Genomic DNA, 144,179 nt, shown 5'->3' with positions numbered 1-144,179 from the left:
TTTCCTATTTTCTCCTCAGGGCACCTTGTGGCACCCTTTCTCCACCTCCCCACTGCTGAGCTGATTTAGTACTATTTGCGACTGGGTACTATTCTGAAAGATGAATGAATTTCATTCTGTTTTAAAATATTTATGTTTCTTTATGATCTAATATATCATCGTGGTTATGGGGAGTTTTTTTCCCCTAACTACAGAAAATACACCATCAGTTACCTGTCAATTTTGTTTAATAACTCAGCTTTGCGATTCTGGGGCGCTGTTTATCCGAGGCTCCTGAGGACTCTTTTAGTCTCTCAGTCCCCGCCAGAGTGTCATTCTGGGATTTATAAAGGTCTTCATTGCACAGAGGATATTGCAACATTAAGGACTTGGGTGGCATGTCCTTTATCACTCATCACACTGGGGGACCCACGACTAGAAATCCAGGCCTCTTCCTTTTGTTGTTTGCTCCCAGCATGGAATAGCGGTCTCTGTAGAAAACCAGCCATTCACCTCTGGAAACAATTCATCCGATTTCTTTCAAGAGAAATACTATTTTATCTGATCTAAAGGGTTCAATGATACTTCTTAAGATAAATGATGAAAATATCAGCATCATAATACAAAGAAACCCGATTCTTTTGGTTTCATCGCATTGAAAAGCATTACAGCCCACTTACTGCTTCTGTCTCCTTCCCTAATGCCATTGGTCCTTGGCTCAAGGAGATGGGAAGGGGTCTGCATCTTTTCCCACACGAGGCAGACCCTGCTCAGCCTCCTGGTCAGCTTCCTGGCTGCCTCAGAACCTTTGGGAATACGAGGACCTGGGGAGGGGCCTCAGAGCCGGTACTTTTCCCACACTCCCCAGGCGCTCTACAGTGTGGGAACCTCCAGTGTAGAACTGCAGCTACCTAGTCCCTTCGAGCTTTGAAAGAAACCCGGGCCCCCATTCTCTCTCATTCCATTTGTAGATCTAGATTTGAACATGTGTTCTTCCTGAGACACTTAAATGTGTGGTTAGTTCTACACTGAGTGGCCAGATTATTATGATCTCTGAATGCATAATAATCTGGCCACTCAGTGTATATTCTATATAATAAAAGGCTAATATGCAAATTGTTTCCTCGATCAGGAGTTTGACCAGCAGGCAGGCCGGCCAACCACCCATGTCCCCTCCCCCTGGCCAGGCTGGCCAGACCCCACCCATGCATGAATTCATGCACCGGGCCTCTAACACACACACACACACACACACACACACACACACACACACACACACTCACACACTGAGTGGCCAGATTATTATGCGTTCAGAGATCATAATAATCTGGCCACTCAGTGTATAAATGGGCAGTCCCTGGCTCACCTGTGCATGTAAGGGAAACAGCATTAGATAAGGAGGGCCTCATTTGTCCAAACGGGGAGGAAGCCAGAGGACATGTAAAGCCACCGGGTAAATATGATGCCTCTTCCTACAGCATTGGGTCTTTTTTAATTAGTTTTTTTAAATTACAACAGATTTTTTATCGAGGGGGAATAGGTCACATGGATTTTATGCTTAACATGAAACTTCAAACAAGTTTCTGACTTGAGCCGGTACTGGGCCCCAGACCTCTGGAGGTGAGAAAGCACACGTCCCTTCTCTCAGCAGTGCCCCTGCCTGCATTCAAGGTTATCCTTGAGCATTGCTTCCTGAATACGTGGGTCCGTGAGGTTAAACGGAACACCCATGTGAAACCACTACCGGGAACTGGCCCCAAGAGGACCCTGCACAAGGATGTTGAACGAGTTGCTGCCAGGAGCCACTCAAGCACTTGCCGTCTGAGATGAGCACTTTCCATTCCTGCCACTCTTAGGACATAGTCACAAAAGAGAATTCCTTATCCTATTCCCTTTTTAAGCAGAGTATTTTACTTAGAACAGGAGGTTGGCAGAGCAGGAAAAGGAAATAGCCGTGTGAAGACACCAGCGCTCTCACTGACCAGTCTCATTGTACGAGCAATTTGTAAAACATTCTGGAACTTATGGAACCCCAGAGGGCCTTCCTTGCCCCAGGAGGGCTTAGTTCTCCCTAGGACACCCATTCTTTCAAGCTCCTCCTGATGAAGGAGAAACAAATCCAAGGCCCCAAGCCCAGCAGTAAAGATTTCTGAGCAGGCGTCCTGATAGACCCACAAGATCCCTTCCATCCTGAGGTGCCTTGAACCCGCTGCCTTGGACTGTCTCCTCAGTCCTGGCCAAGTACCCTCCCCGGCCACTCTGCGTACCATCTCATTAATCTTCCAGAAGATGGACCGGGAATGGCGCCTCTGCTCTCCACAGGGCCTTGGGAGTGGGGGAGGGGCCCTTTATCGGCTCAACTAGCCTGATGTCAGACTCCCTTCTCTACCTTTTGGCTTCCTGTCTTTTCCTGCGACTCCCCGTCATTCAGCCACACTTCGCAGGCTACCCAGGCTCCTCTGCCTGCCTTTGCTCATGCTCTTCTCTTTTCCCTTGATCTAGAATTTCCTCCCTGTAAACCCTGCCTGGCAGGGCACTGCCCCATGAAGTCTTCCTGGATTCTTCACCCACCCCTCAGCGAGGTGTGATTTCCCCTTCCTCAGGCACTAACACCTCCTCATGGTACTTGGCATGTTCTTCTTGGCTGTGTCCTTGAAGAAAGAGTATTGGACTGAGAGTCAGAAACCCAGGTTCCTATCCCGGCACAGTCACTCACGGTCTCTGTGACATGGGCAAGCCCCCTGACTCCTCTGTGCTTTCAGTTTCCTTATCTGAGAAAGGGGATAATCATAGCTCACTAGATGCAGCGAGGGTAAATGACAGTACATGGAAATGAACTTGTCAGCAAAAATGCAATGATTATTTCTCTGCTTTTCATTACCTTTCCTACTTGTCTCTCAGCCATTTGAGGAAAGAGACCATGGCTTGCTCATCATTATATACTATTACCATTATTGCATTACTGTTAATACATTATTGTTATTATATTTCTAATGGTTAATGTCTATGGAGCATGTATAATTGTGTTGGGCGCCATTCTAGGTGCTTTATATGGATTCCTTAATTTTTACAATAACCCTAAGAGGTAGGTACTATTATTATCCCACTTTATGGAGGAGAAAACCAAGCATTGCACAGAGCCTGCAATGAGTGAAGAATTGAATGAGACAAACACTGTTGGCATTGCCCACCTGATGATTGTTTTTCTCCCTCTTGGTTTTGTGCCCTGCTTTTCTTTCTTTAGAGGTAAATGCACAATCGGAGGAAGTCTTGATTGGACTCTGAAAGACGTGAGATCTCCTAGGGCAGTGGTCGGCAAACCGCGGCTCGTGAGCCACATGTGGCTCTTTGGCCCCTTGAGTGTTCTAACGCCACTTCTTCAAAATAGACTTGCCCAGGCTGAAAACCGACTTCTGCGCATGGGCCACAAAGTTTCAATCGCACTGTACATGCACACCTGCACGTGGTATTTTGTGGAAGAGCCACACTCAAGGGGCCAAAGAGCCGCATGTGGCTCACGAGCCGCGGTTTGCCGACCACTGTCCTTAGGGCTTCCTATTGTCATGAAGAAGCTCAGTAAGTTCCAAGTGGACAGTGATCGGGTCTGTCTCATTCTCCATCATATTCCTAGGGCCCAGAACAACACCCAGTGATCCATCAACGTTTAGCGAATAGATAAACCAAGTCATTTATAAACAGCAGACCCATGACCACTAAAGCCACACAGATCGCTCAGGAGATGGTGAGCAGTGTTCTTCTTCCTCCCTCAGGCAGTACTACGAGATGCTGTACAACACGGCTGACGAGCTCCTGAACCTGGTGGTGGACCAGGGCGTGAAGTACACGGAGCTGGAGTACATCCATGCCCTGACCTTGCTGCACCGCAGCCAGACGGGCGTGGGAGACCAGACCACCCAGAACACAAGGCTGCAGCGGCTCAAGGAGATCATCTGCGAGCAGGCCGCCATCAAGCAGGCCACCAAGGATAAGAAGATAACCACGGTGTAGCAGGGGGTGGGGGCGGGACTACCGTGTGGGGTCAGAGGTGGGGGTGGTCACTTCTGGTTATTTAGTCAAACTTACACTTATTTTTTTCTTTGGCATGTTATTTGGTATATTCTGAGCTGACGTAGTGGAGAGATGCTTTAGTGGAGAGAAGGTGTAAGGATTTTTTCCTCTTTAGTTTTGGCTTTTCATATACACTCCAGAGGGAGTTTGCAGTACAGAATGTTTTGATTTAACGTCTACTTTGATGAGGTCGATTCCAAAAGGACTTGGGTGGGACCGGGAGGAAGGTTGTGTCAATGGGACTCTGAGAAAATAAATGCACGAGTTACTGATGCTCAGCAGTCTTTGGGAGGCAGGCTGCTACCTAAGCCTCAGTCTCTTCCTAAATCTGCTTCACGGGTTCTCTTACAGGAACAGCAGGAATCTTACCCTCTTGACCTTGTCAGTTTTCAGTTCAGTATAAGTGCATGTGCATTGCTTTCTGTCTCAATTGCCAAAATCAAATGAATGGCTTCTCCGCTGGATGGAGTTCTCAGCAAACTTGTCTGAGCAGAACAGGAGCGCCTCCAAGCTGGGGAAGAGCCCTCTGTGTGTTTTTTTGTTTGTTTGCTTGTTTTATTTCACAGAGGAAGGGAGAGGGAGAGAGATAGAAACATCAATGATGAGAGAGAATCATTGATTGGCTGCTTCCTGCATGCCCCCTACTGGGCATCGAGCCCACAACCTTGGAATCTAACTGTGACTTCCTGGTTCATAGGTCGATGCCCAACCACTGAGCCACGCCGGCCAGGCATGCCCTAGGTGTTTTATATGCAGTGGCTCGTCCACAGCTTATGAGTTGGTCTTTACCTTTTAATTTTTATTTCTGCTGTATCAAAACCAAGAGCCATCAAATTAATGACAAAAATGGCATAATGAAAGGTGATTCGGTCATCTTCTTGATTTTCTCCCCGCACTTTCTGAGAAAATAACGGCTAGAAAACTTTTCATCTCACTGGTCACATTGGGTATGAGCGATGCTTAGGCGCTCGTTTACCCTCCTAGGAGCCCTTGATCTTTGTCACCTTAGGAAGTAGCCCGTCTGCTCAGCTGAGTGCTAGGAAGAGGGGCAGCTATGGCATCCCCCCTCCGTGTGCCAGCCAGCCGAGTCCATTTCTGAAATGCTCCTGGGTGGTGTGCGTGCTCACTGCTCCTGCCACATGGCCTCACCACTGTCCCAGGGTCGCCACGTGCTCTTGGCACCCTGGGGTGATCTGTCACAGAAGAAAGCATGTTCTGGCTGCAACACGCCTTGAACACACGTGGGAGGGAGAGCAGCAGGGACTTTGATGCACGTGGTCCTTCCTCACACCCTAATGGTCCAGAATTTGACACCTGTTTGTAAACCTTGGTCTTGGTGGGAACAAGAGAAAATTAAAGTGTTTGAGAAGCTTAAACATGGTGTGTTGTTTTTCTTGTATTCTTTATTCAGCAAACATTTCCTGCGCCATCTATGTGCCAGGCTGGTGGGCGTGGGCTGGCTCTGGACACGAGGACACGCATCACTTTCATAGGACAGAGCATGAGAACCGGCTGAACTCCCACAGCACAACCCCTGAGGGGGCCAGTAACCCAGAAACCTGGGGGTCCTCCACCTGGGGCACTGCCCCCTGCTGAGTGTCCTCAGTCCTCAGAGCCCCAGATCCTCTCCGGGACCTCCTGTCTGAATATTTCCTCAGCCTGATTTACGCTTTAGATGGCCCGGGAAGAATCCTCAAGCACAGCCAAGTTGAATTGGCAACTGATCCTGATGATTCTCCCTGTCAGGTCACCCCCATGGATGTCTGCACTAATGCCTCCACTCAGTCAGTCAAAGGTGTGATTGCCCGTCACAGCCCAGGTGGCACGGGGTGCATGCAGTGGCCAGCAAGAGACAGATCCTGTCACACGGAGCTTATACTTCCGCCCTGATGGAGAGTCGTACAACCTCCACTCTGATACTGTCCTCCAGGGCCCCCTTTTCCTTCTCCATCTGCCACAGCTGTCCTTTCACTTCGGAAGGCATCTCATCTTGCAGGATTGAGGACTGAAGTCTTTGGCCCAACCCTCTGCTGCTCTCTCCGCGCTGTGCCCTCTGGCAGCTCAGGACTGTATGTCACTGTTCACTGTCCCCTCCCTGGCTACACAGCGCCTGAAGTTCACCCGTGACTGTTTGTTGGTGGAAAAACTGGATTCCTGCCTCACGGGCTCTGAGTAGAGGCCGTTGTCCTCAGGACTCTTGCTCTGAGGTATCGCTATGGCTGCCTCCCCGGGACCAGGGGACACACTTTTCCCAGTAAAGCACAGAGGGTGACAGGACCCAGGCCAGCTAGACTCACTCCACCAGGGGCAGATCTGAGAAGACCAGCAAAACGGCCATCCTTCTGGCAGGATACAGAAGCAAGGAGCATCCTGAGCAACAAGCTTGTGCCTGAGAAGCAACGTGTTTGCGGAATACACACCTGGGAGCAACCGTCTTAATGTGGCAGGGACGTCAGACAAACTGGTCACAACTGGGAGGGAGGGTAATGAGGTCCAAGAACAAGGAAACAGAGGGACGGGCTCAGCAAAGGCCCCGAGCCTGTCACAGTGAGGCACAGTTGTTAAAAGAAGTACTTAATGAATGGCCAGATGTGGAGGCAGCGGAGTGTTTTTCTGAAGTGGGAGTTGGAGTGAGGCGTACACAGCTGGAAGTGGGTGTCCTCGTGGGCTGAGGCAGGGGCCCGTCTGGAGTTTTGCAGAGGTGCAGGAAGGCGGCCACAGGCTGGGGTGCGATGAGAGAGGGCTAATTACCAAGAACGTAATGAGATGCAAAAGCCACTACAAGGGAGCTGGAAATGTCTTTAAAAAAGATGCCAACCCCGGAGAAGAGCTTCTGCTAGCGGAGCTAGGTGTGGGCGTGATGAAACCTGTGTGGTTTGAGAAATTGCTTTAACTTTGCGGGCCAAAGACTGATGTCTGTGATCAGAAAGACTGCCAGGACACTCCCTCACTGGAGTGGGCGTCCCCAGGACGGAGAGAGCAGTGGCCTGTAACAGCTTCACGTGTGTTCTTAAATTGTACAGTGTTGGTGTGTTCACACAATTGAAAAGAAAAATAAGGGGGCCCAGGGCTGTCAAGTGAGCATAGTGCCCACTACACTTCTTCCCAGTAGTAATGTGGCCTCCGATTCCTGCTGACTTTGCAGAGATACCCCAGAAGGAGGAAAGCTGGCATCGAGGTAAGAAAAATGTCCCTTTTTTTCTAAATCTACTCTGAGCTCCTACTTACCATTCTCAGCAACTTCAGTAATTTGGCTGTGGTTTCCTGGAAAGGTGAGTGCCCTGCCTTCCTTTGGGCTGTGCCTGTATCCGCCGCTGAAGCAGGTCAGGAAGATGGCAGTGAGCACGGTGTCATCATCTGTGTGTCCTGATCACTGTGTCTGTCACCTCCGCGCTGGATGCCGCTGCCCTCGGATCCAGAGGTCCTCCCTGTGTCTCCAGGCTTCGGGGCTCCAGGTGCAATGCCCAGTGTCCACAGGTAACCCCTCAGTCACCCCTACCCTGGTCCTGCCCCCTGGGAGGCACCATAGAATTTACAAGCTGCCTCTCCTCAGCTTTCGGGGATCCAACACTCCAGGTTAGACAGTTCCCCCTCTTTCCTCCAAAGCCAACTTCTCATCAAGGCCTGGACCTTTCAGAATAAGAGCCTGCTTGAGGGAGTTTCCCAAGTGACTTACCTGTCCCCTCCCAGCCCTCTTCTTTTTCTTAGTGAAACGGAAGTTTGTTGGCCAGGCCCCTGGGAATAAAAGGAGCCAGGCTTTGGGAGCAGCCAGATAACCTTCCACAAGGTGGCAGCGGGAGGGGAGTCTTTTCATTCCTATGTGGGGTTCAGCGGTGACATCAATTAATTTCTCTAACTCATCTGTTGTGGATTCACAAGAGCCAGATAGAACTTGAGAGCTTTAGTCTCACCCATCTCACTTCGCTGAGGGGTCAAGTGAGGAGGTCCAAGGGAAGGGAGTGGGGACACCTGGTTAGTGACCGAGGCAGGACCAGCACCCAAATCTCTTGACAGCCAGTCCGAAGGGGGACTGCTGCCTTTGGGAGTCAGATGTGCTTCATATGGTTAGACTGCCAAGTGCCGGGCTAGAAGGCAAGGCCCTGCCTTCAAAGATAAGACCATCTCATGGAAATAACAGGGCAACACTCATGAAGCAACTATGGAATATAGCAAGCTAACATAGTGCGGAAAGCTCATTGTTTGGTTCATGCTAAATACTTGAGGAATTCAGAAAAAAGGAAGAATATTGTAGACTATTTTTAACCAGACACAACTTAATGAAGAGGGCAGAACGAGAGTATGATCTTGAAGAAAGGGCAGAACTGGGGTAGTGATGGGGGGATTTGAGATGAAGAGGTGCATTTTTACAAACTCCACAGTTTTTCAAAATGTAAACAAAGAGAAGGGAAAAAAGAAAAACTCTCAGAAGTGTAAAGAGGATCAGTTAAGTATCGTTATGAAAACGAGTCAAGAGAGAAAACCACTCAGGGAGGAGGCCTAGCACATCGGATGTTCTTTAAGTTTTTGTTCTAAACCTTGCTGGTGGTCAGTTGATACATGGGATCTTTGCATCCCCGGGAATTACATGTACGTAGCATTTGGAGAGATGGTTTCTTAATGCACTATATGAAATTAAAAGTCTGAGATTTTGATCAGATTCTCAATATTTCCTGCTCTCCACCTTCCTTGAATATAGTAGGATTGAATTTTTTGGCTCCTTTGTGTTGGGGTGAGACCATGTGATCAGTGGCCAATGAGTTGTGAGTGGAAGTGTGTTACTTCACAGCCAAAGCATTCCACTATGATTGTGCAACCCTGCAGAGCTCACTGTCCCCTCTGCCACAGCATCCAGCAATATTCCAGACAGCCACCACTCAGTGTGCTTGGGTCCCAGAGGGAGGAAGATGCAGAGCAGAGCCCGGCTGACTTGCTATGGACATGTGATGTAAGCATGAAATGAATCTTTATTTTGTTTTAAGCCATTGAAATCTTGGGGTTATTTGTTACTGCAGCATATCCTGGCCTATCCTAACTAATACACACAACAAAGATGCCGACCTTGATAAGGAGAGCAGATAAAGCAAGGGAGTTTTAAACAAAGATGATGTTATTGCATCAAAGAGAACTATTTGAGCAGAGTGGTGGGAATAGGAGCCAGATTTAGAGGTTGGGGAGAAGAGGTGAGGCTTTACCGATATCAAGTGCTCACTCAGCATATTGGTCCTAGAGACAGAGGTAACAGGAATGTATTGTAAACTCCACGAGTGACCCTGGCGCCCAGTTTATTTATGTGTTTTGCTTTCTCTGCCTCCTTCCTTTAATTTCTGTAGTACTACTGAGCCATGCACATAGGTCTTAGTTCAGTGTTTCTAACTGTTTATAGAAAAGTTTGTAAATACATCTAGTACATAAAGAGCAAAATTCATACTACTATAACTAACTGTTGTTAAAGCTTAAAAATCCTAAATTTTCCCTGAGGTCTGATCATCTCCGTGGACCAACCCCTTTTTCTTCGAAACTTTCCATCACAGCGCCAGCCAGTACCAGTCCCCAGAGTTGAGTTTTGTCCTCTGACAACCAGACCCACTCACCAAAACATGAAAAAGACAGAGAGGAAAATCTGTTCTCTGTCTGCTGCCCTGTCCTCCAGCAGCTCAGAGTCCCTTGTATGTCTCCGATGCCCCATGGAAGTCAGTGCTAACAGCGCTGAAGGAGAGCTGCGGCTGCAACTTAAAAGTGAGGAAACGAAACAAGGACATGCTGTTTCAAGAGACTCAGAAAGCGGAGGTCCTAGGCGTTTGGCATCAGCTGCAGTTCACTCACCTCCGGTTCAGCAGACATTGAAGTATTTTCACAGGGGCTACAGTCTTACACTCCGCAGTATTGTTAACTGTGGTCATTTCCTTGGCATTTCATCTCCATGTTTTCTAGCTGCAGTTAGTTCTGTACGGGCCCTGCCCTAGCACCGCCCTGAGATAGTCACACATGATCCCAGACCCTCTCAGAGGTCAGGAGGGAGTAAGGGTATCTAAGCAATTCACCCACATCCCATCCCTCCACTGAGGACTGGCTGCCTTAGTCCCCTCGGGCTGTAATAAATACCAGAGACTCGGTGCTTATAACTAACAGAGACTCATTGCTCACAGTGCAGTGCCAGAGGCTGGGAAGTCCAAGGTCAGGGCCCTGGCAGGTTCGGAATCTAGTCAGGACCTCTTTCTGGTTCATAGATGGCACCTCACAGGGTGAAAGGGCTTAGGGAGCCCTATGGGGTCTCTTTAAAAGGGGGCTAATCCTATTCATGAGGGATCTTCCCTAAGCACCTCCTAAAGGTCTCATCCCCTAATACCATCACCAGAGTATTAGGATTTTAACATACAAATTCAGGGAGAACAGAAACATTCAGGCCAATTTGACATTCCTATTTGTCAGATTCCCTTGGTAACCATCAGTAGCCTTCAACCATCAGAAGTAAGTAGGAGCAATTTGCCTCCTCCCACAGCTTTGCTGGCAGTGTGCTACAAAGTGCGCAGACAACATTTATTAGTGAAGACAAAAGTCTTCCAACGTGCTCTGTAAGTTCCCTGAAGTCCCCACTGGCCCCACTCTCTGGCCCCGCCTCTATTCAGGTGTTTACTCCAAGTCAAGCACAGCAATGCTTTGTCAGCAGATCAGACTCGCCTTCTAATCAGATGGAGAGACAAGGTTCTCTATTAATTGGAGGGGTCGGGAACCAGAGTGCTGCTCCACAGCCACAGCACTGGCCTTGCTCGTCTTTAATTTATTCTTAAAAAGCTGGGCAAGGCTGTGAGGTCTGCCCAGCCACGCACATGTCTCAAGCACTTGGAAAGTTTGCCTCAGGCCCCTCCGGAGAGCAGGTGCTGGCAGGGCTCTGAGCCTGGTCTCTGAGACAGTATTTCTCCAGGAGCCTGTGTGGGCTGCCCTGCCCCTCACCAACATCTGGCCCTGCAGACGGAGCGTCACTGCCTCTCATCCCCACAACAGGACACCTGCTAATTGTCCTTTTCCTAGTGTGGGCCCAGGTTTGCACTGAGTGGTCCACTGGGCCTTGGGACCCACAACGCTGGGGATGTGGTGCTTCTCTGACCTACCTTCCCTCGGAGCTCACTGCCCCTCCAGTCACCCACATCAGAAGCCAGACTCCCAGACCCCATGAACCAGTACAGAGGGATGCCCCACTCCCACCTAACCCTTGTGGCTGTACAAACTGGCTCCCTCTCCAAGGACGCGGAGCTCTGTACCCCTTCACACCAAGATTTAGAGTCCAGCCAGCCTCTGTCCCTACTGTCCAGGGCCTTGCCCCTATGGGTAGCCTATTAGTAATGCAGAGCTGAGGCCCCGACTTAAACCACAACCATCCTCATCTGCATGACTAGCTCTTGCCTCACTGATGAAAAACCATCCTGTCCCCAACCTGTCCTTTCTGAGTGAATGGCTCTTTTGAAGCGAGCCAGGTTCTCTGAAATGCATCTCATATCCAAATAAAAAAGAATAAATAAACCCATTATCTTCTCTGTGGAGTAAGAGGGTGTATAAGAAGGTTTTGCAAAGTTCAGCACTATGTGTATTGAAGAAACTATAAGTAGCTATGGCCATTAGGAGGCCCTTGGGGGAACAAAGGGTTGAAGAAGCAGCTGGAGGCTTGTAGGAGATATTAATGAGTTTGGAGTAACCACTAACAGCTTTTAAGCAAGGCAGTGGATCAGGTTTTGACGTTGGAAATATCACCCTGGGGGGAAATCGATAGTGAATCAGAAGGTGGAGGACTAGTGATAATCCAGGAGAAGGATGGTGGTGGCTCGAACGAGGGCATTGGTGGTGCAGATGGAGAGAAGTGGATGGATGCAGGAGATAGTTAAAAGCACGGTGGCTTTACTAGAGCAATCCCTGACACACAGTAAATGATAAAGAAATGCTATTAGAGTGAATGAATAGGTGGAGGATGCATAGAATTGGCAAGATGTGAGCAATGGCTGGATGGGAGGGGTAAGAGGAACTGGCACAGGAGCAACGGAAGGTTCCCAGGCTTGTAGCCAAGCTCCCTGAGCGGGTGGTTGCCGATCAGTGAGAAGGGACCTCCATGGGGGAGGGGAAACGCAGGGATGAGTGGATGGTAAATATGAGGCCCTTGTGGAACATCTAGGACAAGAGCAGGGAGACGGCAGAGGGCTTTGGCTGGAGGAACAGATTTTGTAGCCTTTGATGTCTTTATTCATTGAGAATACATTGATTGTGTGCCTCCTTTGTCCCAGACACTATGCCAGGCATGATGGATACGAAGATGAGCAAACCGAGGTCGTGCAAATGGTGACATTTCTCTTAAGATCACAGTCACTACCACAGTTGACGATGACCAGTGTTCCTGAGGGGCAGCGAAAGGACTCTCCTAGTCCGTGGGAGGAACTGGAAATGGGCAGGGCCTTTCTGGAATACCGTTGGCAGTAGGTATCAAAAAGTTGGAAAGTACATACCCATGACTCGGCAGTTTCTCTTCTAAGTATTTATGTGCTGGTCATAAGCACAGGATCTGCTCTCCACCAACAGGACCTGACTTCAGCGTGGCCAGCTGTGTGCCACCAAGCAGGCACCCAGGAGCCCCGTCCACTTTCACAGCGGGCAGGCCCAGCCCCTTAGTCCTGACTCCTAGGAGGGTCTCTGAGGACCGCACCCAGATGCAGCTGCAGAAAGTCGGGGCCTAACTCTGGTCCCTTGCTCCTGTCTAAGGAACACTCTCACGGAAGGGCACTGGCTCCCGCTCCGGTTGTGTATCTCTGTGGAACAAACTAACCCAACCTAATAGCTTGAAACAATTGTTTATTATGCCGCATGATTCAGTGGATCCAGAATTAGGGCAGAGACTAGCTGGGCAGGTCAGTTCCAACTGGCATCAATCAGGGCCGGTGGGCGGAACTGAGCTGGCAGCTGGGCTAGTCTGGAGCATCCAAGGTGGCCTCACTGGCATGCCTGACACCTGGGCAGGAATGACCCTTGGCTGGGCTCAGCTGGGCCCCTTTCTCGCCCCATGTAGTCTCCGCCTCTCCACATGGACTTCTTACAGGATGTGCATGGTTCTTACATGAGGGCTTAGGGTACCAAGAGACCAAGGCAGAAGCTGCCAGTCCTTTCAAAGGCTAAAACTAGCATCGTATCACTGTGGCCATCCTCTACAGGTCAAAAAGTACATAGACCCCCTCTCAATAGGAGTGGGATATTAAAGAATTTACAGCTTCTTGAACCACACTCAAGGGGGCAAGATCAGCTTGTGTATTCTGGTTATTCTTCTGCCCCTCTGCTGTGTAGGCTAGGTCTTCCCCGCCCCCCCCCCCCCGCCCCCGTATGTGTATTGCAAAGTGAAAAGCTCTCAGCCTCTTTCCCATAGATAATTAGGTTTATTACAGCAAACAAAAAAAGTCCCTTCTAATATCCCTCTAGCGCCTGTGTGTGACACAAACCCAGGCTGGCTGGCTCCAGTGAGCTGCCAACCTGCCTCTCCCCCAGTAAGACTCTTTACTGTGAAGGAGGTATAATCGGCCCAGTCTCAGCCATTCACTTCGGGAAACATGGCTCAGCCAAGGCTGTGGAGTTCTACTGACTAATTATCACACTGAACTGGCCATTCTGAAGGCACCTACTTCTAAGTCAAATGCCTAAATTATAGACCTAAATACAGACCTAAATTATAATTCCAAAATACTCCTGTGGAAGCCACAGGTACTAGTAGTTCCCCAATTGTCCAATAGCAAAGAGCGACCTGTCTCCTGTCAGTGTTACAGACACATAAAATCTCCTATCGGGGCCGGAGGCTGGCCAGAAGTGAAAATATGGCTGCAAATTGGCAGGGCACCATCCAGGCAAAGGGAAGAGCTACTACTAGGCACCCTGGGTGACCCTGGGTGACCTCGCTGGGAAAGCTGATCAGAGAGGCACCGAGAGACTGGTTGACACCTGGTACCCTTGGATTTTCTTTGTATCCGGAGGGCCTCGGGCAGGCTTCCCTGAATGATGTGTCTTCTGTCTACATTCCCAATGGCCACACATGACAGGAAATACAGATTTTACAAAATTTGTCTGAGAAAGTTACTAAACCACAGCAGCAACAAAAACAACCCCTGGTGGAAGAGGGTATCTGATTTTCAGAATTGCCACATTGTATTATTATAAATGTCCAGTTTTCAACTAATAGGTATTGATTTTCTATTAGGGGTGATGAAAGTGTTCTTGAATTAGATAGTGGTGATAGTTGCATGACCTTCTGAATATACTAAAATCCATTGAATTGTACACTTCAAAAGTATGAATATTATGGTATGTGACATATCTCAAAAAATGTTTTTAAGAGAATGTCAAGGTTTCATCCAAGAAATGGAGATACTCAAATAAATAGGAAAGTCTGGCCCATACACAGGAAAAGGGGCAGTCACTGGAAATTGTCCCAGATGTTGACTTCCATACAAAGACTTTCAATCAGCTATTACAAATGTGTTCAAAGAACTAAAGGAAACCATGTCTAAAAAATTAAAGGGAAGAATAAGAATAACGTCCCACCAAACAGAGACTATCCATGAAGAGATATAAATTATTTTTTAAAAGCAGAGCTTAATTCTCCTCCCCTTGAGTTGGGCTGCAGTTAGCGACTCGATTCTACTAAGTAGACTCTGGCAGAGGCGATGGTGATGATGATTAGGTCCTCAGTACACTGAGGCTTCTCCTTGTCTTCTCAGATCACCTGATCTGGGGGAGGCCAGCTGCCATGTCACGAGGACACTCGCACAGGACAGCCCCACGGAGAGAGCCACATGGCCAGGAGCTGAGGCCTCCAGCCAAGGACCATGTGAGTGGGTCATCTTAGAAGGAAATCCTCCAACTCCAGTCAAGCCTCCCCATGACTAAGCCAGACCAACTGGCATCGTGATAATAATCTCATGTGAGACCCTGAGCTAGAACCATCCAGGTTATTGGCTTTTGAACTCCTAAGCCTCAGAAACTGCATCTCACACAAACTGTTGTTTAAGCTAACTTGTAGGGTAATTTGTTATGCAGCAATAGTAACTAATGCATGCTGAGAGGAAAAATCCTCTGAAATTTTCAAAGGATAGAAGATCAATAAGTAAAGTGTTAGCAGGAAGCTAATTTTCTTCCAGTACAAGGCAGCCCACAATGGGATAGGCCACAGTTTAAAGTGGAGAGCTGCTTGGCCCTTAAACGATGCCAAGCAAAGATTGATGGGCATTTACCCCAGATGATGATGTGGTTTCCTTCTCTAGTGAGGACGTGATGTGGTCTTTGTGAATGACCTCTGTTTTTAATTTTACTTACCATTTGACTCCCACCACTCCCACTACCTCCTGTTTTCCAGAAAGAATTTGAAGTGCTCTGGAATTATGATACAGAATTCAAGCTAAGATTAAAAATAAAAAGCAGAGACCAGAAACCACACAGAAGAATTAGAGTTGCCACAACTAAAACTGAGCCTGATGGAAGCGTAAAGAGAAAGGACCACTGGAGGTGTTGACTAGGTAGGCCTAGAGCGGGCCTGGCAATGGGTTCCTTTCTTAGAGCCCACTGGCTGCTTCTGGTTGGAGATATTCTAGCCCGGGCTCTTCCTCCCCATCTGACCCCTGCCCTATGATTTTGTCAGGGGCTGTCATTACCCCATTTAAGGTAAGCTGAAGCATGTTCCTTGTTACAGACAAAAAAAAAAGTATGGGTCGCTTATCCCTTAATGTTAGTCTGAGAAAGCCTCTCTCTCTCTCTCCTTAATGGAGAAAAGCGGATCTCACTGTCCATTGTTTACAGGGACTGCCTTGAAGTCTCCTATATCAGGGCTTTGTATCTTGCTAATGCTGGGCACAGTGTCCGAGGTTCACCCCAATGGAAGATGGAGGAGGTGGTCTTGGCTCATAAGCCATCCTTGCTGAGACAGCTTCTGGGTGACCCCAAACAAGACTCAACCAACCAATCCTAAGGCATCCAGCTCATGGACCAGGGACCAACCCCACAGTCTGATGATGAGATAGAAACATCCAAGTGCCTGGCAGGTCCTGTTTATCTTGTGTTCCCTCCCCCCCCCCCCCCCCCCCCCCGCGCTCCTATTTCAGCACCTGGGTCCAGAAGGCAGCTTAGGTTAATGCAGTACTCGCAACCTCCCAAAAACACATCAAAATTACAGCTAAACTACAGAAAACCATCAGTGAGAACTGCCCCTACATGCCTGGAAAAGACATGAAGGTGTTTTTCAGTTCTGACTCTGCATATGATTTGGGTCTAGAAGATGTTTGTGATCACATCAGCTGCCCCTAAGTCATAAAAGGTTCGGGGAGAAACCTGACTTGGGTGGCACTGCCTTCTAATGAGAACACGGGTGACCAGGGACAGCCATGGTCTCAGGTCACACCTTAAAGCCATGAGCTGCTTGGCTCCACTGGGTCCTCAGATCCCGGGGCTGTGAGCTTTGGGCAGCGGAGCCCGACGTGTGGTGCGTGGCAAACATACTCCCAAGCACTGTCATGGAAGGAGGACGCACACTTTTCATCAAAATCAAGCTTGAGACAAAAGTTCTTTTCAACCAAAGTCTTAATTCCCAACCTGCTCTGCAGGCTGGATGCCGGGCAGCTCAGGGGAATCAGTCTTACACTGAAATGAAAGCCTGCTATGATGTTAAGGAAGAAATGCCTGGGGGTTTGCTGGAGGGTAATTCGGATCTACATAATTATGACTTGACCCCTCACCCTGTGACATTAAAAAGGTCCCCCCAGCCCTAGCCGGCTTGGCTCAGTGGATAGAGTGTCAGCTGCAGAATGAAGGGTCCCAGGTTCAATTCCTGCCAAGGGCACATACCTGGGGTGCGGGCTGAATCCCCAGTAGGGGGCGTGAAGGAGGCAGCTGATCGGTGATTCTCATCTTTGATGTTTCTATCTCTCTCTCCCTCTCCCTTCCTCTCTGAAATCAATAAAGAAATATATATATTTTTTAAAAAAGTCCCCCCAAATGGAAGCTGCATGGTTCCTGGCCACCAAGAGCACAGCTATGTGTCTCCTGAGCCCTTCGGTGTGTAGTGATCGCATCAGTCATGATCGTTTTATTAAATGGTGTGACCCGACCCAGTTCTTGCGTACAGGGCACTATCTCCTAATCAAAACTGCAAAATGTGGCTGAGCAGACTGTGAAAAGAAATCAAGATGTGCATCTTAAGTAGCAGATTAACAGCTCTGGATGGGAGAGCTGCTGGCCGCGAGTGGCTGGCTCAGCAATCTCACATGTTCAGCGGCAGGAGTTGGAGTGCAGGACTCCTCAGAACTGTCCAGAACTCCTGCCCCGGTTCTGGGCACAACTCTCACAGCAGGAAGTCATCATGGGACCCTCCTCATCATGCACAGCAGGTCTGGGGCCAAGGAGAGCCTCTCTGAGCATCATGCTTCTCCTTCTTCTTCCCAGGGAGATGAGAGATGGGCGTGGGCATTAGAGACCCTGAATCAGGGTCAACATCCCCTTCAAAACAATAGCTCGGAGCCAACTCAAGTACTGGAACCAGATGCAAAGCCAGGGCTTGTGTCACAGTGCAGAAGAGTTATGGGGGTGACTTAGGCCAGAGGCAGTCCAAGAGGGTAGAACAATGGAAAGTGGGTCCGGATGTTTCTAGAAGGAGGTGCATTGGAGCTGGGCTATAGGGTGGGGTTATGGATTGAACTATTTCCTCAAAATTCAGATGGTAAAGTCCTAACCCCACATATGGCAGAAAGCTATTTTATTTGGAAATAGGGTCATTATAGCTATACATGGTTAAGATGAGGTCACACTGGAGTAGGGTGGGTCCCTAATCCAATGTGAGTGGTAATTATGAAAAGGAGAAATTTGGAGACACACACACAGGGAGATGCCATATGAAGACTGGACTTAGGATGTTACAAGCCAAGGAGCATAACTGGGAGCAGGGAGAGAGGCCTTCGGAGGGAGGATATCCATGTTGACACCTTGATTTCGGACTGGCCTCCGGAACTGTAAGACAACCAATTTCTGTTGTTCTAAGCCACCCAGTGTGTGGTACTTTGGTACAGCAGCCCTAGCAAAGCAATACAGACTTGAGGACTATGTGTTCAGATGTGTGTAAAGAGAACCTCAGGTGAAGAGAAGAGCACAGATCACTGAGTTCAGATGGTCTTGCCTCTCAGGAGCATTCAACAGTTCAGTTCTGCTGGAACCAAGCGACTGAGGAGGAGGTGTGGGACGTGTACTGCGCCAGGCAATAGAGAGCTTTGAATGCTGGGAAATGTTTTGTCCGGCAGAGTTTGCTTCTCAGTTGTTTTGTGTTTCTGTTTATTTGTATCCATTTGGCAGGAAGTGAATTGAGGTGTCTGACTTCAGTCTGTAGTCATGGGGAACCAGGTTGCCTGCTGGGAGTGATTTGATCAGAGCCTCCACAGGAACATGGACCTGGACACTCCTACTTAGAGAAACTGGGGACAAGAAGCAGCCTAGGGAAGAAGCTGCAGTGAGCACCCAAAGAAGAACGGAATAGTCATGGGGGCAGAGCAGAGAAGAGGAGATAAAGACAAGAGATGAAGCTATAGGTTGACCGGCAAACGTTTGTGAGTGGAGAGGAAGGGAGAGAGGAACTGACCGCCAGGTTCTGAGACAGGGAGGACAGTGGTGCATCACAGATTGAGCCAGGAAGGGAGGACCTGTGGGGGAGTGGAGAGTTCCTTGGCACACGCTGTCTTTGGGGTTGAACTTGGAAGAAAATATGGACTTGAAACATGGCATCAGCCTGGACAAGAGAATTGAAAGTTTGAAGCCAGTTGAAAATTAACAGTTCTATATAGGACATGAAATTAAATGGTGGGGAGGGCACTATGTTAATCCATTTAGAGGTTGTTCTAATCTGTTCAAATGTGAGTTGTTATTTGTTGTTGTTTTAGTGCTCTTAACAAAGAAAAGGTTGGTCTGCTTGAACCTTGCTTTGAGCAAATTCATTCCTCTCTCTGGAAGGTGGAGTAATGAAATGAATATGCTGCTTCTCAGGTGTCTCTCCCCGCTGGAAAAACGAAAGTGTGAGCCCAGGCCTGAGGCCCTGCAGCCCCAGGTGACCCCCACTTTGTTCTCCTGACCCTGGTAGGACACGGAAGTGGAGACACCAAGGCAGCAAGAAAGCAGAGCCCGACGACAGCAGCTGGGCTTTCTTTGGAGAGTTCATTAGTGGGTGAGCGCTGAGCTCGGCCAGGAAGCTCTGGTCATCAAAGAGTTCGTAATGGATGCATCATGGGAGAAAGACAAAGGAAGCAGATCCGGAAAGAAACCCTTGGATGCTTTTAGCACCAGAATGAGAGAAGGTGCTTCTATTAAGCGGAGTGGAGTGAGGAGAGCCTTGCTGAAATTCAGCAGTGACGGCAGCGGAAGAATGCACTTAACTCATACGCGCCCATACTTAAGCCTTTGAAGCTTCAGCATAATTAAACCAACCAAAAGTGAACAATATCTCCCCTGGTGGCCTGTCACATAAACTGTGCACTACCTCATCGCTGTCCTATAAAATATAGTGTGAGCTATAAGCTGTTCAATAATTGCTAGCAGCCACACGAAAAAAGTCAAGAAGAGCCCTGGCAGGTGTGGCTCTTGGTTTGTCCCAAGCACCAAAAGGTTGCCGGTTCGATTCCCAGTCAGGGCACATAATCCAGGGTTGCAGGTTTGATCCCTGGTCAAGGTGCAAGAAGCAACCGATTAATGTTTCTCTCTCACATCTCCATCTCCATCTCTCTCTCTCTCTCTCTCTCTCTCTCTCTCTCTCTCTCTCTGTCTCACTCAACATATCCTCGTGTGAGGATTTAAAATAAAGAACCTTGCCCATGTATGTGTTATCAGTAACAGCCAGCAAGAGACCCTGATTTTCAGTATCCACGGTCCATGGAGCTCTGCGTAACGTAAGCACAGAGGCCAACCTGCAGAGTGGTGCCCGGTGGATTTCCTTGTCTGTGGCAGTGAGTGAGTCACGTGGATGAGGCCTGGTGATATCCCAAGGCTCTCTTACCTTCTGATCAAGGCGTGTGAGTCATCATCTCCCCTCAGCACATCCCCCACAGCTCCACGCGGGCCCACTCAGCACAGCCACAAGGCTGGATGGGGAGCATTGTCCAGAGGAGGCCACGCGGCTGCCACTACCCTGGGAAGCCTCAGCCCCTTCTCTCCTACTAAACTCCCCTCTCCCGTGAAATCCCACAGGCTGAGGGAGGGACCTTCCTTGACATCTTGGCTCTGCCTCACACCCAGCCTTAGAAGATCCTAGGAACTGCCCAGCTGATTGGAGGAAAAGGGAAGTGAAGGTGATGACAATAATAATAATAATATTTTTAAAACGTAAGTAAAGGGAGCGCCTCACTTGGGAGAAGGGAGAAGCGCACAAAAAGGGTCAACAGGCTGGGAAGAAGAGAGGTCAGGAAAGGGTGAGGTGGCAAAGATGCTATGGAAGCCTCTTCCTTCACCTGCAGTCAGTCCCGTAGCTGAGCTGCCAACTGGAGGAGGGCGCGAGGGGCTGACTGGTCCTCTCCTGCCCGGTCCCTCCCTCTGCTCACACCTCGGTCCCCTGCCCTTCCTGCCTCAGCTGGTCAAAACTGCGACGCTGATCTGCACTTTCTGCTTTCCTTACCTTACCCTGACTCACTTCCCTTACTAGAGTATAAATTAACAGAGGCAGGGCCCACGCTCAGCGTTATATCTTGCACTGGGCTCATCGCGTGCTGTGCATGGAGTGTTTGTAAAATTTAAGGATAAAAATCAGGGGTGGCCGGTGAGCATAAAATCGTAATGTAAAAGGGTTAAGAGTAGAGATAACACAAAGAATATTGAGAGATTCATTTGAATTTGAGAAAGAAGTGGGAAGAAGATGCTGATAGGAGCCCAAAGTGGGAGAAGGTGCCTATGGGTGCGGCCTGCAGACCCTTGAGGAGATCCAAGAGCAGGAATTCTCACATTATCACATGCAAGAGCTCTGGCCTGCGATGCTGCTCTCTGTGGACAGATACCTGTTTGATCTCATAGAGGACTGTGAGGGTTTGGGAGAGGGGAGAACTGTCCTGTGGCTTCTCTGAAATTGCTCTGCGTTTCACAGAGAAGGCTCTCTACATTACAAAAGAGAAATGAATATGAAGTGATTAACTGCTCCAGATTCTACAAAAGGTGAAAGAAAGAAAGAAAGAAAGAAAGAAAGAAAGAAAGAAAGAAAGAAAGAAAGAAAGAAAGAAAGAAAGAAAGAAAGAAAACGCTCAAGTAGCTGGTTAACCATTAGGAACATCCAAGAGAGTTCCCACCATCAAAGGAAATAGTGAAAGGCCCAAGACGGTCCTTGGCCTGGGCAGCAGGCAGACATTTTTGGATTCCAGGCTCCCTCCCACTGACCCCCTCCCATGGGCTCTGTGGCTGGTACTGAAGGCTGGCACAGTTCCAAGAGCCCTATATGGAAGTCTCACCAATCCTGCCTCAAGTGGTTTTTAAAGAGCCCCTCCAATAGAGACATACCATTGGTCAGATGAGTTCTGTGTCACTATCCTAAACCAATCACCGGCAAGTTACAGACACTCTGATTGGGTGCAATCAATGGGCCCTCATCAGGGTCTGCAGCTAATGGGGGCCAACCTCCGGGAAACAGGAAGCAGCACAAGTGGCTGCCCCAAAGGGGGGCACCTGAGAGAGCTGAGGCTCTTAGGAAGGAGGGGTGAGGTAGAGATTGGGGGTAATCTATGTTGGGTTGGCAAAATCAGGGTGTGCTCCAGCCTAGGTATCTCGTGATCTAGTTTTTAATTCTGCTTGTTACGGTAATGTCATCTCAGCCTTTTCCTTCCAAGAGATCTCAGTGGAACTTGATTTTATTTCTGTGGGATGCACATAATGTGGTAGAAAGAATATGGGCTTTGGGGTGAGAAGACCTGACTTTACATGTTGTACTGCATTACCTACTGGCTTAGGTTCTCTTAGGCAGGTCACCTAACCTTCTCAGCTCTGTTTTCTGGTCCACAAAATGTAGAGAATAATTTCTACTCCTCTGAATATTAAGAAGCAGACACGTATAAAGAACTCTCTGCTTTCCCTTAGCACTGGGTCCAGCGCTCCATGACTAGCATCTCTCACATTGTATTACAAAACTCACCCATCTTTTTGAGCCATCAGTGCATAGCTCAGTTTCTCCTGCTAGGCCACGGGTTAACATAGGCAGCTTTTCTTACTTATCATGTCTCCCTAAGGGAGATTCCAGGAATCCAGGAGCTCACACTGGCTTAGTATGTAAATTACAAAGAGAGATTGCCATTTGCTAACTAAAACGTGACCCCTTTTAGTGCTGTGATGAGGTCACGGGATGTTCATTTCCCTTTTAAGGGAAGACTACAAAGTTAACAGAACTACCCTCGGAGGAGCCATTAGGAAGGCGAGGGAGGGCTGAGGCTCTGGCCCACATTTCATTTTTAAAGAGCTGCCATCTTCCTGCTGAGTCACTCCTTTCTCATCTCAGCCTCTCCTGGCAGCGCGCTCTCTCTCTCTCTTTCTCTCTCTCTCTCTCTCTCTCTCTCTCTCTCTCTCTCTCTCTCTAATTTATATATGTTTTTATTGATTAAGGTATTCTTTAACTGTTCCTCCTTGAGAGGGAGGTCTGGTTTCTCTATTCTGGAAGAATGACTCAAGATGTACGGGATCCGTTTTCTTCACTTTGCCGCTTTTCTCCAAGAGCTGTGTGCTTACCAGACTTCCTTTCAGGAGGATGTCCACTTTTCTAAGCAGTCTTGAGGTTTAGCAGTAGTAGCCTTGTCCCTCTTTTGGATTCCCACACATTACCCCATGCTGTGATGTTTCCTCTCCTTAGATGGTTTGATTTTCGAATGATTGAGCCCAGAATTGTAGCTCTGACAGCCTACAGCTCAGATTCTGCAGTTTGTAACCACATTAAAATACTTCTGCTCTTCTGCTCTCAATTAATACATTAATGGACCTGCTTAACAATGAAATGTAACCAGGAATTAGGTGGGTGATTAGGCCTGGTGACATTAATAGACCAGTATTTATTTGGGGGGATGGAAGGAAAAGTTGGTAAGGTAGAATCATGCAACCAACCCAAGTTTTGCTCCCCAAATAAATTCCATATACCAACCAGTATCTCAGTGATGGAAATTGGCTAAATGCTTAGACCCAATAGCCGTGCTGTCAATTGAAGTTAAATAGAATTGTCTTTGACCTTGCACAACATCCCCAACCTTCCCTTTCAAGGCACCTCATATTTTTATAGATAAAGGACACCTTGGTGTGCAGTCCTCTCTGCCCCCTGTGTCAAGACAGGCCCAGATGCTGGCCTCTGCTGTTTCTTCTTTCACTCCTTCATCTCATTCCCTACCACTGGAAACAGTAGTGCTGCTTCCTCTCTGAGTTGGCTCAGCTTTCAGGATTCTCACATGCACCCCGGGGCATTCTTTTCTTTCCCAATCTTCCCCTCTTCTGCTCATCTACTTCTGTGGTCAACCTTTAAAGCAAACAGGTAGTGGTTTAGCCAGGAAAATGGAGGTTATTCAAGAAAACAGAGGAATTGCAATTTGGGACGTGCAAACTATAGTGAACCATAGGCAAGTCCAGGAAACAAAGGAAGGAACCATGGTGTTACAGAGGAAGGGGGAAGTTGGGAGGGGCAGTTTTGAACAACAGTTTATTGGAAGAGTGTGAGAGTTCGGAGTTGTTGTGGCTTCTTATTGGCTAGGTTGTTGCTGGGCAAAGAGAAACTCTTTCTTCTTCCTGCATGGGTATGTAAAGTAATTTATAACGAATGGATATGCATCAGAACCCTCCCTTCATGCCTTCCAAGTCCATTATGAATGAGGCTTTCCTTTATTCATGTTCACACTGTATACACAATTCAAATGACAACCTCTTACTAAAGTGGCAGCCTCTTTGGTTGGTACTGTTGTGAAACAATATAGATCTTTCTTACTCTTTACTCAGAAAAACTAATGTCTTTTATAGTCAAAAGAAAATTAGTAGCAGAGGAAAGTGGAGTTGTTATTCAGCTATAATTTTAAATCCTACCTCTTCCACAAATTCCTATTAATTCATCAGCTAAATAATGGGGCTGCTTCTAAAGATTCTGACATCTAATTCTCTGCCTGTGCAGGTTTATTGTCAGAGTGAAAAATACTCTGTCTTTTTACTTTCATTTTTAAAAACAAGCATAATGAAAATATAGGATGTTATTTAGGATTTTTATGAGAAGACTTGCAGCTATTTTGAGAAATAGTTGGATGGGGAGATATGAATAGTTGAAAGTCCTCTCTCCACATTCACTTTTCACCCAAATTCCTGGCAACCACTGTTCTACCTTCTGTCTCTATGAATTTGAGTAGTCTAAATATCTCATATAAATGGAATCTTACAGTATATGTCTTTTTGTGACTGGCTTATTCCACATATCATAAAGTCCTAAGTTGTTGAATGTGTCAAAATTTGCTTCCTTTTTAAGGCTGCCCCCTAGTCATTATTTGACTAAGTATGAACCGATTTGGCATGGAGAAGATCTTTCTACCTGTATTTTTACTATAATCCTTATCCATTTGTTTATTTTTAAATTTTAACATAAAGGATAATTTTTGAGATGGCAAAGATGTAATATTTTGTACAATGTGCTGATTATTATCCTTAGAATAGGTTGGGCTTACAAAATGTCCCAGAAGTAGTCCACTAAATAATTCCCTTCTGAGGTGTAACCCTGCAATTCTGATAGCTGCTGATCGGAGGTAGCTGGGACATATTTGTAAGTGCAGAAGCATGGTCTGATGGATTGAGTCAGCAATGAGGGTAGCTGGCAGTATAAAAGCGCTGTAATTCTGACCACATCTGTACCCAGTTTTCACCCCTAGGGTACAAAACTCTGGGTGTAGTTTACAGAATGATTTCATTCAAGTCCAGCTAGGTGGAAGAGGTCCCTTCCAGGCACAGTCAAATTAGTTCAATAACTGAGGCAGGCATGGGCAGGGGTTGAGTTCACCCATGAGTTGGGTTCTAATGCATTGAAGAGAAATGAGTCAAGGGGAGATACACTCCCTTTGAGAGATGACTAGAGGACCAAGATTGTTGAGATACCCAGGGCCTAGCTGCAGCAGGAGTTGAAGGCTCAAAGAAGCAAACAGTTTTCCAGAGCCTCACGTGCGCTGACACTATGGAAGGGGCTCCAGACAGAAGCACAGTCTCAGAGGGATGCCAGAGGTGGGAGGGGAGCACTGACCACTTTTTTGCCTACCTTCCCAGCTCCTGCCTCCCATTGCCCCCAATCAATCAAAAGACAGAAGGCAAGGGAGCCAGGTGATGCTGTCTGCAGGGTCAGCCCCTCCAGGGATGCGGAGACTGGAAGGGAAGCGATGGAGTAGGAAAGAAATGAAGACTAGCCATTGCCCATGTCTTACAGATGATTAAAGTAATACTGATCAGTGCTCAGTAGTGCTTGCCTGTAATTAGTCCCACCTTGCACAGGTTAATGCGCTCTGCCTGGAGAGACTATCTTAGTTTCTCCTGGGAATTTTAAACATTAGAATAAGCATTAGTGTCTTTTCAAGAATGATGTTGGGAAAATTGGATGTCCTCATGCAAAAGAATGAAATTGGGCCCTTGCCTTACAGCATATTTAAAAATTAACTCAAAAATGGATCAAAGGTCTAAACATAAAGCTAACACTACAGAACTCCCAGAAGAAAACAGGAGAAAAGCTGCATGACATTGGATTTGACAGTGATTTCTCAGATTTGACACCCAAAACACAGGCAACAAAAGTAAGAATAAATTAGGCTAACTCAAAAATGTCCATGAGACAAAGCACACAGTCAACAGAGTGAAAATGCAACCCATGGAATGGGAGGAAATATTTGCAAATCATTTGTCTGGTAAAAAAAAAAAATAATAATATCCAGAATATATAAAGAACTCTTACAACTCAACAACAACAAAACCAAGCAACCTGATTTAAAAATGGGCAAAGGACTTGAATAGACATTTCCCTAAAGAAGATATACAAATGGCCAATAAGCACATGAAAAAAAAAAGCTCAACATCACTAATCATTAGAAAAATGCAACCCCAAACCAGAGCTATAACCTCAACCCGTTAGGATGACTACTATTTAAAAAATCAGAAAATAATTGTTGGTGATAACGTGGAGAAATTGAAACCCTTGTGCACTGTTGGTGGGGACGTAAAATGAATGCAGCTACTATGGAAAACAATAGGGCAGTTCCTTAAAAAATAAAAAAATAAAATTATCATATCATCTTGCAATTCCACTTCTAGGTATATACTCAGAATAACTGAAAGCAGGGTCTCCGTGCACCCATGTTCATAGCAGCATTATTCACAATAGACAAGAGATGGAAGCAAACCAAGTGCCCTCTGACAGATAAACGGATTATTACTCAGCCTTCAAAAGGAAGAAAAATTTGACATATGCTACAAAATAGATAAACCTTTAGGACTTTATACTATGCTAAATAAACCAGTCACAAAAAGACATATACTGTAAGTTTCCCCTTATATGAGTTATCTAGACTACTCAAATTCATAGTGACAGAAGGTAGAACAGGGGTAGCCAAGGACTGGGGTGAAAGGTGAATGTGGAGTTATTGTTTGATGGGAATCGAGTTTCAGTCTTGCACAGTGAAAAGAATTCTGGGGATAGATGGAAGTGTTGCCTATACAACAATGTTAATATCCCTAATTTCACTGAAGTGTACACCTAAAAATGGTTATGATGGTAAATTTTATGTTATGTGTATTTTGCCACAATTTTTTTAAAAGCTGGAGGATGAAGAGTAACACAGTACCTAAATAGTTAAAATCAAATTTCTCCAACATGATTTTTCTTCAGAATAATTTTATGAAAACTATACATCACCTTCAGAATGAATTCACAATCAAGATGGACTCTTGAGTAACTTGATTTGGTCAGGAACAAAAAATCAAAGCATGTCAGAGTGAGAGCTGGGGACTTCAATAATTAATGAACTCTGAAAAATACCCTAAGCCTCCATTTATTTATAATGAAAATACTATGCATATTCATATTGTGCTGTTGGTATCTGCAAGACTCTTCACAAAGCAGATAAATAATTCAAACACAGATTTGCTTACCTGGGCAGTAAGAGGCCAAAGGTCAGGATTCTGTCTTATTCCTCTGATGGCTACTGATTTTTGTTCCCCAGATGTGTATGTTGCCAGTGTCCAATGACTCACAGAAAGACCCTGTGGCACATCTCAAGCTATGATTTCCCTTTTTACCATCCTCTTCCCACTTCTGAATAAATAATGTTTCATTGGAAGGGAAAAGAATTCTGAAGCCACCTGTTGTCTACTTAAGCTTTTTCTTGAGTGTGGCTTATTATTGTTGTTGTTGTTATTATTATTACTAGAGGCCTGGTGCACAAATTTGTGCCCAGGTGGGGTCTGGCTGGCCCACCCTGATCGGGCAAATAGGGCCGGCCTGAGGAAGGGGCTGTGGGTGGTTGGCGGGCTGGCCCTATTCCTGATCAGGGTTTGGGGGATCAATCTGGGGTGGGGCTGGCCTGCCAACTGCCTGGGGCTCCTCCCACTGGCCGGCCCCACCCCCTGGTCGAACTCTGGTCGAACTCCTGGTCAAGGGGACAATTTGCATATTACCGTCTTATTATATAGGATTTCTATGTGCATCTTAAACTTTTTAATACTCTTAGTGATTTACATCATCATAGGCCTTAAGGATGGCAAGCGTGCTCCCCAGACAGCAGGGAGAATGAAGTTCAAGCAGAATATCCATGAGGCCCTTTGGCTGGACAGGGTGGCTGGTACAAGGACAGTAAACGGTGTGAGGCCTGTTCTTTGCTTTTCACAGATACCAAAAGGCTTTCTTTCTGTCCCTTACTTAGAAACCACCCATTAGTGTCACCTTCTATAATGGTTAATTTTATGTGTCGACTTGACTGGACCGAACATTGGTCAGACATTATTCTGGGTGCATTTGTTATATTTCTGGATGAGATTAACATTTGAGTCCATAGACCAGTGATGGGCAACCTTTTGAGCTTGGTGTGTCAAACTTCGCCAAAAAACTGAGCATAACTCGGGTAGTGTGTCACTTTGAGGAAAAAACTAACTCCAAGACTCTAGTCACAAATGTTTCATCCTCAGGAGCAGCAAATGTTTCATCCTCGGCATGTGGCCGCGTGTCATCAGAAATGGCTACGCGTGTCATAGGTTCGCCATCACTGCCATAGACTGAGTAAAGCAAATCACCCTTCCTAGTGTGGGTGGGGCTTACCCAATCAATTGAAGGCCTGGATAGGAGAAAGAGCCTTAGTAAAAGGGAATCTGACTGTCAAGCTGGGACATCTGTCTTCCTCCTCTCTCAGACTGGAATTTATGCCTTGGGCTCTCTGGGGTTTCCAGCTGGCCTGCTTCAGATCTTAGGACTTCTAGCATCCATAATCATGTAAGTCAATTCCTGTATTTTATTTTCTCTCCTACTAGTAGCCCATTGCGCGATATCGCATGCAGTAGTCCGCCCACCGCTTCCACAGGAGCTGGCGGGAACCACTGTGCACCACTGGGAGCCGTGCTGCTTCCGTGGGAGCTGGGCCCACCGTCTCCTCTCCGGGCCTGCACTCGGCCACAGAGGCCTTCGCGGCCCGGGGTGTCACCGCAGTGATGAAGCAAGCGTCCTGCTCTGCGCCCACTGCCCAGAGGCCCTCCATCGCCATGGTGACGAAGCAAGCATTCTGCCAGGCTGCTCACGCTGCCTGCTCTCAGCAGCAGCCCCCCCCCAGGACTGGGGGACTCCGGTGAGGCTGAGGGGACTGGGCGCCACCATCTTGTGGCTATGGGTGCCGCCATCTTTGTGACGGAGTGATGGTTAATTTGCATATTACCCTTTTATTAGATAGGATTGGTTCTGTTTCTCTGCAGAACCCTAACTAATATTCCTGCATTGTTAGAAAGACTTGACGCTTTTGGGGGTTGCAGGGGGGCTTTATAGTAGCAAAGATTTGTTTGTGGTGGAAGATAATACTGACAGTAGCAAAGCCAATATGGAAATAATGACTTGAGTGAGAGAAGATAAAGATTCTAACTTCAATGTGTTACTAGGCTAACCTGCTAGACAAGATGTAAATTGTGTAAAGTGCCAAAAATATACAGTACATCAGCGTCCAACAAAGTCTCCTGTTAATCTCATGAGAAAGTAACATCTGTGTGTAAAACCAAGGATTATAAGATTCTGGTTTCTCCTCATGGCTGTCAGACTATCTCACCAGTCCCATCTGTTCTACATTTTTTTAAAAAAGTCATCCCCTAGATTCTGCTAAGACATTTTGCTACATGAGACAATTTCATCTTCTTTCTCACTCCTGCCCCTTTTCTTCTAGGGTACTGACTCCAGGTTAGTGGACACCCCTGTTCCACACAGAAACGTTAGGGGTAAGGGTAAGGAATGCTTCTGGGGCAAAGCTACCAAGTAGCTAGAGGTAGTTGGCACCGTCTTTCAAACTTAAGCTCTTTACCTCTTTGATTCTCCCCTCCCGACAGCCTCTGCTGGGTGTCCTCCCAAGAGAGGCGCTCTGGGGTGTCATGGTGAGGCTGTCCCACTTTCTCTTTCCTCTCAGCCACGTAGGAAGGGATTCTGAGCCCTCACAGAAGACCGTGCTCTCCTGGGTTATTAAATCCCATGGCCTTTGTCCACCCTGCTCCACTTCCCTGGCCCCGGAAACCTGGCCCCCAGTGAGCACACACGCACACACACAGACACACACTAACATTTTCAGTATCTCACCAGGGCCAGGCTCTCGGTACCTTACAATTATTTCCTGAGAAACTAATTTAGATTCTAGAGAAAATAAAGGACTAATGGTTAAGTTCAGAGGCTTTGGATCCAGGAAGACTGGAGTTGGAGTTTTGATTTGGACACAAATAGTGTGTCTGGGCAACTTGCTAGCATTTTTAAACATTGTTCTTCTGCTTTGTAAAATGGGAATATCAGTTCCTATTTCAGAGAGCAGTTGGAATAATTAACTGAAGGCCTGGTTTATAGTAAGCAATGAATACATGGAAGTGATTCTTGATATTTTGTACTAATGGGAAGGGTTTACTCCCCGCTCACCTGCAAAAGTGGTAGTTGAAGGTGGACTATGGAGTTGGTCATTGTAGGTTTGGATTTCAACACCAGAACTTGACTTTGGGCCTGTTACCTAACTTCTCTGGGTCTCAGTTACCTCATCTGTCAAATGGAAATAGAAAAGAATAAACATAAAGATGAAAAGAGACAAAACGCTTAGAAATATATAACCCCAAACGCTATAGCTTAATGTCCTAAAAGGCATTAACCAGTTTTATCTCTTAGGGAACTTATTTCAGGATATCTTTCTTTGTGAGTTATGAATACTGTTACCATCTTACTCATTTCCTCATTAATCAATGAGTTGAATAAAATCACATATGTTTCATCCTATGCTTGGTATGAGAAATACATATTAAACTCTTGGAAAATTATCCTCTGACAGGCCCTAACTGACCGCCTAAGACACGTTCCTTAATAGATTGACATTGGCAAAACTTGCTTTGCTAGAAATGCTGATTAAGCTATTGTAGGGGGAGTGGGGAGAGCAACCAAAAATACAGGGGGTTTCCATTTTTATATATTCTATCCTCCTCTCCCCTATGTCATTTAGCTAGAGCCAGGTCCTAAGGGGGTGAAGGTGGGGAAATGCCCCTTGGAGAGGCCTCTACCCACTGGGAAAAAAGAAATAAGCAAGCTGCAAGGTGAGCCTAGCAGAAAGAGATACTTTCATCATAGCCTTTACATTTATGACCAGCAAGATAACAAAAGAATGCAATTCTGAAAGCATTATTACCATTTTAAGGATCCCTCAAGCACTGAGAAAGATAATAGTCCATGGATGGTGTCCGTAGGATTCTTTTCTCCTCCCCCGACAGCCACTGACAGCTGATTTTGTGTTTGTAACTGCTGTCACTGAAGCACGGAGAAAAGGCCTGGAAGGCCAGGGGGACGAGGATGCCTTCCCTGCAAGGATCTCTATTGCCATCATGATGACAATAATAGTTACTGTAATTGTCATTCTGCTTTCCTATAGACTGTCTACTTTGTGGAGCTTAAGGCTATGGGGCTGCATAAAATCACACTAACATAAAGTCATGCTTTGTAATCTTCCCAGAGTATTTTATGAAACTGCAAAGAGAACCTATACAAAAAGACAAAAATAATTACCAAATGCAGGTCACTTGACTAACAATTATTTGTGGAATGCTAATAGCTTTTCAGAAGCTTTCAGATACAGTATCAACTTGACAGTCTTCCCAGCCCCCCACCCCCGCTCTCTCTGGATTGGATTGTTGGACCACTGTCATTTCTTCTCCCCAAGGACATGGCTTATCGTGTCCGAGAAAAAATGAATTTAATTGCAAATCAGCTTCAGTTGTTGTCTGCTAGTTTCTCTTTATTATCTCCAATTAAACCATAAGGCTGGAAGCCACGCCTTTTATTTCATTTATACACACCCTCATCTCCTAACACCACGCTCTGCATAGTGTAAAACTTCAGCATTATTAGCTTTTCGATAGAGAGTGTTAGAGAAACATCTAACACTTCCAAAGTTCGACTCTGCGAAAAGAGCCTTCGTGGATGAAACAGGATGGGGCTCACAGGTGATCTTATGGTAGGATGAAAAATCTTTGAGAGCGGCCTCGAGGTCCAGAGAAAACAGTTGGACACAAAGAAAAGGGGTGTGTGAAAAAGAGGTGAAAATGAGAAAGGCAAAAAGAAACAAAGCCAGACACTGAATGCACTAAAGGGGGGTGGGGGGAGAGAAAAAGAAGAGCAAGAAGAGGGGGCAGAGCCCTAACCGGTTTGGCTCAGTGGATAGAGCGTCAGCCTGCGGACTCGAGGGTCCCAGGTTCGATTCTGGTCAAGGGCATGTACTTTGGTTGCGGGCACATCCCCAGTGAGGAGTATGCAGGAGGCAGCTGGTCGAGGTTTCTCTCTCATCGATGTTTCTATCTCTCTATCCCTCTCCCTTCCTCTCTGTAAAAAATCAATAAAATATATTTTAAAAAAATAAATAAAGAAGAAGAAGAAGGGGCAGAAAAAAGAAAAGAAAGGCGCGTGCCACCAGTGTCACTGACTAAAAGCTAAGGACTCTGGATGGGGGAAGACTACAGCCCCCAGAATCCCTTGCGGTGCCCCTACCCCCGTGTCAGTCTCTTAGGCAACCCAGGTAAACAAGATGGCGACCTCCGGGGGAGATCCCCAGAGAAAGAAAACTACCTCTCTCCAGGGAGGCGTGAGCGGTTCAAGAGGTGGAGCCCAGTCGGTACTGGTTCGCCCAGAAAAAGAACGCTGGTCTTCATTTCCCATGGGGCAGAGACTGATGGGTTCTTACAAAACCTCCTCCTCCTCCTTCCTGCTCCAGCAGATCATTCACCGCTATCCGGAGTCGGACCCAGAGCAAGAGGAATCCGAGAGCGAGGGCGAGGGCGAGGAAGAGGAGCTAATGGATTCCGAGGAGTCCTCAGAGTCCGAGCTGCTGAATTTGGAGGTGTGCCTTCCCCCCACCCCTCACCACCTCTCTCCTTTCTCCAGCCGTGGGACCCTGCTGCTTCTGCGGCAGCTCCCCACGCACCCCTCGTTAGTCCTGACCACTTCGAGGCTTCCCCTATTTTCTTCCCATTTCAGTTACCCGGTTTTCTCACTCACCCCTTATTGAAATATTACCAAGTTTCTCCTTTGGTTTCATTAGCACACTTGGTTTCTTAAGAGCCAAATTATGCAGCGTCGTTATGAAAAATTACTATTTATATGGGACTTAAGGCTTCGACTTTGTTAAAATTATACCTTGACAAGATTGTGAATAGGTAGAGTTCGTCCTTGACATCCCCTGCACCCTTTTCCCTGGGATTATGAAGTACTCCAGTGCTCTCTCCCAGTTCTAGTCCCTTCGTCGTCTTTGCTCTAGGGATTTATTTTATTTTATTTTATTTACTTTTTTAAAATAATTTGAGAAGTGCTTCCTCAAACACTAAGTGACATACAAGTTTAATATATTACTTCTGCCAGGTGTATCTGACACATTATCAAGCAACACACACACACACACACACACACACACACACACTTCACTTTGGGAGTGTTTTAGGATGTAGAGACGGTTCCCAACATTCCCATTGACATTGCCTGGGGTGATGGCTTTGCCTTGTACATTATACAAATTCACATTAATAGATACCCATTCTAAACACCACTCAAATCCACTCCTTTCTTACACTTATCATCCTGCTTCCTTCTTAGCCCGTTACCTGTCTTCTGTCCCTTTCTACTTCTCATCACATCACTTCCTTCTCTTGGCTTCTAATATGTTACTTGTTTTCTTAAAACACACACACACACACACACACACACACACACACACACATACACATTGACTGGCTTCTTTTCAATGAACTGTTATGTTCTCCTCTTTGTCCTGCTGCCAGGAAACTCAAATCAATATTTTTCTTATTTTCTTGAGATAGGTTTTTCTCTCCTCTTTTCTCTTCCTTTGTAGTATAAATTGCCTCAAATTCTTTTCAGAAGTAGATACTGGTATGATGCAGAGAAATAGAATGATTCCAATGTCCCCATTCTGTGATGTTCTTCTGTCTTGCCCTCCTTGCAACTTTGCACCTTTCCCTAGTCACCGTTCCTCCTTGAAGCCAAACATGCTTCTCTTTGCATGCCTGCTCCGTTTCCCAAACTCTTTTCCTCCTTAGTCTTACCTCTTCTTATTTCCCCCTCAGTAAAATGCATCGTCTTCTGTTACTCTGAGGCCACCACTCGTTACCCCGCTGGGGTTCCCTTCTTTTGTGATGTCCTTTTGGTCACTCTCAACATTTGGCCCGTTTTTTCCACCTCCATTTTATCTTTCCTGTTCTTCTACCTCCTTTTACAGGGGCTAGTTACACATTAGTTTTGCTTAAAATAGATTATAGGAAATTATTCCTTATTTGTTCATCTTTTTGTTTACTTTGCAACCTTTAACAGTGACTATTGCAAAAACAATTGCAGTGTTTTTACAATTTTGAAATGTTTGTATGGTTTCCACCAGCTTCCACCCCAGAGGAATCCACAAATGAATCACCAGTTCACTTTATTATTCTAATTAACACATGCTCTTAAGCTATGAGGCTCATTAGTACCATTGTTAATCCATCTTCAGTATGCCATTAACAAACCAGAGAAGGAGATGACTTGAACTAGTTATTCCTTTTTGGCTTATAGGATGTATGTGGGAAACGTTTATTAGTTCTTCCATTTGCATTCTAAATGTTTATTTTGTGTTTTCACATATTTTAGCTTTTTATAGTATCTCATAAGTTTTAATATACTGAACTGTCAAGCTTAAAAGGACTTATTTGAACTTTTGTGTTTAGTGATTTATCTTCCATGTCTTAGCCTAGTTAAGATTTGTAATGCCATGATGGTCATGGTGATTACTGAGTGCCTGTAATGCAATTAGCCTCAAACCTCTGAAGCCCTCATGGACTTGAGGGAGATAGTGCAGACCAGCTGTTCAGAATACTGTCTTTGGTTCCTATAAAGCCTTTTGTTAGCTGTGAGATTTTGAGCAAGTTACTTTACCTCTCTATGTCTCATCTGGAATATGTGAATTATAATAAAACCTACTTCAAAGGAGAATTGTGAGAATTAAATGAGATTCTACATGTAAAATACTTAGCATACTATATTATTTATACTGTTACTAATATAGTAACAGTATATTATATAGTAACAGTATATAGTAACAGTATAAATAATATTTATACACCACTCAAATCCACTCCTTTCTTACGCTTATCATCCTGCTTCCTTCTTAGCCCGTTACCTGTCTTCTGTCCCTTTCTACTTCTCATCACATCACTTCCTTCTCTTGGCTTCTAATATGTTATTTGTTTTCTTAAACACACACACACACACACACACACACACACACATTAGTTTTGCTTAAAATAGATTATAGGAAATTATTCCTTATTTGTTCATCTTTTTGTTTACTTTGCAACCTTTAACAGTGACTATTGCAAAAACAATTGCAGTGTTTTTACAATTTTGAGATGTTTGTATGGTTTCCACCAGCTTCCACCCCAGAGGAATCCATAAATGAATCACCAGTTCACTTTATTTTTCTAAAAACATGTAGCTGCATGTTTTTCTTTGCTAACTACAGCCCATTAAGTGATTTAATTCATGTAGACTTCATTGAACAAACATTAATGGAATGATTACTATGTAAGAAGCGCTCTTTGACTATACGGGGCAAAAGAAGAGTCTGGGCCCATTGCATGAAAATCCCTCTTTTCCAGTGACTAATGTGGGTAATAAGGCCTACTCATGGATTGATATGAACATCAAATTTAATGAGAAACTATGTTGAAGTCCTTAATATAGTGTCTGATACAGAGTAGGCTCTCAAAAAATTTTAGATGTAATACTAATAGCAACAGTAATGATAGAAGATGGTGAGAACATGATTGAGGACCTACATGGCCCCTCTCACAGTGAGAAAAGAATGTGAGTAAATCATACCTATGCATGATGTGAAGCATTATGTACTCTGCTGTGTACAGATGCCAGCTGGGTTGTAGGGATCATGGAAGACTTTAAGGAAAGTAGACCCTTGTCTGGGTGGAGAGGTGGTGTGTGAGCAGGCAGATGGCAGCTTTTCCTGTTGATGGATTACAGGTGAGAGCAGAAAAAGCGGCTGAGGTGGGGGCCAGGTTGTGGAGGGCTCTGGTGGCTGAGTGGGATTCGTTTAGAAGCAGGGAGGTCAGTGAGAAGACTCCAGAAATATCTATGGAGGAGAGACAAGAGGCTGCATTCAGGCAGTGGAAGTGGAAATGCAAAGGAAGGTAAAGATGAAAACATGTAACATATTTGAGATGGGAAAGTTACTGATTGAATATAATAAGCCTGGGATGCCTGCTAGGCCTATGACATGGTCTGGGATGGGGGTGGGGATGTTAAGGCTTTAACCACAATAAGAAACAGGAACAAATAGAGCTGTGTAATAAGGAGTTGGATATACTAGTCATATGACTGAAATCAGGGGCATGGACTCAGAGTAGAAGACCAGGAATCATCAGCATTGGAGTCTGTGTGATCAGCCAGGAAGGAAGAGGAGAGGACGGCCAAGCATAGAACCCTGGGGTATAGGTATTTAAGTAGCCAGCAGATGAGAGTTTAGGGGAGGAAACTGGAAAGAAGAGCTGTGTGTGCCTGGCCGGTGTGGATGCCGGTTGAGCATCCTCCCATGAACCAGGAGGTCAGGGTTGTGGGCTTGATCCCCAGTAGGGGGCGTGCAAGAGGCGGCCGCTCCATGATTCCCTCTCATCATTGATGTTTCTCTCTCTCCCTCTCCCTTCCTCTCTCTGAAATCAATACAAATATTTTTAAGAAAAGGAAGGAAGGAAGGAAGGAAGGAAGGAAGGAAGGAAGGAAGGAAGGAAGGAAAGAAGGGCTGTGTGATAGGGAAGCCAAGCCAAGGAAGAGTCTTGAGGACACGGGGGTATTGTTGCTGCCATTATGTTAAGTGCGAAGAGGCCTAAAAAGTGCTTCTTAGCTGGGCCTACCTGAGGCCCACGTGGTTTTGTGATGTGGTGAAGGCAGAAGCATAACTGTAGTGAGCTGAAGAGCCAATGGGAGGTGAGGAAGGAGAGCTGAAGGATAAAAAACAGCCCTGGAGGAGCTTGGTGATCAAGGGAGACAATAGCTCCAGATAAGGAACCTAAGCAGGACTGCAGGGAGCCCTCTAGGACAGAAGAGACTCACAACTTGTATAGCTGGAGAGGCACAGTGGAGAGTGACTGGGTGAAATCCCAGGCAAAAGAGGGCAACGTGGATGGTCCCTGAGCGAAGTCCCTGAGGAAACAGAGGGAGTGGGACCCTGAATGTGGAGAAGGAGCAGGCTTATCTGAGACCCAAGTGAGCAGCATTAGGGCAGGTGCAGAACATGGAGGGGGTTCGTGTCTGGTTGTTTCTACTTTGCCAGAGGAGTGGCGGCACTGGCCAGCTTGAGGAGAGGGTGGACTGTGGAATCCCTTGTCACGTCCCGCGTGTTTCAGAGTTCCCGTTGAGGTCCGGTTTCTGGAGAAGGCCGCAATCAAAATGAAGAGAGACTGGAAAAGAGTTAATTTGGGTAAATGGGAGGCCAGGCGGGAGTCCACCTCTAGGGGGAGGACTCCCACTGCTCTGGCCTTGCCATCCCTTTTATTGGGGTTCTGAGATACACCCATATCCTTTAGGCAGGAAATTCCAACAATAGACAATCAGCAAAAATTTACATATGGTTAACAGGTGAGAGTTGCTTTAACTACCAATGTCTCAACTAAACAATGAGTGACTAGCTCTCATCATTCAGAGCGATTAAGGTTGACCAAAGCATTCCGGATTCCCTTTTCACATTTAACTACCAAGTGTCAATGTTCGGTTTCTGGCAGTGGACTCTGCACAGTCAAGGTGGGGAGTTGAAAGGCAGCTGATAACAAGTGGGAGACGGCTAATAGGCCTGAGGCCCAGCTGAAGTTGACTGTAGAGTGGCACCAGAATGCATGGTGGTGGGGCCTTTCCCAGCCCAGGGGAGAGTGAGGTCATTAATTCTTCAACCTGTGTTTGTACTAGGCACTGAACTCCGCCTCCCCACTTTATGCTTCAGCTAGTTGGAACTCTCTGTGGTTTCCCCAATGGGCCATGCGCGCCTTTGCCATGGCGATTTTGTGCATGCTTTCCCTCTTTGCCTGCAGTATCCTTCTTGGCCCTCTTTTCTGCCCCTCCTTCCCCTTTTCCAGAATAACTCACAACTTTGGGTCTCAACTTAACTGCTCTCTCCCCAAGGAAGCCTTTGCTACTCTCTGCTCCCCACTAGACCTGACAGAAAGGGTGCCCTGTTTACCTCTAGTGTCATGTTTATCAAAGTCCTGAAATTGCTTGTGTCCTTGTCCGGCATGTGATGAGCATGCCACAATCTCTGCACAGTGCTCCACTGTGAACTTGCTCCAGGTTTGGATGTGTATGTGGCAATTGCAACCAGGGGGCCAGGAGTCAGAGAGTTAAGAGTAGAGACATTGAAATTGCTCATGGGGCCCTAACTGGTTTGGCTCAGTGGATAGAGCATCGGCCCGCAGACTGAAGGGTCCCGGGTTCGATTCCGGTCAGGGGCATGTACCTTGGTTGTGGGCACAGCCCAGTGGGGGGTGTACAGGAGGCAGCTGATCGATGTTTCTCTCTCATCAATGTTTCTAACTCTCTATCCCTCCCCATTCCTCTCTGTAAAAAGTCAATAAAATATATATATTTTTTTTAAAAAAAGAAATTGCTCATGGGATACCCAGTACGGAAAGAAGGACAGTCAGGAGAGGTAGATTCCGAGAAGGGAAGGACGAACAGACTGGAGATTCTGTTGAGATCCAAGAACAAGTTCAGTGGGTATTGGAAAGGTTGAAAGTAGGCACCCGTAGGATCAGAGAGTAATGGAATGCTAGGTTTGAGATGTCTAGGGTGGAGCAGTTTAGGCTGGTGACCAGGCCAGGGCATGGCCCTGGAACTGAGTGCCTGAAGTTGGGAGGAGATCAATTTTAAGGTGTCTGAAGTTGAGAAAGCAAAGAAATGTTTGTATGTGCATGTGCTCGGAGTCGAAGGCGTGTTGAATGGCCATCCTTGGGGACTCTGATGCCGCCCAAGATAGAGATAGGGCATAAAAGGGCTGAAAATGACCAAAGACCAGAGGGGAAAGGGGTGCTCCTGACCAACGGCAGGAACCTCAAAGGAGGTGTGAGGGCATTGCTGGGGAGTCTTGCCTGGGGGATCTGGGAAAATGCCGACACCATGGCAGGTCTCTATATCAGTGGCTACAGACATTCACCTGCTGTAAGTAAGAGGTACAACATCTTCTCTTAGCCAGGAAGTGGAGGGGCTGGGTCAGGTAAACTTCAGAGGTTTAGGTGGAAAGTTTTGGAGGGAAGGTAACACGCCCACCTCAATCCCTTCCCAGGCCTTTTATAAGAAACTAGAGGCCCGGTGCACGAAATTCATGCAAGGGCTCAGCCCCTGCCTGTGGCGGCGGTGGCCGCCTCTGCCTTGGCCTCCGCCGCTGCGGCTTCATCCGGAAGGTTTTCCGGAAGTATGTCCAGTCTAATTAGCATATTAGGCTTTTGTTATTATAGATTGGCCATCCTTGGGAACTCTGATGCCCAAATAAGGAACTTTATTTAGAAAAGTAAATGCTTTCCCCCATTCTGTGCACAGGTTGATTGGCATGGATGAAGGAAACATTCAGATGTGGGATTTCTGACTGCATCAATTAGTAGTAACAACTGTCATTTATTGGGAACACTTGCTATATTCTAGCCATTGTGTTAAGAGATTTACGTAGACTATTTTTTCATAATCCCCAAACATTAAGGTAATAATGTTTCTTATTTATAGATGAAGACTGTGAGGCTGAGAGAAAACTTTATCCACCTAAAGTCATGTATCCACAATGGCAGATCCAGGGTTCAAACCAAGCCTGCCCAGCCCCGAAGCCTGTAGGCTATCTCCATGTGAACGATACTTGCTTCCCTGGGTTAGTGCAAATTTGGGTAGAAAGAAAATCCTTACAATAGCACCAGCCTACGTACTTATGTCGTCAGTACCCGAATTAACGTGGAAAACCCGAAAAGACATTTTGCCATCACAGTCCGCATGCCAGTTATGCTTAGTTATTTGGGTGTGACTGATGTGATTTCTGTATGGTGTGTCCTCGTGCTGACGCTAGTGATAATATGCGGGTCATTACAGAGTTGAAGGCAGCACTAACCACCTGTTATCTCTCCTTCTGTCACTACTGAGGAAAGGGCACGTTGGGCCACCAGTGGCCCATGGATGTCTACAGACCCCTTTATGGAAATGATTACTACCCTTTTAATAAATCTGGTAAGCTGTATGAATCCAGCAAAATTAGCCAATAGGAAGCTGACTGAAGACCTGTTTTCTCCAACAAGAATACCAGATTTAGCAAAGCCATTGCCTTAATTTGATGTAACCGGCCTTCAGGGTGTGGGCAGGCAGTCAGGTGTACCGGTGAGAATGGCCCTGGGGTTGGAAAGACGTGGGTTCATGTTTTGGCTCTGTCACAAACTAGCTATGCAGTTTCGGGCAAATTAACCTCTGTAAGCCTTCTTCATCTGTGAAATGGAGCTAAGGGTACCTACCTGGGGGTGGTCAGGAGGATTAAATGAGTTGATTCCATCATGAGCTCTTGGCACGGTGCTCCATCAGTGTAACTATCACCACTAACATTGGTGTGCCTATTGTGTTCCTTGCACTTGGCATATCTAATGCCAGTGACCACCTGAAAAGTGAGCAGCAGTGAAAGCAATGACTTGATAGATATTGGCGTAAACAAATATAATCTGTGTCTTCCACACAGAATTTTGGGGGGACTGGTAAGGTTTGGAGTGCTCGGCTCCTGGATATGTCACTTTCTGAGTAAGTGCCAGATGAGACGGATGGCTTGTTTCTTTGAATTGGAAGTCCTCTTGGTCCACCTCTGCTGATTATTTCATTTTATTTTTTTGCAGGGTGAATTTGATGGGGTCCTGAGAGAGGAGGCCGTGGCTGAGGCACTCTACCAGTTGGGGCGCTCCGGTTCCGGGACTGAGCAGGTCTTCCTCAACCTAACTTTATCGGTGAGTGTGACAAGATCGCCATTGCCTGGCTACATCTTGACATGGGTTGGGCCATATCCACTTTTTTCTGATACCCATAGCTTTTGTGGTGGCCCCACGTCTCAGTCGCATTTGGTGGAGCTTGGTGATAAGAGTTATTTATGTAAATGTTAGACATCAAAGAATCCTGGCCAGTCCAACAATCAGCTTCTCAAATTCCTTTGTTTCATTCCCTTCGGAGCCTATTTCTTTCATCTTAAGTAGTTATTTTATAGCAATCAATGCCTTCTTTCCAGAAGGTTGAATTTGATTCTGTAAAACTAATCAAAAACTCTTTAAGAATTTTCTTTCTGATCAGGACTACAATTTATATCTGAATCCATGGGAACAAAGGGTTTTGGTATTGACTTTCCCCCCTAGTAAGTCAAGAAATAAGTAGCTGTGAGCAGTCTCTCACTTTCCTAAAGACACCTATTATTAATGAACAAGTGTATTGTTATTCGTCAATTTTCAAGATTTCGATGCTGGTCACAGTGCAGCACAGAATCTGGGCTCGGTTTTCTCAGACGAGCAGAATTCTCAGAGGACTCTGGCCTCTTTCCCTTGTTTTTCTACAGTCCTAGGCAAACAATACATCTTTTTGCTTCCTTGTATTGTAAAGCATTAATATTCCTTGAGTAAATGCAGATAACGTAGTTGAAAAAGCACACTGAAAGTTTGCTATGGCACCAAAATTTGGCTCAAGTGTATAAATCATCGTAAGGCTGTTCTGTCTTGGGTTTGAACTAGGAAACTATCTGAGAAACGTTAAGCTCTCTTCACCCACGCTGGCTCCATGGCATGTCCTATGAGAACAGCGTATTACGGCTCTCACCTTTACCCGTTTTCACTTTATACCGTTTTATGGATGACTCAGCCGGCCGGGCAGTCGCATACAGGGAGCACCCTGTGTGAACTGCACTGTGTAGGCACTGGAATGGTAGATGATTCCAGCAGCCAATACATCCCCACACAAGTCCCTGGCGATCAATATTCCACTTAGGCACGCAGCGCTATGCCTTAAATTGATCTACCAAAAAAAGCAATTCTTTAAATCTTATTTCAGCCAGATGGACTGAAGCTTAACTTGCTTTGCCACTGACCTCCTTACATGTGAGATATTACGTGTTGAATTACTTTACCTTCATAACCTGTCTTTACTGAATACATTGTCTTAGGGTTGCCTGGTTTAGTGATCCCCCCGCCACCCCAATATCTTACTAGTAGGTATGTTACACGTTATTTTTTAGTTTCTGTTATTGCTTGTGTATGTAGGTTCTCTTCTACCAGAGTCATACTTTTCTTAAGGGCACAATATGGCTCTGTTTCATTATTGTATTTCTCATCATGGCAAGCACAGTGCCTTCTACACAGCAGGGTTTCAGTAGGTATTTATTGATCACTGTTCTAATGGCCTCTATTGAACACCGTTATTACTGTAGCTGAGAACTTGCGTATGATGACATGTCAGTGGTTGGCTTTTTCTGACTCTGATGGCACAACACAAACCAGTGACATGAGTCTTTGTCCCAAGGGGCCGAACACCCCTCCAGCCCCTGTCAGTTCACTAGCAGCGGGATGTCAGGGAGGGAATGTTAGGGAAGGACTCAGGAGACTTGGATCTGCTTCTCTACCACCAACTTGCTATGCGATGTTAGGCTATTTACACTCCTCTCTGTACCTCACATTCCTCATCTCTAAATTGGGAACACTGGGCCCTGTGGATCCCACAGGTTTTTCCTCTATTGTGGGAGAGTTGAAAAGGTGCCCCGTGAGAACGTGGGCGTGTTGTGGTTAATGATCTCCCCATTAGGTGTGAACTCTCTTTAAGGTGCCATTTAAATTCCAGGCATCCGCTGTTTCTTCAACCAGATAAAGGCTGTGGCTTTATTACTCGTACATGTTTCTTAATATAAAACTCTGCTCAAAAGGTCTTCGTGGCACTGCCTTAATTTGCCTTTTCATGTTGTATTTGTTCTTGCTAACAACACTAATTTTCTACGCTATTATTTTCTTCAGAGGAATGCATTTTTAAATGGGGCTTGTAGTATGTTTTGGGATCCTATTAGTAGTAGGCTTCAGATTTTTTCCCCTCTCACTTCTACTCTATTTTATGAAAGGAAATTCTGGATTTCTTTTGACAACTGTTATTTCTAGACGTCGGGAGAAGGCCGAGTGCTAACTTTGAAAGCAACATTAAAGTTCTTTACCTTTTATTTTCTCAGGGTTGTGATTTGATTGACATTAGCATCCTCTGCGGATATGTCCACCTGCAGAAGCTGGATCTCTCAGCAAATAAAATTGGAGGTATGTAATTGTCATTCTAGTTCATTGATGGGTCACTGAATCATTTCAGAAGTTGAGCTTTGCAGTAGGTGATATAGTTTAATACTACAAAACTTGATACAAAGGCTACTGTGGATCAATTTACACATCGACCCAACGCGCTCCATGTAAAAAGGCACCGATGGCTGATGGCTGAAGAAAGGGTCAGGGTGGGCAAACCTGCGATGTTATGCTGGGGGCGAGGGTATCAGGTGGAAGGTTTGCTTTTTCCTTTTAAGAGAGGGATTATTACCTGTTTAATACTTCCTGAATAGCCCACGATTCCCTTTTCTTTCCCTCTTTTAGTTTATTCAGTGTAGATGAATTCGTTTTTATTTTCTTCCTTTAATGGATTCTTTATTTTGCATTTGCATCAACAACATCTTAGTACTGGCCATCTAGTTCTGTTCTTGTTTGAGCACAGAGATTCACAGATTAATTTTTTCCTCTATTTTTGCTGTCTCTATAGTTAGTTGATTCTTAAACTCTTGACTTTGACATTAGAAGGTCTATATGACCTATTTGTTGTGACACCTTGTTCACATTTTATGAAATTAGTTACATTTCCTTGAAAGCTTGATCCTTGTTTCTACTTTTCTGATCTTATTTGAAGTTGAAGTATACAATTCTTTCCCTCAGACTTCTAAGGAAAGAAGCAAATCCTCATTTCTGCCCTGCTTTCTTCACCGATAATCTTTCTAGTTTCTTCTTTAGTTTGTCTTTCTGTCACAATTAAATGTTGCTGATAAGGTGTTCTCTGGCTCATTTTAAGTGTTGTTGTTTTTAACCTTATATGACTGCAATAATTAAAATCCACTTTTATTTCAATGGCTAAGAAATATTCTAGCATATTTTTTCTTAAACCGCTACTGTTTTGAAAGACTGCCTCCCCACCAGCTTCCAGTTTTATAAAACTTTATTATGAAAAAATACAAACATGTGAACAAGTAGAGGGACTGTTGTCATGAATAATCAGGTTCAACAATTACCAGTCATGGCCTATCTTTTTTTTTTAAAGTATATGGTACTTAAAAAAATTATATATATATATATATATATATATATATATATATATATATATATATATATATATATATATATATTAGAGAGAAGAAGGCAAAGGAAGAGAGAGATAGAAACACTGATGAGAGAGAAACATTGATTGGCTGCCTCCTGCACGCCCCCCACAACTGGTGCCCTGACAGGAAATTGAACCATGACCTCCTGATTCATGGGCCGATACTCAACCACTGAGCCACATCGGCTGGGCCCGTGGCCTATCTTGCTTCCTCTATGCCTCCCTGCCCCGCTCCCCAGGATTATTTCAAAGCAAATCTCAGATGCCACAGCATCAGAAGGACTTTTTTAGTGTTACTGGCAGGTGGTCCCCCACACCCCACACAGGTTGGTTTCATTCACTGGGTAAGGAATTGCAGAGCGGTGGGCGGCTTCCAGGTGCTAGTGCTGGGGAAGGGGGAGGAGGTGTGGCATCACTTGAGCAAGGAGCCCACACTTGCCAATGAAGCTTTCCTCTGGGATCCGTCTCCTTTCATCTTTAAGGCCTGTTTTATTAGCTCTTCAAGTGTTTGAGAACCTACTGTCTGGAAAGTACAGTCGATTTTTCTTTCTGTGAGGACAGTGTTACTGATGAATTGAAGCAGACCAATCTCAGTTTGCATCAGAATCACCTGGGGCGTGGAGTGGGGGCTGATCAAACACAGGTGGCTGTGCCCCACCCTCAGAGCTTCAGGTTCAGTTTTGGGGTGGGAATTGAGAATTTGCATTTCTAGTTAGTAGTTCCCCAGTGAAGCTGGTCAGGACCACTCTTTGAGAACCGGGGATGTAGACTCGAGAGGTGCTCCTGCCATCTGGTGGACATGGAGGTCACTACACCGAGTAAGGGATTAACCGTCTTGTAGAAGTTAGAAACCCAGCAACCCGAACCATGAACTTCTCGGTCAGTGACTTGAAAGCATTGTCCATCTGCACAGTGTGAAATGTACCTGCCACCTCCTCATCTCCATCTAAGTGGTAGCTGCTGCTGTGCTTCAAGACAGAACTCAGCGGCACAGCCCTTACCGGCCACAGAAAGGTCAGCTGCAGGGGGCCGAGGAGCGGGTGGAAATTAAGAGTTGAGACCACTGCTGATGGACACAGAGCTGAGCTCAGAAGGGACAAGCAGGCCACGCTTGTAAAGCAATGGCAGTTTCCCCTTAGGTGTCTCTCACAGGCGGCCTTCCTTGATTCGCTCATTCATTCCCACCAACGGTTGCTGTTCCTGTGGGTTCCCCTCCCAGAACAATTTCATTTCAACAGACAGGCTAGAGAAAGGGGATGGTTTCGGCCAGAGAAATGAAGTAGCAGTTGGTGGAGCGCCAGTGGCTGTGACTGGCCCTGTGATCTAGAATGAGAAGAGAGGAGACGCTATCACTACCATTTTCAGGTGGAGAAACAAGTTACTGGCAGAGACGGGGCAGCAAGTCCTTATTGTGGGGTTCTTCCGGAGCTGGTTTCTTTCTTTAAAAGCCATTTGTATTGATTTCAGAGAGGAAAGGAGAGGGAGAGGATAGAAGCATCTATGATGGGAGAGAATCATTGATCAGCTGCCTCCTGCACGCCCCCTCCTGGGGATGGAGCCTGCAACCTGGGCGTGTGCCCTGACCGGGAATCGAACCTGAGCTCCCGGGTCATAGGTCGATGCTCAGTCACTGAGCCATGCTGGCCGGTCCTGAGCTGGATTCTTATTTTTCCTCCTGTCCGGAAGCACGTCTGCTGTGAAGCGGCCGCAAAACGCTACACAATACTTCATTTCTTATGTTTTACATGTAATTTCATTAGGACGAATATTAGCACTACAGTCCTTTATTTAGTACTCAGGCTCAGAATATTTGCTTGGGATAAAATGCAGAACTCACATACATTTGAGCCAATCCAGAGTCAAAGTAAAATAATAGCAATCATTTAAATTGCTTCAAATAATTAATTAGATTTAGGATTAAGTCCAAATAAAACAAAGTTTGTAGCATAGAAAGTTCTCTAATTGTGGCATTTTCAGTCTTCCTGAAAAGAACTAATTCAGTTATTTAGGGTCCGATTATCAAGAGGATTATCTGGGCTCTAACTTCTTGTCCTTGCCTCCCTGCTGGCAGTTTTTGAAGATGTGACTGTTAGGTGAGCTGGCACCCTGAGGAGGCTGACCTGGGACAAGGGCGTGGAGGGCATGGGGAGGCCCTGGGAGAAGGTTCAGTGACCGGCTCAGGGAGAGGGTTCTGTGTGTGTGTGTGTGTGTGTGCGTGCATGTGTGTTTCACACACCCTATGCATTTCACTCATCTGGATGTGCTTGTATCTGGTATAATTAAGATGTGCTTGTATCTGGTATAATTAAAAAATGTTCTTATGTAACATATGTTGTTTTTAATGACTTTGTCCAATTTTTATTTTATTGGCTTACCTTATTGTGTATTTCGTTTTCTCCCCAGATTTGTCTTGTGTGAGTTGTATGCCGTATCTTCTAGAACTTAATGCTTCTCAAAATAAACTGACTACATTCTTCAATTTCAAGCCACCCAAAAATCTCAAGGTAGACTTTACTGATACACCAATTCCATATGTTAACTGGTTTGCAAAGCACATTAATAAGAAAATGTCACTAAAACAGGACATTCAGAGGGTATGAGGTAGGGTAAATAGTGTAAGGATTTGGAATGAAATAAGAGGGAGAGGCTTTATGCATCATTTATTTTGGAAAAGGGAGATGGTTTGTGAATGAATCATGTTTATAGGAAGTTTTGCTGAAACCTAGTGCTCACATCAAAGAGCTAGCTTCCTTCTGTTCTGGCCCCCTCCTTTACTGGTAAAAGGAGTGAATGTTTGTATGCTTTTATTAGAGCAGAATAACTTTAATGTGAAAAATCTGTAAGAATGTCCTGGGCGCTCAGATTTTGCCCTCCTGTGGATCCAGCCATTAGTTTTATAAGGAAGTGGTGGTTTCAGGCCCGTATCCTCACCTCTGCAGCTGCCTTTGCATTGCTGGGGCAGATTAACTCTGTGAGCAGTGGCTGGTGGAGCAGCCTGCTCTGCACAGGGCCCTGGGTCTCCACCTTCCGTGTGCGCACAGCTCACCTGGTTCCTGTGGAAATGAGATTCTTCCCAGGAGGTCCTGGGGGGGTGGGGGTGGGGGACACCAGGGAGGTGATTTCCAACACCTTCCAGGTGATGTTGGTGCTGCTGGTCCTTGGACCACATTAGGCAGAGAGGCCGGGGAGTACTGGTTCCCGAACCTTCCTGCACACTGCAGTCGCCTGGGCGTTTTTAAAACCTCCATGTGTGGTCCTGCTGCCAGAGATTCTGATCCAAGTGGCCCCAGGTAATGACGGGGCTTGCGGGCTCTAATGTGCTGACAAATTTGGGAACCAGTGCCTCTGAGCTGGGGACCAGTGTTCCTCTTTTGGACTCAGATATTTAATTTTAAAGTTATTTTTAGGAATGGATATCAACTACTGCCTTTTATTAGCTACTGGTTTTATTTTATTTACAAACCAAATTAACTTAGACCCAAAGTATTCGCCAGTATTTGCATAAATCTGAGATCAAGAATCTGACGTCCTTCCTACCAGGGAGACATCCTTATTAATTTTTCTTCTGTTGTTTCACATCACTCTATTTTTATCAATAGAGTTTCCCCCTTTGAAATTACAGTGATGCCAGGGTGACATTCCTCTGTCCAAATACTCCCCACGGGGTGCCTGCCTGTGCTGGGTGCGGGCCGCGTCTCCAGGTTACTGGGAGCTGTGCTGGCCGAGCTGTTTCCTTGGCCCGCCCTGGCTTGTCCGTGCATCCCTAAGCCCCAGGGAAGCCAGTCAGCACAACAGCGCGGCCTCTGCCCTCGGAAGGACTTCTTGGAGTTTCTTCCATTCACACCCTTACATCACCCTCTCTCAAAAAGACTCCACAAATGAACAAAAACAAATCAGAGACCCCACCTTTTTTGTTGTTATTTAGAGCAGTTTTAGGTTCAAGCAGGTATAAAGACTTCCCATATTCCTCCTGCCTCCACTCAGGCACAACCTCCCCATGATCAGAGTCCTCCACAGAAGTGGTCCATTTGTTACAGTTGATGAACCCACATTGACACATCATGGTCACCCCAAGTCCATAGTTTACATTAGGGTTCCCTCTTGCTGCTGTGCATACTTGGGGTTTGGACAAATGTGTAATGGCATGTACCCACCATTATGGCAGAACCCCATCTTTATCGTTCCTGGAGAATAACACCAAACATCAGTGATGTTAGAGGAGCGCCAGGCTGCCGGCGAGTGGCTGTGAGAACTCCATGTGCACTTGGGAGGGGGATGATTGGTGTTTTCTGTGCATTATCTTATTTAATTCCCCCAACAAGCTGTGAGACGGCTGGAATGGGCCCATTTTACAGATGAGGACACTGAGGTACAGAAAGGGTGAGTGACTCATAGTCTTCCCTGGGAGGTGGCAGGGCTGGGATTGAACCTGATGGCTGAGACCCAGAGCCCATATCTTCCCAGAAAGTCAGGCCTGTGTACAGTGTCCCACCCGCTTGGGCAGCTCTGCCTCCTTCTTCTTTGTTATCTCCGAGCCTGTACCACCAACCGAGAGGGCACGCATTTCCTGAAGAGCAGGAGGCTGCCCTTCACTCCGTGTTTCCTGGAATGCTCTGCTCTTCGTAGGTGAAGAAGGTTCATTTGATTTGATGGGTATTTCCAGAAAGCTCTGGGAGCCAGTGGAACTCCCAGCGGGAGTCAGAGCAATCTCAGCCTTTTAAGGTCTCTCAACAGTCCTGGTTTTATAGGTGCACCGCGGGCTTAGTCTTCACCACAGCCCTGACGGGAGTGGTTGGGTAGATTCATGAGGAGACACATATGGCACAAGAAATGAAAGGTATTGATGAAAAAGTGCCAGTTTGAAATTAGCTCAGACAATTATAAGTTTATTTCTAGTTTATCATTATTACATGGAAGAAATTAACTTAGACCCAAAGTATTCTGCCAGCGTTTGCACAAATATGAAATCAATGAAACTCCATTAACATCGTCCCAAACTGACTTCTTATTTCAGTCCTGATATGCATTTACATAGTTGCAGTTTGTATATACTTGTGTTCTGACTTTTTAATAAATATATTTTTATTGATTTCATAGAGGAAGGGAGAGGGAGAGAGAGAGAAACATCAATGATGAGTGAGAATCATTGATCACCTTCCTCCTGCATGCCCCTTACCGGAGATGGAGCCCACAACCTGGGCATGTGCCTAGACAGGGAATTGAACCGTGACCTCCTGGTTCATAGGTCGATGCTCAACCACTGAGCCACACCTGCTGGGCTGATTTTTTTTATTTAACACAATTTAGTTTGCACATTTCTATTCTTCACATGGTTCATACACATGCATTTTACTGACTATCAACTTAATCAGTTTTCTACTCTTGCCACTTGAGTTGTTGCCAGTTTTTCTTTTTTCAAGTATTCAATATTTAAAGTTTTTAACATTTAAAGTACTTAGTATTTAATGCATTTATAAAATGACCGTAGTACATTTTTGGGGGTTGGGTCACTGTTTTAAAGGGTACAAGAAGATAAAAATAGTGCTCAATATATAATTGCTTCATAGTTTTCCATAAAATGGTTATAATATGAAAATTATCAATGAGTGTTTCAACAAAGTTAGGATTTTTTTCTTTTTCTTTTTTAAAAGGTCATTTTTATTTATCCTGTCAGTAGGTGAACAATTAAATGAAGTTACTTAATGTTATATTTCTGTAATCTCATATTTTTGAGTAGGAACAACTGCTGTTGCTGAAAATGCTTTCCTAAAATAGTCCACTTTGAGAAGGGTGTTATGTTGAAGAGATGACCTGAGGCATGAATTAGGAAGATTTTTCTGGCATTAAGGGATGACATGGAGAATATACTGAGATAAAAATAGAAAAGGCAAAGAAAAGAGAAACAAGATAACAGTTTGCTGGGCATTAGAGAATCTGAAAGAAATGGTGGTAAGAGTGAAACTGAGGTAAATCCTGAAGAAGGTCAGGAAAGTTTACAATAAATGCTGAAAGGGAGAGAGTAGCTGCAGGAACTGAGTGTTTGGGTCCTGGGATTCTGCTCTGCCCACAGGAAGGGGACGTCATAGGGTCTCTAAAGGGGACAGACAGGATCCCAGTTAGACAGTGATGAAATAGGGATAAACATGTTTTCAATGAAGAATTCTAATCCTACATCCAGAAACACATTCTTATTGTGCATTTACTCACTGGTTAAGCTGAATAAAAAAGTATGACATGTTGTTTCTTTTTCTCCTCAGAAGGTGGATTTTTCCTGCAACCAAATTTCTAAAATGGGTGATTTGTCGGCATACCAGGCTCTCACTAAACTAATTCTGGACAGTATCCTTTGCAAAGTAAAGGGGAAATTTTGGTTAATAGACTCATTGATGAGCATGTGCCCGTTGGCATGGAACAGTACCGGATAAGCAGTTTACTAAATAACGAAGGACTAATCATCATAACATGGGAAAGATGCTTTATTTACAAAGGATTAAGGCTGCAAATCAAAGCTTGCCAAGAGCATTTTCTACCTGAAAAGTTAAGTTCTGATTAATGGAGGCTTATTTTTAATGCAAGAACCAGATAAGAAGTGCTGTTTTAACTGACTCCTTTTCAAATTTACTTAAACTTGCACCCTATTTCATATAAATTCAGTATCTGAAAATCCAGATATGGCCCCATGGAAAATTAGTGACTATTTCACAAAAGAATTCATACTAAGCTTCCTTTGAATAGCAAGCTTCTCTGGTGTATTTTAAATATGCTTACATGAAAAAAAACAAAAAACAACTTTTGATTTGCGACCAACTTCAGGAACAGGCCTGTTGCACGGCTCAGGCTCCACGCAGGTGGAGCGCCTACGCCAAAGCACAGGCTCCAGCTGGAGCCGCAGGGGGTCACTGGGGACCTGTGAGTTTAATGAGCTTGAGCCTCCTCTTCACACCAGAGGCTGATGTCCTCTGGGTGACCAGGGAGCAGCGCCCCTTTCTCAGTGAGTGTCTGCCTGCCCCCTGAGGGTTCTCAGGGCGGAGTGGAGAGTGAATGGACTGCCCCTGGGCACCTCGTTCCGGGATGTTGCAGCAGCCAGAACACATTACGCTTGTAATGAGGCGGAGAGGTGGGGAGAATGGAAGGGATGCTTCCTTGAAGACATATTTTGTGGGTAAAACCTTTCTTCACCTTTGATGGAACGCTTTGAGCATACTGCCACGCCCTTTAGCACTTTTGTGCAAAAATGAGCAATTAGTGGACCAAATTTAAGAAATGTAAGAAACGCCAAGGGTTGGGGGAACATGTAGATCAAAAGGATCTCTTTTTAGGTTGCTTATGAGTGTGAAATTGGTTAACCACCTTGGAAAACAATTTTATACCGTCGTGTAAAGTTGAACATCCAAACTCCCTATGACCTCATATTTTCATTCCTACATATGAAGGTGTGGCATGCGTGTACCTGGAGGCTTGTATAAGAATTAACAGTGTCCATTGCAGCATTGCTTATAGCAGCAAAATATTGAAGCAGGCCAGATGCTCGTGGATAAGAGAAAGCATCGATTATGGTGTACTTACACAGCAGCATATTATACAGTAGCGAAAATGAATGAAATATATTTCCATGTAGGAATAGGAGAGGTCTCAATAAACTAAATATAGTTTAGGTATAAAACCAGTGGGAAAAGGAAGAGGAAATAGACCACTCAGCATAGTGGTTCTCTCCGAGCGGGGGAGCCCTGGATGGGACAGGAGAGGTGTGCAGAGACGGATGTGTCAGTTATTGCTAATGTCCTACCTCTCGGGTTGGGGGTGGGATGATGGTGATGGAGGTGGTTTCAAGAGTGTCCCTTACATTTTTTAAAAGTAAATAAAAAGCAGGCGATATACGGGCCAATGGTGTACCTATGTCAATTAGCAAATTTAAAAGCCTGAAAATTAAAAATTAATGTCTTTGAAAATAATTATTTACCAAACTTCAAACGTCTACTGAGTCCCCTGGATGGTTTGCTAAACACATTGCTGGCCCCCGTCCTCAGAGCTTCTTTCTGAGTAGGTCTGGGGTGGCCCCTGAGAGTTCACGTTTCTAAAGTTCCCAGGTCATGCTGGTATTGCTGGTCTGAGACGGTACTCTGAGAAGCTCAGCTCTGAACTAACCCACCTTCTCTATTCTACCTTGCAAGGCATGCTTTCCTAATCTGATGGCTTCAGAAATCTGACTGCTATCATTTTTATGCTTTTTATATTTGCTCAAGCTTTCCTTAGTGGGCACCTATGACTTTTTAAGTTGAGGGGGGGAAAGTACGCTTTTCTTTAAAATTAAGTTAAATGAAAAATGTAATTATCAATATAACAAACAAAACAATTATTTAAAAACAACTTAGTTAATAAAGCTAGTACTACTGATAATGTAATTCTGGTAGATTATATTAATACCTCAGAATGAATTAACTATAAGATAACAACTTTGTAGTTTATTTTATCGTGCTGTTTTATCCTTTCATATGTGGATAATTGGTGATTAATTGATAATCATTTTAAATTGCAAGATGATAAACATTGCCAAGTGTACATAAATTTATTATTCTTGAGAAAGGAGAGCAGTTTATTCTTTACCCATAAATCTTGACTGGCTGTTCATTGTAATTTATAATTGTAGGGTTATGAAATTTAAAAATGATTCGTAGAATTTTAAAATCAAGACAGGATTTTAGAAACCATCCAGTACTAACCGTTATTTTATGGAGGAGGAGCCTACAGCTCAGGGAGATTCAGTGAACTGTCTAAGATCATTTGGAAAATGGTTGAACTGAGTAGTCTTCGGAATTACATTGTTTTGCCCATGTTGCAACGCATTGAGTAATTACTACTGTTATCACCTTCCATTCAGAGTGTGTGCGTGTTTCATTCCTTCGAGAGTGTCACTCCCATGGGGAAGAACGTGGTGCCCTGGCAAGGTGATACGGACCTCTCAGGGCTGGTTTTGCTTAAAGCCATCACTGCGGCTCTCCCCACTAAGAGGAGCGTGATGGATTTCCAATATGTCTAGTAACGGTTTTCTACCCACCCGGACCATATATTTTGATCAGACACATGAATAAGAACGAATACTGACTAGTGAGTAATTCATGTCAAGCGCTGTGAACTGCTGACAGCATCGCCAAAATGTAAAATAAATGGCTGGGCTTTTCCTGCTGCAGAGTTCTACCTGTGCGCCCCTGACTCGTCCGCTCCTTTTCCTCCGGGATCTAAAATTCCGCTGTCAAAGATTTATTCACAGAATGAAGTGCTTTAGAGCTGAAATACAGTTTGATAATTTGGGGTTCTGTGAGTCTTTCTTCTGATCGTGGCCTTTTAAAATGAAAATACACCCAAGAGGATTAACCCAGTAAGCTAATCTACACTAATAAAAGATAAACATGCTAATAGATTGTACCTTCACAATGCTCACCAGCCAATCAGGAGTGAGTATGCAAATTAACCCAACAAAGATGGTGGGTTGATTTGCATATGCAGGCGCTGAGCAGCCGGGGGCGGGGCAGGATGCTTGCATCATTGCCATGGCGACGACACAGGCCTTCCGCACCACCCCAGCCACTTGGGGCCTCTGGGCAGTGTGGGAAGGTGGAAAGGTGGCTCTGGCCAGAGTGAAGGCAGTGCCGGCAGCCAGGGGAAGGAAGGCCCATTCTTGCACAAATCTTCGTGCATCAGGCCTCTAGTTCATTATAATAGCTTAGTGACTTATCAATGATATTTCTTCTTACCCAAAAGTTCCAAAACCTATGAAAGAATAATGTTAGAAGAAGGGCAGGTAAAGGTTCCTAAAATAAGAAACTGGGCAATTGGGGAGATAAAGGAATTCCTGAAAGCAGGCTGTGAACTCAGTGCTGCACGGACCACATTGACTGTTGGACCAGCCTGCACATTGACTGTTATCATTGCTGGCGGTCACACACAAGGTGACTATGGGGTCACTGGGCAGGAAAGCTGCTGAGCCACTGTAAAAACGTGCTTCTTCCTGCCCAGCTGGTGTGGCTCAGTGATTGAGCATCAACTCATGAACATGTCTGGGTTGTGAGTTCAAACCCCAGTGAAGGGCGTGCAGGAGGCAGCCAATCTATGCGTCTCTCGTTGATGTTTCTACCTCTCTTCCTCTCTCCCTTCTCTCTCTAAAGTCAGTAAAAATATATATTTTTAAAATGCCCCCTACCCACAAACCTTGTTAATTTATAGTGCCTGAAATTCCTGGAAATCTAAAGGAAAATGAAGAGTTGGGGACTGTTTTTCTGAAATGAACGTATTTCTCGATAGAGTTGTTCAGCCCTCGGCCCCAGTGCTGTGAGTGAGGGTGGTGGCGGCTGCAGAGCCCAGGGTTACCACTGAAGTGATGCATCTGCATTGCTCCTCCCTTTGGCCCTTACAATACTAATTTCATGCAGCAAGCCTTGCCGCTCTTGTCAGCTAGTCAGCTGGGTGTACCAAGGGAACTGCGCTTAGCCTCTAGTGCCTTGGAAAATTACTGTGTACACAGTAAACAAGCTTTCCTTTTTAATTCCCATGATCTCTTCCTAGTTTCAGGATTCCTGTTTTCTAGTGTTCTCATCCTTGCCTGCTTCCCAAGGGAATGCGTCCTGGCTCAGCTACCCACAAGCATGTGTTGTACGTACCCTTTGTCGTAATTTAGAGTATCTTCATTTTGGTGGGAGCACAGCTACCAGGACATTAGTGCTCCTGGAATAGGCCCGAAGGACTAGTGCTCCCTCTGCTAAACCGAGACAGATGGTCATCTGAAGGTTTTCTTGCCAAAGATTGCCTACTCCAAAGATACTTTATTTCATCAGGCTGTGTGAGAGTTTAATTTCCCATGTCCTGCATTTCACACCCTTTGTTACAATCCTTATCTGCAAAGCTCTGGTCTTTGGTTTAGTAATAGAAGGATTGTTTAAATAGCTAAAGAAAATGGGAGCTGAAAGGAGCATAGCCATAGCGTTGGGGAGCTTTGAGGTCTCTGTGCAGGAAGCTGTATGCAAGGAGATTTGAAAATGCATATTGACGACAAGCAGAACTATGTTTTCACCCAACAATTGAATGTGAATGAAACGTGTGAAGAAAATCTAGGAATTTCTGGTTCATCTGGCAACATTTTCTCACGTTGCTTCTAGTTTCCTAATTTTCCTCTTTCTGCAGCCTAGTTCTTTTCAGAATCAGTCCTGGCCTTGAATCTTCCATTCGTGCTGTTGGCCAAGTGGGAGAGGATTGGATTCCTTGGCCTCACTTGCTCGTAATTCAGGAAGGATAGCATGCCTTACAATTGTTAAGTGTTTTATGGTCTGTGCAACTCATTCACACCCAGTTTCTAGTTTTTTCTGATGATCTAACTTTTGGCCTTTGGGGCAATCTGGCATTATCTTCACTTTGCAAATGAAACATCTGAGCAGAAAGAAGTCACATAACTCAAGTAGCAGAGTTACCATAACTACAAAATATGAGGCAAAATACATGATTTTGTGATGCTCACAAACCCCACCCCTTTAAAAAATTAATTCCATGATTGTTGATTCTGTGACTCATGAAAGGAGGTAGCTGGGGGTTAGAAATTGAACAGAAAAGGCTTCAAGGAAGCGGTGATTTGTCTAGAGTGGACGCCAAGAAGGGGAATTGCTGTGACATGTTTACTGCCAAATCATCTTCAAGGTGGCTGCATCATCATGAACCTTCTCACTCAGTACTATGAAAGTATCTGTTCTTTAGAACCTTTACACCCTTTAAACCTTTCATATGTTTGCTACGCTGGTGTGTGAAGAATGGCATCTTGTCTTAATTTGTATTCTCTGACTACAGGTGAAGTGTCTTTTCACATGTTTATTAGCCACTTGGATTTGCTCTTCGGAAAACTTCCTGGGAATAGCCTGAACATAGTCTTCATTTTCAATTGGGTTGTTTTCTCCTTTTTCTCTATTAGTTTGTGGCGTTTCTTTAGTACTCTAGACAGTAATCCTTTGCCTAGTCTATATGTTGTGCATATGTTCTTCCAAACTATCATTTGTACTTATGCAATTAAGAAGTAATAAAAAAAGAAATAAGAAAATGAGGTTATCTATCAAAAAATACTTAAGATGTTGGTTGAATATGAATGTTTAAAAAAAAGGGGGGGGGGGAGTGGGATTTGACATTGAGCCTGAAGAACAGGCAGGGTTTATAGAAAGGAGCTGGAAAGCAGTATGAAAAACAATAATATGGCCAAGCAGAAACGTTATTGGTACCTCCCAGACCCATTGAGAATGTTCACGGGCAGAAGTGGAGAATTCTCATTGGATTATAATGGGGATGAAATTGACTAACTGGTTTGCTTAAAGTGAAGAGCCCTAAATGCTGGGTGAGGGATTTGGGATTCATCCTATGAGAATTTTTTAATTGAAGTGTAATACCCAGCCAATATTTTGAAAAAAATTAACCTCACTACAGTGTGTGAAGTGACTTGGAGACAGGATGTTGGAGATACCCATTAGTGCTAAAGCTTAATTAAGTTAGCAGAGGAATGAATGAAAAGGAAAGGAATAATTAAAGAGATGTTTTAAAGTTAAAAAAGAAAAAAAAAAGAAAAAAGAGTTAGGTTTGGTGATGGATTGCATGCCCTGAAGATTACAAGTGGCTGAGAAAATGGTGATGTCTTAGGCTACTTTCAAGGGAAAACTGAACTTTAGTGGGGAAATGGTATCAAATCCAGAAATTTGCCAGAAAGATTAAAGACAGAGAGAGGCGAGAAGACTTGGTGACTTTGAGATGATGGTTTTAGGTGCCAACACGGATGGAACACAGAAGATAGGTTAAAATTTTAGCAATGAGTAGAAACTTAGTCAAGGGATAAGGAAAGTAAGGCAGAGTTTTGGCTTCACTTATTTTAAAGGGAGAAGAGAAAGAGCTGTTTCTCTCTATACCAGGACATTGGCTTTTTCTTACCACTCATTGGCTACAGATGCCACTCATTTTCCAGGCTGTGACCCTGGTTTTGATGATGAGAAAGCTTGCCACGTGTTGCCTCTCTAGGGCAATTCAATTTAGAAGTCCAGTCTGTGGGAAGCACTGGAGTTTCTCAGAGAGACCTGTGAGGAGCCGAGGAAAGCACACCAAGGAGGGGGCAGCCGTGAGCCTCTCTGAACTTTCTTTCCTCGCCCATTAGGTGAGTCACATGTGAATGCAAATATGCCTGTTTCATTTTCACCCTAGCTGGGTGGCTTTGTACACCAAGGGGTGACAGGTTAGATTGCCAGTCAGGGCACATACCTAGGTTTTAGGCTTGATCCCGGTCAGGGGAACATATGGGAGGCAACCGATTGATGTTTCTCTCTCACCTCATCTCTCTCTCTCTCTCTCTCTCTCTCTCTCTCTCTCTGAACATCCTCACACGAGGATTTTTTAAAAAGTTAATTTTAAGTTGTGCTGGTATTAACTTCTATGTGAAAAATATATTTCAAAAATATGTTCATGCTACATTGACATATAATACTGCTCTGTTTTTGCTATTGCCTGATTTACCAGTGGTTCTTGTTTTCTCTAAAATGTTTTGAAAAATATTTTCCTTAAACGTAGTCATGGTATATAGACAATGCAATAGAAGAAATCAGCGGGTTAGAGCTGTGCAGCAGCCTGACTCACCTCAGCTTGGCCAAGAACAAGATCACAACGATCAGCGGCCTGGGCGAGCTGCCCATCAAAATCCTCTGTCTGGTGAGTCTGGCCACGTTGGGAATACTAGTGAACATTTTAGTAAAGGCATGACTTAGAATTGTTTAGGAATTTTCAGCCTTATAAAGAGAGAATTACTTAATGGTATGGTATTGTCTTCAGTTGTGTTTATTCTTTGCTGTATCTGTGTGTGTGTGTGTGTGTGTGTGTCTGTGAGATATCAATATTTCAGGCTAAAGGAAAATGATTTTCCAATTTGGTATCCAAATTCAATTTTTTTCAAAAGATTGATATTTTTTCATTGAGAAAGAAAGGCATGCTTTTAACAATTACTTAAAAATACGTTTTATAATGTCTGAACATTTAAGCTTATTTAAGCATTATATTTATTTATTTTTATTGTTTAAAGTATTAAATATAGTAGTATATATATATATATATATATCCTTTTTTTCCCCCATAAGCATTATATTTATTGATGTTAACACTCTTGCTTTCAAATGAACCACATGATGTTCTCTGGGCACTGAAGTTTTGCCATCTTTTTTGTATTAATATATGCTAGTCTCCCCTTCTAACAGCCAGAATTAGTACTGAGACTAGATGAACAGTTCCAATCAGAGAGTGAAAACTTGGCTATTTTTCCCATAGAGAGTACTCTTCTTTAGCTACAGAACATGCTATGTGACTATGACTCAATGAAAAGGTAATTTACAAAAAATTGGAAGGATCATAATAGTCCCAAATACACTGTATTTATGAAAGAACAGCATTGCTCACTAATTTGGGGGCTGATAATATAGTTTCTGAATTATCCAGGATTTTTTCTTCTTCCTTCCCTCCTCCCTCCTACTTCTTAACCTTGGACGGCTTTGCTGTTCTTTATTATACCTGTCACAAGGTGGGCCTGGAGGATGTTAAGCCATGAGGCTGCTAGCTTATTAAATTCCTATGTGAACTTTCCCACAGGAGTGTTGAACTGTTGTTTGAAATGACATGTTTGGTTGTCTGCAGAATTTTGACATATACAATATACTATCCCTGTCTTATTTAACCACCGAGAGCTGATGGATGGCTGTGTGTTAATTTTCTCCCCTAGCTTGGGGATGAAGTGTGTTTTTAAGACCCTTCATTCCTTACAGTGAGTCAGGGGAGGATCACGTACTGGTTCCCAGTACTGAGGATGGGAAAGAGGCATGGTTTCATGGTTCCTGCCCACAAATGCATATTAGCCAAACATAAATGAAAATTAACTTGGTAAGTTGGATTGCAAATTTAAGAATTATAAGAAAAGTCACGTTTTAAAGTTGTAACAATCTGAAGGATTATTGGCAGCATGTGCTGTTCTGTTTGTAGCTTATCCTTTCTTTACATCTTTTCTGTATTGGCATTCCCATTAACTTTAAGTGGAGCAATAGAAGGAGATGTGGGGGTGTGCTTAAGGGAACAAAAATTGAATTCATTATTAAGAATAACAACACATAGCCCTGGCTGGTGTGGCTCAGTCGGTCGGGCATTGTCCCATACACCAAAAGGCTGCTGGTTCGATTCCTGGTCAGGGCACATGCCCAGGTTGCAGGCTCAATCCCCAGGAAGATCATGCAAGAGGTAGACAGTCGATGTTTCACTCTCACATTAATGTTTCTCTCTCCCTTCCTTTCTCTAGAATTCAATTTTTAAAATCTTAATAAAAAGAATAACAACACGTAACACTTTCATCCTTAAGCATTTGTTTCAATAACTAAATAAGTAATCCATGCTGACAATTTTGTGCCATCATTAATTTTCCTTAAAGTTTTTGAGAATAGGAAGGTTTTCTTTTCCATATGTTAATAAAATACGTAAAGTGAAATGATACACATTTGTTTCAACAGTTTTTAATATTGAAAATAATTTATTTTACAATTTAGAGAAAAAAGGACAATTCAGTATACACACCAATAGTTGTCTACCATCAACATTTGTGATAAATGTAAGGGGGAAATGTAGTTCAGTGGTGGGCTATTGTGGTAGCCACCTCCCTTAGCAAGTCAGGACAATGCATTTCAAATTTTAAACTTTATTTTGTCTTAGTAAGAACCATTTGTTGTTTCCCCTCCACATGGGGAGATGAGTATTTCTCATCTCACTTATTTAAGGAAATGGCTTCTCTCTAAAGGCTCCCTTTACCTGTTAGTCATGACACCATAAGCAAGAGCTGTTCGTGGAGAGACTGGATAAAGGGTTGGACTGGATGACTTTGAACTCAGAAATTGTGTGATTCTGAATATTTCTCAGCTCTGCTTCCTTTTATGACCACAGGCTATCTAATTGAACTTCTCTATGCCTTATTCTATGCTTTTTGTTGTTGTTGTTAATCTTCACCTGAGGATATTTTTTCCATTGCTTTTCAGAGAGAGTGGAAAGGGGAGAGAGAGAAACATCGATGAGAGAGAGGCACATCGACTGGTTGCCTGCCACACACGCCCCAACCCAGGGTGGGGAGTAAACCTGCAACCCACGTACATGCCCTTGACAGGAAATCCAACCTGAGACCCTTCAGTGCCTGGGGCCGATGCTCTAACCACTGAGAACACCGTCCAAGGCTCACTACTCTTGTATCTACCACTTTGAAAGCCATCAGAGATGCTGTAAAGAATTATACGGGCTATCTTCCACATCTACAGCACGTTAAGTTTCTTTACAAAGAAGTATAGGGTATATAAACTTGATATGTGGGCATATTTTAAATAGGATATTAAAGTCTTATTTCAATACATTAAATTAATATGGACATCATGTTAAGTTTAGTATCATTTTTTTCTTTTCTATTACACTTTCTGAACATTTTTTAACTCTGCACAGTAGGAAACTTGACTTAATTTAGGCAAATGGGGTTATTAGTATTTTTTCCTTCTTCTAATAGAATTTTTCCAACATATATAAGAATAAATAAAATGGTTTAATGAGACCCCAAGCTTTATAGATCATCAACATTCTATTAACATGTTTTAAAGAACCATAAATTATACTAATGAACACAAATCGTGCTCATTATTGAAGTGAAATCTTAAGAAAAATAGGATTAAAATGAGTTCTTGCTATTAAATATCCCAGAAAAAAATGTTATAGATGAAGAGAATATTATAATTTAATTTTTTTATCCTCACCTGAGGACATGTTTATTGATTTGAGAGAGAGAGAGAAATATTGATGTGAGAGAAACATCTATCGATTGCCTCTCATACATGCCCCAACAGGGAATCAAACCTGAATACTTTTGGTTATGGGATGATACTCCAACCAACTGATCCACCTGGCCAGGGTCATAATTTAATTTTTTAGTTCCTAAGTGCTTATTAAAAGTTTAAAGATGGGCATAACAGCATTAATTGAAACCTCAAAATTGTCTTTAGTATGATTCTCAATTTAAATTAAAAGTTTACTTTTACTGTGCATTTCACTATACCTCAACATTAAGGAACCATGGAGTTATGAGTATGTTGGAAAATGTAAAGAAAATTCAAATTAATATTATCACCATAATTTGTTGTTAATGGGTACATGAGGGTTGGGAAAGAACAATGTTTGAGTCTTGAATCTTTCTTTGTTTTATACTCATTGTCTGAGAAGATGCTCATGTGTGAATTATTGAAGAACTTACTTCAGTTTTCTATTGTTGCATAATAAGCCACCCCAAGTTTAGTGGCGTGGAGAAATTTTATTAGCTAACCGTTGTGATAGCCAGCAATTCTACAATCTGAGCTGGGGGCAGCTGGGCGGTTCTTCTGCTGGTCTTGCCTCATGCAGCTGGCAGATTGGCTGGGGTCTGGGCCCAGCTGGGATGCTGGAATGGCTGGATTTTCCATCTGTATTTAATCTCAGGAGCCTCTCCATGTGACCTCTCCTTCCCCATGGGACCTCTCCACAAATTCTCTCCAACAGAGTAGCTGGCATTCTTACATTGCACCGCGGGCAGGGCTCCACAACACCACAGGGGAAGCTGCCAGGCCTACTCAATCCTTAGGCTTGGAACTGGCCTGCTTCTGCCATGTCCTGTGGTTAGGACAAGGCATAGGTCCAGCCCAGATATGTGAGGCAGGAAGCTCACAAGAGCACAAGTAACTGAAGGCTTGTGTCAGACTAGCACAGCCCTCACGCTATGAAGGGAGTGCATTTAGAATACTGCTGAAAACAAAGTGTATGTGGAAATTACAATATTCAAGTGATTTATTGTGATGCCGATGAAAGAACTGCATAAATTTTATTCTAAAGATAAACATGGAGTTATGCTATCATTAGGCTTTAGGTTATGCAATGTAAAAAGCTGTCCTACTGATTAGAATATTCATCTTTCTTTAACTTTAATGAAAATATTATGTTCTGCCCAGCTGGTGTAGCTCAGTGGTTGAGTGATGAACGAGGAGGTCACAGTTCAATTCAAGGTCAGGGCACATGCCTGGGTTGCGGGCTTGATCCCCACTAGGGGGCAATGGTGCAGGAGGCAGCCGATTGATGATTCTCATCTTTGATGTTTTTATCTCTCCTTCCCTCTCCCTTCCTCTCTCTGAAATTAAAAAAAAAAAAAATTTAAATAAAAAAAAATATTAGCTTCTGAGATTTCTTTGTGGGCTGTGTGTATATGTGTTTAGGGAGGCGAATGATGGAAATGGGAGGTGGGACAGACAAGAGTGGCTTATTCTGAATGAAAACTTGTCATTACACCTTTTCCTATAGAGGCCTTTAACACATTGAGTGTCTTTTAACCATTTTAGAGCCATAACCAGATTGAGAAGATCATGGGTTTGGACCAGCTAAGAGCCCTGAAGATTGTGGACCTATCCCACAATCAGATCAAGAGCCTCCAAGGCTTAGAGAATCATGACTTCCTGGAAGTGATCAACCTAGAGGACAATAAGGTAAGGTCATGCTTCCCACGTGTTGGCTTCCATGTCGACATTAAGAAGACACAGTAGGACCCATTATTGGTTACTCAAGGGCTGTCACCTTAAATGCCAGCTCAGAAATGTCATTCTAGAAAACCTCCTGGAACAGTAGTTGAGGGAGGACTTGAAATCCTATATAATAAAAAGGTAATATGCAAATTGACCATCACTCCAACACACAAGATGGCCACCCCCATGTGGTCAAAGATGACCATCCCCATGTGGACATAAGATGGCCACCACAAGATGGCTGGCAAGGGAGGGCAGTTGTGGGCAATCAGGCCAGCAGGAGAGGGCAGTTAGGGGTGACCAGGCCTGCAGGGGAGGACAGTTGGGGGGACCAGGCCAGCAGGGGGGGCAGTTGTAGGCGATCAGGCAAGCAGGGGAGGGAAGTTGTGGGCGATCAGGCCAGCAGGTTAGGGCAGTTAGGGGTGACCAGGCCTGCAGGGGAGGACATTTGGGGGGACCAGGCCAGCAGGGGAGGGCAGTTGGGGGCAACCATGCCTGCAGGGGAGGGCAGTTTGGGGGAACCAGGCCTGCAGGGGAGGGCAGTTGGGAGGGACCAGGCCTGCAGAGGAGGCCAGTTGTGGGAGACCAGGCCTGCAGGGGAGGGCAGTTGGGGGTGACCAGGCCAGCAGGGGAGGGCAGTTAGGGATGACCAGACTAGCAGGGGAGGGCAGTTAGGGGCAATCAGGCCAGCAGGGGAGCAGTTAGGCATCGATCAGGCTGGCAGGCAGAAATGGTTAGGGGCAATCAGGCAGGCAGGCAGGCGAGTGGTTGGGAGCCAGCAGTCCTGGATTGTGAGCGGGGTCCCAGATTAGAGATGGTACAGGCTGTGCTGAGGGACAACCCCCCCCCCCATGCACGAATTTCGTGCACCAGGCCTCTAGTAAATAAATAAATACTTACAATTCTTAATTTTTGAAAACTTGATGATCCCTTATTACATGGTTTTAAAGGTCAACTACAACCAAGTGCACATGACCTTCTGAAGTAAATGTGTCCATGTGAAAGTTTGTGTAGAAGGATGGCATTAGGACTGCCTGAAAGCCAGCACCAGGAAACTGTAGACAGAAGAATAGTCTCAGGCTGGTGTGGCCCATGCCTTCCCTTGAAAGAAAAGAGGCACAGGGGTGAACTCTTACATCCCTTGGTACAACAGTGTATGCTCCCCAGCTGTATGAGTTGGGGATTGGATTTATTCAAATTTCTGTATCTGGCTTAATGTGCACATTGTATCACAAATTATACAAGTTGACTTTTACTCTTTTCTTTTAAATCCAAGGATGTTTTCTTTAAAAATTGATGTGAGAGAGAGAGAAAGAGAGAGAGAGAGAGAGAGAGAGAGAGAGAGAGAGAGAGAGACATTGATCAGTTGCCTCCAGTGCACTCCCCTACAACCTTTTGATGTACAGGACAATGCTCCAACCAACCAAGCCACCAGCCAAGGCAATTTTTATTCCTAATTATACTTTACTTTTAATAAATCAGTTGTACTTATGATCATGGTATATTAAGTTGGTATCTATAGCTGATTTCTTATGCAGTAAAATCTACATTATGATTTTATTCATATTGCATACTTCCATCACTTGTTTGGAAAAGATTTCATAAGGAAGTTGAATCTTTATTTCTTCTTGAAAATGAAAGTTTGGCTGACCCTGAAGGAGACATTGGTCTACTTGGGTTGAGATGTGAGGCTGTGGAGACCTGTCTCTGTTCAGCTGTGATGGTGCTCATCTGTGTTGATGACTCTTTCTCCAATGAACTTCCATCTCCGTTAGGTTTTTTATTTATATTGTTTTATTTATTGCTTGTTTTGAGAGAGAGAGAGAGAGAGAGAGAGAGAGAGAGAGAGAGAGAGAGAGAGAGATTGAGATTGAGATTTGTTGTTCCACTCATTTATGCATTCATCGGTAGAACCCGAAACCTTGGCATATCGGGCTGATGCTCTAACCAACTGAGCTACCTGGCCAGGGCATCTGTTAGGTTTTTAAAAATTAAAAAAAGGCAATCTTTTGGTCTGGGAAGAAGTAGATATTTAATTACCGACAGGACTGTTCATCCTCAGTTTCACTTGATTTGTATGTTAAATTGTTTTGTCAATTTCTAAAGTTACGGTAATTCTAATGGACAACTTTTGCTCATTGTGCTGTGTGTCTTATGAAGCCAGCATCATCTCTCTTTCATATGGTTTTAGTATCTTTTTCATGAGATTACCATTAGCATGATTGTCACGTATATACAGGGAATGTTGGAAAGATGGAATGCACTCATTTAATCCCAACTCAGTGTATTTCAGGATTCAGGAAAAGCAGCAATAGTAATACTAATAACAACAATTATAGTCATAAAATAACTGTGATATTCATTGAATATAGCACAAGGCACTATTCTAAGCACTTCACATGTATTTCACTTAATCCTTATTATATAACCCTATTATTATCGCTACTGGGATGTAGAGAGGTTAAGTAACTTGTCTAAGGCTGTTTACCTAGCAAATAACAGAGCCAGGATGTAAACGTACACTGTTGCCTCTAGAGTCAGCGTTCTTAACCCTGCAGGATAGTACAGTAAATGAAATGCTAAGAGCCCTCTTTCAGAAAGGTGTATGGTGTAAATGTCCGAGGAGAGTGTTTTCTGATAAAAATATGTGTGTGCAACTTTAAATTTTTTAGTAGCCATAATAAAGAGGTAAAAAGAAACAGGTGAAATTAGTTTTAATAATATGTCTTATTTAGCTCAAAACATCCAAAATATTATAATTTCAACATGTAATCTATGTAAAAATTTATTGATGAGATACTTTATATTCTGTTGCTTCACCATAAGATTTTTGACATCCGGTGTATGTTTTACACACAGGACATTTGGATTCAGCCTAGCCATATTCCAGGTGCCATTTGTGGTTAGTAACCACTGAACTATGTAGTGCTGGTCTAGATAGACTTCACAAATCATATATTGTTCTCTTCCATTTCAAGAGACTATCCAAATTACATTGGAAAGAGTTTAAAGAAAAAAGCGAGTGAAGGAAGGAGTTCATAATTTTCAAATATTAAAGAGACTCCCTTAAAAAAAGTGGCCACATTTCCCAATGGTGGGGATCCTTTGACAATGATTGGGTTCGTAACAATAACATAATTCCCTGGCTCCCCAATGGGCAGGCTGGGGAGCAACGCACAGTACTTTGAAATATTCTTTGAGCCATCCAAAGATTTCCTCAGAGATTTCTCCAGTACTACTGAGAATGCTGTGTATCAGGGGTGGAAAATTTTTCATTTCAAAGAAACATAACATAGCTGTTGCTTCTCATGTGATTAATTTGATGTTAGGAACGTTGTTTTATCGGTAGCACTTTCACTGGTATTATTCACTTGGCTTTCGCTGTTGAAACACTGCTGTACCTCCCATGATCTTGTAAACATCTAAGTTCCTTTGCAAATGTTTATCATCAGCTGGTGATTTGGGGGCCTTTATCACTCTTTACTCGTAGTCCTTCTAGATTTGATGTCATTTCTAGCATTTACAACTCATTCCCCAAATGTTAACTCTATTGTAACCTCAGTCCTTTCTTCTAGAAGCAAAATATTGGTCTGGGAGTTACTTAGAGAATGCCATTTTGCTTTTCTGAGACTCAGTATCATTATACCACAAATATGTATTTCCATCTATCTGTCTGTCTGTCTATCCATCCATCCATCCATCTATCACAGCCCCCTTAGGTCTGGATGGTAAGGCATGGTGAGCATGGCCAGAAGGAAAAGGCAAAAAATGAGTCATGTAAACTGCGCTCCCTATGAAGCCCAGGCTGACAGGCCTCTGGAGCGTGGGGAGGAGCTAACAGGCAGAGGAGGCTCGAGAAGAGGGCCAGACTAGAACGGGGCCCAGCTCTGCTGGTGTGACATTCTTGCAGCAGATGGCCGACGTTCCTTTAAGAATATAACCTTTTTGGCAATATTGGTCATTTAGGGTGCTGTGTCCCCACTCCTTCTATAATCATCAGTGATACACACAGCCATGGGTCTTGGCATTTGAGGAGAGAAGACATGCGGGGGGTCTGCTGTGGGGGTAGGTCTGCAGGAGAGGCTGGCTCAGACAGGGCATCCAGGACCTGAACACATGGCTAACTCAGCAGCCTTAGGAACTCGAAACTAGGCTACTCCACACCGGCTCCCTTCTGCCCTTACCAGCCTCATCCTACCTTTGAAAGGACTGGAAGGGAAGCTAGATTCCTCTCATTTGACTCTCAAAAGACCAGTGATCCCAGCTGGCATCTTAGTGTGCATAGTCCATGATCATTCTGTTTGTGCTGTTTGTAACATTTGAAGACCTTTCCAGGTCAATCACCATAGATGTCACCATCTTCTGGATTGGGTGCATAGATTCCTGTTATGTGACTGTACTGTGGCCCATTTAATTGCATGATGGTGGAGCTTTCAGAATTTAGAATATTTTAACTTTTACTAAAAACATTAGACAGAGCATTCTTGTATCTAATGTTTGCCTGTCTGATGATTTCGTCAGGATAAAACTCCTGAAGAGGGATAATGGTGTCATAGCTTATGCATTTTTAACACAGATTGCCCTTTAGAAAGAATGTGCCAATTTCCATTGTCGCCAGCAGTGCTGTGAATGCCTGTGGCCGGGACTTGGTGAGACATGGTGACATTTGCGTTAGAGCCAACCACAGGAGTGGTATCGACAAGGAAGTCAATCCATGGTATGAAAGTTATGACTGAGCCGATGGGAACCAAGTTTACTTTTCTACCACCTGAATAATGCAATCCTACCTAATAATAGACAAATATGCAAATTGACTGTACCTTCGCTATGCCCATGATTGGCCAGGAGGCGCGGGGGGGGCGGGACTTGGGGTGGCCGGGGTAGCTGATTGGGCCGGCGGGACGCTGAGCTGCATCGCCAGCAGTGGCACAAGCTCAGCGTCTGCGCCATGGCGGTGCTGCGGCACAGAAGGGGCCTCTGGGGCAGCAAGCTGACGTCCCGCGGCGCGGACCATCAAAAGCGGGGGAGCTGAGTGCCTGTTGCCTGAGCGGACAGGCACTCAGCTTCCCCGCAATCGAAAGCAAAAGTGTGGGAGCTGGGTGCCTGTCCGCTCAGGCACCAGGCCTTTCAGAAGCCTCCGTCACGCCGGAGGCTTCTGAAAGGCCTGGTGCACCAGCAATCGAAAGGAAAGCGTGGGAGCTGGATGCCTGTCCACTCAGGCAGCAGGCCTTTCAGAAGCCTCCGGCGCCTGGTGCACCAGCGGACAGGCACCCAGCTCCCCGTGATCGAAAGGGAAAGCGTGTAGGGGACCCTACACGTGCATGATTCAATCATGCACTGGGCCTCTCGTATAAAATATTGATTCTTGTATCTTGTAGAGGACCCAAATGGTAGTCCAAGGGGTAAGCTAGTCATCTTATGGAAAAAGCTGTGTGTTCTAACATTGCTATAACCAGATTAATGTGGGCAGGTTGTATATTGTATCTTGGAATTTGCCTTTCTTGTTGTATCTTGGAAAGTGGCATCCTTCAAACATGGTGCGAGTGTTCTTACCTTGATTTAGCTTTGGGAATAGTTTACATTTTGCTGCATTTTGTGGTTGGATAACTCAGGAATTCTCAGGATTCTGCTGTTGGGGGGCTTTTACAATGCCTGCAGGAATGAGTTGGGTGGGGAGAAATATAAATGTAAAGTACTTATTAATTTTTTTTGCACAAGTTCAGTATCTATATCCTATATAATAAAAGGCTAATATGCAAATTGTCCCCTCGGGAGTTCAACCACTCACTATGACATGCACTGACCACCTGGGGGTGGCATGGATGAAGGAAGGTCCTGGATGGTCCTGATTGCTGGCCAGGCCTAGGGACCCTACCTGTGCACAAATTTCGTGACCGGGCCTCTAGTTTGAAATAAAATGGTAATTATGCTAATTACAGGAAATTTAAGGAAAAGTGTTTGTCTTTAGCTTAGTGGGAAATTCAGGCATGCTGCAATGCAACCTCTATTCTTGGTCAAATTAAGGACACCTTTTTCTCTTTACTTTTAAAAGTTGTGAAACTTAACTTACATAGAAGAGAGTATAAAACATAACTGTACATTTAACAAAAAAACATTAAGGTAAACACCTGTGTAACACCCATGTTGAGAACTATGTCATACAATTTTCGTTTTTATCTTTCTTTAAAATAATTATCTCTTATTAAAAAACTAGAGGCCTGGTGCACGAAATTCGTACACGGGGGGGTTGCAGGAGGGTGTCCCTCAGCCCAGTCTGCACCCTCTCCAATATGGGAGCCCCTCAAGGGATGTCCGTCTCACAATCCGGGACTGCTGGCTTCTGCCTGATTGCCCCTAAGCACTCTGCCTGCCAGCCTGTTAGCCCCCTAACCACTCCCCTGCCGGCCTGATTGACACCTAACCACTCCCCTGCTGGCCCGATCACCCCCAACTGCCCTCCCCTGCAGGCCTGGTCCCCCCCAACTGTCCTCCCCTGTCAGCCATCTTGTGACAACATGGGGGCAGCCATCTTGTGATGACGTGGGGGAAGTCATCTTGTGGCAGCCATCTTGTGATGACATGGGGGTGCCCATCTTGTGACAACATTGGGGTGGCCATCTTGTGATGCTGTGGGGCAGCCATCTTGTGATGTGAGGGTGTTAGGGTCAATTTGCATATTACCTTTTTATTATATAGGATTATAGAGCTGCCTGGCCAGCGTGGCTCAGTGGTTGAGCGTCGACCTAAGAACCAGGAGGTCACAGTGTGATTCCTGGTCGGGGCACATGCCGGGTTGCAGGCTCTATCCCTAGTAGGGGGCCTGCAGGTGGTGGCCGATCAATAATTCTCTCTCATCATTGATGTTTCTATCTCTCTCTTCCTCTCCCTTCCTCTTTAAAATCAATAAAAAATGTATTTTTAAGAAATGATAAGAACTACACATGCTGTAAGAAGGCTTCACCGGGTAGTGAGCCAGGGCAGAGAAGCCGTGCTGAGGGGCAGATTGGGAAGTGGAGGCTCAGGAAGCAGGTGGTGGGGGAGAACAGGTAGCCTCCACATGCATTTGTCATACCAATTCTCTGATTCCATGTGCCATTTCACATCTGCCTTTAAATAAGCATGAAGAGCACCTTACTGTTCTCAAGCCAGAGAGGGTCTGTGTGTTCTGTGAAACTTGGTGAAATTCTCGTGAAAGGGCTGGATATTTGACAGAGCAATTTTTAAAATAAGTTGAATTTAAAGGATCCACGGCATCCCCTTGTATATTATCCTTTCTATTGTTTTTGTGCAGTCAGTCCATTGATACTGTTGTGTCTCTTTGATGAAACAGATTGCTGAGCTGGGTGAAATAGAATACATTGAAAATCTACCTCTCCTTCGAATTCTCAATCTTCTGAAAAATCCAATTCAGGTAGGAGATCATTTACATCAGGGGAGGGGATGAGGGCTTTCTTGGAACTCTTCTTCAAGAAGTACTTTTGATAAAGAACATTAGGACGTGAGTACGGTGTGTTTCTCTTCATTCTCAATCTCTTAGGAGGCAATCAGGAGGGTTAGGCACCCTGGGCACCTCTGTCAGGGGAAGTGAAGCCTGAACGGGTCACTCTGTGTGGTCCCTGTGAGTCATCCAGGAGGTGGCCAAGATCCTGGGAGGGAGCTGCTGAGATGGGGGAGCAGCATCCTCTTGCATTAGAAGATGCATGGTGCTGGGGTGTGGACAGAATGTGGTTCCTGTTTTGGAACAGGGGAAAGAGAGTCTAAGATTAGATACCTAGAGTAATTGTCTGCATATAGCTAGGAAACAGGTGTTGTTGTAAAATGATTAAAGAAAAAAGTGTACTTCCCATGGATTCTTCACATCCGGGAATCTGAGACCCATGACTGCTTTGCAGGCTCTGGCTTCACTGATGAATCCTTTTGCCTGGTCCTGGCCCTCCCTCTTTGTGTCTTTGTCCCAATCCCCTTTTCTACCTATACCCTTCGCTTACCTTTCTATAGACTCTTGACTTTGTGCATAGCTCTGAGTACCTTTGTTTTTGTGATCAATATCTCTAGAATGACAAAAAAATTAAAAATGAAAAATTAGATTTAAAAGTAAAAGCAATGCTTGGTATAGACCTGGTGACAGGCATTAAAAGCAGCTCTGGAAAGAAAGCAATGGAACTTACAACAGCCACACCCCCAGCTGCAGATCCGTAAGGAGTGTCTGTTCATGTAACATACATTGTCATCTGTAAGATGCATCCATCACTAACATCTTTCCCTCCAAAGAGGCATAGCTTCATGATACAAAACATGTTGATTGCATTTTTAAAAGGCAGATAATCCTAAAATAGCCGATGGTAGTGAGTTATAAAGAATTCATTCCATAAATAAATACCATTTTATTGTTGTGAAATAAATTCATAATACATGATACAAAAATAAAACAAAGTCATAAATAAATAACAAAGTAATAATAAATGTTTCATCATTTGCAATACTGAAACTTTTTGGATTTAGAACAGCAATTTTCACCCAGGGTGCCACAAGAATTTTTAGAACATACAATACCTGACTATTTAGTCAGGAGCACTGACCTCTTTTCCCTTAGATTGTCAAATAGAAAGAAAAAACATGACAAAAGCCTGGTCGGTGTGGCTCAACCTATGAACCAGGAAGTCATGGGCATGAGTCTCTCTCTCTCTCTCTCTCTCTCTCTCTCTCTCTCTCTCTCTCCCTTCCTTTCTGAAATCAATAAAGAAATTTAAAAAGTGAAAACAGCCAAAGCAGCAATAGACGTCTGGTATGCATGCCCTGTCTTGAACCATAAATATGTAGGTCATAGAGTTGCATCTTATTGGTCATGTCACATAATAAGGTTGCATCTGATTGGTTAATTCTTGGTACCAGCAATTCTTATGTACACATATATAAAAAGTTACTTTTTAAAAAATATATTTTTTTATTAATTTCAGAGAGGATAGGAGAGAGAGAGAATCATTGATTAGCTGCCTCCTGCATGCCCCATATCAGGGACAGAGCCCGCAACCTGGGCATGTGCACTGACCAGGAATCGAACTGTGACCTCTTGGTTCATAGGTCAACGCTCAACCACTGAGCCATGCCAGCTGGGCAAAAGTCACGTTTTTTAAAAAGTCACTTAGGGAGCAAAAAGGGTAGGTAATTACTGTTATTATTTTTGTAAATCAATCAAAATTATCTTTTTTTTGTCAGATCAGCAAAAAATATATTGTATTTCTTGGTGTGCTACAGAATTTTAGTAATTACCTTATGTGTGCCAGGAGATGGAAAAGGTTGAAAATGGCTGAGTTAGAAGATAGGGTTCGAGTTGTTGGCCATGGATCCTTAGATAGAATGCTTCGCCTCTGAGGCTCAGTTGATTTTCTCTTTAGAAATGAAGATGCTCACACCTGTCCCACTTGCCTCACAGGGAGACTAACAAGGTCACAACTTTGAAGAGCTTTATAAGTTGCAAGGGACAGTGTGCATTTGAGTTGTTAATTTAATGGGCTGGTAAATGTGAAAATGTAGAGAACGACTGTGTGTGTGTGTGTGTGAGAGAGAGAGAGAGAGAGACAGGGTAGGGTAGGAGGTGATAGACCAATGCTCATGAAAGTAGAATGCTGGTGCTTGTTAATTTGGAAAACAAAGGCAATTCAATAGTCCTCTTGATATTTCAAATAGGAACAATGTGAATATTGGTTCTTCGTCATTTTTATGCTACTGCGATTAACAGAATTAGATCAGAAGAAGATTACAGTGGAAGAAAAGGTATGTAATCATATTATTTCATGTGTTTCTCAGTTAATAAGCTTAAAAGCTTATACTGCCTGCTGGAGGACCAATAAAATCAATAAATGATACCCATAATTAATTTACAACATGTGAATTAATGGTTTGTTCAGGGAGTGCTTCCTTGTCCTAGGATCAGTCTGTTTAACCCTCTTCAAAGCTGAACATCAACCCCAATTCAACAGCAGCATTGCATTTCTATAGGCTGGTGGCATTCTGGCAGATTATTAATTTAGATAACTATCCTATTTAGAGGGTGTGTCATTCTACGTGCTACTCTAAAATAGATTTACTAATCACGAAGTGTATTTTATTGTCATTCCACCATATACTCAAAAGGTACACAAATGAATTACTACTCTGCTATTTTAAATCCTTAATTCTGCTTTTTAAGATAATTAGAGGCCCGGTGCACAAAATTCATGCACTGGGGAGGCAGGGTCCCTCAGTCCAGCCTGTGTCCTCTCGCAGTCCAAGACCCCTTGGGGGATGTCCGCCTGCCGGCTTAGGCCCGATCCCTGTGGGGATCGGGCCTAAGCCGGCATTGACTTCCCTCTTGCAGTCTGGGACTCCTCGCTCCTTACCACCCACCTGCTCGCTGCTCCTTACCACTCAGTTCACTGCTCCTTCCTTAGTGCTGCCGCGGAGGCGGGAGAGGATCCCGCCACTGCAGCTGCGCTCACCAGCTGTGAGCCCGGCTTCTGGCTGAGTGGCGCACACTGGCCACCAGGGGGGCAGCTCCTGCATTGAGCATCTGCCCCCTGGTGGTCAGTGCACATCATAGCAACTCATTGTTCTGCCGTAACTGTCACTTAGGCTTTTATTATATAGACTAGAGGCCTGGTGCATGAAATTCGTGCTCAGGGTGGGGGTGTCCCTCAACCCGACCTGCACCCTCTCCAATCTGTGAGCCCTAAGGGAATGTCCTACTGACGGCTTAGGCCTGTTCCCCATGGTTCTCTGCTCTCTGCGGGGCCTGCCTGCTCCACACCACGGCAATGGGCAAGCAGGCCCTTTTGGGTGCTGCCTGCAGGCTGTGCTTGCCTGCTCCTGGGTTGCCCTAACGATGGCCAAGCAGGCCCTGCTGAGTGCTGCCTGTGGGCCCTCTTGCCTGCTCGTGGGTCGCTGCGGCTACAGCCAAGCAGGCCCTGCTGTCTGCTGTCAAGCAGTGTGGCCGCCCTTGCCTCCCGGGGCTGGCGATGGTCCCGGGCACCTGTGGGCATGGCTTGGAGCAGCCGCCCTCACCTCCCGGGGCCAGTGATGGTCCCAGGAGGCTGCGGGCTTGGCGCCCATCCCCAGGACCCAGGATGCTTAGCACCTCCCTGCCCTCAGCCACTTGCCGTCTGCATATGCAAATTAACCTGCCATCTTTGTTGGACTAATTTGCATACACACTCCTGATTGGCTGGTGGGCATCACGGAGGTACAGTCAATTTGCATTTTTCTTTTTTATTAGTGTAGATAATACATCTGGACACAGTTGCAGAATAAGCAGACCTCGAAAGCTAGCACCTGTTTCCCCTCCACCATACCTGTGCTAGCCACTTTGTCTTGCTTTAGTGACTGGTGATGAGGGATTTCTTTCAATGCACATTTGAGTGGAATGGAAACAGGCTTAATGTAGAGAGGCAGGTATTTCATTTTATAAATGCCTTTCTGAAATCTTGGTTAAAAATAGTTATAGATGGGAGTCTGTTGTTATTCTCAGAACCAAAGGCACTTATTAGATTTCTCTTTCCCTTTAACATTTTGCAAAGGGAATACAATTCAAAGCTATAGGTTAAGAAAAGGTGTGGCAGACAGGATAATGCATTTAGAGGGATGGCAAAAACAAGGGGATGGAAAGCCATACCTTATGAGGAAAAGGCCTAGGTCTTTGGACAGAGAAAGTTATGCTAAAAGAAGAGGAACTTTGGGTAGAATTTGAGATCATCAGAATAGCTCTTGGTGAGATGGAATAAGAAGAAAATTCAGCAGCATCAGCTACCTGGAATCTACAGCTGAATTTTATTTCTTCCTCTTCTATTAACAGTTGGGATGTTGACTGTATTAAAAGTCATCTTGGACTTTAGAGGGTTTGTTTTTGTTTTTGCTTTTCCCCTTCCAAGCCAGGGAGTATAAAGAAGTAGGGGATTAAGGGATTCCAGCTCAATATTTTGAAATAATTATCGTTATTTAGGCTTGGAGACTGAGCACAAAGATTCATGAGCATGCCTTACATTCTTTTCTCTACCTGGTTGCATGTCTAGGCTGATTCATTAAAGAAAATCTGAGCCTTGTGTGCTTTTTATAAATGCAGTCTGTTTCCCTTTGCATTTCTGATTCTGAAACAGGTTTTGGCAGTGAATAAGTACAACCCTCCCCCGGAAGTGGTTGCAGCCCAGGATCACCTGACCCACGTTGTCCACAGCGTGATGCAGCCGCAGAGGATCTTTGACAGGTATTTGCTAGGGATCCTCAGTGTAGAACTCGGGGCGGTGAACACCAGGCACCCCATCCTTTTTCTAGGCTTCTATTTTGTCACCCATTCCTTTTTCACCTCGTCTGAGGGAAGGGGCCAGGGGTTTATCTGATCGGCCAAGTTTGCTCAATTACAACGTCTTATCCATCACATGCTTGAAGATGGGCTCTCTCTCGGTGTTTCCCCAAGTGTGGTGGTGAGTGGGTTCATCTTTCCTCTCTCACCTGGCCCCTGAATGGTGGCTAGCCTGTGACGTGGGACAGTGAAATAATAATAATGAGTAAAAAGAGTTTGTCAGGTTTTTTGGCTGTAGGATAGAACCACGGACGATTGTGATCATTTCTGTCCACTGTACATGTTTCCTTAGCTGTGAGTGGGTGCTAGACCCCCTGCCAGGGAGCATGCCAGGAATGCAGATTGTTAGAGCCCCTGGAGGCAGCCCGCGGGCCCGAGGGAAGCCTGCCAGTGGTGCCCTCGGGGCAGGTGCTTGGCTTGCTTGAACACAGGAACAGTCTCTCACCTCTAAGTTCGGAGACAGATTACCAGTTTCTCCTTTCATTTCTAAATGATCTGGCGGAGCAGATGGCCACTTATGCTATAAGTATAATACAGAAAGTCTATCAAGACCCAACGGCATGCTTAAAATACTTGTAAGATCTCTTGGTTATAAATGGCTTCTCTTCTTCGTGTGATATTTGCTCCTGTACGTCACTTGGTTTCCCACAGAGAGCAAAATGCTTTATTTTGCATCCAGACATGATTTTTTACATGTAATTTAATAATACAGACATTGACAGTTTTATACATTTATGGTAGCCCTCTAGGTGAAATCATTTATCATTTACTTGCATACATCTGGAAAAGCACATTTGATTTTTTTTCCAAAGGAGCATTTATGTCCTCATTGTATTTCTTTTTTAGTTTATGAAGATTGCTAGTTGTTTCATGCTTTAGGGTACATTTATATAAAAGTATGTATCAAAGAAATTTACAACATTGCCTGATAAACACATATTTTGTCATCATTTCTGGCTGTTGAGCAGGTAAGTGCGAATGGCCAAGCAGGCCGGCTGCTCCCGGATGAGCAGTGTTCACTGTGAAAAAACTCGCGGGGGCACTGCCCGTCCCACTCTGGGCCAGCACACAGCTCTCCAGGAGCCCAGAGGAGGAACCCTGACACTTGGCCTTAGGGCTTTTGTGCTGCATTTTGGGGGAATCACTGTCCCACCCTGCCTTGAATGGGTGAGGATACAGGATTAAAATAAGTCCACAGAACCTTGACTCTGGCCTGGTGGTTGCTAATAGCTTTGTGCTCTGGACTGACAGGATTCTGCAGACTCGTCTTGTGCAAGTCCTGTCCGAACTTTAAAACCTTCCATTTCTCTAAGAAGCTCTGGTTTGCTTTAGTGCGAAATGGTATTTTCCAATCACAATCTGAGTGCTGGAGATAATCATTGCTATAGAGTTGGTCATTGTTTCTAGGCCTTAGAGTGGACCGAACCAGGAATATATTTATTTATTCCTTCCTTTCTTCCCTCCTTCCTTCTGTCCTTCCATCCATGTATTCATCTATTCTCTCTATCCTATTTGTACCTATCAATCTACATCTGTCCAAGCTGTTTATAGCTATCTAATCTATTTTTAGATAGATCTATCTGTATCAATCTATAAATAGAAGATAAAGTACCTCCTCACTTCACATTGATACTTGCAGTTGTTTCAAGATTACATTGAGCTTTTACTTTACCCCCTGTCTATTTCATCTGAACCTCCTTTTCTTCCACACCAAGGACATAGAGGATGGAGCTAGAATATCCCATAATTACTCTTTTTTTTTTTTAAATTCCACATTACACCACAACAGTATCAGAATACCAATACCAATACCCCCACCAACATGATTACTGAAAGCATTGGATGTATTTTGCCTATATTCTTCCCATTACCCAGCCCCCATTTTTCATTATGGTAAAATATATAGAGAATAAAATGTGCTATTTTAACCATTTGAAAGTATACAGTTTGGTGACATTAATTATATTCACAATGTTGTGCAACTATCATCACCGTCTTTTTGCAAAACTTTTTAATCACCTCAAACAGAAACTCTAGCAATAATACCCAATTCTCAGCTACTCCCACTCCCAGGTAACTTCTAATCTACTTTCTGTCTCTATGAATTTGCCTATTGTATATATTTTACGTAAGTGTCAATCACCCCATTTTAAAAATAGTGTGTTGTATTTATAATGTCAGAACATATATCCATCACAGACTGCACGCTCTCCTTAGCTGTCACTCAGTCCTGGCTCTGTGGGTAGCTTAGCATTCATTGCTCAGTCCCAGCCCCTTACATCGATGTCTCTTGAGTCATTTTGCTTATATGAAGCTTGTTCTCTAGGAGATTCCTTAGGAAGGTCTATGACAGGGGTCCTCAAACTTTTTAAACAGGGGGCCAGTTCACTGTCCCTCAGACCGTTGGAGGGCCGGACTATAGTTTTAAAAAAAAACTATGAACAAATTCCTATGCACACTGCACATATCTTATTTTGAAGTAAAAAAACAAAACGGCAAAACACCCGCATGTGGCCCGCGAGCCGTAGTTTGAGGACGCCTGGTCTATGGGGTCAATATCCCTTGTTGATGGTGTTCTCTGCCCTTTATACTGAAAGTCATTTTTGCTCTAGTATATAAAGCCCATGGCCCATTTTGCCTTGAATATATTGAAGATGTTACTTCATTTTACTTTATGCAAAATATTGCTGTAAAAAACGCGATGACAATTTGATCTCTTTTCTCTTATAAGTCATGTCTTCTCTTTTCCTAGCTGAACATTTTTTTTCCCCTTTTTCTTCTAAGTCCAGTAATTTTACTAGATTATGTCTTGGTATTTGTCATTCTGAGCTAATATTCTCAGGTATGTTGTGTGTTCTTTCATAAGATATAGTTTTGTTTTATTTTTTATTTCAGGGAAGTTTTCTTTAATTACAGCCTTTAACATTTGTTCTGTTCTTTTGCTTTGGTTTTCTTCTTGAGAAAGAAGATATCATTTTCTTGTTTTCAATATTTGTCACTTTCTCTCAAAGTTTTCTTCTCTTGAATCATTAAAGAATTATTTTGAGATAATTTTATATTCACATGCAGTTGTAAGAAATAATATAGAGAAATTCTATGTATTTTCACTATTTTCCCAATGGTGACCTCAGAGCAATAGTGGAATATCAAATCCAGAAAACTGATATTGATGCAGTACCAGCCGTATTAGAATTTGCCACTTTTGCATGCCCTCACATGTGCTCTTAGTTCTATGCAATGTTATCACGTGTGTAGATTCATGTGAGCAGCACTGCGGGCGAGGTACAGATGCTTTTGTCACAAGGTCCCTGCGCTTCCCTGCTATAGCCGCAGCCGCCTCCCTCTGAGCTGCCCTGAGCTCCGGCCACCAGGAATCTGTTCCCATCTGTATAATGTTGTCATCGCAAGAATGTCGTGTAAAAGGAATGATATAGAATATGCCCTTTGAGATTGGCTTTTTTTTTTTTTAACTTAACCTCATTCCCTGGAGATTCATCCAAGTTGGTGGATCGTATGAGTAGCTCATTCCCTTAAAATGGCTGAGCAGCATTCCTTGTGTGGATGCACCACAGTCAGGTGAGCGATCCATCCAGGCTGATTCCGGTTTCGGCTGTTACACCACAGCTGCCGTGGACATTCCTGTACAGGTTTGGTGCATGTGCAGCTCCAGCCTGCCCGCTTCCCAGGGGACCCCATTGGCTGCTCAGGGTTCCCTTGTTCTCAGATCCCTCAGATGCTGCCCCATTGCTTCCTCTCTCCTCTTCCTGCACAGATTTGTGGTTCGTGGAGATACCTTGTCCCCTGGTTTGTGATACATGTTTTCCGTGGGCTTTTGCTCTCAACTTTTTCTGTTTTTCTGTGGGTATTCAGAGAGGCTGAACAATCATGTGACACCACCCCCATTCTTCCTAGAATTCACCCCTCAGCCATATGTTTATTTAAAATGTTCTGTTTATTCTATAATTAGTGTCATGAGTGGAATCCAACACTTTAGCTCCCCATGTTGCAGGAGGTTTTACTAGTAAACTCATTCTTTAGACCAACCCCGCAGGCCCAGCAGCCATGCCGACATTCATACATCAGCTCTTACTCATTAGCTGTTCCTGTGAGCAAGTTAACCTCTCTGGGTTCCAGTCTTCACGTGTTAATGGGGAGAATGATAGAAATAGCTCCATTGGCTTCCTGTGGTGACTGAATGAGGTAAAACATGTCAGACTCCTAGAATAGTGCCTGGGACATAGTAATTGCTCAGGTGAGTTTTAGTTATTACCATTTCTTTGCATATCGGTGTTCTAATGCAATAGGTAGGGATGTTAAAGTGAAATTCTCAGAGGGCAGTCTTACTTCTTTCATTTTGAAACCCGTAGGGGAATACTTCATCAAGCAAGAATTACCATACCTTACCATCTGTTTTCTTTTTAAAGAATTGTTAAGTTAGATTTACACAGACTTGGATTTCCCCGGGTTTTCTGTGCTTTGAATGTATTTTTGGCATCATATGGAGCGGGGACCCGCCTGCTGTGCGGGGTCTGCGCGTGGCAGGTGCTCAGTCTCCGCGCCAGTGCAGCTCGCACCCCTCTCTGGCGGAGCAGGCCCCGCACTGACCCTGCCCTGTGTTGCAGCACCCTGCCCAGCCTGGACGCCCCGTACCCCATGTTGGTCTTAGCCGGCCCTGTAGCCTGTGGGAAGCGAGAACTCGCCCACCGCCTCTGCAGGCAGTTCAGCACTTACTTCCGATACGGGTAAGTTTGTTCATTGGCTGGTGAGACTGCGGAAGGTTGGAGATTGCTAATTTTGACTATTGATTTGAAGCAAGTTCAAATGCGTGCATAGAAGGCTTATCCGCATCTTCGCCATTTATTACACTGTTATGTGCACTGTATTTTTTTTTTTTTACTTTAACCCTCCAAATGTTTAACCTTAATTCAGTGACAGCCGAAGTCACTCTCCAAGGTCAGGAAATACATGTTTTAATTACGCAGAGCAGGGTTGGAACGCGGGCTCATCCTGTCGCCGGGCGAGGTGGCAGCACGATCACCATGTTGTGATGTGTGACAGGCAGCCTCCCAGTCTCCCACGCCGACAGCACAGCATGGGCTCCTCACCCCCACGCCCACAGCACAGCAGGGGCTCCTCACCCCCACGCCCACAGCACAGCCTGGGCTCCTCACCCCCACGCCCACAGCACAGCCTGGGCTCCTCACCCCCACGCCCACAGCACAGCAGGGGCTCCTCACCCCCACGCCCACAGCACAGCCTGGGCTCCTCACCCCCACGCCCACAGCACAGCCTGGGCTCCTCACCCCCACGCCCACAGCACAGCAGGGGCTCCTCACCCCCACGCCCACAGCACAGCATGGGCTCCTCATCCCCACGCCCACAACACAGCATGGGCTCCTCACCCCCACGCCCACAGCACAGCGTGCAGCTCCTCATCCCCATGCCCGACTTTCTCCTTTGAGGCAAATTTCAGGAGAAGGGCTGAGAAGTGGCAGGCAAAGCCTTCCCTTTCCTTTCCCTCCATTAGCACTCAGCTCACTGCTGCTTTTCTGGAACAGATACGTTGCTGTGTAATTCCCTAATGACTTAGATAAAATAGAGGAAATCTCCAGAAAACTAGAACCTCCAGGAGAAACCTTCAGTTGGATTTCCAGACTTCCAAAAAGTTTCTGAGCATCAGATTTAGAATGCTCACTGTGGTCTTTTACACCCATTTCCGCTTTTATTTTTTCTGCATGGCAAATGAATTACTTGTAAGATTAGTGCTGTTTGTCTGTGAGCTGAGGACGTGACTGCGAAGATATATAGGGCAGCAAGGAAAATAAATGCAAATTATGTGCTAATGCTGTTACAGGAAACTTCCTTCCCTTAAGCTGCACATGTTCAAACAATGCAAATGCTACTTAAGCAGGTCCATTATTCAGATATCTAAAATTACATTCCTCATCCACACCACCTCAGGACACAAATACTAAAGAATAATTTACTCGCTAATATATTTTAAGTACCCTGAAGTAACACAAATAAATTAAAACTTAATTTTAGAAAAAAAAAGTATAGAGTGCCATTATGCTCATATAGGGGCACTGGACCTGTAGTGAAAGATAAGTGAACCCAGAGAGTGGAAGGTCAAACCAGGGCAAAGGGGTGTATCCTGACTAGTGTGCTAATACGTAAGCCTGGAACCTTCTAGGAAAACCAAAGAGAGGAGAGTCAAGATCTCCTCTGATCAGGATTCCTCACACTTCCTGGGAGCCGATTACGTGGCCAGTGGTTGGTGGCCTGTCCTCCCCCCCTTCCGCCCCTCCCCCCGGTTAGGTTGTGGTATGCACTGCTGAGGCACGCTGGGTCAGAGGTGTTTTTGAACTCATCACCCAGATTCTGACCCCATCTGCCGCTGCATTCTCACCTGGATGGGCCCTCCAGTTATCCATTTTCATTACATCCTGTATTTCCCCTCTTAGAATGCTTATTCATCGTGCGTGTGATGGATTCCTTTACTGTCTTTTCCCTGCTCATCTGTAAGCCCAATGAGGGTAGGGACCAATGTCAGTGATGCTCACCGCTGAGTTCTCAGGGCTCAGCAGGTGGCAGGCACCTAAGACACACGTGATAAATATTTGTTCAATGAATGAGTTACTGGTTGAGTGAGCAAATGGATGAACTAATTAATGGTATTATATGCAACTTTCATGGGAAATCACTGTAATGGGAAGCATAGGTGATTTTTCCCCAACCTCCACTGATGGGTATAAAAGAAAAGATGAAAGGATTCATTCATTTGTTCATCCATTCTTTCAATAAATATTTACTGAGTTCCTTCCAGGAGCTAGGCCCTGAAGATATAGTGGGAAGGAGATTGGCAAAGTCCTTGTCTTAATGAAATTTGTAATCTAATAGGGAACTCAAACCTTGATAGTGTCATGTGCCATTTGTATGGAGGCAAAAGATGGCAGAGCAGAAATTCTAAAATTAGCTGGTGCTTCTGTACTATTACTGCTGCTGTTGCTATTTTTCTCCTCTGGATGGAATTAGTGAACCTCCCTCACCGGTCCAGAGCATCGGCCAGCTGTTCACTGCATCCCTGGGGGCAGAGGTCAGGGCTTGTCCAATGGCAAATCACTGTAAGAATTCCATCAAAGAATGAATCAAAGATCATATCACTGGGTAGAAATGGGTCATTAGATAGCTAGTAATTTCATCAATTGAGAAAATAAGATAGTTACTACAATTTTATGCAGCAACTTTCTGATTAAAACCAATAATAAAACTAAGGTACATCAGGGCAGGTCATTGCTCTTCTTTATATTTTCTTTTCTTTTATTCTTCATCCAACATAAGTGTTATTGATTTTTAATTAAGTGAAAAGAGAAAAGGCATGAATACAGTTTCATTGTGGATATATGCATTTACAAGGTACTTTCTCTCATTTGCTTAAATCTCTCCTTTCCCTCCTTGTGTATTTTATTTTCTCCTGGTGTTCTGTCTCCCTTTTTAAATTGCATTGACCCAAGACCAAGGCACTCAATGAAGTTTTCATGTGCTAAATTGCATATCCAGATATATAAATATAAAAGCATAATTGGTGCTATAACGAATGTCACTGTGGCCAAGAGATTGTGCTCTTGTCTTAGGTTTGATTTTACTATTTGTTTCTGGTTTTAGAAGTAGATTGGGCCCAGCCGGCATGGCTTAGGGGTTGAGTGTGGACCTATGAACCAGGAGATCATGGTTCCATTCCTGATTGGGTCACACGCCTGGGTTGCGGGCTTGATCCCCAGTGTGGGGTGTGCAGGAGGCAGCTGATCAGTGATTCTCTCTTATCATTGATGTTTCTATCTCTCTCTCCCTCTCCCTTCCTCTCTGAAATCAATAAAAATATAAAAGGAAAAAAAAGGTACAGGGCTGCTCTGCTTTGTCTTCCTTTTACAAATTCTGAAGCGACGCCTGCCGCTCAGTTCCTGTGTTGAGCGTGCAGATTGGGCGCAGTGTGTAAGGCTACGCTGTGGGTATGATGCCGAGCCGCTGGTTTATCTCTCCTGACTGTCAAGGACACCAGTAGACAGAGGGTCTCAAGTCCCTGCCAGGGTGTGTGAGGAAATGACAGTGTATTCAAACAACAGAACAAATGTCACTATAATTTGACAGTCTGCTCTCTTTCCTGAGTATCCGATTTAAATGCAACATTAAGACCTTAATATTTACAGAAGTCAGAGTGGTATGAAGTCAAGAGACCTGAGCTGGGTGGGACCCATATTTAGTCCTGGGAGCAACACTGGGCTGCTCTGTGGCCTCGGACAAGTCATTTTTATAGTCACCTGTGAAATGGAGTTTATCGCAGCTGTTGTCCACTTCACACGGTGCATTTCTTTATTCGTGTTACAAATAGTCAGTGAGTGCCTACTATGGACCAGGCATTGGGAATGCAGCAGGAACAAGGTGAATAAGAGCAAGTCCTCCCCTCATGATTCCCGTGTCCTGCTGGGGAAGATGGGAAAAAAGCCTGGTACCCAGGTAAAAGAAGGCTATAGAGAATTGGTGATAGAGAACTATTGGGGTGTGGAGTGGCGATGCTATTTCTGACAGTTGAGTTGAGAATTCTATTCAGCTTCAGAATCCTGGGTTCCCGGAGGAGGTTCACGCACAGTGTGCACAAGTCCTGGCAGCTCAGGGGACGAGCTCACTTCTGCCCTCAGGCAGCAGGGGAGGTGGGCCCTGGACAAGCAACTAGGCTGCAGTTGGTGCAGGGGCCGAGGCGATGGGAGTGTAAAGAAGAGGTGCAGAATCCAGCAACAAGGGCTCAAGAAAGGCTTTTTAGGGGGGTGACACTTAAACTGAGTCCTGAAATCATGAGGGCAACCATGTGAAGGGATGAGAGAGGAACATGGAGAAAGTGCCATGGGTCGGAGACAACATGAAAACACTTAAGTACTAACTATTGTTCCACTCCCCTAAGTATTATTATGTGATGGTGGAGGAGGTGGCTCAGAAGGTCACCAGTAACAATGAGTAAAAATATTGTGTTGATAATCCAAACTTTGTTTCAGTGCTGTGGAGTATAATCACTTGCGATTTATGGGTCAATTTCAGTTTTTTCTAATATACCTTATACTGAACTCATTTCCATTTTGGATTTTAAGTTACGAGATACAGAGTAGATGATCTGTTGTATGTTTTCAGGGCCTGTCACACAACAAGACCCCCTTACTTTGGAGAAGGGGATCGAGTTGATTACCAATTTGTCTCTGAAGAGGATTTTAATAAAATGGTAAACATGGTAAGAATGTTCTCCTTTATTTTTATTGTACAAGAAATACATGTGCTCTGGTAGAAATATTGGAAAATAATAATAAAAAGAACAATTACATTTTGTGTTTGTTATGAGAGATGTATTCTTATTGGGTTGTTTTTCCTTAATCCACTTAATACATCATTGTCCACAGGCTGCTTTATGATCTTAGAGGAAGTATTATAAATGTTCAATAAGACTGATGAGTAGACGGTTTAAGAAAATAGAAGTAAAAGCACTGTGAAAAATGGTTGTGATCAGTGTTTATCAGGTTCCCCTGTTATTAACCAGATTTTACTGAAGACAGACAGTTCTCACAGACCTACGTGGTGCACGGAGCTTGTGAACTGAGCATTCCGGGGGTGGGTTCTGCCCAGAGACCTCCTCTCTCTGCTATCAGTGGGGCTCTCTCATTGCTGCCACCTTGAGCACTATGTCGTCACGGTGTGCTCCATGCGCCTGTCCTGTCCCTGACCCCCATGAGCCTTAGCCGTCCACTGTAGCGTCCCTGACTGGGAAGTTCTGAGTCTTGGAGGCCAGGCAGTTCGCTAGTGCACCAGAAGCCTTGCTGTTAGACTGGAGAAGAGTCCTAGTTTCTTTAAAGTCCATGTCCTTCCAATGAGGGTAGCTGCCCTGCATTAGCCTGATTCACAGGCGCTCTGGGCAATCTGACTCAATTCATTTTCCTAAAACCCTAATAATCTAATTGCTAGTAATTTATGACACCCTTGTTGCTGAGTTCATTTTCTTAAAGATAATTTATTTGTTCTTTCTTTTTTGTTGAATTTATTGGGGTGACATCAGTTAATAAAACCATATAGGTTTCAATCAAACGTAATCTGCATCCTGCATTGTGCACTCACCACCCAAAGCAATGTCTCTTTCCATCCCCATGTATCCCCACTTTGCCCACTTCTACCGCCCCCACCCCTCTTTCCCTCTGACTATCACCACACTGTAGTCTGTTTCATATATATTTTTTTTTTTCTTAATTTCTTTACTTTTGTTCTTTTTTTACCTTCACCTGCAAGGGGAACCCCCAGAACCTTTGTTTGTTTTATCTGTCAAAAGTGTATGCTCATGTCAATACACATCCACCCGTGACCCCAGTGGAACTAAAGGAATGTCTCATGTCTCCATCACTACCAGTGAGTCTGTGAGCCTATTTTCTCTTCACCAAGGGCCTTGCTTCTGTTTATATTGTCATTCTTTCCATCACCAAAGGAATCCTGCACCACTTTCCCCCTGAAATTTACGAAAGGGCCAGATTAAGGGTGAGTCTCTGTTTCTGCTTTTGAAAGACCACCACCCACCAGTGATGCCCTTACAGCTTCATCCTCCCTGCCCTCCCCTCCCCTCCCGCCGTCCTTTCTGTGCCCCACCTTCCCCAGTAAGGAGCCTGGCTTCTACCTCAGTGCACAGCAGCACGGAACGTTCCAGCGCAGGCCCCGCAGCAGTTTCTACGACCGACCAGCTGCAGCACGGAGCATGCTTCCTCTGAGATTTGCAGAGAAGCCCAAGTGAGAAGCCCTCCAGTCCCAGGCCCCTTCCCTCTGACCTTGTCCGAGGTACATCTCGGAGGTGCTGTGTATGCTCCCTCCTGGGCCTCGGTGCTGACAGTTCAGTGTAATGTGTCAGGAGTACTCTGGGACTTCACAGTTCTAAAGCTGTAGGAGGGATCCGAGGAGTGGTCTTGTTATTAGCAAGAAGCATTTTCTTAAGACTCTTTGGGTTGAAAGACAACTCTTTCCCAAAATCCATATTGATTTCTCTTGTTGGATTGGAGGCACTTTTTTCTCGGCTTGGTGCATCTGTTCTCAGTGCCCACGTGCTCCCCTGATGTTCCACACCTTGCCGATCGTACCCGTAATCAAGTCTGCTTCAGTTCCTCGTCAGCGAGATCACTGTACTCTATGCTGTATTTAGCCTTACCGTTTCATTCCCTCTACAGAAATCCTTATGTGTTTGAGAATCACTCATTTTCACCTCTTCTGCTGACATCTGACTTCAGTATAATGTTAGTTCCTTCAACTTGAATTTTGCTTCTGACGCCCTTCTCTTTCCTTAAAAGTGAGCTCGAGATTGTTTTACGAAGAGACAAACCTACACATTATAAACTCAGGACACGTTGCCAGTTTTGCTGATCGCGGCCACTCACTCAGCCTTCTGTGCACAGAACCCCCTCAGGCGGCCTGCCCGCCCCCACTTACCATCCTCCCTGGATAGATAACCCTGGCATGCCCCATGTCCACACACCCTCCCCTAGCACACCTCCCAACACAGTCATCCCCCAGCTGTCCATGGACAGCCACTGACCTACTTCTTTTGTGCAAATAAGAGGCTTCTGAAATATGATTACTGCTATTTATTAAGAAATTCACTGGCAGGGAGAAATGAAAGGAGTATCACTTAATCTTAATTTTTTTAAAAAAAATTAAGGGCCTGTTTTATACATAAGCACAGTGCATGAGTAATTCCCCCCTACATCCTTCCAGAAACTGTATTTGGGATCCACAGAGGGAGGCCCGTGTCCCCAAAGTAAACAAACTCGTAGTTATACATCTTAAACCCGGTTCAAGGTACATTTTGAAAACAGGGTGAGTCACAGTAAATAAGATAAGAACATACCTGGTAGATTATCTATCTATTATCTATCTATTATCTATTACCTATCTATCTATTGTCTATTATCTAACTATCTATCTAGTTGGTTATAATACATAGATTAAAAGAAAAGGAGTCACAGTATTTGTTCCACAGAGCAAAGAGGGTATGACACCAAGAGAGTAAATTATTGAGGATACTTATAGTTAACTTCCAGATTCTAAGACATAAGCTTCTTCTGATTAGAGGGGGTGGATTTTCCTCATCTTTCGCAGCAGACTCCTCCCCCGGAGCCCATCCCACCCTGAGAGGCACCCGGTGTCTCCTGGCCTTCTACCACCGCCCCTGACAGACAGCCGGTCCCGCCCTCACACATCTCCAGGACGGGGGTTCAGGAGGCGCAGGGTAGCTCGGGACTCCTAACTGCATGTTCTCACTGAGGATGCTGCCACTGGGGGGTCAGCCTTGCAGGTTCACTTCAGAATTTATTTCAAAACATGCACCTGAGGAGTCAGAGCTGCTCACGTTTCTGTTCCTTCCGTTGTCATCAGCCTCCCGATTTAGATTAGACCTAGTGGTTTCATAACTATAATATTGTCAGAGAAAGAGTCAGACTGTTTTGAGAGATGTGTTTTTACTTGTTTTTGTTGTTGTTGTTTGTTTGTTTGTTGCAAGGGAGCACAGCTTGGGAAGAGCAGGGCAGCTTATAAGGAAAAGCAGGATAGGTCTGTTCCTCGTGGCCCCTCTCAGCACGCAGAGGTTTCGGGAAGGCCCTGTAATCCGCGGCCCTCGGGTTTACCTGTCAGAGCAAGCTTTTGAGAAGGGAAGCTTTTCCGGGCCACCCAGGGCGCTGGCTGAGCCGAAGTGGCTGAGGCAGAGGGTGAACTAAGTTTTTCTGTCTCTAATGGAGGTTTATGGAGCAGGTTGGGCAGGAGGTGGGCAGGAAAGCAAAATGACCTGTTCTACATTTCACTCTCTCACATTTTGTCAGCACATTATTTCCAAAAACCTAATTTGTTATTGCCAGCAGAGAATTCTGAATAAAGTTCTCCATCACAGTCTGATGTTCATGTTCATAGGCCCATTGTTATATTATTGGTAATGTTGGTAAGTTTTGTGGACTCCTATAAAAAGTAAGACATCAAATAATTTTCTTTATATTAAACTTCATCATGGCAGCTGTTAGAGGAAAATCTTTGTACTTCTTAAATTTCAGGGGAAATTCATTCTCACATTTAATTATAATGATCACAATTACGGATTGAGTAGGGACACCATAGAAGGCATCGCCAGAGACGGTTTAGCCAGCTGTGTTCATATGGAAATCGAAGTAAGTGTCTTTCTTTCAATCAGCTTATTTTTAATGTGTGTGTTTGTATATTTATATTGGGGTGGCACCCTGCTAGGCACAAGAGGAATGCACACGGAGGCCTGAGATTTTAACTTTACAATTAGCATGTGGGAGGCAAGACACATAAAAATAAAATGACAGAAATTAGATTCCAATACAAGAAGTGTATTACTCATCATTTATGCATTTATTATGAGCAAAACTGCCGCTCTGGGTTTATTTTCTAAGCCATTTTCTCACTAGATTATCCTTTTGCTTTTGAGCCTGGGCTGTGTCTCTGTGAAGTGATATTGGATGAAGCCTGATTCTCACAGGGTGTGGAACTGGCTCCCTGTCCCCTCAGGGTGGTGGCAGCCATGCAGGTGACCTTGTGCCTTCATTCTCCGTGGGGATGCGGGCTCTGCTGCCGTTTGACTCCGCCGGTTCACCGGTTGCGGTATTTTTATTCTCTTAACAAGTTAGACTTGCAGGATTCAAGAGTGGGGGGCATTCTCTCTGCCCCAATCCCCCATCTTCCTGCACTAATCTTCTGTATTAATACACAAGTTTCTCCAAAGTGAAGATTCAAAGGAAAAGCATGAATATTCCACTCATGTGTTTTTAAAAATATGGCCTTATTAACTGAAAGGCTAAAGTCGGTGGTGTGCGAGCAGGCTAAATAGCCATCTCAGATGGCGAGTAAAGAAAAATTGAGTTTATTTAAGGAAAGGGGGTGGGGAATGGAGATATCCAAAGAGAAGGGCTACACAGCACCGAGCCAAAGGGTATCGGGCCCGTGATGGCAGCACAAATCTACTTAGGAGAGTGACACAAGGAAGGGCATAGAAGAAGCAACAGGAGAGCCAAGGCTGGGGAGAGGCTGTGACAGGAGCCAGCCAGGCTGCTGGCTGGTGGAGGAACAGGAAGTGTCCCAGGGAGATGAGAAAAGAGGGCCCTGGAGACAGATTCAGGGGGTAGCCCAGGATGAGCTGCTGCTGCCCATTGCTCCCCTGGTTGCAAGTCTCATGGGGTCCCTTGGAGGTTGGGGGAAGGAGAGGGGAAGGGAAGTGGCAGGGGCATGCTCCTTGGAGGGAGAGCGCACACTGGGTCCTTTGTCCTGAGCACATTTGTCTCTTTCCTGCAGGTGGAAATCTTAGGGGAGGTCTCAGGGGAGAGTCTCAATAGACCATTCATCAGGTTCCAGGTGTGCTCGTTCAGGGTCGTGGCCTCCACTGAGTGGTCGGTGCCAGGGCAGGCGGTCATTAGTCAAGGCAGCCAAGGCACCGCTTGCCTGGTTTTGCTGCTTTTCTAGGCCTGGAGCTGAAATACAACTGAGGCCCAGATGTTGTCTTTAGAGAGGCAAGCGCCTAACCAGTGACGTGAAAGATCAGGGGTCCAAACCATGTGACCAGTGCTGTGCTGGGGGAGGATAGGTTACCCTGGGGGCAAGGTGCTTGTCTCCCCAGTTTTGCCCCTTGCTAGGCATCCGGGTCTTTCTGCCCTGGTGAGTTTCTGTACCTGGCCCACTGTCCTTGCTCTGGGGGTCTAACATTTTTGTAGCCAGAAAAATATATATAATACTTTTCCCAACTTCAAATCCTGCTCGCCCTGTCGTTCAGCATGGGATTGGGTTTGCATTTAAGGAGGTTTTCATTGTTTTTATAAAAGGCCTTTTCCCAACAGCGTCTTCCTTGGACAAGGAAGAGGTGAAAGTTGATGCATTTTAAGAACCAAAACTCTCCAGCTCCCTGCGTTCACCTGTTTGCAGCTCAGCGGTTCTGAGTGTAGCTCCTGGTTTCCCATTTTCCTCCCTGAGAGCATTTTCCTGCTCATTTCCGAGAGGTTGAGTCCGTAAGTCAGGCTTTACTCCCAGTTCTCTCCAGTGAAAGCATTTTCCCAACTGCTCTTGCCATTGACTCTTAGAAATTGTTTTTGAAAAGAGCCTGTATTTCTTCCCCTGAATTTTTAAAACAAAGATTTTGAACACTGGGTGAAGCTGCTGGTGAGAGGACTGAGCTGGAAGGAGCTGCCGGGTCCATGAGAGTAACTCTCTCATTTCCCTGATGAGGAAACGGGCTCAGGTGAGGGTTTGCACGGGGTCCCCGGGAGCTAACACCTCCACCTGCGCGGCTTCCCGCTGTGAGCCTGGGTATCGCGGTGTCTGGAGCTGGGCCGTCCTGAGCTCTGGGGTGAGGCTGTGACAGGAGCTGGTGGAGGAACAGGAAGAGTCCCAGGGAGATGACAAAAGGGAACAGAGGAGCCTTCCTCTCTGGTAAGATCTCTGTCCTGACGCTGCCAGGAGGCCTTTGGAATGTAGACCTGAAGTCACTCTTCAGTGATAAAGAAGCAGTACTGCCCTGCGTGTACCTATGTGTATCAGGCCATTTGCTTTTTGGACAGTCATGTTCATTAGAATGATTAGTTAGAGCAGTGGTTCTCAACCTTTCTAGTGCCGCGACCCTTTAATACAGTTCCTCATGTTGTGGTGAGCCCCAACCATAAAATTATTTTTGATGCTACTTCATAACTGTAATTTTGCTACTGTTATGAATCGTAATGTAAATATCTGTGTTTTCTGATGGTCTTATGTGACCCTGCTAGCGGTTCTCAACCTGTGGGTCAACCCACAGGTTGAAAACCACTGCTGTTGGGGGTCACCACAACATGAGGAACTGTATTAAAGGGTCACAGCATTAGAAAGGTTGAGAACCACTGAGTTAGAGGATACCAGGTAGATTGAGTTCTTATATTTCCAATGATAATTTAATATTTGATGAAGAGGGAGCAGTAATGAAAATCCAATCGAGATATTTATAGGGAAATAATAGCTAGTTATTTCTTATTATAAAAGAAATTCTTAAATATACTATTACTTAGTATACTTTATGTTTTCAGACATCTCCAAAATTATTTCTAGATCCTGTCTCTGTGTCTAATTTATTATCTTTTTTCAATGTGCAGGGTGTAAGAAGTTTGAAGCTCACCTATTTTGAACCTCGATATATCCTGGTGCTACCCATGAACAAGAAAAAATATGAGGGACACCTGCGGAGGAAAGGGCTCTTCAGTCGCGTAGAGATTGAATTTGCTGTCTCCAGGGTGGACCATTATATTAAAATTAATCAGAAATTTCCAGGATTTTTCGATGCAGTGATCAATGCAGGTTGGTAACTTGCAGCAGAGTTTTGTTTCTGAAGATCACTGGGGGGAAATCTGCTTCAAAGTAGATTGTTATTGTCAGCTGAGTGAATTACTTGTGGTTGTAGGACTGTGGCTGTTTTCTTGTTGGCTCCCTGCCAGGAGTTGTCCTCAGTCCCAGGGTTATTCCCAGGTCCTGTCCATGTCGTGGGGCCATCCTAGAATGTTGCCCACCACAATATTCATAAACAAATGGAGCTAAAAAAATTGTTACCGTCCACAGTTGCCAATTGACTGTATGTTGATAGGTTTCTGTTGCTTTAAAGTACACTCTCTCGTTTGCCACAGATGATCTGGATGCTGCCTACCAACAGCTGAGTCAGCTGGTTCAGGAGTACCTTGGATTGGGTGAGGACACCGCCCCTGGTTTGGCTCCACCCGCAGGTACAGTGCTAGCCATTTGGTGCCAGAATTTGTGTGTGAGGAGAGGAAAACAAATCTTTGAGTAGTTGAATACTTATCAACCAGGCTCAAGCTGCGTGTAACTCCTTAAACCCCACACTTCCTCTGGGGCCATCCTCCCCACAGACGGGCCACGTTGAGTGAGCCCCCTGGGCCTGTACCTCTGCTTGTCTTGGTGGCCACAGGGGAACCTAGAGGACTGCCCTTCAGGGGTGTGCGGGGCAGAGCCTGGGAGGCTGGCAGCACACCAGGCATGGTCAGCCTCACGGGTCAGAACGCAGCCTTCCAGAGGTTTGGCTCCCAGAGGGTCCCTCGAGATGGTGTTCTGCTTGGCAGGCTTGTATTTACTGCTGTTTTAGTCCAAGAGGTTTCTCTGCATGGCCCTGTGAGCCAGCCCTGGCCCTGCCGCTCCTTCGGGCAAACTGCTTACTGTTCTGAGCTTCAGGTTACTGCCTCCTAAATGGATTTAATGCTCCCCACTGCCTCATGGGTCATGTGTGAGCAGCAGTGATGTAGGATATGTGAGTGCATCTCCTCAGAATCTAGGATTCTAAAGTTAGAATTTTGGAACCTGCGTCATTTGAGATGTATTTATAAGGTTCCCCCAGATCTACCTCATACCCACTAGGATGATTACTATTTAAAAAATACACACACAAAAAAAAAATGTTGGCATGGATGTAAAGAAATTGGGAATGTAAAATGGTATAGCTGCTCTGAAAAACAATATGGCGGTTCCTCAAAAAATTAAAAATAGAATTACCTAAAAAAGTAGAAAAGGAAAAAAATAGAATTACCATGTGGCCCAGCAATTCCACTTCTGCATATATGCCCCCAAAGAACTGAAAGCGAGATATGAACAGATATTTGTACGCATGTGGTCATAGCAGCATTGTCACAACAGCCAAAATGGGGAAGCTACCCAATGTCCATGGAAGGATGAATGGATAAACAAATGTGGTGTATGCATCCAATGGGACACTATTCTTCCTTAAAAAACAAAGCAATTCTGACATATGATACACCATAGATAAACCTTGAGAACATTATGCTAAGTGAAATAAGCCAGACGCAAGAACACAAATACTATATGATTCCGCATATAGGAGGCGAACTCCTTAAAGACAAAGTAGAAGAGTGGTGGCCAGGGGCTGGGGAGTGGGGCAGGGTTTCTGTTCCCCAAGAGGAAGGGAATTCTGCAAGACGGGCGGTGGTGATGGTTGCACAACACCGTGAGTGTACCTAACGCCAATGAATTGTGCTCTCTAAATATGGTTAACATGGTAAATTTCATGTGACGTGTTATTTTACCACCATAATAATAAAAACAGAAGGTGCCACCAATGGGCGGAACCACATTCAAATGTTGCTCGTTGTGAAAAGCTAACTGGAGACGTTGCTGCTGTGTGGATGCCCACAGCTTGGTGTACACGTGGTTTCTAGCCCCTGTGACTCTGACCAGGTAGGACAGAGCCAGTGCGTCCTGCCAGGCGGGGGCAGGCCCGGGACCCTGAGTCCACCAGTTACAGTGGCTGTGCTGTTCTGTAACTTCACACTCTCTCCAGGTCAGAGGCCCCGGGTGTTCCAGCATGCGGGCAGGTGAAACTGCTACCACCCTACAGATAATGATAGATTCCCCGGCTACACGTGTCTCTGAGAGGCGAGTAAGGAGAGGACGATCTACCCTCTGTAGTGCCCCTGAGGAAAGTGTGCCCTGTGTGAAACAGGCACGGGCAGAGGAGTGGAGGGCGGGCTCAGTCCACAGTCCCGGGGCGTTGGTGTGTTTGCGTCAGGCAGCGGCTCTTTAGCACCTGTGTCCGCTCTCCCCCCCCACCCCCACCCCAGCAGCGCAGTCTATCTAATGAGGCCTCCGTAGCTTGATGGAAGTTTCTCTTGAGGAAATCTGGCTCCCTTTGCTTTAAATCCTTGCCGACCCAGCAGCCTTCTCCTGATCTTTAATTTGGTCCCCTGGGTGGACCTGTCCCGGTGGGGGCTGTCCCTTACGTTAGAACACCCTGCCCCATCCCTGAGCCAGGCCCATCTCCCACTGTAAATTAATAAATTGGTGTTCTGGCTTTTAAATCAGCCCCTGTGGGTTTGGATAAACACGAGTCAGTCCCCCGAGCCTGACCAGCTCTGAGTAAGGAGGAAAGGGTGCTTCTGGGTCCGTGGCTCTGGGGCACCCCTGAGTGGTGATGCCTGTGCAGGACTCTGTCTCTGACTCAACAGCCAGCGGAAGGGGGCGGGGGGGCAGCAGGGGAGGGAGGGGAAGAACCATAAGGGGATGGAGGTGGGGTGTCTATCTCCATCGTTTCTTCTTCTGCAACCGCCAGAAACTCTGACTGTTGCGTACAGTTGCTATTCAGGAAATTAATAGGCCAGATAATGTGTGCACAGGAAAATGGACTCCCATTTTTAAAGGCATAATAAAACTTCATTTTTTTGCACTAATTAGGTTAGCCCTGCCTGACTTAATGAAAAGTATGAATTATAGAATTTGTAAATTCTCAGATCATTTAATAATTGAAACAGGGCCATCCAGTTATTGACTAATAGAATTCCATCTTTCGAAAAGCAGATGGGAGTGTTTGTGATTAATATATCAAATCACTAAACCGAACAGCCCCTGTTTTTCTGGCCGGTTTAGTATTTTAGAATATAATATCTTTTTCTTAAGACATCCCATACTTTCTTATTTATACAGTTAATTTGTTGGGGAAGTTTTTTTTTAATTTCTCAGTTGATGGTTTAAGGATGAATTTGACTTTTTTGTGGAGCCTAAACATTATTCAGGTGAGTATTAAGAAATTCTCATTAACATTGTCCATATTCTAAGCTTTTATAGCATCTCTAGTGGCCCAAGAGTAGAGCCAAGGGCCTCTGAGACTCACAGCTGGGAAGTATTGCCAAGGCTCACTGAGGGGGCGGGGCCAGGTGTTTACAGGCTCACTGAGGGGGCGGGGCCAGGTGTTTACAGGCTCACTGAGGGGGCGGGGCCAGGTGTTTACAGGCTCACTAGGGGCAGGTGCACCACAGCTACCGCCAGGTGAAGGTCAGGACTCCATCAGGGTCACTGCCACAGGCCCTGCCGGCTCTCACCTGTTTGCCTGGCACTCTGATGTTAATTTCTGTAGTTTAGGTATATCTATATAAATGTTTATATTAATTATATAAGTGGGACCCCTAGAAACAAAAGTTGATAATTTCAATATAGTGGAATATTTTATATATATAACTGAGCTACCAAAGGTAAGAAAGTGAAATAATAAATATAAGATTGTGTGAAAGACAGTTTTGTCTGAACAATTAGAAACTGGACTAAAAGTAGGAATCCTTAATTTTGTATTCTCAATGTCACCAATAATAATTAATTTAGAGAAATCACTTAAACTCCCATTTCTTTTTTAAAAAGTCAACTCTATGTAATATTATGAAACACTGTTAGAATCCAGTCTTTGGAGCTGAGGTGTGCCCAGCTGGTTAGAGCATCTATGTTACATGTTAGTACACACAGTAACCTGATGGCCAACGGCATTCTTTTCATAGAAACAGGGATCCTGTATCAAATTATTCCCAAATATTTGATGTTATAATAGACTAGAGGCCCGGTGCATGGATTCATGCACTGGTGGGGTCCCTCGGCCTGGCCTGCGGAGATTGGGCCAAAACCGGCAGTCAGACATCCCCAAGGGGTCCCAGAGTGCGAGAGGGCACTCTGCAAAGTTGCTGTCACTCGGCAGCTCCTGTGTTGAGCATCTGCCCCCTGGTGGTCAGTGCATTTCATAGCTACCGCCTAGTCAGCCGGTTGGCCAATAGCTTAGGCTTTTATATAGATAGATGATTTTATCTCTAGTAGTTCTATGTTGTTTATTTGTAACTGAGAATGCAGTTTTAATTCCTTTTCTTAAACAATGAGAGTGGCAGGCACAAAGTGGTAAAAGTAAGCCCCAGGTTATCAATCCTGGGCTGATAGCAGGCCCATCAGCCTGGCCCCAGAAAATTAAACCTGTAGCAGGGGAGAGACTAACTGAATTTTTGTTCCATGCAGGTATAAAATGGTGACTTTAGGTACAGAGTAATTATAAATACTCGAGATCTTCAGACCTACCATTAATTAAAAGTGTGTATCAATTAAAGTACACAGTTATCTTATTTTTTCTCCTATAGCAATACAGGTAAATATTTCTAAACTATGAAGACCAAAAAAAAGCCAAGTAAACAATATAGTTTCTATAAAATTAGGAAAAAATCACTACATTCACAATTCAGTGTAAGGGATACCTTTACCCTCCATGTGTCTCCATACAGCCCATTTCTGGAATAGTCAGTGCTTCCAGTAAAGCTTTTCTTTTCCTTTTTTCATTTGTAATGATTTTACAGAAAGAGGAAGGGAAAGAGAGAGAAACGTCGATTTGTTGCTCCACTTATTTATGCATGCATTGATTGAGTCTTGTATGTGCCCTGACCAGGGATCAAACCCACAACCTTGGTGTATCGGGATGCCAACTGAGCTGGGTAACCAACTGAGTTACCCGACCAGGCTCTAGCAAAGCTTTTTAAAGAGCCAATCCAACTTCCACCCTGCATTCTCGCTACAGAGATCATAAAATGAAATTATATTTGCAAGTCATTATTCAGAATTCTGACTAATGATGGAGGAAATTGATGATGGCGATGAGCAAACAGGGGAAATTGATCAATTTGCCAGTCCATAAAGTGGTGCCTTTATCTCTAATAATAAAGGGTATGGCATCATTTGGCAAATTACATGAACGGTTAAACTGTGGAAGTCGGGGGAAATCCTGTATGTCTGATTGCAGGAAACCAGGAAGACTTAACCTCAGCACTGGGTTTCACTCCTCTTATATTTTTCTACATTTGTATGTGGTAAAAAGAAATAACATAAAATGTGCCATCTTAACCATTTTAAGTATACAACTTAGTGTCATTAATTACACTCACAAGGTTGCCTAACCATCAGCATTACCTGTTTCCAAAAATTTCCATCACTGCAAACAGAAACTCTGTATCCATTAAGTAATAACTTCTCCCCGGCATTGGTAACCACTAACCTATTTTCTGTCTCTATGAGTTTGCCTATTCTAGGTATTTTCACTGTTATTATATTTGGTTTTAACCTGTTTCTTAACTAAATTTGTGTTCTAATTTATAAGCGATGTAAACTCGGGAGATAAGAAAGATAAACAGGGCATCCCCTCAGAAACCCTACCAAGAGGCAAGCTCTTCCCTGTCCCCACCCCCTTCCACAGAGACGTCTGGTTTGGGGGGATGCAGAGGATGCGCACCTACACTACCTGGAGTCGTCCAAGCTCATCTTTGTGCGGGAGAGGGGATGGCGGCCAAGAGCCTGCCTCACTCTGGGGATGGCCCACCCTGGGACCACCTCGGGGGCCCGATTTGTTTGGTCTCCCCGAAAGTGAGCTGAGACTAGTTTCTTCAGGGCTGTTCTAGGCTGTGCTGCCTCTGAGTGATATCATGGTAGAGCCATGTCCTTAGACTGGCTTAAGGTGCTATAGGAACACAAGAGAACAGCAGGACTTCTATCATAAACAGTGCGTATTGGGGGGGTGGTGTCCCTGAGACTGTCCGTGAGACCCAAGTCACTCAGAGAACTTGCTGTCATAGTGGACAAAGGAAGCAGTCCCCCTCTGCAGCATTGCCGTTGGCAGTGGCCTCTGCGAGCCTTTATACAAAACATCTCTCTTTATTGTTGAAAGCATTACACATCTCCCCGCCCCCCCTTTTTTCCCATTGGTCCCTCCACCCTGCACCCATGCCCACTCCAGGCCTCCACCACAATCTTGTCTGTGTCCATGGACTATGCATATCCTATATAATAAAAGGCTAATATGCAACTCAACGAAACGGCAGAATGACCAGTTGCTATGATGCGCACTGACCACCAGGGGGCAGATGCTCAATGCAGGAGCTGTCCCCTGGTGGTCAGTGCGTTCCCACAGGGGGAGCACTGCTCAGCCAGAAGCCAGGCTCGCCAACGGGCTCACGGCTGGTGAGCGCAGTGGCAGTGGTGGGAGCCTCTCCTGCCTCCAAGACAGCGCTAAGGAGCAGCGAGCCTGGCTTCTGGCTGAGTGGCACTCCTGCTCCCTGTGTGGATCAGGCCTAAGCCGGCAGGCGGACATCCACCAAGGGGTCCTGAACTGCCCCCTTCTCCCCCCCAGTGCACGAATGTCATGCACCTGACTTCTAGTATGCATATAAGTTCCCCAGTTAATTTCTCCCCACCCACTCTGAGATTTGTTAGTCTGTTCCATACTTCTGTGTCTCTGGATCTATTTTGTTCATTGGTTTCTTTTGTTCATTAGATTCCAAATATGAGTGAGATCATGTGATGCTTGTCTTATTTTGTTTAACATAATACTCTTCAGGTTCCTCCAAGGGACCTGTCTCAAAGGGTATGAGATTTTTCTTACAGCTGCGTAGTATTCTATGGTGTAAATGTACCACAACTTTTTTATCTACTCACCTACTAAAGGGCACTTGGTCTGTTTCCAGATCTTAGCTATTGTAAATTGTGCTGCTATGAACATAGGGGTGCATACATTCTTTTTTATTGGTGTTTCGGGTTTCTCAGAATATATTCCTAGAAGTGGGATCACTGGGTCAAATAGCAGTTCTATATTTAATTTTTTGAGGAAACTCCATACTGTTTTCCAGTCTGCATTCCCACCAGCAGTGTACTAGGGTTCCCTTTTCTCCACATCCTTGCCAGCACTTGTCATTTGTTGATTTTTCAGTGATAGCCATCTGACAGGTGTGAGGTGATACCTCATTGTTTTAATTTGCATCTCTGATGATCATTGACTTAGAGCATTTTTTCATATGTCTCTGGGCCATCTGTATGTCACTTTGGAGAAGTGTCTATTTAGGTCCTTTGCCCATTTTTTAATTGGATTGTTGTCTTCCTTTTGTTAAGTTGTATGAGTTCCTTATATATTTTGGAAATTAACCCCTTATCAGATGTATCATTTGCAAATATGTTCTCCCATACAGTGGGCTCCCTCTCCATTTTGTTGATGCTTTTTCTGTGCAAAAGATTTTTATTTTAATGTAGTCCCATTTGCTTATTTTCTTCTATTTCCCTTGCTCTACGAGATGTATTGGCAAACATATTGCTATGAGAAATGTCTGAGATTTTGCTGCTTATGGTTTCTTCTAAGATTTTATGGCTTCACGACTTTTAAGTTTTTAATCCATTTTGAGTTTATTCTTGTGTATGGTGTAAGTTGGTGGTCTAGTTTCATTTTTTTGCATGTACTAGTATCCAATTTTTCCAACACTATTTATTGAAAAGACTGTCTTTACTCCACTGTATGCTCTTGCCTTCTTTGTCAAATATTAATTGAGTGTAATGGCTTGGGTCGATTTCTGCGGTCTCTGTTCTGTTCCATTGACCTATATGCCTGTTCTTGTGCCAAATACTACACTGTTTTGAGTACAGTGGCTTTGCGGTATAACTTGATATCTGGTGTGATCTCTCAACTTTGTCTTTCCCAAGATTTCTGCAGCTATTCGGGGTCTTTTATGGTTCCATATAAATTTTTGGAGCATTTATTCTAGATCTGCCATTGATATTTTAACAGGGATTGCATGGAAAATATAGATTGCTTTGGGTAGTATGGACATTTTAATGATGTTGATTCTACCAGTTCATAAACATGGTATATTCTTCCACTTGTTTGTATTTTTATCTCTTTTTTCAATGTCCTGTAATTTTCTAAGTACAGGTCTTTTATCTCCTTGGTTAAATTTATTCCTAAGTATCTTAATTTTTTGTTTGAGTGGTAAATGGGATTGTTTTTTAGTCCCTCCTTCTGAGAGTCCGTTATTGGTATATAAAAATGCCATCAATTTCTGAATGTTAATTTTGTATCCTGCTACATTGCTGAGTTCATTTATTAAGTCTAGTCATTTTTTGGTGGAGTACTTTTTTGGAGGGTAGTTTTTGGTGAGTTTTCTATGTACAGTATCATGCCATCTACAAATGAGAGTTCTACTTCCTCCTTTCCAGTTTGGATGCCTTTTATGTTTTCTTCTCGCTGTGGCAAGGACTTCCAGTACTATCTCTCTATATAAAAGCCTAATATGCAAAGTATCCCCTCGGGAGTTCGACCGAGTGGGAATTTGATCACTCGCTATGACGTGCGCTGACCACCGGGGGGCAGCACGGAATGAAGAAAGGCCCCGGCCGGCAGCCGGTAGCCACTAGGGACCCTGCCTGTGCACGAATTTCATGCACTGGGCCTCTCGTGTCGAATAAGAGTGGTAAAAGCAGATATTCTTTTCTTGCTCCTGTTCTTAGGGAAAATGGTTTAATTTTTGCCCACTGCTGAGTATGATGTTGGTTGTAGGTTTGTCATATATGGCCTTCATCATGTTGAGGTATGATCCCGCTAGTCCCACTTTGCTGAGAGGTTTTTATCACAAAAGGGTGTTGGATTTTGGCAAATACTTTTTCTGTGTCGATTGAAATGATCATGTGGTTTTTTGTCTTTCATTTTGTTTATGTGATATATCACGTTTATTGAGAGCCATTTTGGATGCCAGGGAAGACTCGGAGGGAAAAGGGTAGCCCCGGGGGTCAGGTGGGGTAGCAACCTGAATGGGGGATCCTCGGGAGCAGCACCTCTGAGCCACGGTGCCTTAGGGTTCCCTGGGATCTTAGGGTTCTCCTTCCTTCTTCCATCTGGCACTTGTTTCCTGAGTGCTGCGGAGCTTCATGCACCTGCTGGGAGTGGTGAGCTGGCGTGCCTCCCACAGAGCTCAGTGCAAAAGGGGCTGCCAGTAAACAAGGGGCTCTGAGGGGCTGCCAGTAAACAAGGAAACGGGGGGCGGGGCGGGAGGGACTTTGTTTGGCTTAGACGCCCATGTCCTAGTTCCTGCCCCTGAGAGCATCCTGGGCCTGCAAGGTGGGGAAACGTAAATCTCATTCACTTAGCAAATGTTCTTGCCACTCTCAGACCTGGGTATCAATTTGGTTCTGTGAGTAACCTCTTTATGTTTATTCATTAAAGTGCATGTTTTCAGTTGACTAAGGTTTTTCTAAACTCCATTAACTGAGGGAATTCTGGACACTTAGTACCCCCAGGAGAAGGGATGGTTGTATTCTTCTGTATGTGCCATCTCATGCTTTCCAAGGGCCTGGGTGCAGCAAAGGGAAGGGTATTTTTTGTGATGAACTTCTGAAGAGAGTCTCAGCTAACGTCTTTTTATATCAAAGCAGGAGACCCCTCAAACAAGAAGACTCCCTCCGGGGTCCCAGCACACCTGGTTCCCTCCCCCCGGCGCCTGGCAAAACTGCAGGCAGACGGCCCGGCAGCAGAGCGTCTCTCTGGGGGGCAGGTTTGCGCACAGGTCCCTGAAAACCAGAACCAGGAGCTGAGTCGGGGGGGAGCCACCCCTCAGGGAGAGCCTTCTCCCCGTGGTCACGTCGGCGCTGAGGCTCCTGCACAGCCCAGCTCCTCGGCTCTGAGCATTCCCCTGGAGGCCCAGGCCGCATCCCCAAACCAGAAGGAGGACGATGAGCCACAGTCAGCTCTTTCTTCAACAAGAACCACCACAAACCCCCCTGAAGACGAGGCCGGGGCATCCGAGCCGGTAGCAGTTGAAGCAGGGCAGGGGCCCCCTCGGCTCCCTGACCCACCTCCAGCCCCCAGCCCTCCGCCAGACCAGAATGAGGAGTCGGGGGAGGTTGAGGTGACTCCCGCCAACCCGCCCTCACCCGAACCTCCACAGGGGCCTGGCCCGGCACCCCTCAGCCCTCAGAGAAGCCAGGCTGAGGAAACTGAGTCAGCCGATCTGCCACCCGGCAGTTCCCATCATGATCCCCCAGGACAGCCGTCCGACCCCAAAGGGGCTCTGATGCTCCAACCGTCGCTGGGAGATTCTCAACAACCCCTGGAGGAGGGAGCCCCAGAGGCGGAAGTCAGGGTCAGCACTCCTTTCCCAGGACCAGCGCACCCCCAAGATCCAGGAAACGGCAAGCAGCCCCAGGACAGGGAAGACCCAGGGGCTTTGCTTTCCAGAAGCCGGCTGGCCCCCAGCAGGCTGCCCCGGCCGCGGGTCCTCGCTCCCCTCCAGAGCCCGAGGCCCTCACCCCTACTCCCCGCACCCCGCCCAGCTGCAGATCAACCCAGGACGCCCTCTCCGAGGCCTCCACCAGCTCAGGAAGGGGACCCCGGCAAACTTCCTCTCATCAGCCCCCCAAATTCCAAACCACCACCACACCTGAGCCCCCATCCGGGCCACAGTCCTCAGCACGTCCAGGAGGAGAGCATCAGGGAGGTGAAACTCCCTCTGATCAGCCCCCCGATCCAGGAGCACACCCCCCAGCCTGCCCCTGATCTGCCCCAGGAAGAGGAGGCCCCGGGGGTTAGGCTCCCTCGCCTTCCCACGCCCCTGCCTCAGAACCGGGGTGCCCGTCATCAGGCAAGGCCTGCCAAGGAGAGGCAAGCACCCCAAGGTAGCCGCTCCTCCAGCAAGAAGATTCCAGATATGCAGGCCTCACCCCCAAATCAAGAGCCCGTGCAGCAAGCAGTAGCGAGGAAAAAAAAACTTCCTACCCAGAGAGAGACAACTAGAGGACCAGCTCACCCGGCAACGGTGCCGCCCCAAAGCCACCAGACAGCCTTGCAGCCAGACTCCCAGAGCAGACCCACCGGCCCAGAGACCGCCGCCCCCCCTAAGCCCAGCCCTCTCCGGAGCCCTCAGAGGAGCCAGGAAAGCAGAGCCCACCCCCCAGAGATTCCTGAGCCACCCCACGCTGAGCCGGCGCCTGGGGATCCCGGGTTACAGGAACAGGAAAGGGGAAAAGGACAACATTCCAGAAAAAAGGCCCAAGCCAACCTCCCCGCAAATGACCTGGTTCAGAAGGTAGCTGTGTCCAAAAAAGGGCCGTCTTCGAAAAGAGAGCGTGCTGGAGGGTTATCTCAAGAACCTATCACCCTCAGCGGTGATCAGCCCACCCGGGAGGGTCAGCTGGCCCACAGGAGAGCTCCCCAGCATGCAGAGTCCACTGCGGGCGGCCCCGCCTCCACGGGGCGTCCAAGGAGAAAAGAAGAGGCTCATCACAGGGGAAGGTCTCGGAAGGGAGAGCCGGCGTCAGACCTCCCGGAGCAGGACGGCTCGGCCCCCACCCCGCAGCCTGCCCCAGGGACCGGCGAGACCAGAGAGAGCTCTGTCCAAGGGGACGATGCTTCCAGCCAGCAAACCAACGAGAAACACACCCCAAAACACGAAGGGGCATCACACGACAGAAGCCCTGCTGCACCCCAGAATCCAGTGTCTGCTGAGGAGCAGGGTGGCCGGCAGGAGAGGCTGCGAGCGAGGGGCAGCCAGAGCACCAAGGTTTAGCAGTGCCGGTGCCCTGAAGAAGTGCTGACCCAGGACGGAGAGTGTGGCCACAGCGCTGAGTTCACACCCAACTTCCCTCTGCAACCCGAGTCATCCAAGGAGGGCCCGCCCGCACCGCCCAGTCCAGCCACTGGGTTCTTAGAAGACAGCCAGTCATTGCCCTTCAGTGCCTCTTTTGTGGCTGGTTATTGCAGCTTGGAAGAGCAGCCCTTATAAAGAGAGACACCAGCCGGCAGTACCCCCCCCACCACCACCATCCGCCAGCTGACAGCACTGGGCGTGGAGGAGATGTCAGCGGGAACCCTGGTGTCCAGACGCATATGAGCCCAACAGGAGTCAGCTCAGGGGAGGCGGTGTTGTGTTGCCATTAAGTTTTGTTCTGTTCCTTAGAAAACCCATTTTTAGGTTGGAACACTCTCCTGCCTCCTACATTATTGAGAGTCCGGAAGCAGGAAGCCTCTGCAGTGTGGGGATCTTGGTCTCTCCCACATGCACAGTCGACATGTGGGAACCTTCTGAAGGCCAGAGGACACGATCTCCTGGCGCGTGACCCTGTGATGCAACATTTCAGATCCTGTTGGCACATACTGCTTTAAACTTCCTTTTGTTTGAAGTGTGTTTCTAAATGAATACCTGCCTCCCTCTCTGATTAGGAGCCTCTTGTCAATTAGCTCACACCTTCATTATGCCCAACCATCTGGTTGAATCCATTAAAAGAATTGGGGGGGGGGGGAGGAGGCAGGGATTCAGGTGAATTCATTTTCATGTATTCAGACCATCAGGATTCTTTTGCTGGCCAGTGAATTCACACCGAGCCAGCTTATGTGAATTTCCTAGACAGGAGTGGAACATCTCACACAACCAAATGGTGGGGAGGGCGGAGGTGCAGAGATTGGGCACCAGCTGTTGAACATAACCTGGGCTCTTGTCATCTGCGTATTTTTGTCATCTGCTGATTCTTATCTCCGGGACCCTTGCCACCTCCTGGACTCTCATCACCTCCTGGACTCTCGTCAGTTCTCCTCTGTTTTCTCCTCCGTGTTGCCTTTATTCTCTTTGATACCAATGACTGCATACCAGTTTCTGCACGTGGCAGGGAACTTGGCCACTAACATCTCTCAAGTTTTACATCTCCTCTCATCTAACAACTGGCAGCTCCCACTGCTAGAATGGGATCAGTTCATGTGTTCCTTCATAAGATTTTTTTAAAGGTTGAGGGCAAGACTCTGGCCCAGCTTGAGTCAGACTCATTCTTAAACCAGTCTACTCTGTCGTATTTAGACCTACCCATGGTGCCCACTCCTGGCATATGTGGAGTCTGCATTCCCAGAAAGAGAATATTGTGAGCAAAGCAGCCAACCCAAGATTCAACTCTTAAAAAGTTACAAGATACCTACTGAATGCTTATTATACTGAGTATACAGTGGCATGCTAAGTTGTGTTTGGCATTCTGTATGTTAAAGTGTAATTGATGACTAAATACCTGTATAAATGTGTCTTATCTTACACAAAAGATATGTATCCACAAAATTGAATGTATGTCAAATGGTATTTCAAGGGCAGTAGAGGAAATTGATATTTTTTTTCTAAATATGTTTTAATTGATTTGAAAAAGAAAGGATAGGAGAGGGAGAGAGAGAGAGAAACATTGATGAGAGAGAAACATCAACATCAATTGTCTGCCTCCTGTACTCCCCCTACTGGGGATCAAGCCGGCAACCTGGGCATGTGCTCTGAGCAGGAATTGAACCAGTGACCTCTTGGTTCATGACCTCTGAGCTACACTGGCCGGGCAAGAAATTGTTATTTTTAAATTCATGTTGCAGCTGTCCTCTTGTCAAACTAAAAGCCTGTGTTATATTGGTAATTGCCCTCTGATTTGTCCGAAATGAAAGTAAGAGGGTGAATTTTAAACATATAACTTATTTTTATTATGTTACTTTATTTAATGAGCATTGATTGAGTCCCTCCTATGTGCCAGACACTGTGATAGTTGCTACATACAATGAGGTGATGAGGACACTGTATGTGGCTTGCACGTCAGCAGAGGAGACCGTTAGGATTCGTTACAGCACCATGTGACTTGAGCAGCTGGAGGCACTGCAGAATCTAGGCTAAGTTCAGTGTCACGTAGGCAAGAAAATTGTTTACCAGCTTTTCCAGAATGTCATAAGGATACCAAAAAGGGCACTGAATTCCACCTGGGATGTGAAGATTGAATCAGGAAACATTGCCAAGAGGAAGTGGTCCTTCAGCTAAGTCCCCAAGGTTGCAGGATTAGCAGACTGATGGGAGAGCGGGAAGGTTTCTCAGAAGAGCCAACACCATACACAGGAGCAAGCACAGCATATTCTAACGATCCACATGTCGGGAGAGCCCTAGGCAGATGTACGTTCAAAGGGACTTCTGTGCTATGCCAGTGAATGTGGAGCCTGATCATCCAACAGTGGGGTTACGTTTTTATCTTAGAGGCATCTGTTTAGAAATGGTATAGGGGATGAATTTGAGGAAGGCAATGTAGGAGGCAGGAAAAATGGCTGAAAAGCTCGTGTACTAGTCCTGATCAGAGAGTAAGAGCTTAAAATAAGGCACTGTGGCAGGAACAGGGAGTCAAGAATTATTTGGGTTGGGTGTATGGGAAGGGCAGATTGTGAAAGAGAGGGAAAAAATAAGGATAACCTGTTTCTTATGAGCTGTGCATGGGACATTTTGGTGGCACCAACACCTCACTTAGGTGAAAAGTTTAAATTTTTCCTTGATTTTCTCTTTGTGCATCTGTTTTGGAGGCTCCTCAATGCATTTGGGTTGCATTTTCATTGGGGGAGTAATGGAGTGAGAAGCCGGATTTCTCTCCACTTGATTTGAAGGGAAGCTCGAGCCTCCTTCCCGGGGGTCCGTGTAGTGTGTGTTTTAGTGTGTGTGTGTGTTTCTGTCTGGTGGCGTAGTGTCTCAGATTCAGTGCAGCTGGACAACGTTTTGTTTGTGGTCCAAGGAAAGGAGAAGAGAAGATCGCCGGCTCCTCTCTGGTGAGACGTTTTTGCTGCTGTTATTGATTTTTTTGGTGTAAGGAAAACAACTGCTTTTTGATGGCAGAATATAAATATTTAAAAATCGTCATTTCCCATCTACATTGACAAAATTAATAACACTTCCATTTGCTATGTTTCTCAGCAAAGGTATCTCTATAGGGAAAAATTATGGACTTTAGACATTCTATTAACTAATATAATTTTCAGTGTTTGAAGGGAAGTCTGGTCCCTAGTATTCAAATCAACAGAGATAATAGTTCCACTGGACATATGAGAGCCTTCTTCAAATGTTTAAAGAGCTAAGTCAATTATTTTTAAGCTTCAAAATATAATTGGATAAAGGGCATGATTTGTTAATTCATAACAGAGGAAATAAAAAGAACCAGTAAATGTGTCAAAAAGTATTTAACTCTCTATAAGTTAAAACCAAATAGACATTTTTTGGGTACCAAACTGGCAAAGATGGAAAACAAATTAATACCTGTTCTTGGTGAGGCTAAGGGTAAGAGCACTTTCTGTGTCATCATTCAAAAACAAATTGAGGCCTAGCCAGTTTGGCTCAGTGGATAGAGCGTCAGCCTGCAGACTGAAGGGTCCCGGGTTTGATTCCAGTTCTAGGGCACATGCCTGGGTTGTGGGCTCGATCCCCAGTAGAGGGCGTGCAGAAGGCAGCTGATCAATGATTCTCTCGCATCACTGATGTTTCTCTCTCTCTCTCTCCCTCTCCCTTCCTCTCTGAAATCAATAAAAATAAAAAAAATAAAAGTAAATTGGCACAACTTTTCTGGGGACAGTTTTATAATATTTGTCAAAACCTTAAAAATTGTTCATATCTTTAACCTCATAATTCCCATCCAAGAATTATCTTAAGGAAATAATTTATATACAAGGATGGTCATATTAATGTCTATAAAAAATCTGAAAATAAGCCATCTAATGGGATTTAAAATTAAGTTTTGGAAACATGTTATGGTTCAGCCATGTGCTAGAATGCTGTGTTGCCTTTAGAATCATGCTGTAGAGGACTATGGAGAAGAGGAAAATATTTGATCCTCCAAATTTCACTTCAGATAATTGCGCTATTTGCATAGTGTCAAGGACAGTGTGTCTAAGTGAATTTAATTAGTTGCTTCATTCAATTTGAAAGACATAATTCTAGAAATCCCTTTTCTTTACTGATCAGGCATTCAGAGACGAGGATAAGAAGAGCCTATTTCTTTGTGTTGATGATAGATAAATAACTTAAAAGACCAAATCTTAATCTTAAAGATGATATTGAGAGCATAGTCATGATTAGGAAAGCTGAAGACATTTTTTTTAAAAAATACGTTTTTATTGATTTTATTTTTTAAATATATTTTTATTGATTTCAGAGAGGAAAGGAGAGGGAAAGAGAGATAGAAAATCAATGATGAGAGAGAATCATTGATTGGCTGCTTCCTGCACACCTCTTACTGGGGATCAAGCCTGCAACCCAGGCATTTGCCCTTGACCAGAATCAAACCTGGAACCTTTCAGTCCGAAGGCCAGCTGCTCTATCCACTGAACCAAACCAGCTAGGACACCTTTTTAAATTATTATTAAAGTTTGTAAATTTAGAAGCTCATGAATTCAAATAACACTAAATGTCAAAATAATAATTAGAAACTTCAGTTTCAGTATGGTCTAGCTGTGTGACCTAGAGCAGTGGTCAGCAAACCGTGGCTCGTGAACCACATGCGGCTCTTTGGCCCCTTGAGTGTGGCTCTTCCACAAAATACTACGGCCTGGGCAAGTCTATTTTGAAGAAGTGGCGTTAGAAGAAGTTTAAGTTTAAAAAATTTGGCTCTCAAAAGAAATTTCAATCGTACTGTTGATATTTGGCTCTGTTGACTAATGAGTTTGCCGGCCACTGAAAAGTTCTCACATATAAAATGGAGGTAATAATATTAGCTATCTCAAGATTATTGTGAAGATTAAATGAGTGAATATATTGAAAAGCACCCAGAACAATACTTGACACATAGTAATGCTGATATTAGTGTTTGTTAGTATTAATATGTAAGCAGCAAAAAAATTTTTTTAAAGAACTTAAAATTTTATTTTTCAATTACAGTTTACATTCCATATTATTTTGTAGTAGTTTCAGGCGTACAGCATAGTAGTCAGTACTTTACAAAGTGTACCTCTGATATTTCCAGTACCCACATGGCTACATACATGGTTATTACAATATTATTCCCTATGCTGTGCTTTACATCCTGTGACTGTTTTGTAACCACCAATCTGGACTTCTTAATCTCTTCACCTTTTTCACGGAGTCCCCAGGCCCCCTCCCCTCTGGCAACCGTCAGATTGTTAACTGTATATGTCTGATTCTACTTTGTATGTTCATTTATTTTATTCTTTAGATTTCACATATAAGTGAAATAATATGGAATTTGTCTTTCTCTGACTTTACTTATTAGCATAATACCCTGTGGGTACATCCATGCTGTCACAAATGGTAAGAATTTATTCTTTTTATGGCCAAGTAATATTCCATTGTGTATGTGTACCACAACTTTTTTATCTGCTCATCTGTTGATGAGCACTTGAGTTGTTTCCATATCTAAAAACAAATTTTTAAAATAGCATTTTATCATCAATCAGAATAGGATAGTAATGGTCAAACGAGGTGTAAATACTTGGCAAATGGGATACTCATCTCTGAAAATCCTTTTAAAAACATTGACAACCTTGACTGAATTAAGGCGCTTAAGCAGAATTAGAATAACATTAGAAAGAAACTGTGGTTCAGCAAAACATTACTTAGCTCAAGAGATTCTTTCATGGGCCTTCACAGGCAGCATTGAAACTCGTGGTGCATACAGAAAGCCTCCTGAAGTAGCTCCTGGCACATAGGACATGCTCAATTAGTGTTACCTATTATTTTTACTATTATTATTTACTTACTGATCAAATCAAAGGCACTTTTATATTTTATGTTTCAAATGGCAGATGCTGTCAAGTTACTTGACTCAGGAATAAGCTACCAGGTAGGGGGCATTGTTTTTTTTTTCTGTTGTGGGTGAGACAGACTGGCGTCTACATGCTACCAAATCTAAAGACCACTAGTTTCCAAAGGGAAAAAATAGAAAAACAAAGTGGAAAAAGGCAAAAAAAAAAAAAAAAAAAAGCTTTTGTTAGAGGAATTGACCAGTGAAACATCTTTGAAAGAATTGTTTTGAAGACTGAGCCCTTATCAAGCGAAGACCACACTCACCCGAGAAGTGGGGATTTGGGTTGGATGAAAATCATGTCAGAACTCGAGTTATCAAACAATATTGCTCTAAGAAGAAACTTGAGTGTGTATTCAGCTCCCTCAAGGTTTCTATCCTTTTTCCTGCCAATCATTGCTACCCTTTTCTTCTCTTTTTCCCTTTCCCAAATTCTACACACATCTAGATCTTATGTATCACGTTTTGCCTCTTGAAATTTACCTGTCCTGTATGGTATCGCCTTCAAGATGTCAATGAATTGCTGCATAATAAACTCATCCATTTTAAAGAACTGAAATTCAGGGTACTTTTGTTCTATGTTTTAGTCAGGACATTCTGAATACAGTGTCCAAACATTGAACCCTTAGTTCAACTCTCCTGAAGGCATTCCAGGTCCAAGGCTTCTACTTCAATGAAGGATGAAGTTCAGTGGCAAGAAACCTTTTTTGTACCTCACCCTGTCTGTGTGAGAATACACATTCACACACTTTCCTTTGTCCTGATGTAGAGTCTGCCCTCTGTTTAAATAGCTGATTATTCCTTTGGACACTCAAGAATAAAGTACTTTATTGTTACAATAGTTTAATCGGTAAATTCATTTTACCATACGGAACATTATTACTGTATTTCCTTGGACTTGTGTGGTAGCTTTCTACTTTAAAAGCTTATTTTACTATGGAAAATTATTACGGATATGACATGAAATGATTATTTTTCTATTTGCTATCATTTCTTTCTTATAAGCAAGATATGCAAGACCTTTAAGATTTAATTATGTCCTGAAAAAATAGATTCTTTTGGTGCCTTCAGTTTTGTGGTAACACTTCCTAATGAGCAGCTTTTCCCTTAATTTTCCACTACAAATTATGTAACTGTCCTACTAAAAATAAACATTTTTAATTGTATAGCAGATTTTTGCTCTTTGGTCCTTTTTATGGTTACACATTTCAGCATTGAGACTCTTTTGCAAAGATTTTATAGGTATTTACATTTTATATAGATATGCATATTTAATTATGGTAGGTATAAATTACTCTTGTTAGTTAAAAAATTGCACACAGTATTTTTATTACCTAATATTATTAGTATAGCCTCACTATTACCAAAATAAACATTTTTTTTAAAAGCTCCATTTGAGTGCGGGGGAAAGTGAACAATATGGAAATCATCTGGCTATCTGAGTACTTTTGTCTAAAAATTAAGGGCTATTTCCAAGCCATACATATCCAAGTGTCTTCAAAGAGAAACCCTAGTGTGGATTCATTTTTTGCAATGCTTTATTTAAATGGTTAAAAACTTGTATTTAGCCCCGCTGGTGTGACTTGATGGTTGAGCGTTGACCCATAACCCAGGAGATCGAGGTTCGATTCCTTATCAGGGCACATGCCTGGCTTGTGGGCTTGATCTCTGGTGGGGGGTGTGCAGGAGGCAGCCTATCTATAATTCTCTCTAATTACTGATGTTTCAATCTCTCTCTCCCTTTCCCTTCCTCTCTCTGAAATTAATTAAAAATATAAATTTATATTTAAAATTGTTAAGTTTCTTGTTTTTAGACAAGAGAGTGACTCAGTTATTTTGCTGTATATGTAATCACATTTATATAGAAAAATTGGTTATTAAAATAGTGATTTTTGATTTTCAAAATACAGTTCATCCTTGAACAACACATGGGTTAGGGGGCACTAGCTTCCTGTATGGTCGAAAAATATATGTATAACTTCTTATTCCCCAAAATCGTAGCTACTAACCCTACTATAGAACAGAAGCCTTGCTGATGACATAGACAGTTGATTAACACATATTTTGTATGTCATATGTATTACATACTGTATTCTTATAATAAAGTAAGCTAGATAAAAGAAAATGTTATTAAGAAATCATAAGGAAAATACATTTACTGTATTTATTGAAAAAATACAAATATAAGTGGACCCATACAGTTCCAATCGGTGTTTTTCAAGGGTTAATTGTGTTCACAATTTTACCCCCAGATTCTAATTTTATTACTAGTTATTGACATGGCTTTGGGCCTGTAGTATTAGGTCATCAGAATCTTTTATTTTCTACTTTCTTTTATGGAGAAAAAGGCCTTGTTTAGTCTGCATGATGATATGATATTAAACACACATACAAATGTTTTATTCTTAGGAACATAGCTTCTAATGCATTTATTACTTAGGTTGGATTCTATGCTTATTCTTTTTAAATGGTTTAGATAAATATTATTTTAATTCACTTGACTGCAAGAGGATATAATTCTAACTAAAAGGTCTAAGCTATTTAGAATTAATTTGAGATGTAGTTACAGATATTTCATGTATATTTTCCTGCATATGGTATGGTACAAATCCATAAAATAACTTTAAAATTTGTCATGCATCATTAAATTCACTTATACTTCATTGGAGGTGTTTAAATTTAGCTAGCCTATATACGGAAGAACTTGGTATTTTTGTGTACTGTAATTTTTATCTTTTTAATGTTGCCTCAAGGTTGACTTTGATTTAGGTACTTTGAATAAGATCCCATTAAGAAACTTTGTTGTAGGGTATTATAACATTGGGAATTATGGTGTGTGTTTTTAATTTTTGTTAACCCTCCTCTGAGGATATTTTTCCATTGATTTTTGCACAGAGTGGAAGGGAAGGGGAGGGACAGAGAAACATCAACGTGAGAGAGACATCGATTGGTTCCCTTCCACATGTGCCCCGACCGGGGCCTGGAATTGAGCCTACAACCCAGTTATGTGCCCTTGACCAGAATCAAACCCAAGACCCTTCACTCTAACCCCTGAGCCAAACTGGCTAGAGCTGATGTGTTTTTTTAAATTGAGAAATAGAATCTCTTGTCCATTGATGTATTCAAACTTTAGAAACTATATTAAGAACTGTATAAAGCTGTTTATTATAGGAGTCCAAGTCATGAAAGTGGTGGCATTACAATGCAGTTAATAGTGATCTTTACCCAAAATGTTTTGTTGCTGAGAAACCATTAAAACATTAAATTGTTAGAATTACAAATGCATTGTATCATCAGATAGAACTTGGCTTGTTTACACTATAGTACAAATGACTTATGTCTCAGAAAGGAACAAGGAACCCTGACACATGCTATATTTTGAAAAAATGTGTATATGTATATGTATGTGTGTGTGTATGTGTATGTAAGTATATATATATATATATATATATATATATATATATATATATATATATGTTTTTCTTTCCATAGAAATTATTTCAATGAATATAGCTTCTATTTCTTTAAATTTTATCTTAACTTTTTTCAAATTATCTGGGCTTTTTTTCACAACGCTCTATTCTTATAGTTCCATTAATAGGACCGGGCTTTGGCTCTGTCCAAATGGCTCAGTTGGAGTGTCATCCTGTACACTAGAAGGTTGCGGGTTTGATTCCCAGGCAGGGCACATACCTAGGTCGCAAGTTCAGTTTCAGGTCAGGGAGCCTGTGGGAGGCAACCCATCGATTTTTCTCTCTTACACTGATGTTTCTCTCTCTTACTTCCTTCCTCTCTCTAAAATCAATAATAAATAATAAATAATAAATAAACCCTCAGATGAGGATTTTTAAAAAAAGGATAAGGGGTTTTGGGGGTTTGTTTGTTTGTTTGTTTTTTAATGAGCACAGACTCCAGCCTCTCCACCTTATGTTCTCCTTGCTTCGGCCGCCTGGAGTCCTTATTTCAGTGTGTTAAGCATGCTTCCGGTCCTTTAGACACAGCCCCCCTCTCTGCCCGCAAAGCTTCCGCCCCAGATACTTGAATGCCCTTCTTCTTCATACTTGAAACCACTGTCCCGACTAAACATGCAGGCTGTTGTGTCTGGACAAATCCAGATAGAAGACCTTTCTCTCACTTCAGAAAGTTCCTTTATCCTATTTTATGCCTTTTATTTTAAACTTCGGTGTGTGTCTTTTTCCCTACCAGATGTTAAGACATCTCCATGGACATTTCAAAAATCTCCTTATTTGAGTTCGTGTGATTTTATGGATTCTACAGACAGAAACTTCTTCATGAAATTATGGACCAGATTTTCAGCCAAAAAGACACCAGTGGTAAGGAGGAATAGATGGGGTGAAGCCACAAATGGTTCCATAGTGTCAGACAAAAGTAGGGCTTGATATTTGCAGACTAATAAGTTTCACCAAAATTATTCTCTGGTGTCACATAAAGACAAGGGTGTGGGTTTTTTTTTTTTGTTTTGTTTTGTTTGTTTTGTTTTTTTTTGTGTGTGTGTGTGTTTTTTTGCCTCTTTCTACACCTCTAATAGTAGACATCGCTTCTAAAAATAGAATATTCAGTGTAGAGTTTGTGAGTGTCTTTCCCCTGGGCTCCTGGTCAAAACCCTAACACTCAGCTCTCCTGTTTAGCAAGAACAGGAAAGCACAATAGAACCAAGGTTGTAAAATATGTATTTCCAGGGGAGACTTGCTTTGTTGTTGGGATGTAATTTTGGCTTTCTTGTGCTGAGTCGTCAGAGTGAGCCCACTCAGAGTGCATGCTTTATTACAGAGCAGCATTTAAACCGGCCAGGTCACCGAGTCCCAGCCCCATTCTCGGAGAATTCGGAGAAATCGGTCTATTGAATGCAGAATTGGCACTGCATTCAAGTTAGGTGGTGCTCGCTTTCCGTGTGTGATAGTTTGCACATGATGATTGGGGAATGCGAAGAGACCTCAGTCATTGCAGTGGCAGCTGTGGGAGCGATGGAACTTTCGCTTCGGTTGTCAGCGCCTTGGATGTGTGTCCTTAAGCCCAGCCTGTTCTAAACAAACAACTACATCACCTTCTGAAGTCAGGACCATGGGCAGTGGTCAAAAGAATCAGGCTGGCTCCTGCAGGTGAAAAGTATCGGGCAGCAGTATGAACTGTGTATACATTCTACTCTGACTTAGTCATAAGAAGTGGGTGTTGCAGATGCAAGAAAACAGATACCCATTCAAATCGGCTCCGGTCGGAGGCAGCTCCGTTATAAAGGGGAGGTGAGTGGGTTCATAGTGCATCGTGGGCAGGGGTGAAGAGCAGACCTCAGAGAAGCGAGCTAGGATTAGAAGGCTGGTGCATTCTCTGCCTCCCAGGGGCAGCAGGTGCCTTTCACCTCTGCTTCTCTTTCTCGTGTGTTTTGTTGTGCCCCCTCTCTCTGGGCTGGCCTCTTCCACAGAATTTGCACCCATTCTCATGCACACCAGCCCCAGTTTCTCCATAATCTCTTGGCTCTGTGCCCACAATTCCCAGCAAATCCTGTCTCTTTAATACATAGTGCAGAAGGCAAGAGAATCTCATTGTCCCAGCTGGACATTGCAGCCCCACCACCCAGATCACATAAGACTGCTTGTCCAGTTACTGGTGGGAGGCCCAAGGCAGGGCCACCTGTACAGACTGTGGCTTCTTAGAAGGAGCAGTGGGTAGACTCTAAACCTCTATAAATAATATGAATTCATTCCCTGATACTTGAGTGCATATTTATCCAAAATAAATCTGGAATTGTTCCCCTCCACCTGGGATCTGTGGGAAATCAAATATCAGTCATTAGGAGTGGGGATCACGCCCATCCTTTGGGTTAAGTTCAAGAATCCTGAGGCTCCCACCAGCCTGGGAAATTGGGGAAGAGCCTCTATACCACCCTCCATGGATAGCACAGAGACACACCTTGTCTAAGACCCCGAGTTCCATTCCGAGCCAGTGGCTCTGGTATTCTCCATAGCCTGTCCTCCTAGTACCTTGGCCGAGTACTGACCCCTGAGGTCGTAAGTCCCAGGGGTCCTCCCTCTGCACAAGGAACCCTTCAGTCCTGGGACATCCAGCTCTTTCCAGGCCAGTCCACCGCTTTCTCTCTGCGCTTGGTGGTATGGCATTATGCTTCTGGAGCTTAGATTTTCAGATGCCAGCTGTTCTTTACTCTCCCCTAGGACAGGGCGCATCCAGAGTGTAAACTCCGGAGCACAAATCACGGGCCACCTTTGTGCCTCACGACGAGTCTGTGCCCGGCAGCCAGACCAGCTCCTGTCCCGGTTAGGTTGTGTTTCAGCACACTGATGAGATGCACACTCCGTTGGCTAGCACCCCTCTGCCAGTCAGTGGGCATTCATGATTTATTTAAATGTGACCGATCTGAATATTACCTGTTAGAAAGCTTTCAAGCCTAATTACAGATAGCTTTTCTCTGGTCCAGGGCACTCCGATACCCAGGAGTGGGAACAGAGATTTTTTTTAAAGCCCCTCTATATGTTTTTCGCAATAATTCACCTCCAAGATTTCAATATAAAATTATTGACCAGCATAGAGAAACTGGAGAGGAAAGAGTGATGCAAAGGCAATGTGAGAGGAGGAGGGGCCGCCTTGGTGGCAGTAGATAGGGAGGGGAGCAGGTATCACCTGTTGTCGGAGTCTCGTGAACTTTTACACCCAGGGTCACTCTTTTCCTGCAGGGACCTCCGTGGGCAACTCTTCAGCCCCATAATCCAGGGCACCCAGACCCGTGTGAGGCAGCAGTGTTCAGACCCTGGCAGCCTCGAGGCCCTGGCGCCTCTGCCTGTCAGTGCTGGTGGGGAGACAGTGGAACAGAATCACATCCCCCAAGAGGCCCACAGGTTCATTCTTCAGAAACCAGTGCAAATGTAACACTAAATTGCTGCTGTCATATATGGGGTAGATTTGCCTAATATATTTTTAGTGCCTCATTTTCTTTCTTTTTTCTTTTTTTAATATTTTGTTATTGATTTTAGAGAGGAAGGGAGAGGGAGAGAGAGAGAGATATAGAAACATCAGTGATGAGAGAGAATCATTGATTGGCTGCCTCCTGCACGCCCCCTACTGGGGATCGAGCCCACAACCCAGGCATGTGCCCTTGATTAGAATCGAACCTGGAATGCTTTAGTTTGCAGGCCCGTGTTCTATCCACTGAGCCAAACTGGCTAAGACTAGTGCCTCATTTTCTTGTAAAGATTATGAATACAATGCTATCTTTCAATTTTAAGTATTCACCTTTAGGATAGTTCATAGTTTATTAACCTTTAGCACTGCTGTTATAATACTACAAAAGGAGCAACATGGCTGTTTAAAATCACCACACAGAAGCTTTAGGAAGATGTTGCCACATTAGGTTAGAGAACAGAAATGGCATTATATAGCATTTATAATCTGGAAAGGGCTTTCGTGTAAATTACCTCACGTGCCCTCATTCCACCCCTCAGGAGAGAACATGTTATTTTCCCTACATAAATTTCCATGTATTTTTAGAACCTTTTAGTTCCCAATTTCTGGATTAAAGAAAGGAATTACAGCTTTCTCTGTTGAAAACCTGTATCTTACCTTGTCCCCCTCCCCCGCCAAAAGGGAAGGTAGAAATGCCTGTGCTTTTTGGCATTGTGATTGTAGATGGATATTTACCTTTGGAAACTACCCAGAGAGCCATTCGGCAGAGAGGGCCGGGACAGAACTCCCACCAGCAATGCTTTCTTTGGTGGTTTCTCTGAGGCACCCTTCCTGCTTCTGTTGAAGACTGTGTTCTTCCTCTACGCAAACCTGCCTCAGAACTCACCCCTTCCTTCTAACTTTCAGGCTCACCCCTTCCTTCTAACTGTCCACTCTTTCCGTGTGCAGAGTTTGTAACTACATGTATGTCAACGTGTGATTACAAAACAAGGAGGCTGCTTTTGTCTGTGTCTTAAGGAAACCATTCTATTCCTTGGGTGTCACGTGGATACATGTCATACCTGGTAGGGTAAGTGTACGTTTGTGTGTGTGTGTGTGTGTGTGTGTGTGTGTGTGTGTGTGCATGTGTGTGCATGTGCATTTTTAGTCTGCCTTGCGTCTGTCTGCATCTACCTACTGGTTCCTTGACCTGGGAGGAAATGCACTGACTGAGTTCATGTGACAGTCTTGCCACCTACTGGGTGGTCTTATAAAAGTCACTTATCTGCTGTAGATGCCATGTTCTCTTCTGCGAAGTAAAGCTAGTAATATCTACCTTACAAAGTTCTTGTGTCAAATGCTTATGGAACTTTTTTCCAAATTGTTGACCATAAAACAAATGTTAACTGTTGTTATGGTGATAGTGGTTGGCGGGGAGGGCAGAAAGGGGCAGGCCCTCAGCTGTTGTTCACCTGAAACATACACACTGTTTGTTACATGTCAGTTACATAAAGAGATGATTGATGTAAATGTAGGAAATAAGAGCATTTGACAAGGTTATTAGATACAATGTCAACATGCAAAAATAAATTAGATTTTTAAGTAATAGCAATATTTATTCTCATCCCCTCCCCTCCCTTCCTCTAACCTTCTCCTTCCCCTTCTTTTCCTCTCACTCATTCATCTGTCTCTACCCATCCTGAGTGTGTGCAGTTCCTACCATGCATGCCAGTCTGGATTAGCTTTCAGTATAGCACAGGTACTTGCTGAGCAGACTCTCTTCTTGACACTAGAACAAGATGGACCTGGTGCCTGTCCTTATGGAAGGTATAGTCTAGTAGTGACACCCTCTGGTCTCCTCTCAATGGTAGGGTGAGGCAGTGTATCTGTAGCTTTTCTACTACTGCCTTTTTCCGCCTCCTCCTCCCCTGAGGACATATTCATTGATTTTTAGACAGAGGGGAAGGGAGAGAGAAAAACTTGGATTAGTTGCCTCCAACCAACGGAGCCGCCGAGCCAGGGCCTGCCTTGGTTTTATAAGTAGAAAATGGGCTAATGGAGCATGGAGAACCTCGGTCTTACTGACTCCTAACATACTGACAGCTGTTTTTTGTTCCTTGTATCTAAGATCACTGGGTGTTTACTCTAGCACCCAACTAACTCGTCTTTCTTAGAAAGAAACGTCCAAGAGTATTATTCTTTGTTCTTCAAGTCTGGAAAAAAAAAAACAAAAAACTGTTAACATCACTTTTCTTGTTACTCCAATAGTTCATCAACATACAGTGCTTTCTAGGAATGTGACCATAATATAACATAGATTTAAGTAATTTAATGAAGTACTCAATTTCCTCATTCCTTGCTTATACAATCTTCTGTTGCTTTATTTCTTCTTCAAAGCTTAAATGGTATTTACTTTTCTGAATGACTCCCAAAGCACATTAATTTGAATATCATCTCTAAAAGATTCTTTGGAGAACTATAAACATAATTTTAATCAGCCTTATTTCTTAAACAGAATTTTCTTTTTAGGTGTGAGTCAAAAACGCACAGCTCCTTTTTTTACTGCTGCAAACAGTATATAACAAGCATATACAGTGAGAAATGCTTTTGTATGACACTCACCTGTGCAGTTGGTTGCAGCTACGTTCTTGTGTTCTACTTGTCAGATATCACTGTGCTCACTGGCTCTCCCTGAGGGCAGCCCACTCCCTTCTGCATGGCTGGCTCCCGGAAAGCATCCGTGGGGGTTATGGCTTAGTGCAGACTTCTTGCTCTGGAATTACTGTGAATAGGTCTTTGCCTTCTGGAAGTAGCTTGATTGTCTGGATTTCAACTGGATCTGTTTCTTCAACAAGTTCCTCTGACCTCCTTAGGGGACACCCTTACTGTGAAGCAGACCAAGTTACCCCAAGCCAATTCTTTAGAAAAAAAAAAAATGCTGAATGACCAATTCATTCAAAGCCAACTTGGCAAATGCATGTGTGTGGCAGATAAGGCGGCACAGTTTTGTAAAGTGCCCAGTGAGAAGCGGGTCTGTGGTGACAAAATATTGGGCACCTACATCTACTTGGCGCTACTTCCTTTCAAAACAGCGGGGAGGTCAGCCCAGGGAGCTCATCCCAGATGACACAGCTTAGGAGAGTCTATTTTGACTCCAAAGAAAAGAGTCTATTTTGACTCTCTTCCCCTCGGGTGCATTTTTCAGGGCACAGTGCTCGGCGCCGTGTTTATCAGCTGGGGTAACGTATAAGGAAATGCTTCTCTGACCTGTCACCTGGTTGCCAAGTGGGACGGCTCATATAAGATCAGCCGTCCAAACGCTTTTTTAAAGACAAAAAATTGGTGACCTATTAACTTTAAAATGTCATGTATGATATTGATTTATGCACATCATATGGAAGGGTATCCACCCACTGCATCTTTTATTCTTATTGAAACTTATTGTGCCTTTGGCCAGTGAGAGCCTCTTCAGGTTGCTCCTGTGTCCTTGTAACATGACTCATAAGATATTCTGTGCTCTTTTGCTCGCTACCCGTCCCATTGGGGTGGTCACTGTTTCTAGACCTCTTTTGTGGATAGATAAAATCTTTCATGAGTTCGAGTTAACATTTCCAATTCAGATTCAAAACTTCAGGATTTTTATCTATCTTCTTTATCACATATATTTTTTTTTCTGCCACATTGAGAATCCTGATTCTGAAAGACATAGAAGAGATAAAATTATATCTCATTACATTTTTTATGCCCATTACACACAGAAGAGTCTCAGAATAACAGTACTAATATTACCAGCACCCAATATTTTTTATTGTGCTATAGCTGCACTGTCAGAGCATATAGTCATTATACACCTGCTCCCCGAAACTTTCATTTTGTCTTAGTTCTCAAATCTGTAGATACGTACCTAGTAATACTCATTATTAGAACTTAGGCAAATGTCTCTCTAGCTGTTTTGTTATCTAAGTTAATTCTGTAGTAGATACAGAAAGGGCTATGGTAACAGTATTTCCTGGACTCTTACCTGTTGTTAACAGTCTGTTATACTATTTTTTTAAAATATTTTATTGATCTTTTACAGAGAGGAAGAGAGAGGGATAGAGAGTTAGAAACATCGATGAGAGAGAAACATCGATCAGCTGCCTCTTGCACACCCCCTACTGGGGATGTGCCCGCAACTAAGGTACATGCCCTTGACCGGAATCGAACCTGGGACCCTTGAGTCCGCAGGCCGACGCTCTATCCACTGAGCCAAACCGGTTTTGGCCTGTTATACTATTGTACTTGATAGTTGAACTGAGGTTTTGATTATCCATCTTGTTTCCTTGTTTTGGTTTACTCTGTCAAGGACCCTTATGGTTTATGTGCTGGGTCTTCTTTGTTTATCTTAAATATTTGTCATTTTTCTCTTGAATCCTATTTATTTATTTATTTATTTATTTATTTTTAGTTTAAAATCTTCTCTCCATTTACTTTCTACTTAAGACATTATTTGTTGTGCTCACTCCCTCCTATAGCCTTTCTAGTTTAGTTTTTTTCCTAAGGTGATTTTTCCCCTTTATTTCAAAGTCTTTCCTGAGTTCTGTCACCTCATTTCTGAGTTTGTAATGTTGTAATTTATTTGTTCCCCTTATGTGTTGTGTCATTGTCTTAATGCCTTTTAGTTTATTTTTATATAGTGGAATGTGGACTTTACCTATTTTATGAGCAAGTTTTCATTGTCTGTAGAGCTGGTATCCTACTCCTTGCCTCTTTTTTCTTATAATAACTTTGTGTGGGGGTTGACCAGAAAATTTCTCATATTTATGTGAAATTCGTTTTCTCAAGCGTTTAGGTTTCTTCAAAGAGTGATAAAATATAAATGACGTTCTTCCTGAGATTCCCTGGTTCTGCTTCCCTCTCCCACTTTGGTCTAGACTTGCTCTTTCCTTTGTCTCTATTGATCTGTCCCAATAATTTTATTCCATTCCCACAGCTTTCCTTCAGCGTGAGGCCCCCTTAGAAGGGGGAACCCCAGTGGGTCAGTTTCAAGAATTCACAGCTGATCCAGCTCCTTTGGAACTTACTGTGGACCCCTTTCTCTTGTTGCTACTGGAGTTGAGCAACCCCTCTCGTGTTTCAGCGAGGGTTCCCACATTCTCCTCCTGTGCTTTCCCGGGAATACCTTTGAGCTATTTTGGAGGGTCTCCTGTTCTCAGCCCTGTTAGTCACTGTCCTGTCCCTTCCTTCGGCTTCCTCTGGCATGGAAACTGGTACCATGCTGTCTTGGGGGCTATTACCACTTGTATTTGGAGCTTGAGGTGATACCTTGTCATCTTGTTTTCTTATACATGTCTTGAAACATCTTTTATTTTACTATATAATTTCTATATCTGTTTCCATATGGGGATTCTGGAAGATCCAAAAGCCGTGCATCCACTACCACTGTCATCTTCCCAGTCATGATATAATTAAAAGCAAGCATCAATATAGGGGGAAAATAAGGATGGTATAGAGTGAAATCACAATAGTAAATGTATATACAAGTATAGAATGATTCAAGGAAGAAGAATAAATTAACATGAGAGTAGGGCAGCATATTTGGAAAATACGTAGTAATTTTATAGTAATACTAGAAGCCTGGTGCACGAAATTCGTGCATGGAGGGGGGTTGTCCCTCAGCCCAGCCTGTACCCTCTCCAATCTGGGACACCTGGGATCAGGCCTAAACGGGCAGTCGGATATCCCTCTCACAATCCAGGACTGCTGGCTCCCAACTGCTTGCCTGCCTGCCTTCCTGATTGCCCCTAACTGCTTCTGCCTGCCAGCCTGATCACCCCCTAACCACTCCGCTGCCAGCCTGTTTGCCCCCAATTTCCCTCCTCTGCTGGCCTGGTCACCCCTAACTGCCCTCTCCTGCAGGGTTGATCACCTCCAACTGCCCTCCCTTGCAGGCCTGGTCCCTCTCAACTGCCCTCCCTTGCAGGCCGGGTGCCTCCCAACTGCCCTCTCCTGCTGGCCATCTTGTGTCCACATGGGGGCAGGATCTTTGACCACATGGGGCAGCTATATTGTGTGTTGCAGTGATGATCAATCTGCATATTACTCTTTTATTAGATAGGATAGAGGCCTGGTGCATGGGTGGGGGCCAGCTGGTTTGCCCTGAAGGGTGTCCCTGATCAGGGTAGGGGTTCCCTTGGGGCGTGGGGCAGCCTGAGCGAGGGGCCTGTGGTGGTTTGCAGGCCAGCCACGCCCCCTGGCAACCCAAGCAGAGGCCCTGGTATCTGGAATTTATTTTCCTTCTACAATTGAAACTTTGTAGCCTGGAGCGGAGCCAAGCCTGAGGCTCCCTCCAAGGCTGGCAGCCATTTCTGTTGGGGTTATAATTAAAACTTTGTTGCCTTAAGCGGGTGGGCCTGGCCAGGGTGTGCAGAAAGCTTTGCTTCCCCTGTTGCCGGTGGCAACCCTGGCCTGCTCTCTCAAGCTCCATTCTGATGCCATTTCTGTTTGAATTTGTTTACCTTCTATAATTGAAACTTTGTAGCTTGAGTGGAGGCTTAGGCCTGCAACAGCTGGCGGAAAGCTTGTTTCCCTCTGTTGCCTAGGAAACCTTGCTCTCTGTGGCTGTAGCCATCTTGGATGGGTTAATTTGCATACTTGCTCTGATTGGATGGTGGGTGTGGCTTGTGGGCGTGGCTTGTGGGTGTGTCAGAAGTATGGCCAATTTGCATATTTGTCTATTATTAGGTAGGATGAAACAATATAGACATATCTGTGGAGTTAAATATATAGTTTTTAAATGGTGAAATTTAAACAGTGTGTTCCTTTCTTATCCCATTCCGGACCCCTCCCTCTTGCTTACACAGAACCACGGAGCTGATGATCAGGGAAACACTGAAACATCTTGGCAATCAAACGTTGATTCGAGAGCCATGTTCAGGGAGTCCACATGGTAGCTCTCATGTGTCATGGTTTCCAAGGAACAAATCCAAAAGCTTGACCTAAAATTTCTCAAGCTAGCCACAGCTGATTGCAAATTCCAGATTATAGAGAGTAGTAAACATTACTTATCCTCCCAAATTTACATAATTTGCATTAAAAATATTTGTTGAGCCCCAGCTTTGTGCTAAGGTGTGTGTGCATGTGCAGGGGACACAGGGGGACTTCTGGTCTTCGGGTGGAACTGCTGCCAGAGATGCTCGCTGTGTCAGTCTTGGCATCCGGCAGAGCAGAGCCACTCCTGCAGATACGTCTTTGCAATGCCAACATGTCTTTCGAACCACACCAACTTGATCCTTAAAACTGGGTTCTTAAAAATTCCCTCGAAGACGGGCAAACTCTCGAAGCTATGCCAGCCTCCAAGGCTAAGCAGGTGGGGAGCCTGGAGTTGTGGGCTCATCACCATGGCGATGGCCTAGGTCCTTTCACTGACATGCTTGTTTGTGATTATTTCCTATACGATTTTAATAGAATATCAATTTATAAAGGAGCCTGGTAAGGGTGTTAAAATAAAAACAGGTTTATTTCAGATTAAGGTACTGCAAGCAAATATTAGTGTCATTTAAATGCACTTGCTGTTTAAATAAATGTTAATATAAATCCCTTTATCAATGCATAGTTTTTTATGTAAAACGAATAAGCACTTGCCAATTTATATTTCTGTCAGTTAACAATTTTATATGTTAAGTTTGGCTAAAGTGAAGAAATCCAGTGCATGGACAGTTGCGCAGCAGGCCCACCCTCCATCCGACAGTCTGTGTGCTGTTTATAAAACAGCATGAGCTATCTTTTCCTTTTTTCTCTCTCTCTCTTTTTAAATTGCCTTTTGCCACCAGGTCATACACCTTTTGAATGCTGAGACTGTGTTTTTATATCTCTGTAACCCCATCAAATGCTTACTAAGGATTTAGTGGTGGTGACAGTGATGTTGGTGAAATACAGAAGAAAGACATCCCAATTTGTCCTCTTTCTGGATCACGCGTCAACATTGTTGGATACAGTCAGTCTGTTACTCTGTGTAACATCTGGGAAAACTAAAAGGACAATAATAATCTGGATCCTTGAGAGATAATCTCATTGGAACGATAAAAGTATAAATATGAAATGTTAATAAAATTTCCCCACATTATTATTCAGATGTCATATATTTATATATTAAATTGCAGTCTCCATAAAAGTATTCTGATTTTATTTATAAAGTTATCCCCCCCCGCTCCACTGAACAAATAGCAATTGTTTTTTAGGCCTCTCTATTTTTCCTTTTTCTTTTCACATATTTGACAATCTCTAGTAAGAAGAGAATGATTATAGGTCTTTTACTCACTTGACATGTTTTTAGCATCAGTATAATTTTCTGATCATATTTCTCGCGTAGGAAGAAAGTTCTATAGAGAGACAGTACGAGGCAGCCCGGCAGGCCCTCATGGGGAAGACACCTCCTCATTTTACACTCCTGTTTCAAAGGTAGCGATTTATCACGTTTATTTCTACCTGGGCATCTTTAGATTGATTTTTCTAGTATCGAAATATAGCAAATGAATCCTAAGTGATCAACATAAACTTGGACCTCTATACTAAAATGAACTCAGTGATTCAGAATAAAAAGGCCATTTAAATTTGTTTTAAATCATAGTTCTTTTTATTGTCTGTAATTTTAAGCTATCTGTTGAAAAATTTTTAACCAATATAAATAATACATTTGTCTATTTGTCTGCTCTATAAATTGTGATTATTTTTCCCCACATAAGGAGGCTCTCTTTGGATAGTCTGATCCACAGGACAGGCTGTGGGATATACACAAAGTTCTTCTGGGGGTTAGGAGGGTGGTGGCCAGATGATAGGCAGTGGTCCCCAGAGCAGCTGCAGCTGGGCCTGTGTGACCTCTGACTAGCAGAGTGGCCTTGCCTGTTAAAGCACTGGAGACAGAGAAACTAAGCAGTTTTAAATATGAGCTCCAAATGGGTCATGATGGGACAGATAGGTGCTTTGGATTTGCATGCATTTATATGCAATTGAGCTACTGTGCACACAGCAACTCTATTTAGCAAGTCTGGGGTGAATGGCAAGCTGTAGGATTTATTCCCTAAAAATGGTTAATGATTCTTTAAAGTCATTCTGGGGAAACAGGCTAGTATAGAAGAAAAAAGAAATATTTTAAACTCAATTGCAGGTGAGAGTATAATATTAGAATTTTTAGAAATATTTTATTCTATTATTTCAAAGCATTAGATTACAAAAGAATGGAAAATATCGATTTCCATTTTTATACTCATTGGTATATTGCTGGGCCTCACATAACTAGTAGACTAGGGTTTATAATAAAATATATACTGATCAGTAGAAAAATAATTTGGTTTTGTGGATAAGGAATATTTACAGCAATACAAATTTGCTTAATCTACAAATTAGAATGTAATACTGCCAGCTTTGAGGCACATGTTTATGAGTGGGTTTTATTGATATTTGCACTTACATGGAATGTAGTAGTCAGTGTTTAGGTATTGGATGTTTTGTAACGCTTGGTATCATTACAAGATTCTTTACATTTTTTGTTATTTCTAATTTCAGGGGTTCAGTACCGACACCCCTCGACAGTACACATTATGCCTCAGTTTCGGAACTACAGAAAATCTTTGAGATTTGTGAAGAGTCTTTTAAAATTCCCTTTGGATATGGAAGGAGGTGAGCTGGGTTTTCTGGGATGGAACCGGTTGTTTTCTCCTGGTCAGTTAAGCTCATGGCACTCGTCCCTCGGCTTCAAAACATCCAGAATCTGGGCAGCGGGGGCCCCCCCTGCTGCCATGGAATTTGAAGGAGAAGATGCTGGCCCTCTAGGGAGGATACAGGCACATAAGCTAGGTTCATATAATTGGAAGCTTCTCTCTGGAACTCTGAATCTTGAGGGAGTGACCAAATGATGCAGGGACAGTTAGAGGTGGAAGAATCAGAATCTACTGGGAAGTACATGCAATGATGTCTACCAGTCTCTTCCTGTACCGTGACTCAGCTGTGTTTTGGCACCTACCTTACCTTGGTTTCTGCCTCATTAAGCCTGATTCTCTAGTTTTCCACCAAGTCTCTAAACTACCCAACAGCTTTTTAATAACTCTCTTTGTAATATTCAAATTAGCCAAATTTGGTGTCCATATTTTGCAGTCAGCATCTCTGCTTGGTACAATGCTATATTTCAAAACGTTTACTAGTACTGGCCCATGTCCAACATACAAAATGCCATTTCAGGGTTCCAATGCATAATATGTCAAAGTGTGGTTCAAAACCTGACTATGTAGCCCAGCCAGTATGGCTCAGTGGTTGAGTGTCAACCTATGAACCAGGAGGTCATGGTTCGATTCCCAATAAAGGCACATGCCCGGGCTGCGGGCTCAGTCCCCAGTAGGGACTGTGAAGGAGGCAGCCCGATCAATGATTCTCTCTCATCATTGATGTTTCTATCCTGCTCTCCTCTCCCTTCCTCTCTGAAATCAATAAAAATATATTGTAAAAAAACAAAACAAAAACAAAACCTGACTGTAAGTTGAGGACTCCGTGTAGACCACAGCAGACTCTCCGCTGCTGATTTTAGCGCTTGGTTTTGGTGGGCATGCTCCTGCACTCTGTTTCTTCTTCAGCTGGACCTGCCACAACTGGCCATCTCTCTGTAGGCCTTGAACCCAAGCTTCCCAGCTAGGATCTGGCTGGCTGAGTCAATCACCATTTACTATGCGGTGCCACACTTGGGTAGAGGTCTCTAGCCAGGCCCTCGTAGGTAACAGGCTGGCTTAGAAGTTGATTGCCCCCATGTCAAGCACCCATCCTTATCCAGTCATCCATAGCCAGAGCAGTGACAGAGAACTGCGGAAAGAATTCTCCAGAAGGGCTCTGGGTTTGGCAGTCTCTCTGGCATATTTGAATACATGGCGACACACTAGACAAAAAGTTTGACTGGAAGGAAGTACATTCAAACGTTAAGAGTGACTATTCCTCTAGAATTATGTTCTTTTTATTCTTTATCTCTTTTCTGTAACGTCTAAATTGTCTACAAATGACATGTTTTTTATTTTTATATATCCTAAAATCTATTAAAGTTTCATGAGAGTTTGATGAAATATTAAAAAAATAGTCCTTTATATACAATTGAGTTTCTCATAATGCTCTATATGTTTAAAAAATTTTAGTTACATATAAATCAGGGCCTATAACATAATGATAAGTGTTAAAAGTCAAATGCATATCCAGCATAATGGAGGTCTAAAAATATTTGTGTAGTACAGAAAAAAATAACACGGGAAAGAAATATACCCAAATTTCATCAGTTACTATCTTTTAGTGATGGGATTATAGCCAATTTTAATTTTCTTTCTTCTTCTGCATATTTTCAACAATGAGCATTTTATAATTTTCAAGACATTATTATAAATTTTTAAAGTTATTTTAAAAGCCTGCCACACAAAGGGATATTTTTATGATGGTGCTGTGTCACAATGAGAATTTTAAAATGAGTAATACTTTCCTTCGTGTCTGAGTTTTATTGTTGTAACACTTTGGGTTTCCTTCACTAATTTGATGATGAGAAATAACTGTCACTTCTAAGTGGTCCGCCCCCATCTGCACATTTCAGTAGATACTAGAGACTCTGGCATTATGATTAGCTGATTAGCTTTCTGCGACAGTGTTGAAACTGTGGATCCCTGGGGATTTATTGAAGCCCTGGGTTTTTAGTACAGTAAGGCAGGTGGAGGGGAATACAGTGAGAAAGAATGTCTTAGTTTAGGCTGCTGTAACAAATGACTGCAGGCAGGGCGGCATGACTAACAGACAGTTATTTCTCACAGCTCTGGAGGCTCAGAAGTCTGCGATCAGGGTGCCAAGGTGGCCAGGTTCTGAGGAGGGTCCCCTTCCTGGTTTGCAGGTGACTGTCTCCTTGCTGTGTCCTCACAGGGCGGAAAACAGAGAGAGGAAGCAAACTGTCTCGTGCCGCTTCTTTTGAGGGCACCAATCCCATTCATGGGGGCTTCGTCTCCTGACGGAGCCACCTCCCAAAGGTCCCCCCTTGTGCTGTCACTTGGGGGGTTAGGATTGCCATACACGGATTTTGGGGAGGGAACACAACATTCAGTCCCTAGCAGAAGAAAAAAACAAAACAAAACAAACACCTAATAGGCTGCAGTGGGCTATGTATACATCATATGCGCCCCTGGACAAAGGGACTTGTCACTCAAGTCTGACTCTTCACATATGGTAGTACTTCTGTGTCTTTCAACTCCACCATGTTTGACTTCTGACTTTCTTTCAAAGCATTTTCATTTCATGCTTTCTTTGATACAAAGGAAAAGTAATTGTTGAAAGGCAGAACTTGTTGTTACCCTTTTTTTAATGTGTGTTTTAAATGAAAATATATCCAAAAATAAGGGATCACAACATGTGTTACCGGTTGAATTGTGTCCCTTAAAACTTCATAGGTTGGGACCCTAACTCCCAGTACCTAAGAATGTGTGACTTTTTTGGAAGTAGGGTCATTGCAGGTACGATTAGTTGAGGTGAGGTCATACTGCAGTAGGGTGAACGCTGATTTCATATGATTGGTGTCCATATAAAAGAGGAAATTTGGTACAGACACACAGGGAGAGAGCTGGGGTGATGCAGAAGCCCAGGAAATAGAAGATTGCCTCCAACCACCAGAAGCTAGGGGTGAGACCTGGACTCGATTCTCCCTCACAGCCCCGCTGACACGTTGATCTCTGACTTTAGACTCCAGAGCTGTGAGACAATAAATTTCAACCACTCAGTTCACAGCACTTTGTTATGGCAAACCTAGAAAACCACATCTATTACTAAAACCCACTGAGATTTTTCTTGCTACTTTCTATGTTCCCTTCAACATACTACATTTATATTCGTAGGAATTTGGCCATAAACTATGGGTTATTATCTTTCACTAAAGAAGGAAGAACATCTTTATGCTTCTGTGGGTTGGAATAAAAGGTCTATCCCATAAAACATAAATGCATCTGAGACTGAACTTAAGGGGCAAACTCACTCTAGTTATACTTCTAGAGAGAAGATCCCAGGCATGGCTTAATGGCATTTCTCCCCTGCCAGGAAGTAGAGCTGTTCAGTCCCTGGAAAATCCAGGTGTTGACAGTATTGGTCGCACCAAGGTTATCCTTCTCGAGGAGGTGCTTCGAGGACAAGCTCAGTAACTCTCTGTGTGAGCAAGACATTGGAGAACAAGAGCTTCTAGGAGCTTGGGTGTCCGACCAGAAGGGGCCTAGCTTTCTGTGAGGAAGTTCCAAACGCTATTGTCCAGCAAAAGACACAAGCACTCAGTCCAAGAGTGATCTCCTCCATTAAGAAAGCAATTCAACTTCACTATCAGTTGATAACAAGTAATCAAAACTTCTAAGCAGAACCCCTGGGTGCAGGGCGATTGGACTATCTCTGGGTAGGAATATTGGTGTCACCTAGCCTTTGCTATAGTTGATAGGGAGCTCAGGTCCAGCAAAGGCAGGTGTCCATACTCATCTGGATGGGAGTTTTCCAGGAGAGCTGGTGCTGGATTCCAGCCATGAACTACCACCCAAGAACTGCAGCCTCTGCTTGCCATTCAAACATCACACAGGCAGTGAACTTGGGTGCACATTGGACGTGTCACCCACTACGTTTCCTCCTGGGTCAAGGACAGGCCCAGGTAGCTAACTGTGCTTCCAGCAATAGAGCCCTGAACTGAAGACACCTCATCAAGACTTCTACCCTTTTTTTGTCACAATATCATCCTGGTTAACATTTAATGGCAGGCTTTATCTTGAACAGACTCAACTTGTATCAGCCATTGCTACTGCCAGGTATGTATTTAAAAGTGGAATGTGAACAAGTGGAGGTCAACTTGAAGTTGATCCTTGAAACGCATTTTTTTGCAGAAATAAGAATCATTACGTGGGACAATAGAGGAGAAAGAATAATCACAGCCAAGAATAATCACACTGGTCTCTGCAGTAAACAAAGAATAATCACACTGGTCTCTGCAGTAAACAATTGCCTATTAATTTTCAAAATTTTAACTCAACCTTCAGCTAAATCTAAAATTTAACATTGACAGTGAAAAGTGGAACTCTTAAGGACAAAGTTTAGGACGTGGAGGTGGAAGGTCAATATATACCATCTGTTGCTGTTGGAACAAGAAGTGGAGGTTTTAAGTAGGATACATGAAGATGAACATCTGACAGATGGAGCAACTGAAAATAGTGGTAGGATTGTTCTGGAGAGGAAAAGTTGGGTGATTATTGCTTTTTTTATAAGCCCTTCTATACAATATGACTTAGTTTTAACTATATTCATATGGTAGGTTGATTAAAGTGTTAATGAAATATTTTTTAGAGAAATGAGGAAAAATCACAGATGAAAAGATGAATATATTTTTATGATTTAAACATTTTAAGTTTCTCTAGGTTCAAAATAAAATTAAAAGGAAAGCAGCAAGCTCTTTAAAATACAACAAAAGAGTTGGCATTCAGTATATAAAGAGTTCACACAAATTGATATGGAAAACACGAACATTCTCAAAGGATAAATGAGGAAAAGAAATAAACAGTTTACAAAGTATGGGAGACATGCTAATTAATCAATACAAGAAATAGTGTCCAATCTTGCTGTGGATGAAGCTCAACCACTCGCAGTGCTCTGCTGGATGAGCCACGAAGGGAGGGCTGACTCCCCTGAGAGATCGCCAAGGAGCAGGTGATTCCCGCAAGGAGAGCAAGCGGGTGGGAGGAAGTGGACTACCAGACGCAGGAACTTCAGGAAACCAGACCACACCCCAACCTTATCCTAGGAGCCGGATGAAATCACAGTCTCCAAACGAGCATTAGACGGGCCCCGTGTGTGGTCCAGATCAGGCCGCCTAACATGCTCTCCTTTTCTCTCTCCTTGAAAGAGCAGGAACCACTGTACATACCGTATTTTCTGGCGTATAAGACGACTGGGCATATAGAAGATTTTCCTGGGTTAAAAAGTCGTCTTATACGCTGGAAAATACGGTAGTTACACTTGATTCTGAAGTCCTAGAAATTAGGGCCTGTGCCTTAACTATCTAGTTTCATGCTCCAGCACCTATTCTGATATCTTGCTCTTCGTAGGTACTCAGTTCTGTTTTGTATAATAGATGAGAAGTTTATGCTAATATGCATAGTACTTGATGTCAGCTGCTATCTAGTCTTGCTGCAGATACCAGTGAAAACTTGAGCTCAACCGAGACTTGTTCGCAGACTCCTGAGAGGACTTGATAGAGGTAACCCAATGAAGTCATGGGCATAGGTTGCGTGGCCATTAGTAGTTTTTCATCTAACAGGTGTCATTTATTTTTTCGATTTTCAGCAATAGGGATACCTATGGTGGGAAGTATTCTGCATTGTTTCAGTCTTGTCCATGGCTAAAAGAATTGCCATTTGAGCCTCCAGGAATAAGTGATATGAAGGATGATCGGAGCCTTAAAGGTAGGAGTTGTTTTACATCTGGTTCTCATATAAATAGTAATATTATAATTATATATATTTCTTACCCTATTTCTCACTATTATGGATTTTTTAAAACTAAATGAGTGTTTTAAGTCAGAACCTCTCCTGGTAGGTAGGGTGGGTTATTTGTCTCACATCATTATAGATGAGAAACAAACTTCAGAAAGGTCAGGAATGTGCCCAAGGTCATATAGCTACCTAGAGTGGACGCTGCTGCCCCTCCCCCCTGACCATACCACTTGCAGGGGTCTTCTAAGGCGAGGGGCAGGTACTCTCTGGAGGAGAGATGACTTGGGATCCACCTTTGACAAGCTGGGCTCCTTTGAGTGAAGGTGAAGAGAAGCATGGAAGGTTTCAGGTTGCTGGCTGCTCTGGGAGAATTCTGAGGCTGTTAGGTTTGAAGGATCTGGCCCAGTCTAACTGCCCCCCTCACTGCACGCACTTTTTGCCCGTTGCTCCCCAACACACATGTGAATGCATATCTTCGTGTGCAGACAGATGGTCATTGCATTTTTGTCTCTGGGCTCCGTGCAATGTTCATAAATGACAGTGAGTAAAGGCCTTGAACAGTGTGAGGAAATTGAAGCGTTAGAGATGAAAATGGGTAAATGGGAAAGTAACCCAGTGTTGGGATGGAAGCTGGGGTTCTGTGTGCGACTGATGGAGGAACTAGTAGATCGCGGAAATTCTCTAGGACCTGGAGGCCAGGAGGGAGCCACTGTTTGTAGCCTGAGGTGGGGGTGGGATGTTCTGCCTGAGTCCAGAAGCAGCGAGTGAGGATCCCTGCTTGCTCAGGTGACCAGGGGAACCAGAAACAGAATACAGACTTGTTAGGTTGCCAGGGACAAGAGGACACATGGAGTAAGGAAGAGGTTCCTAAAACAGCCATCTTCTAACCCATTTAAAGGCAGCTCCCTCCTCCGCTGTAGTTAAATTCAGGATAGCTGGCCGAGATAAGGAATCTTCAAGGATTTTACACATGAGGGAGGGTGTAAGCCAGCGGTCCTCAAACTTTTTAAACAGGGGGCCAGTTCACTGTCCCTCAGACTGTTGGAGGGCCAGACTATAGTTTTAAAAAAACTATGAACAAATTCCTATGCACACTGCACATATCTTATTTTGAAGTAAAAAAACAAAACGGCAGAAACACCCGCATGTGGCCCGCGGGCCGTAGTTTGAGGACGCCTGGTGTAAGCAATAAGGATTAGAATCCCAGGACCAGAGTTCCAGGAAATAATCCCAAATTCTCAAGTAGACACTTCATGTCATCATACAGGAGTGGGAAGTATGCTAGCAACCCCTTAAAGACTGTGACCTGCCACTCTAGTGCCTGAGAGCACCCAGGGGCCCTGGACCTAGCATGTCACCACAGCCCATCATGTCCCGGCTCCCACTGGACAGAGTGCCTCGACCTGTCCAATCTCGTGTGTTCTCCTATGCCTGTATCCTCGTTCCAAACATACTAGTAGCCTGGCCAAACCGAGCAAAGTGGAGCTGTTGCCTGTGGGGTGGTACCGTGGAAAGAATATTGGGTTAGGAATCAGAGGACCTGGGTTCTGGTTCTATTTCTACTATTGTCTGGCTGTCTGCTATTGGGCAAATCAGTTCATGTATGAGCCTTGGGAATAATAATATCGGTCCTACAGAAATAGACTAATATCCTATATTCTACATATTACTGTAATATATGTATATTATAACATAATGTATAATATAATCATATAGGACCAGACAAGATGAATATGGTGTAAGTAAGAAGCAAAGTGCTAGATACCTACAAGGTATTATGATTGTAAATTTTTATACACGCAGCAGAAGTCTGTGATAGTTTTTTCAATGATGGTTTCTGGAGACTTATTCTGTTTCTTTGAATGGGCCATGTTTTCCTGTTTCCTTATATTTCTAGTGATCTTTTGTTGAAAGTTGGGCATTTGAAAAAGCAGCCTCCTTCCCAAGTCTGCAGACTGGCTCCGTGCAGGGGGAGTCCTTGATGAATTAACAGGGCATTTACGGAGCCCAGGATCAGCCCAGCATGAAGGCTTAGGGTCTTTTCAGTCCTTTTCTGGACATGCACTTTCCATGGGCTTTTTCCCAATTCCTCGGTATACACAGGTGCTTTTTTAAAAAGTCTTAATTTTCCTAAGAGACTCCTGCTGCTTCTTAGCTGTTCTATTATATTCCTCAATTAGTAATCTCTTGCCCCAGGCATCTGTGCATCTATCGCCCCCTTGTGGTTTCCATGGCTTCCTGCAGCTCCCCTAGACTGAGATTCCAAATGTATCACTTTGAACTCAGCTTAGTCACACAGTCACCAATCAGACAGTCCCAGACAAGTGAGAACATTGCTCTACCTGCTGGTTCTCAGGAGGGAACTGGGGACCAGGCCTCCCTTCCTCTAAAGTGTACTTCAACCCACCAGGGGAGGGGAGCGGGTGTGAGACAATTTGTAAAATCACCTTGATATTTCCTACCTTTTTAACGTGGCTTTTTCTTGATTGGGCGTTCATTGGTTGCTGTAGGCCTTTGACTGATTTTCAAGGCTCCTCTAAAGTTATTTTAGCTGGTCTTCGGTTGTTTATTTAATGCTTCCCTGGGGGAATGAGGGCCTGGCGCTTTCTGGTCTGCTGTCTACCTGAGGTCCTTCGCTGGTGGTTTTCTGATCAATCACATCACACTGCTGGCTGTGGGTCAATTAAACACTCACATCTTTTTCACATGAATTGCCAAACCAGGTTTCTGTTGTACAATATATGTGGACTTGATTTTTTAAAATGTAAATGCAACTTTTATTTTCATTTTACTAGAGGCCCAGTGCATGAAATTCGTGCACTGGGGGCAGCAAGGGGTGTGTGGAGGGGGTGTCCCTCAGCCCGCCTGTGTCCTCTTGCAGTCCGGGAGCCCTCAGGGGATATGCGGGCCTAAGCCGGCAGTCAGACATCCTTAGTGCTGCCGTGGAGGCAGGAGAGGCTCCTGCCACCACCGCTGCACTTGCCAGCCATGAGCCTGCCTTCTGGCTGAGCGGCACTCCCCCTGTGGGAGCACACTGACCACCAGGGGGCAGCTCCTGTGTTGAGCGTCTACTCCCTGGTGGTCAGTGCACATCATAGTGACTGGTCATTCTGCTATTCAGTTGATTTGCATATTAGCCTTTTATTATATAGGATTTTTAGCTCCACATTCTAGCTTGATAAGATCATTTTGGGTCTTGATTCATCTCCCATATTTACTACTTACAGATTTCTATAAAGCCAGCAAGCATGCCACTTATGCCTTTGTCATCATCACTGTAACATCCAATCGCCCTGGCCTGGTGGTTCAGTTGGTTAGAGCAGTGGTCAGCAAACTCATTAGTCAACAGAGCGGCAAACTGCGGCTCGCAAGCCGCAGTTTGCCAACCACTGGGTTAGAGCATCGTCTTGATATGCGAAGGTTGCAGGTTCAATTCCCAGTTGGGGCACATTTGGGAATCAACCAATGAATGCATTAATAAGTGGAACAATAAATCAGTGTTTCTGTCTCTCCCTTCCCCCTCTGTCTAAAATCAGTAAATAAAAAATTTTTAAAAATAGGACCCAGGACTTGACTAAGAAGAGCATCCTATAACAAGTTTCTAGAGACTCAATCCCAGGCGAAGTCTACGTGGTGTGTGATTCTGTTACCCATGTTGGGATTCTTGGGTTCCCTAAGGTAAAAATTGAGAGGAAACCTCAGAGAAGCTTTCAGACAGATTTTATTAAGCTTGTGCTCGAGCACGGGGAGGCAGCACAGAGGAAGGGAAGGTCCTCTGAACTGGCTCAGGGGCCCGGCTCTGCTTAGCTGCTTTCATAAGCTGGGGACAAAGTGGGCTTGCACAAAAGATGGGCTTTTTGAAAATGGCAGGTAGATTTAGCCTATGGGCTATACTTTGTTGACCTCTGCCATAGTAAAAGGGAAATTAAGTTCATCAGAAATAATTTTCCTTCACAAATCCTTTTCAACATGTATCTCTCATTATAGTATTTTCTAAATATGCAAACCATCTATCCTATCTAATAAAGGAGTAATATGCAAATTGACCATCACTCCAACACACAAATGGCCACCCCCATGTGGTCAAAGATGGCTGCCTCCATGTGTACACAAGATGGCCACCACAAGATGGCCTGCAGGGGAGGGCAGTTATGAGCAATCAGACCAGCAGGGGAGGGCAGTTAGGGGGTGACCAGGCCTACAAGGGAGGACAGTTGGGGGGGATTCAGGCCTTCAGGGGAGGGCAGTTTGGAGAGACCAGGCCAGCAGGGGAGGGCAGGTAGGGGAGACAAGGCCAGCAGGGGAGGGCAGTTGGGAGGGACCAGGCCTGCAAGGGAGGACTGTTCGGGGGGGATCCAGGCCTGCAGGGGAGGGCAGGTAGGGGTGACCGGCCCAGCAGAGGAGGACAGTTGGGGGAGACCAGGCCAGCAGGGGAGTGCAGTTAGGGGTGACCAGGCCTGCAGGGGAGGGCAGTTGGGGGCGACCAGGCCAGCCAGGGAGGGCAGTTAGGGGCAATCGGGCCAGCAGGGGAGCAGTTAGGTGTTGATCAGGCTGGCAGGAGAATGGTTAGGGGTGATCAGGCTGGCAGGCAGAAGCGGTTAGGGGCAATCAGGCAGGCAGGCATGTGAGCGGTTGGGAGCCAGCAGTCCTGGATTGTGAGAGAAATGTCCAACTGCCCATTTAGGCCCGATCCCACCAGGATCGGGCCTAAATGGGCAGTTGGACATCCCTTAAGGGGTCCCAGATTGGAGAGGGTTCAGGCTGGGCTGAGGGACACACCCCCGTGCATGAATTTCATGCACCGGGCCTCTAGTATATATATATATATATATGTGTGTGTGTGTGTGTGTGTGTGTGTGTGTGTGTGTGTGTGTGTATGCATGCCTAATATGCAAATTGTCCCCTTGGGAGTTTGGGAGATCTGGAGTTTGATCACTTGCTATGATGTGCACTGACCACCAGGGGGAGCTGAGGAATGAAGGGAGGCCTGGGCTGGCAGCTGGCAACTAGGGAAGGGAGGCCCTGGCTGGCAGCTGGAAGATCCCGATCGGCCTTGATCACTGGCCCGGCCTAGGGACCCTACCTGTGCACAAATTTTGTGCACCGGGCCTCTAGTTGCTTTAATAAACTCGAATTTGTTCAAGTTTAGCATCAGGTATACTGGTTTGTAAATCTTTGTTTCCATTTTTTAAATGGCAGTATTTTTTGTCTCCAGTACTTTTCTCACTGCCATTGATCTTATGACATAGATATCTTATGATATAGGTCCCTCCATGTTTTCACTCCCATTAGAATGCTCTTCCTCACTTTCTCAACCTCTACTCCACTGCTTTCTCCCCAGGGAGAATTTGGCTTCTTCTGTGGCCACCATGCGTCTGCCTTCAGTCTCTATCGTCCAAACTCCTCTTGCTTAATACAGTCCTCAAAGGAACCTAGCTCCATGGTTCATCCTTGGAGTCTTCTCCTTGGCAAACAAGCAACCTTGGAGGTCAGTAGATAAGGTTTCTCTAGGAAGGACTACAAGGCATGTGTGTGTGCGCGTGTGTGTGCGCACCCATGCACATGCTAAGCCTACTTATGCGTGATTGTGAAAGAATATGAGGCAGGTCCCTGTTACTGTGGTTAGGAGCAGCGTAGAAGAGCAGCATAGGAATTGCTTGCTATAGCAACCTCCTGGTGGTTGTGCAAGTCTACACAGCCCAAGGCTTGTCCAGTCACACACATGATATATTCTGAACCTCACCCTCTGTTTTTCCTGTTTGAATGTCATATATTCTTTAAAGTTTGTTATAACTCTAAATATTATTCTGGTGCTTACATCATGCAATGCTTATTTTCTCTGTTTAGTGTAGCAAGGTGTTAACTATATGTACTGTATCTTTCTTCATGTTTTATAGCACAACACAAGATGTCACTTCAATATGAAAAAGGGTCCTTGCACAACAGAAGACACACGATATCACTCATCAGTCACCCAGGTTCCAACACCAAACCCACCCTCCCTCCAATCCCTCAGGGCCGGAAGTACGCCAGTACTTGACATTGTATACTGACATGGAAACCTTGCTCCGATCACGTCCAGTTCCTGTGTCTCGCCTGGCCATGGATCCTGGCTGCTTCTTGCACAGCCATCTACCTACAAAAGAATGTCCTGTATGCCTTAATTCTCTCAATCAATTTCTTTTGTGATTCTCTGAATAGTGTTTATTTTTTATGTAAGTTATTCTTAACTTTTAGAAAAGGAATTTGTTTTTCCCACAGCCATTAATGACTTTTCCAGCTGCTTCCTGCCTGAAAGATCCGATGGCAGTCTCCCAGGATCTCTGCGTTGCTATGTGCAATGTGATTTTTGTTTTTTGGGTTTTTTTTTATTTTATTTTTTGCCTTTGTATTGAATTTATTAGGGTGACACTGGTTAACAAAATTATACAGATTTCAGGTGCACAACTCCACAACACACCATCTGAACATTGTACTGTGTGTTCATCACCACAAGTCAGGTCTCCTTCCATCACCATTTATTCCACCCTGTGATTTTTCGATATATCCAACTGGGATTGTGCTCTTGAAATTTCACTGTGTCCATTTATAACATTAGTGTATACTCTAGGGAATTGAAATATTTTATTCTTCTGATTATGACAGGATTGTAGAGTTCCACTTAGCTGTGCCAAACATGATATCAATTGCATCTCTCAGAGGGAGTTAATTAACGGAATTTTCATGGTTCTTGACTAGCTTTAGCAGTGTGAAGGAATAAAAAGTATGAGATATTTTTTTATTTCACCCTTTCCTGACTCTGATCGTGTATTGCCTGCCATTAGAAATGTTTTAAACAACTTTAATAATCTTGATGGTTTCACTACTTGCTACTAGTATTTGCAGAAAGAAAATATGGGGTAGTTATAGGTAAGGCTGGCATTCAGCTGATATGTGCCAGTGAGATTATCCTGGTTGTTAAAATACTGCAGCACATCCACTTGGGTTGGTAAATGGTCTCTCCTGGAATCCTCTGCGCTAGAGGACTCCTGGGGACAGGAGCCGTCAGGAGTGCTGTGCTAATTGTTATATATTTTAAATAACAAAACCCTCTAAAGACTTCCCCTTTTAACATATCCAAACCCCCTTTAATGATCCCCCCCCCCCCCCCCCCCCCCGCCCTTGACTGGGATGTGGATGTACCATGGCTTGCAGTCATCTGTCTTCCACAGCCCAGTTCTCAGCAGGAGCCGGACACAGTTCTTTTCTGGGGGTTGGTGGGAGGGAATGGGGGCGGGATGTGGGGAGGAGGACCAGGCTAAGCAGGAAAAAGGAGGCAGTCCTCTCTGGGGAAGCAGGAAACCAGAGAGTGGGCCTTGTGCCCCAAACATCTTAATGAATAGTTACTTTCACCTGCAACATCTCATCTTTTAAAAAGTTATTGTGACATATTTTAGATGCAATAGAAGATATAACAGTTACAACTTCAGACAATGTGGAGGAGGTGCACTTTTCCTTGTTTCTCCTACTAAGTACAGCTAAAATCCTAGAAATTACATATAAAGCGAACATAAGAAGACTGAGAGGTGAAAGGGAGAAGAGAGATGTCGGGACCTGAGGGACAGCACAGTGCTGGTTTTCCTTTTGCCTCCATTACCCTGAGCTGGGTGCTGGAGGAGCCGCGACCTCAAACACTAGCCGTGCCATCAACAAAGACTTCAACAGAAAGCCTGCGCGCTCCACCTACAAGGAAGGCGGCAGCCTAGCAGGAGAGAAAGCTTGTAGACAGTAACTGGATTACTTCAGCCTGAACCTCCATTCCCTACCTGGTAGTAATGAGGCACCTCCTCCCCTTCCCATCAGTGGCATCAGAGAAGGTCTGAGGAGACCCAGAACTTCCACCATCTCCTTGAGGTGTCAGGACCCTCCCCCCACCCCTCACACCCCCCTCCCCTCCCGTAGAGGAGAAAGGAGTGCCCCTTGCCCTCCCAGCCAAGGTGGTCTCAGTGGAGGCCTAGTGGGGACTCTAAACTTCCACGTTCACCCAGCATTAATAAGGCATCATTTCTACCTTTCCCACCCTATGTGTCAAAATCAGCCAGGATGTAGAATTCACGACATCATCAACCAATAGGATTTGACATTTATAGAGCATTCCCTCCAGTGACAGCCCAATAGGCATTCATTTCAAGTTCTCATGGAACATTTATCACAACAGACCATATCCTGGACCATCAAAAAAACGCCTTAGTGCATTTAAAAGAACTGAAGCCATACAAAGTTTGTTCTCTGACTACAATGGAATCTAAAAGTTAATAATAGAAAGATAACAGGAAAATCTCCAAACATCTGTCAACCAAATAGCACTGTCCTAAATAATTCATGGGTCTATGAGGAATTCTCAAGGTAATTAAAGAAATATAACAAACTGGGAAAAGATTAAAATACATCACATCAGCCCCAGCTGGTGTGGCTCCGGTGGTTGGGCATTGTCCTGTGCACTGAGAGGTTGCAGGTCCTATTTCTGGTCAGGGCACATGCCTGGGTTTTGGGATTGATCCCTGGTAGGGGGCGTGTAGGAGGCAGCCAATCAATGTACCACTCTCACATCCATGATTCTCTCTCTTCCTCTCTCTCTAAAATCAATATAAAAATCTTAAAAAATATATACTATATCAGAATTTGTGAGATGCAGCTAAAACAGTGCTGAAAGGGAAATGTATAGCACTAAATGCATTCACTAGAAGAGAGGATTCCCAAATCAATGAGTTCCTATCTCAATCACCTAGAAAAAGAATAAAATAAACCCAAACAAGCAGAAGGAAATAATAAAGATTAAAAATCAAGAAAAATGAAAACAAAAATAATAAAGATAAGCCAAGAAAACAAAAAACTAGTTCTTTAAAAAGATCAATAAAATTGATAACTTCTCTCTGGTGAAACTGACAAAGAAAAAAAAGTCACAATTACCAATATTAGAAATGAAGCAAAGGGTGAAACTACAGACTCTGTAGACATCAAAAGGATAATAAGAGGCTACTATAAACAATACTATATACGTAAATTTGACAGCTTAGATGAAATGGACCAATTCCTCAAGAACACATACTACCACAACTTACCCACTATGGGATAGGTAATTTGAATCCTATATAATAAAAGGCTAATATGCAAATTGACCTACGGTGGAATGACCAGTCGCTATGATGCGCGCTGACCACCAGGGGGCAGACACACAACGCAGGAGCTTACCCCTGGTGGTCAGTGTGCTCCCACAGGGGGATCCCTGCTCAGCCAAAAGCCAGGCTCACTGATGGCGAGTGCAGCGTCAGTGGCGGGAGCCTCTCCTGTCTCTGCAGCAGCACTAATGATGTCTGACTGCCAACGTAGGCCTGCTTATCCCCTGAGGGCTCCTGGACTGTGAGAGGGCGCAGGCCGGGCTGAGGGACCACCTGAGTGCACAAATTTTGTGCACCGGGCCTCTAGTAACTATAATTATATTAAAGAAATTGAAGAAGTGTATTGAATTACAGAATTCATAATTCTGAAGAAGAAATCTCCAGGCCCAGATACATTTACTGGAGAATTCTACCAAATGTTTACAGAAGAATTCACACCAATTCTATGTGGTCTCTCCCAGAAAATAGCAAAAGAAGGAATACTTTCCAACTTATTTCATGAGGCCACTATTACCCTGGTACCAAAATTAGACAAGCAGTCTAAAGAAAGAAAACTACAGGACAATATCATTCATGGATATACTAATAGCTGTAAAGATCCTTAACAAAATACAAGTAAATAAATTTTAGTCATCCAGAAAAAGAATTATATACCATGATCAGGTGGGGTTTAACCCAGGGATGACAAGATTTTTTAAATGTTTTAATCAACCAATGTTATCCACTGTAATAACAGGCTAAACAAGAAAAACCAATGGTCACATCAGTTGATGCAGAAAAAGCATTTGATAAGTCCAACATCGATTCATGATAAAAATTCAGGAATAGAGAATACCTTCCTCAATTTGATAGACTTTGGTGCATATGTCTCTATCTCTAAACCATATATACTTTTATTCACCATGATTTTAAACTTCATATTATATAGGTGCTCTTTGGTTTTTAATGGGGTTACATCCTGCTAACCCCATTTTAAGTTGAAAATGTAAATTGAAAATGCTTTTAATACCCCTAACCTACTGAACAAAGCTTAGCCTGGCCAGTTTGTACTGAATGGACATCTCTGTGGTAGCATCATAAAGTTAGAAAAATTGTAAGTTGAATCATTTAAATCGGGGACTTTCTTTACTGTGTATATTCAGCAATCAACTTTTTTCTCAGCATTATGTTTACAGGATTAATCCATGTAGATTGTTTTTGTTTTAATTCTCCCTGCTGTGCAATATTCCATTGTAAGAATATACCACAATTTATTCACTTTCCTGTTGATAAATGCTAATGTAGTTTGCACTTCTTTTTTTTTTTTTTTGCTACTACAAAGGATGCAGCTAAAATATTCTCGTTTAGAAGTTGAATTGCTGTGTTATAGGTATACAAATCTTAACTTTACCAGATATTGCTATATTGGTTACTCTAATATGCCCTCACCAACATGTGAGTGAGTTTCCATTTTCCACATTTTCACGCACAAGCGGAATTGACAGTCATTTTATTGCTAGCCCAATGGCTGTTAATGTAAACTTACTGTAGTGTTTAACTTGAATTTCTCCGATTACTGTTAAGTTTGAACATTTTTTATAAGATGATTAGCAACTTATGGCTTCTCTTCTGTGAATTGCCTATTTTTACCTAGTTTTAAATTAAATGATTTTTATCAATTTGCAGTATTTATTTATATACTAGGAGCCCGTTGCACGAAGTTTCGTGCAATAGACTTTCCTTCACCTGGCTGCCTGCACCAGTTTTCCTCCAGCAGCAGTTTTCGTCTGGCCACCCGCCGATCAGAGCACCTCCCGCCAGCACCAGTTTTCCTTTGACCATCCGCCGATCAGAGCGCCTCTCGAAGGCTGAGGGCGGGACTCGGGAAGCGCTCCGATCTGGGGGGTGGCCAGAGGAAAACTGCTGCTGGCGGAAAACTGGTGCTGGCAGCCACGCAATCGGCCACCCCGAATTCCGCCACCGGCTTCTTCTGCCGGCCCCATGGGTCCTCCAGCAGCGCCGGCCGTTTAGGCCAGCAGGAGGAGCGGGGAGCGGGGACTTGTGAGTCCCCGCCCCCAGCTCCTACTGCCAGCCAATCGGCCACCCTGAGTCCCGCCCCCCGTGCCTCCAGCTGGCCCAATTGTGGGCGTAGCGGAGTGATGCAATTTGCATATTACCTTTTTATTATGTAGGATTCTGTTTATTAGCTCTTTGTTCACTATGTGTATTGCAGATGTCTTTTCCAAGGCTGCCTCTTGTCTTTTCACTTTTAAAAGTGTTCTCTTTTAATGAATAAATGTTTTTTAACATGGCCAAATGTGTCAATCCTTTTCTTTATGGTTTGTACTTTTTATGTCTTCTGAATTCTTATTTAGTCTTCTGGATAGTATTCTAAATGCCTTATTAAAAGAAAAAGTTTTGCTCTTCCATCTAGGCCTATGCAATACCTGGGATGGACTTCTGTGCACAGTGTTGGGTAGGTCTCAGATGTTTTTCCAGTGGTCCCATCCCTTTCCTTTCTAATCTGGAAGACCAGTCCTCTCGTGTATTGTTTCCATAAGTGCATGGATCTGATTCTGAGCTTTCCATGTTACTCTTTTATTTGCAATCCATTGATGATAAGACTTAAAACATGGTAGGACAAGTCGTGCCCTTTGATAGTTTTAAAATTAGTTTGGCTGTTCACATTTTCTTTTCAAGTAATTTTAGAATTTGTTTATCAAACTTTATACAGCACTTACTTGGAGTTTACTAGAATTACATTTAACTCATAAGTTTGGGGAGACTTGTCTTTTTTATATTGGATCATCCTTTCTTCTGTAAAATTGCTTCATTTGTATAGTTTTTCTTTAATTCCTTTACACAGTTGTGTAATTTAGTGAGATTTATGCCTATGTGCATTTTATTTTGGTTATTAAAAATAGAAGATTCTTTAAGATTATATTTTCTGTGACTGGTGTATAGAATGTGGTTCATTTCTATAAATATCATGTGTATTAATTCTAACAATATATTTGTAGCTAACTTCGAGATTTCCATCCAGATAATATTATTAAAAAAATGGCAATTTTTTTCCCATTCCTATTATTATTCTACTAGAGGCCCGGTGCACAAAACCCTCAACCCAGCCTGCACCCTCTCAATCTGGGACCCCTCAAGGGATGTCCGACTGCCCATTTAGGCCCGATCCTACATTTAATTTAAAACTAGGGAAAAGACATCTGCAATACACATAGTGAACAAAGAATT

The 144,179-nt window shown here is 44.2% G+C and overlaps 2 protein-coding genes across 2 annotated transcripts in view; both read left to right on the top strand.

Annotated features, from left to right (window-relative positions):
* EXOC4 (exocyst complex component 4) overlaps positions 1–6,323 on the top strand; it is a 731,450-nt gene extending 725,127 nt beyond the window's left edge. Inside the window, exon 18 of the mRNA XM_079786328.1 lies at positions 3,750–6,323. Coding sequence (XP_079642454.1) covers positions 3,750–3,987 — 238 coding nt within the window. The 3' untranslated portion in view covers positions 3,988–6,323. The remainder of the gene's footprint in view (positions 1–3,749) is intronic.
* A 26,007-nt stretch (positions 6,324–32,330) lies between these two features.
* On the top strand, positions 32,331–92,061 carry LRGUK (leucine rich repeats and guanylate kinase domain containing). The gene is made up of 15 exons (XM_079786532.1): positions 32,331–32,645; positions 40,699–40,806; positions 43,050–43,131; positions 46,631–46,731; positions 50,485–50,566; positions 57,819–57,943; positions 62,656–62,799; positions 70,166–70,246; positions 72,523–72,609; positions 74,964–75,070; positions 79,789–79,908; positions 84,347–84,443; positions 88,276–88,389; positions 91,351–91,552; positions 91,876–92,061. Exons 1-15 carry the CDS (start codon positions 32,334–32,336, stop codon positions 92,034–92,036), a joined length of 1,923 nt encoding a protein of 640 aa, XP_079642658.1. The 5' UTR covers positions 32,331–32,333; the 3' UTR covers positions 92,037–92,061.
* Positions 92,062–144,179: the final 52,118 nt, after the last annotated feature.

Source organism: Cnephaeus nilssonii (genome assembly GCF_951640355.1).
Source record: "Cnephaeus nilssonii genome assembly, chromosome: 12".
Classification (NCBI taxonomy): domain Eukaryota; kingdom Metazoa; phylum Chordata; class Mammalia; order Chiroptera; family Vespertilionidae; genus Cnephaeus; species Cnephaeus nilssonii.
The sequence above is the reverse complement of the archived record's forward strand: the minus strand, read 5'-3'. Positions and strand labels throughout refer to the sequence as shown.

What these genes read in the sequence shown, in the direction of transcription:
- LRGUK (XM_079786532.1), top strand. Translation starts at nt 32,334, where the DNA reads ATGGCGACCTCCGGGGGAGATCCCCAGAGAAAGAAAACTACCTCTCTC. An exon ending in CCGAGCTGCTGAATTTGGAG is followed by an intron (nt 32,646 to 40,698) that starts GTGTGCCTTCCC and finishes ATTTTTTTGCAG; the next exon opens with GGTGAATTTGATGGGGTCCT. An exon ending in CCATCAAAATCCTCTGTCTG is followed by an intron (nt 57,944 to 62,655) that starts GTGAGTCTGGCC and finishes TAACCATTTTAG; the next exon opens with AGCCATAACCAGATTGAGAA.